Source organism: Chaetodon auriga, chromosome 10 (genome assembly GCF_051107435.1).
Source record: "Chaetodon auriga isolate fChaAug3 chromosome 10, fChaAug3.hap1, whole genome shotgun sequence".
Classification (NCBI taxonomy): domain Eukaryota; kingdom Metazoa; phylum Chordata; class Actinopteri; order Chaetodontiformes; family Chaetodontidae; genus Chaetodon; species Chaetodon auriga.
In genome coordinates, this window is record NC_135083.1 from 14,035,574 (window position 1) to 14,158,092 (window position 122,519).

At 42.8% G+C, this 122,519-nt stretch overlaps 5 protein-coding genes across 24 annotated transcripts; 1 reads left to right on the forward strand and 4 right to left on the reverse strand.

Annotated features, from left to right (window-relative positions):
* Positions 1-13,984: 13,984 nt before the first annotated feature.
* On the reverse strand, positions 13,985-54,577 carry huwe1 (HECT, UBA and WWE domain containing E3 ubiquitin protein ligase 1). 10 transcript variants are annotated; one of them, XM_076742129.1, is made up of 82 exons: positions 54,531-54,577; positions 52,547-52,616; positions 48,874-48,923; positions 48,607-48,676; positions 47,766-47,864; positions 46,645-46,851; positions 46,362-46,514; positions 46,205-46,267; positions 45,943-46,020; positions 45,764-45,811; positions 45,511-45,679; positions 45,325-45,425; positions 44,981-45,131; positions 44,765-44,892; positions 44,476-44,616; positions 44,244-44,349; positions 43,986-44,093; positions 43,806-43,907; positions 43,535-43,615; positions 43,201-43,307; positions 42,097-42,274; positions 41,918-42,009; positions 41,633-41,835; positions 41,413-41,470; positions 41,156-41,332; positions 40,695-40,940; positions 40,129-40,262; positions 39,932-40,044; positions 39,668-39,850; positions 39,338-39,554; positions 39,103-39,225; positions 38,736-38,973; positions 37,871-38,218; positions 36,192-36,314; positions 36,003-36,098; positions 35,605-35,874; positions 35,048-35,200; positions 34,797-34,924; positions 34,587-34,668; positions 33,158-33,334; positions 32,489-33,040; positions 32,112-32,307; positions 31,816-31,983; positions 31,556-31,704; positions 31,401-31,467; positions 30,838-31,061; positions 30,523-30,734; positions 30,222-30,404; positions 29,766-29,938; positions 29,537-29,676; positions 29,255-29,330; positions 28,915-29,013; positions 28,672-28,799; positions 28,428-28,587; positions 27,801-28,029; positions 27,490-27,668; positions 27,309-27,398; positions 26,710-26,870; positions 26,548-26,590; positions 25,292-25,663; positions 24,934-25,144; positions 24,564-24,688; positions 24,251-24,471; positions 23,703-24,094; positions 22,854-23,517; positions 21,983-22,703; positions 21,796-21,887; positions 20,359-20,515; positions 20,126-20,258; positions 19,721-19,923; positions 19,546-19,628; positions 18,492-18,594; positions 17,853-18,002; positions 17,487-17,732; positions 17,277-17,394; positions 17,036-17,176; positions 16,657-16,944; positions 16,377-16,482; positions 16,028-16,145; positions 15,385-15,566; positions 14,956-15,146; positions 13,985-14,864 (listed from the first exon to the last, which is right to left on the reverse strand). In XM_076742129.1, the coding sequence occupies exons 4-82, from the start codon at positions 48,649-48,651 to the stop codon at positions 14,762-14,764; spliced, it is 13,575 nt and encodes a 4,524-aa protein (XP_076598244.1). In that variant the 5' UTR covers positions 48,652-48,676; positions 48,874-48,923; positions 52,547-52,616; positions 54,531-54,577; the 3' UTR covers positions 13,985-14,761. The 10 variants fall into 10 exon arrangements, with proteins under 10 accessions (XP_076598244.1, XP_076598240.1, XP_076598238.1 ...); XM_076742125.1 differs by having other exon boundaries at positions 19,393-19,628; XM_076742123.1 differs by having other exon boundaries at positions 19,393-19,628; positions 29,754-29,938.
* A 199-nt stretch (positions 54,578-54,776) lies between these two features.
* phf8 (PHD finger protein 8) lies at positions 54,777-65,048 on the reverse strand. The gene is made up of 22 exons (XM_076741105.1): positions 64,739-65,048; positions 63,828-64,124; positions 63,533-63,618; positions 63,300-63,426; positions 62,792-62,952; positions 62,492-62,633; positions 62,091-62,277; positions 61,816-61,978; positions 61,612-61,699; positions 61,390-61,496; positions 61,177-61,268; positions 60,305-60,394; positions 59,908-60,189; positions 59,739-59,821; positions 59,476-59,645; positions 59,203-59,288; positions 58,472-58,593; positions 57,784-58,115; positions 57,577-57,672; positions 57,381-57,490; positions 56,900-57,260; positions 54,777-56,808 (listed from the first exon to the last, which is right to left on the reverse strand). Exons 2-22 carry the CDS (start codon positions 63,923-63,925, stop codon positions 56,720-56,722), a joined length of 3,072 nt encoding a protein of 1,023 aa, XP_076597220.1. The 5' UTR covers positions 63,926-64,124; positions 64,739-65,048; the 3' UTR covers positions 54,777-56,719.
* An 894-nt stretch (positions 65,049-65,942) lies between these two features.
* On the reverse strand, positions 65,943-104,285 carry wnk3 (WNK lysine deficient protein kinase 3). 10 transcript variants are annotated; one of them, XM_076742193.1, is made up of 25 exons: positions 103,692-104,285; positions 93,420-94,609; positions 85,085-85,257; positions 84,229-84,449; positions 83,602-83,759; positions 83,361-83,449; positions 83,021-83,240; positions 82,474-82,804; positions 81,735-81,850; positions 81,423-81,623; positions 77,454-80,876; positions 77,092-77,135; positions 76,073-76,208; positions 75,846-75,962; positions 75,653-75,754; positions 75,513-75,561; positions 75,246-75,398; positions 73,018-75,146; positions 72,536-72,782; positions 70,760-70,842; positions 70,335-70,660; positions 69,938-70,173; positions 69,755-69,850; positions 69,507-69,670; positions 65,943-69,246 (listed from the first exon to the last, which is right to left on the reverse strand). In XM_076742193.1, the coding sequence occupies exons 2-25, from the start codon at positions 94,143-94,145 to the stop codon at positions 68,689-68,691; spliced, it is 10,098 nt and encodes a 3,365-aa protein (XP_076598308.1). In that variant the 5' UTR covers positions 94,146-94,609; positions 103,692-104,285; the 3' UTR covers positions 65,943-68,688. The 10 variants fall into 10 exon arrangements, 8 of the variants coding, with proteins under 8 accessions (XP_076598308.1, XP_076598309.1, XP_076598310.1 ...); XM_076742194.1 differs by having other exon boundaries at positions 81,456-81,623; positions 81,735-81,853; XM_076742195.1 differs by having other exon boundaries at positions 72,677-72,782; positions 81,735-81,853.
* Positions 104,286-105,994: 1,709 nt separating this feature from the next.
* fam3a (FAM3 metabolism regulating signaling molecule A) lies at positions 105,995-111,654 on the reverse strand. Its single transcript, XM_076740751.1, has 10 exons — positions 111,346-111,654; positions 110,796-110,827; positions 110,571-110,678; positions 110,371-110,394; positions 110,122-110,248; positions 109,679-109,737; positions 109,522-109,572; positions 109,327-109,411; positions 108,494-108,620; positions 105,995-107,222 (listed from the first exon to the last, which is right to left on the reverse strand). The coding sequence occupies exons 2-10, from the start codon at positions 110,806-110,808 to the stop codon at positions 107,124-107,126; spliced, it is 693 nt and encodes a 230-aa protein (XP_076596866.1). The 5' UTR covers positions 110,809-110,827; positions 111,346-111,654; the 3' UTR covers positions 105,995-107,123.
* Positions 111,655-111,883: 229 nt separating this feature from the next.
* Positions 111,884-117,645, forward strand: idh3g (isocitrate dehydrogenase (NAD(+)) 3 non-catalytic subunit gamma). Of its 2 annotated transcripts, XM_076740749.1 has the most exons (13): positions 111,884-112,001; positions 112,218-112,265; positions 112,627-112,638; positions 113,529-113,626; positions 113,717-113,832; positions 113,962-114,022; positions 114,191-114,323; positions 114,865-114,998; positions 115,110-115,212; positions 115,312-115,458; positions 116,082-116,176; positions 116,278-116,338; positions 116,751-117,645. In XM_076740749.1, exons 1-13 carry the CDS (start codon positions 111,921-111,923, stop codon positions 116,850-116,852), a joined length of 1,191 nt encoding a protein of 396 aa, XP_076596864.1. In that variant the 5' UTR covers positions 111,884-111,920; the 3' UTR covers positions 116,853-117,645. The 2 variants fall into 2 exon arrangements, with proteins under 2 accessions (XP_076596864.1, XP_076596865.1); XM_076740750.1 differs by lacking the exon at positions 112,627-112,638.
* Positions 117,646-122,519: the final 4,874 nt, after the last annotated feature.

Below are 122,519 nucleotides of genomic sequence, written 5' to 3' on the forward strand. Positions count from 1 at the left end.
GATCCATTGATCCAGTTAAAGTCATTAGGTGGCCAGAAGGTCAGCCAGCCGTCTCTGACCTGCCGTTAATCACTCGCTAATTGAAGGGGAATGACTCTGATTTAGTTTCCTGTCATGCTCAGAGTGGCCCGGCCGCCAGATATGACCGGCTATTCACTCGCCAGAACACATCTCATTAAGCATGTTAACTGCATGTAAATAGCTATGAGTCAGCCTCAGACAAATGTGCAGTGGTATGCCAAAGGTTAGAGCATCATCAAAGACAAGTTGTTGTTATTGTTTGCCGGAGGAACAAAATGAGAGCAATCAGCCAGAGGGGAAATGGCAATTTACATAATATATAATCAAATTTTCATCAGTGACATTCAAAAAGGGGTTTTGCATTGAATTTGTCACTGTCCAAGCAGTGTAGCATATTGTTAAAGCAAAGGAATGACATTTACAGCCTTTTGCTTCAAAAGCTTTACCCTCAAAAATAGAAATAACCCTTTACTGTCCTTTATCTTGTACTACAATGCACCATCTAAGAATTACATCCTCCCATGATTTGCATTTTTTAATGCAGTGTAATGAAGTAGCCATGAAAACGTCACCAAGAGGAGACTGAGATTTTTTTTTTTTTTTCTGGCACTGAGCATTTCCCTGCTATGTCCACAGATGATTAAGCTGTTTATATCAGACAGTGGCATCAAATCCAACTGCAGTTATTGCCTCCTGCTATATTAAATCTCCCTCAGTGGCTCAAAAATATAACTTCCCAGAATAATCCCCTTCTTCAGTAGTTGACCATATGACATGTAATATTATGACATGTAATATGACAGGGCTGAATTTCATGCAGTGGCTTGTCTCCTATAAAATGCCACAAGGTGCACACTGCTGTGCCTCTGAGGGGAGGTGAGGGAGAAGCTTGAAGCAAAGGGGAGTGTGGCTGCAATGTGGTAAATAGATAGCGACCACAGATAGTTGGAGGCTCAGAGGTAATAAAGACTATGACCTTTACAGTAGACGAACTGTCACTCCTGGTTTGGGTCTGGACTCCGCAGTCTCAGCGCATGTGTCTGTGACCAAAGGCCAGCCTACGTGCACCCACCTGAGCCCAACTTCAGCCACAGCTGACTCTCCACTTATCCCTAAAGCAGAAAATGCAAACAGACGTACAAATATATCAGTGCTTGGAAGACAACATGAAGATTTGTCACTGCGCAGGGATCAGCTCCTCCGTTGAGGATAAGCAGACAGACATTCCTGCTGCTCTCCTCCCCGGCCCTCGTCCTCACAAGCGAAGCAGAGATAGCAGCCTAATCAGGAGGTGATGACAAACCCGACAGATTCACAACAGCACATAACACCCTCCCCAACCCGTCACGCTGCTGTCAAAACGGAGGGCTGTGCCTGTCCACCTTGATATATCAAGTTTCTCCTTTATCTATACATTTGGAGCACAGGATTCACAACATTTGCTGCAAGAAATTCTGAGAAAAGAGAGAAAAAGCACGAAATCGTGGCAACAGTATGAGTCTGATTAGCAAGTTTCCACTGGGATACTTCAAATTTGGGACATCTATCATGAATAAACCACACTGAATTAATGGGGAGAAACAACAACAAGCTGTCAGCATGGTGTTGACACCCTGTAAATAGCAACACTCCTAACTGGTTCCTGCTGCAAATGAAGCCAGCGCCAACTGATTATGAACACTCACCAAGCAAAACCTTTATCCTTCAAGTGCTCTGGATGATCAAGAAACTGGGAGGATGCTGGAGTGGATGGTGAATTCTAAAAGAAATGGTTAAGCACCATCATCAATTTTGTGCAGTATAAACATCTCTCTAGCTAATTAGAAACATTAAACCAATTACTCTCATGAACTGATTTTGTCCCCTTGCCCGTTTGGGCTCTGTGCAAAAGAAGCCTTTTTTTCACTTTGCTCTGTGAGTGCAGTAATATTGTGATTTATTCCAGAGACACAGAGGACAGCAGCAGTAAAATGTATTAGGCTGAGAGCTTTCTGGCTCGTACACAAAGTAGTCATTATTAATGAACTCCATCAACCTTCATTTCCTCCTCAGCTCCACCGGCTGATGAGGAGGGATCACTATTATTGGTGCGCTTTGTTTACTGTCAACAAGTCTCTGTTTTCATTGCAGTTGCCACACGCTCTGGTTGATCTCTGCTGCCTTTTAAACAATTCTCTGGTCATTTATTTTTCACATTGTAGTATGAAAAAAAAAAAAGCTGAAGCACCACAGTCTGACAAATTCTGAATTTGTCACACTGTTACTCACATGCAGAGTAAAGGCATCAGTGGCTCCAGACATAAAAATAATTTCAATTCTTGCAACAGTCACCCCAAAATTGCTCCCGGAGCATGAAATGGAAAACATCACAGAGTGACTTTGCTGCAAGCCAAAATGCACTGACATGGAGCACGCGTGACAGAGAACATCCTGTTCACTCAGAGCAGTCTAATGATCCCCACCCAGTGGAGGGGCCAGCACAGTGCATTGCAACATCTCACTTTGGCAGCACCACTGATATCTCCATCTCTTACTGACAGTCACAGGAAAGATATTCAGCCAAAAGCTGCTCCATAATTTCCTCAACAGGAAATCTAAAATCCCCTGAGCAGCTGAAAAGTCAAGCCATTTATGAGGAAATGCTTTGTGAAATCTTTTGCTGGGCAAATTCCCTGCATAAATTATTTGTCTTCTTTAATTGCAAAGCCCCCACAGAGCAACAGATGCTTGCAGAATATGTAAATCAAGTGTGGCAAACAGAATTTACATCTGTGCTTTATACATGAAGGGGGTTTGGGGGGCAAAAACCTAGCTGGCCAATGCACTGTTAAACCAGGGCTCACTGGTGGGTCTAAAATCCCTGCATGACAGCGCTGTAATTTCATTTATCATGCCTCAGCACACACCAAATCAGACATGGACGCTCCCCATTCTGTGTGAGACCAGCAAGCAGGTTTTCAGTGGGGGTGGGGGAAGGTCAAAGAAGAAGCAACAGTGGCGGGGATTCGATTTCCACTGTTGTGGTGGGTCCTCAAGTGGAACAAATTCTACACGCAAGAGCAGGGAAAAGAAGAAGGATACACAGGGGCAAGAGGAAAAAGAGGGACTGACGGGTGCAAACTGCAGGCATGCATGGGCCCTATTGGAGGAGCAGAGTCAAACCAGGAAGGAAACCCAGAGAGGCAGAAAACAACACGAGTATTCTTTCAGTGGTACATAAAGGAATTAGCTTTAAATCCTTGGTGACATAAAAGATTTTCTTCATGGAAACAAGGAGTGTTACAGTGTGTGGGCAGTCTTTCTCTACTGCTTGCATGGAGGGATTCCCAGTCAACTTTATACTTAAGTCTATTTCCAAGAAGCACATGAACACTTTAAATCTTTGCAGGTGGTGGGTTGGAAATAACTATCTCCACTTCACAAGTCTACTTGTAGTACTACAGTATGTGGACGTAATTAACCCATCAACCACAGATGCTCTTCAGGCAGAAGACTATCTAGAATCCAACTTTGTCAGAACGGGAGTATGTTGCGGCGTTTGTTTATAAAAAGATTATTGCTATCCTGGTCTACTTTGAGGACTAAATTGATACCTACCACCAGTTGCATCAGTGCATCCAAATGTCAGATTTAGCATTGCTATAATGTGTTTAAATTAAAATGGCTTGCAACACACAAACCATCAAGCTCTTATGTAGAGATTAGTTGTTACTACCTAAATACTCACACTGCCAGCTGTAACATTAACGTTAGCCAACTGTTGCGTAGCTAACAAACCAACTGTGAAAGTTAATAGGAGTTTGCCATTAGGATGCCCTGAGGGAAGAGGTAAAATGAAATATGGTCAATATATGCGACCTGACACTTCACCGAAATTCCGTTTAATGAGGTAAACTTTGAAGATTTTAAAATTATAGTTTACAAAAATAACATAATATACCTCAAACTACATAATCTCAGACTAGTTAGCTAAGCTAGCTAACTAGCTCAGCTACAAATTCAAACATATTTATCCATGTAAAGTCTGACCTACGGTGACAAAGCTTTGGCTTTCGGCTCTGTCAATCAGCTCCCTAAAAGTTATTTTTTGGCCGTAACACTTCCTTAGTCTGTTCTATTGAATCCTTTTGATTGGACAGGACTTCACATTAATGATGTGTCTGTCGCAAACGGAGCCGGAGCGGGAATGATGTGTGGTGGCTTGATGTGTGTACGCAGAAGGGGAAGGGCAGGGGTTACAGACACAGAGCACGCACGCACGCACACACACACACACAAACACACACACACACACACACACACAGAGCCGCGACAGAGACAAAACGCTGGAAAGGTGAGAAAATGAGTGACCGCAGGAAATGCAGTAAAATTTGATATAAAGTGTGTTTTGTACATTAGTAATTCATTTTACACATAATTTTACATTATTTTGGTAATAAATTTATTTAAGCAACAAAAATCTGAGGAGCCACTTGGGAGTCGAAACAGCCGGCTCTTTTAAGAGAGCCGAGCCGTAAGAGCTGCCTCTTTTAAAAGAACCGGAAGTCCCATCGCTAATGGCCAGTCCCAACGCACTGGGTTCTGTGGGAGGCCCAGTTCGGAGACTTTCATAACACAGCTCAGTGTATCATCGATCAGTTCATCAGCTCGGGTCAGGACAAGTGGGTCCAACAGAACGGATCGTGCTGCTGCTTCCGCACTGCATGGAGGGAATGGTATGAACTCGGAAACCTGATCCTCCACATTCTGCATTTGTCTGAGTCTCATCATGCTGTAGCGCCACCAAGTAACCAGACTTGTGGTAATGATCTTTAACTTCATTGTCCCTCCGTCTCTCAGGGTCCAGGGCACTCGTCTGCCCGTCCTGAAAGGTTTCTGCAGATGTGCAATGATGACCCTGGTGTTTTCCCTGTTGTAATGTTTATGTAGCACTTTTATCACTGATACAACCCTTTAAACTACTAGACCAGTTCTAGGTTGTGAAGGAGTCGGGAAACAACACAAAAATTAGACCAGAGACCATGTAATGTAAAAGCGGGCACTTTACTGAATTAGACACAGATTTAAGACAAAAATAATAATCAACTGTAACAGCTGTTCAAAACTCTGCAGATAAAATGAAAATGGAAAAACAAAAGTACTTCACTCTTTTCCCTTTTTTAGGCTCTTTCTTTTAGTATTAGAAAGTAGTTAAAGAGTAGTTATCTTGTTTTAGGTTACAGGTTTGTACCTACTTTGAGTTCAGTTATATTCTTGAGTTCACTCTTTTCCCCCTTCAGGGTTAAGAAAATAAATTCACAATTCCCAGATGAAAATGAATTGCAAAACAATCATATCTTATCCATAACAGTGATGATTATGAACAAACTTAGTATGAACATGTAACGCTTCAATTTCAGTTCAAGTTCAGTTCCAATTATGTTGTCAGTTCCAGTTCAGTTTAGAGCTGCTTACCCTGATTCAGTTCAGTTTGAATAAAGGGAGGAAAAAAAAAACCCCGACACTTCTACTGCTCAGGCAGCGAGCTTACCAACAGCTCGAATGCGTCAGCGGATGTCCTCAGTGGCACAATGAAGTTGAGTTCCTGCCACTGGAATCGCAGTCCACGGGTCTGGCTCGCCATCTTGTGTCCCACATCGTGTGTGCGTCGTCTCCTCACACAGGATAGACGAGACAGTTGGAGACAAACCTCGGCATGTTGAGTTACCTCTCCAGGTTCACTCCCAATCTTGCCAAGGTGAGTATCACCACTCAGGCACCTACTACGACGTGACACAGAATTCAAATGCGACACAACACATGACAAGGCACTTCAGCAGATGAAAGAGATTATCACAGCTGAACCGGGGCCAGTGTTGGCCTATTTTGATCCCGAAAAGGAAACGACACTCCCAAGTGGATGCGTCGAAAAATGGCTTGGGTGCAGCTATCATACAGGAAGGCAGACCAGTCACATACACATCAAAGCTACTTAACAACACAGAGAGAAACTATGCCCAAATCAAATGGGAGCTTTATGTGGTCCTATACGGGTGCAAGAGATTGCTGCTGTTACCCACAAAATGAACGCAATGTTTGCTAGACATGGTATATCACTAAAAGTTGTTAGTGACAACAGTCATCCAACCTGCGGAAACTCCACAAAGCTACCATATCGAAACCAGCGATGGACAGACCTTCAGGTGCAACCGATGGCACCTTCTCGACATCCAAGATGACAAGCATGCACCTGACATACAGCAGCCCAAGACCAGCGAGGATAATCTGATCACTGGACTAAGGGAGCAGCAACTACAGCAGCCTCACCATGGTTCAGTGTATGAACCAGCTCACTCCGATCCCTGCTCGTGCCATTAAGCCAAGGCAAGTCCTTGACTTACAACTGATTGTAAATGGTGTACGAAGAACGCTGCCCTATATATATATGAAAAAAAAACTTGTGTGATTTATTACACTTACCTGCTCTGTGATTTGTTATGTCATATGCGATGTGATGTTCATTCTGTGTAATATGGTTAAGAAAAAAAAAAAAGTTCATTTTGCACTAGCAGAAGGACATTGGGTTCATACAGTGTCATCTATGTACTATTACTACTTATTATTACTACTTATTACTACTGTAATAAGATGGTTCAGTTATGTGTTTTTGCATAATTGTTCATTGCCTTGGAGAATTTTTTATTTTTTGTTGAAGGGACATGTAATGTCCCTTTTAGTATTACACTACAGACGGGACCTTTATTTTGAAATACTATGGAACCGGAACTAGATGGAGCAGGGGTAAAGAAAGTTAGGGTTAGAGTAAGTTTGACCTCGCCAAGGAACAGGATTGCAACGTGTATTAGGATACAGCAATAAAAAGGCAATTCAGATGAAGCTCCCGAACAACTGCGTGTGCCTGCTGTTCTTTATAGACCAGGGGTCTCAAACTCAAATACACAGTGGGCCAAAATTAAAAAAAAAAAAAATGCTCCAAGTTGAGGGCCAGACTGGTTCAGTGTTTATTGAAAACTGATTGAAATGACCATATTGCACATTGAACCTGGAACAAAGACAGCCTGTAAGTTACTGCCTATGAAACAACATTAATCATTAAATAAATTAAAAATCAGTTGCATTCATTTCTTATGGCTTTATCTGCAGCTTTCCATAGTAATTTGAAATGAAAACATTTTCCCACAGGCCAACAACAGCCAAAAAACAAGTTCCTTCAAACAAAAACCAAAAATGCCCAAAGAGTGCAAAAAAGTCAACACACATTAAACCTGAGTGTGCGCACTAGTCTAAGCCAGGTACTTGAACCTGAAACTAACACACCTTATAAGACAGTTTTTAACTATAAACAACAACATTAATCATTAAATACAAGAAAAATCAGTTGCATTCATTTCTTCTGGCTCTTCATGCTGCTTTTCCAGAGTCATTTACCTGTCACGGTGTTTCATTTCATAGTGTCTTCTTACGTTATATTCTTACGTGACAACCACACTGTCTCCGCACAGAAGACAAACAGCTTTGTCCTTCATATCCGCGAACACATACTCTGCCTCCCACCTGCCTTGAAAACCCCTGTTTTCAAAGTCCACCTTCCGTTTAGCCATTTTTCGGGGAGAGGGTAGCGGAAAGTTGACCAGAGGAAACGAGCTCCATCAGGCTGCTGATGAACGAGTAGGGCAAGGACACGCGCTCGCGGGCCTTTGATTGACGTGCACACGCACTGGCAGTGAATTGTGGGACTTGTAGTACTAGTGGTGCGTGCAACATACCGGCCAGTCAGCTCTACTAATAATTAGAGGTCTTGAGTTTGACATATGTGAGTTATTGTAATAAAATCAGTTACAATCGGTAACAGTTGGACAGGTGAAGTGAGCCTATATGATAATAGTTAATGAACTCAAGCAGTGAAGAGTCATAAAGACAGTGAACATGTCTGCCTAAAGGTTGTTCATTCACGGCAGCAGCCAAGATTTTAGAAATACTGAAGTCACTTTGTTACTGGACTGAAATCACTTTTACTGTTTAACAAATTGAGCAGAGGAGCACAACTGCAGAAGATTTCAGGTGTGGCACTCATTGGTCAAGTTCATCCAAACAAGCCACAATCGAGAAGTACATGATAGAAAGACAGTGAAAAATCCCCCAAAAGCCAACATGTTCCACAAATTCAACAAAATTTAATTGTTGAAAAGATATCTCCTTAAATTAAATACCAATACACAATATGCCCTTTAAAATCAATAAAACTGCAAATTTAATCCGATAAAAAAAAGAAAAGACACCTGTTAGGCAGGTTGCTACGCTGAAGTGGCTGTTGGGATTGCTTTAATTTGTGACATCGGACTATGGATTGCTCTGATCTGTGACTTTGATTTATAGATTGCTTTGATCTGTGACTTCACGTTATGGATTGCTTTGATCTGTGACTTCAGGTTATGGATTGCTTTGATCTGTGACGTCGGGCTATGGATTGCTTTGATCTGTGACTTCAGGTTATGATTGCTTTGATCTGTGACGGCTTTGATGTCTTGATGACGAAAGGCTACTTAAGCGACTAAACTGATCGTGATCACATTTACTATACTACTCTACTGATAAAGCGAAGCAAATTAAAAATATTGAGAAAGGTGACACAGTTGACAGTTGCAATGGATAACACTAAAGAGAATCGTGAAAGTTTAAGTCCGGAACCTGAGTTTCCGGTGATACAGACCAAATCTGTTTGCCGTCTGGTTGAATCCTTTTTTAAAGGGATATCAGCGAGACAATGGCAACAGCTGAAAGATGGCTCCCCGGATGTTGCCACTAAAATATTGATGGCCGAATTCATCACGGAAATCATTGTTTTAATGTGCAGCATCTTCCAGGAGACTATGAAAACCGTCATGTCGTTCATGTCAGAGGAGCGTGTTCAGTCCAGTCTGAAGAACACGCTCAACTCTAGCTTTAAGGAGACTCTGGGCGATTTGGATGAAGACGGGAGCAAGAGCTCAAACCGCTTATCATCCATGATAAGCAAAGAGGTGATAGAAAGCATCAGCTCTTCCCTCAGCAGCACCACCAGCACCTCGAGCACTGAATCATTTCCATATCAGCGCCTCACCCCTCCCAGCAAGCTGAGCACGATGATTGATCATGCCTGCAAGATGTTCAGGAGATGCTCATGTGCGTCAAATACAGACACAAGCCTAGAAGATGAGATGGATGGAGACAATGCCACTCAGTCAAACAAATCCACCAAATCTGTCCAAGAAATCATTTCGGAAGAAATGAGAGATTTGGTAGATCCTCTGTTGGACAGTGTGTCAGAAACCAGCAGCAGTTGGATGCAGTCTGAGTCCTCTCGGGAGATTGAAGCTGTTGTAGATGACATCTCTCAAATAATTACTGAGGAGAAAAGTTCGCAAGCGCCGGAAGCTGCTGAGCAAGTGCCAAAGAAAAGAAAGAAGCTGAACAAAAAGATCAAGGCTTTCTTCACAAAGACCATGGCGTCAGCGCTGATGCATCGCATGGGGGCTAAGCTATATTCCTCATGTTGCTGGGGCCGCAAAGCAAAGCGCAATAAGGCAATGCTGGCACTCACCAGGGGTGTTGACTCTCTGACTAAGCCTGAGTGGTTGTCAGCTCTGACAGTCAAAGAGGATAACAACCCTCAAGTCCTGGAAATGACAGATGCTTTGACTGATCTTCTGAAGCTTTACATGAACGATGGGATGCGGATGCCAAAACCCTTCAGTGAAGAGACAATGAAGGGAGTCGTTGTTTCTCCTCAGTCCCATTTGGACATAAATAAGCAAATACTGGGCAAAGTGTGGATTTTCCTGGTCCTGATGAGATGGTGGATGAAGACTCAATCTGAACAATACACCGAAAGGGTGACACTCGCTCTGCTGGGCTCTGAGGAAGGCCAAGCAATTGAGTATAAAGGACTTGTGGAGACAGCTGCAGAGGTACCTAACAAAGAGGAGGCAGGAGCAAGCGCAGAATGGAGAAAAATGTGCTTGCAGGTACTCATGGAGAAGCTGTTCACACAGGTGTGCAGAGAGGTAAACGTGGACTGGAACTCTGAAGACCCAGGGGACATCATCGGGCATCTGACTGAATGCATGTGGGCGGAAGTTGAAGATGCAGGTCTGAAACTTGAAACGTTTAAAAAACTTGACAAGGCCATTTTCAAGGGCTTGCATCAGACCTGGGGCAGTATGGATATGTTGCTGGTTTCTATAAAGATTAAGGACCCAGCAATTGAAGAATGTATTGCCTCCATTCTCAAACATCACATGGGACCACCCAAAAAACAGAATGCCATCAGCAGGTTCTTCTCCTCTGTGGGCAATATCATCTCCAAGCCCTTCACTGCACGCTTCATGAACAATACAGTCGGCACGATGAGTGATAAGTGAGTGAGTGGTGAATGAATGCATCCAGGTAATCTTACCTGGTGATCAGGTTTTCTCCGGGTGCTCCGGTTCACCAACTTTCTTTAAACCATCTAGTTGGGCACTCTCATTTGTGCTCAAAAGCTAAATGGCGGTTTGGAAAAAGAAAAAAAACAAAAAACACTGGCCTCTGTCAGCAGACAAGGACAGGTCAGCAGACAGAGGCCAGTCGAGCAGGAGGCTCGATCGATCTCAGGCAGGACCTGAGGCTGTAAAAATAATTGAACACTATTAATTATGTGTGTATATAATTATATGTTAATTATGTCAATCAATCAATTCAAATATTATGGCTTCATTGTCAGAAGGTTGCTCTAACAATAACTAGAAATAAAAAAAATGTTTTAGAAATTAAGATTTCAGTTTCAAACAAGTTTCACTGTCTCATAATCTACACTCACAGATTTCTGTGTCAGTGTGCATCAGGTGTCAGAAACAGCAAAAGAAACAGAAAATTTTAGCTCTTTACAACAAAGACAAATGTCTCAACAGAACAAATTTAGGGATGGTGGAAATGCTCTTGCACTTTATTTGTTACAGGACAATACCAGATTATTGAAATTCAGTTCACCTTTATTTAAGACTCATGCATCCATATCAATACAAAAATAATACAAAACAACAAAACAAGGTATACTTTTGCTTTAAGAGAGCGCAATTGTGAATATACAAAGAGAAATAAGACAGGTCTCTAAAAATAAACAACTGGTTCCTTTTTAGAAAAATATGCATTTTCATTGCTTAAATTTGCACATTTGTCTGTCAAAACTGAACCCATTTATTGGGCCACAGGGCCATAGACCACTCAATTTTAAAGAAACCACTTTCTGAAATGCAAAAACAAATAAATAAGAAATAAGAAAATGACTTCAAAAGGTGTACGTACAAACTAAAACCGAGGTATAATAGTACATGCAATAACACATAAACATGGCCTTTAATTTGAGCAAGATTAATTTTCAGAACTGCAAGTTTCACTCTTTACTGAACGCTTTGTGGCATTTCGAGGAGGCAAAAACAAGTTAACAGGAATACTTGAACAACATTCCACAAAGTGCTTTTTACAGAGTCAATATACAATGGAAATAAAGGTAAATGAGGAGAAACCTCCTTAAATGCAGCTTGCTCGGTTGAACAGGAAGAGGTGAAATAACAGTTGTTTATCTACTATGTTGAAAGGCTGTAACCTTTTTTTAACTCTCTATTTTGCCTTTTATTGATTTCACTGTTAGTTTTGTTCATATTACAGACTAAACTGAATATTCTTGCTATATTGAATCAGTTAAGGCTCAAATTTGCTTTGTGTATTTTAGGGGAGCAGGTGTGTGTGAGAGACTATCAGAGTAACGATTGAAGCGTTTTACTTTCTAGTGATTTTCTTGGGCTAAACTTAGCTAAATTGTGGACATAACTAGCAGCCATCACGTTGATTAACGTTGCAAACTAGCCATTACATGCAGCCACAACTAACGTACATTCTTGACTAGCCTTCGTGTTAAGTAGCGATCATATTGTAACCTTAACCACACCTTGTGTCTGGTGGTGCTGAAGCATTGACGTTGTGCTATTACTAAACTAAGCTAAGCTAGCTCAGTTTTGCAATGGACGCACTCTACAGAGTTTTCATTTTTCTTCAATTTGACGTGAACATTTTCTGTCGTTTTCTCTGCCGTATCTCCTCTCTTGGCTCACGGTCTATTTGCTCGCTCTCTGTCCGTTTTGTAATCAGCGCCACTTACTTCACTTCCTGGCGTGTGTCCCCCGCGTAAGCACGTTGTGCCACAGCGATAGTCATCCGTGTGAGACGCGATGAGCTGTGTGTGTTCCTGGCAGAAAAGCCCGAGCAGAAGGAAAAGTTCCTCACAAGAAGTGTACGGATTAAACGAATAGACAACTTTGTAATCGAGTTATTCAAGGAATCGTTTCAGGCCTACTTTCAAATAAAACAACATTTTCACATTGCACCTTTAAAATGATCCTGAGTAGTAGTATTGCATCCTCATTCAGACATTGAACTGAGATAGTGTTTCGAGTTGACAGATATTTCTGTCCTCAGCGCATTAAGTGTACATCGGCACCACGATCGTCACGACCACAACGTTGATGGAGGATTGCAGGATTGGTGGATTTGCATCCCGATGAACCACATCTCCCCCGACGAAGCTCCTTACACACACACACACACACACACACACAAAGATTTGATCTGCTGATGAGGTTTTACTGTCAAGGAAGCGCGATCAACATGTCCAGCAAGTCTCTTCCCAAATGACATGATGGTTCTGAATGTGTGGCAGCCTCAAGTTTCAAAAGACGACTGAACAAAGAAATTCCTCCAGAAATGTGCTCTGCAGTCATTTTGCGTCCCTGAAGCTGCTCTGTCTCCTCCTGTGTGTGCAGGGTTTGAATTAGGCTTTGCCATGACCAGTGGTGATGTGTCGGTCGCGAACGAAACGGCTCTTAGAGCAAAATTAGAGTAAAATTTGATATAAAGTGTGTTTTGTACATTGGTAATTAATTTTACATTATTTTGGAAAAAAAAAAAAAAAAAATCTGAGGAGCCATTTTACGTTTAAGTTTTAATGGTTCTACCTGATTGAGAAGGCTAATTTGAAACTATCTGGTAATTAGCAAGAAATCAGGAAGGATTCAAGCATTACATGCCAACTTGGTTATGGATTTACAAGCCGCTGATGCCACCCAATCCAGGAGCTCCTGGTCACTTGACTCCAGATATGGACACAGTCAAATCACAGCTTCATTTTTAGGCTTCATCTGGTCTAACCCAAAGGTATTAGTGGGTCTTTTTCACAGCTGACATCTTGACTTGTCATAGCAGGAAAAGTCCAGGTGAAGCAAATTTTAAGCTGTGGCTCAGTTCAGTGCCAAAAAGTCAGCTGTGAATAAGGCGTATTTCCATCCATGTGTTGCATGAACATGAGCTGGTGAAATCTCTGACAACACCATCAGGTGAAACACTCTCTGTGGCCCGTACCATAAGAAATTCAAGTCAGTGCTCTCTGTCATCTTCAGTTAGTCAGTGATGAAAAGGCAGAAGAGGGGACACTGTGGACTGTGTGACATAATCAAGGGTACAGACAGTTGTTGGAGGGCACAGGAGGCCAGTTTCAACATAGGATATGACAGCACTGCTGCAACGAAGCCGTGATGCTCCCAGCAGTGTTTTAAACTAAAGGCTTTGGGCAGTGCATGAGTAATGTGCTCCAGGATGGCATCAGTCGTTACACATCATGCCGCTGTGCTTAAATGATTTTGTCATGAGGGACAGTTTGTCTGATTCATTGCTGCGATCAGTGAGAGTAAACTGTGGGATTGATTTCACTTGTCACAATCATTTGGGGCTCAACTGATGAAGTGACAATTAGAACAGCCAATGGAAAACATTTTCCGTTGAGAATTGTCCAATAATTGACTAATATTTTGTTGTGATTACATAGAGAATTGACACATTCGATTTTGATTAGATCAAGTAATGGTTAAAACACTGTTAAAAGAGACAATGGACGCAATTTTATGCATTTATTCATGTAGTTATTCCACTCTGATTCAAAGGCTCAAGGCTGGGTCAGCGATTTAATAGCCAAAAATACTCTAGAATTTATGGTTAATGTTTTTTTTTTTTTTTTTTTTTAAATCTCCTTCAGGTTTTCTCTTCATTTTTTGTACCATCCTTCCTTAAAAATGCCACAAAACTTTGAAAAGTGCATTTTTGTGAATATCTCCAAAACTTCTCAAGTTGTTCATATACCCCCGATAAAAATGTTCCCCATCGTCAAGGCTTGTGAGGTCACAAATTTGCAACAAGAAACAACCAACATTTTTTTCCCCAAAGGTTTTATAACCATCCTGTTCAAACAACATTCTCTTTTTCTTTTTACACAACCAGAGAACAAAAAAGATTAAACATAATAAACTCCCAAACCTTTTGTACAGAGAAATCAAACTAAATGAAGAAAACGTCTCTTATATTAGTCCATGTTTTATCCTCTGAATCCACTCTTGCATTTGCCATTAAATTGGGAAGGGAGACACAATTGTGTCTACATGAGGCTCTCTGTGTTGTACGCAATGTCAATCAGTCCATTTCCCTTGCTGGTTTTATCTGTTTTACATGGAATAGAAACCAGTAAGTCTAGGCCATTCAACAAGTAATCCAGTAATGTCTATGATAGTGTGTGTGCGTGTGTGCGTGCATTCAAAGGTTATCAGTGTGACTGTGTCAGGAGTAGGCAAATCTAAATCAAGTGTTTGTATGCATGTCTGTGTGTTAAGAGTCATGAAGTTTAAGCTAGTCCGAATCCCTCTGAGCATTCCTGAATGGCCAGCAGCAGCATATGTCTCAGCTTCTCATAGCTCTCATAAGCTGGGAGGTCCAGCTGGTTAAAGCTGAGGGTTGGAAAAGAGAAAGAAAATCAGTCAGGTGTTCATCATTTTGTTATATTATTATTTATGCCTTATAAACTTGCTATGGCTTTACCAGGTATGAGCAGATGGCAGGCGGTCAGTGGAGCGATCGTCACGGTGGATCTGGAACTTCTGGATGCCATTCATGCCTTCCAGAGCAGCAAAACCCTGGAGGGGAACCTTGGATGTGCCAGTGACAAACTGCAGGAACTTGGCCCGGTCTGCCTGGTCAAAGGACCGCAAGGCCCTCCAGAACCACTGGATCTAAAGTTGAAAAACAAGTAATTGAGTTATAAATGTGTTATAACTTCAACTATTTCTTTCCTGCCCGAGGGAAATATCCTTAAGGCTAGAAACTGAAGATACAGGCATTTCACTGAGGTGAAGAAACCTGGAAAACCCCTGAGCTGTCTTTCAACATACACATCAGTCCTCTCACACCTACACAGAAGATCATAGACATTTACATCATAATGTTGTAAAAATGTTTACTTATCCACACCTGGATGGAGCTGGACTGGTATTTGTGATATTCAGTGTTGGCCTTTAGGTCATCGATGTCAATCGTGGGCAGGCCAGAGATGAGCAGCTCCAGCTCCTGCTCTGTGAAGATGGAGATCAGCCTCTTGGGGATGATCTCATAGAATCCCTCAAGGAAGGCTGCCAGCTGCTTGCGGATTGCACCTAGAAGACAAGTCCAAGTATTCATGCTCGGATTCTTTCTGTAGCAGTGAGAATATTCTTTATTTGGCATACAACCAACGTTATTCTATCAGTTAAGTTGGTGGCCTTTTTTTTTTTTTAATTAAGCAGCTCAAAATTCAAGGCTTTAATGAATAATTTATTTGAGCAGCAGCTGGACGTGCTCCTTATGATAATTTAACCATCTATCAGAGAGAAACGCCTTTAGTTCTCTGCTGCATATTGATCAGTTCAAAATTTAGTGTGTAGTGCTTCCACCTAGTGTGTTCTTTGTGCTGAGAATAACATTTCTCACATTGCATTCAACAACCTGAACATTTGACATCTGTTGATTAAAAAATACAGATGAACTCATTTGCATTGACTGTCAGTATTACAAAATATTATTACAGCCCTACTGCTAATGAAAAATTCAGTATCTGGTGAAATATCCAGACTCTCACCTGTCATCTTCATCTGACAGACCAGGTGCACATACTCTTTTTTGTTTTCCTCTGTTACCAGGATATTGGCTCCGTTTGGCTTGAGGTCTCTCACTTCACACACCCCAAACTCCTGGACCTGCACAGACAAGAACACAGTGTGTGAACAGATTGAGCGTCACTCATCTTGAAGAGGTTCGGCTTCATATTTTACTCAATGTCACAGATGGTATCCATGAACAGCATTTTCAGGCCATCAGATTCCAAATTACACTTCAAATCCTCAAGGCCAAATCCCAATTTCAACAGAGTGAGGATAAAGCATGAGAATCAATTTTCCTCTTGAAACATTTAGACAACAGTCACAAACCTCTGTGCTGAATGTCAGCTCATAACCCAGTGTGGACACATCATTCTCCAACAAGTACACCAAGCCCTGGAAGAATGGGTAGTCCTCGCTCTCCATGTCTGTATACCTGGTAATACCACAGAAATACATACGAATTATTCACACATTCAAGACTGCAAAATATAGCTACCCAGCACTGTGGTTGCTGCAATGTTGAGTGGTTTGTTGACATAATTAGTGTCGTTGGAACACCTCTTGAATAATTAGGGTACTTAGCTGTACCTGCCAGTAGCTCAAATACCTGACACTCTTGCCCAAGATGTGCTTGTAGAAGCTGCGGGTGAAGTAGCACTCCAGTAACCGGTTATCGTAGACCGCCTTGGCCACCACGCGACCCACAAACTTGAAGTAACTGAGGTGGTTGGGGTTGCAGTGGGATGAGGGGTTGATGGTATAGGTGACACGGTCACCTGGCGAAGTGCGAAACAGGGCATACATGGGGTTGAACATCTCCCGAGAGATGATCATGTACCATTCCCTCAGGAGGCCACCGGCATCCTGGCCCTCCTCCCCTTCAAACACAATGTACCTGTAATGGAAAGGGAGCAGAGTATGACTCAGGTTGAGTGGTTCTAAATTGAGAGCATAAGCAGCTGAATGGAGGGGCAATAGAGCCTTACAGCCGATTCTTCATGTCCTCTGGGCTCTTGCGATGCAGCTCCCTGTAGGAGTCCTCAAACACGTGGTCCCTCCTCACATGCACAGCCATGTCCTCCTTCCTTAGGCCCTCGTCCAGTCGCTCTAACTCCTGGCGGAAGTACCTGCACAGATGGCCAGAATGATCAGCATGTCAGTGATTTAAAAAGGCAAAAACTGCACATTAAGCAGTTTAAAATAGAAGTGTTAGATAATCCTCCTTACTTCCTCTTAACATCAAAGTCCAGGATGCGTATGTAATCAACCAGTACTGCAAAAGGCCCATCAGCCAAGTGAGTGGTGGACTGCCGCAGGATCTGGTTAAGCACTGTGCGGTGAGTTTCTAAAAGGAGGAACAATGAGTCCTGTTAGATGTGACACTACACATGAGGACAAAGCCTGATCCTAGTCCCTACATAAAACTTTCAGGCTCACCGGCAAAGCGGAGGAACTTCTGGGTGTCCGGTGGCAGGTTTGAAGAAATGTGCATGGAGGATGGCTCCCTGGAAAAGAACGGGTCGAGGGATGAGGGTGTGGCAGGTGTAAGGGGCGCTGGCGACAGTGGTGGAGGCTCATCTTTGATGTGAGAAAGCTGGCTCTCCCGGGTGTCCCTCACAGGTGGTTTGCTCTCTCGCTCTGTGGCATGGACTAGAAAGAAGGCCTCCACAGCAGGCTGGAGAACTAGGGTAGCAAATAAAACATCATTAGGGGAACAAGTCTCTCCTTCAACATACATACATGCAAATAAAAAAATCACAGCATACAGCACAAAGAAACACATTTCTTAAGGATTCAACTCACCCAGTACGGCATGCTGGTCATGGGACTCCTCCAGCTCTTTCAGGCACTCCCCGAGCATATCCCATAGTTCATCCAACAACAGCTGCTCGCTGAGCAGTGGGAGGTCTGGAAGTCTCTCCTCACTCTCTGACTGGCCGTTTCCTTCTTCATCTAACAAAGACAATTCCAATATACAATTGAACCATTATATCAGTTATGTTATTATAAACTATGCTTGCTCGTAGACTCAAACTATTTTTTGGCTGTCAAAAGAACTGCTCCAGCAGTGGTGAACAAACCCATATTTGTTTATCTATATTAAAACTGCTTGGGGTATTACGACAGTTCCTTCTCTTTCAGATGCACCTAATTCCAGTCATGAAAAACATACACCTCTTGTTCAAACATACACAAAGCAAACATGTGGAAACCTATCAATCTGCACCTCTAAACAGAACAGAACCCACAAAAAAAATGCAATATTAAAGTCAATATCAAATCAGCACTTGCATTCTATTGTGATTTATTTATTACAAAAGAATGGTCGACACACTGTGCTCACTAGATGTATGGGTCATTTACTACACAAACAAACAAACACAGCAAAAAAAACCCCAGATGTTTTAAATTGTCTTTCAGCAGTTTGCAAGTGAATCATACCCAGAGTTGCAAGATCCTGCTCTAGAGGAGATGGCTGGTCCACATCCATTGGAGAGTCATCTCTCTGGGCCCCCTGGGCTTCTGACATTGACTGCACTTCAGACTACAGAAAACCAGACAGGACCAGAGAGGCAGAGAAAGAGGATGAACGACACAGAAAAAAACATGGCAGAATTAATGATTTTTTCTTTTTCATAGCAAACATCTTGACTGATAATGCCATGCATAATGACATTCCCATGATTCACTGTGAGAGGTGAGGAGCTGGAACTGAGTAGGGAGGGAGGGAGGGAGGGAGGGCCAAAAGCATGAAGCCATGTCAGCCAGCAAACAGACGTCAGTGGAACGGGTCCAACAGTTTGGAGCAGGCAGCACACTCATATTTAGACCATTTTAACAGTAGAACATGTCAATGCAAAGACACTGATAGAAAATGCAGTGGATCACTGGCATATCTGTCTTTCTGTTGGGGCTGTTGATGTTCATCACGGCAGCAGTTGTCACTATGCATAAACCACTTGATGTTGCAGGCTGTATAATCACAGCAATCTGTGTGGTGTTGTTTTACAGATACAATGCAATACCATAAAAAAATGGTTGACTATAGTTAACTATTTCCAAACAAGACAGATATGTATTACAAGTAATGGGTTAGCTAGTGATTTTCCAAAATGCACAAAGCCAAAACAGGCAAAGCCAAATTAGACATGAAGCATGTTGGTAATGGCCATTTCATAGCATTTATCTTGCTGACCACCACAGTAATTTTGAAATAATATCACTGTGATGGTCATACTATGCAGCCAATGTGTCTTTTTTCAGCTTTCAAATGGTTTCCTACTGTAAGTGCCTGCAGTGTTTGAGTAGAAGTATGCCTGCTGTCAGTGCAGCCCATGCTAACCGTGGCAGCAGCAGCCGTGCCAGCAGGGGGAGCAGCACCAGTGGGGACATGGGGGGCAGTCACTGAGGATCCGGCAGCGGCGGCGACGGCGGCAGAAGAAGCGGTGGGTGGGGGGGCCTGTTGGAGGCGGCGTGCCCGCTGACCCTCTCTCACCATCTGGATGATGGCGTCAGCCTCAGCCTCTAGCTGACGCACTGCAGCCTGGATGCTGCTGGCTGAGCCCAAACTGGTGGAGCCTTGGCAATGAAAGAGGGGGGAGAGGGGTTTCATCACATCATGATATTGTATGCATCAAGAATATCTATGTGTATATGCAACATCTTCTTACCTAATCGCCCTGTCTGTTTGGCTTTCTTGTTGGCACGACGTGTGTCCTCACGGAGCTGGATAATGACTTGCAGCACGCGCAAGAAAAATTTCTGCGTTGACGTCTTGGAGGTTAGTGAACTCATACAGGGAAGCTGCAATTCACGTCCGCCGAGCGTGCGCTTCTGTGCAGCCACAATCACGACACTCTCCGACCCGTCAAACCTGTGCCCCAACCAACAAATGCAAACAAGGTAAAGGAAATTGTAGTTGTGGGACACTAACCTTCATGCAAAAACAGTTACCATCGCCACATGCTGCAATGCTACTTAGGCTAATTTAACTAGAGTTTATATTTAACAGAACCACGGTCTCTCCTGCATGTGTACTGACAACCTAATGCTGCCCAGAGTCATCACTAGCTAACCTGCTAGTCATCTTGCCCTTGAGCCTGGCTGAGATGGAGGAATCCTCAGGAGGGGCATCTGGGGAGTGCGAATCAGCTTGTGCCCGCCTCTGCTGCTCCAAGTTGTATTCTCTAAGTTCGGCCAGTAACGTGCCTGAGAGAAAGAAAATGTTCAAAAATGTGTGTAAAGAGATAACGTATTTGCTTAAATAGGAGAATAATAACAGGCATTTGTGTAGATGCCCAGCACTGACCGATCTGTTTGCAAAGAGTGTATCCGAGGTGTCTAGCTCCACTGAGCAGCAGTCTGAGCACAGTGTCTCGGGTGACACCATCTCCTCTAGATAACTGCAGCAGAATGTTAGCTGCATCCTCTAGACCCTCCTCTGAACATGAGTGAGATGTCAACACCTTGTAAAGAAGAACAAGAGTTGTTAGAAAACAACTAAGGGATTATTAATCAAATTGCACAAAGGTGTAAGAAAAAACAGATAAACTACCAGGTGTTCAAAACAATAAATACATGATTTTGTCCAGATTTCTCTGTGAAGGCTCCTACGGCCAAGTGCCTGTTTGTGTCACAATCCAGCTGTGTCCAAGACAGTCCTCTGCAGACAGTATACTGTACTGTATGTTGCATCACAAACTGTTAGACTAACTGCTTAGTCTGATTGCAAGAATTTCAGCAGTTCCAAGGCTGAAAAGGCTGCTCCTCAAAGTCTCAGAGAGGGTACATCAGTGCAGAACTTTCAAAGGCATCTTTGGACCACTTTGTTTACTTTGGCATTTCTTATCCTTTATTTGTAGGATATACACTTATTTCTCCTTGTTTTAAGAAGTGTTATGTATATAAGGTTTGCTTGCTTACTCATACTGATAGGACTTCAGATAGCTAGGATAATGGATGTCACAATCCAGGTTCCCTTAAATACTTAATCCATCCATCAAACTTCCAACAGTGACATAAACTTTGATGTGACAAATGACACAGCTAGAGGTAAAGAAGAGTAGAAGTAAATCAGGGTAAAGTTATACGGCAATTTGGCACGTATTTCAAAGTGTGTGAGACAGACACACCACACGTTTGTTACTACTGTTTACCATTCATTTACTAAAATGTAGAGGATCACTGAAAAATTCAGAAATTACAAATGTAGTGGAGCAGAATTTGGTCTGGATTATACTGCATGTTCCCACACAGACTAATTTTTTAGTTTTTCTCCAGCTACAAATAAACACTGTGGTCCTCTCCTGGTACGGACAGCTCACACAATTCTTCCAGTAACAGAAAGTGCAGAGAAATTTTGTGTTTTATGCTTTGGCAGTTTTGCTGCTGACCAACGAATTAATTCATAGAACATTTAACTACTGTTTAGTACTTGGGCTGCATATGGCATTTTTAGTAGAGCATTTTCACTCAGTTTTGGGACTTCTATTTTAGACCACTCAAAGTTCTTAAATATTGAAAAAATGTTGAAATATTCAGCTGAGTTGAATTCATTCAATTATAGGGTCACAAACCAAATTATGCCAAACCACATCAATTTGGCTCTGCTTTTTATGACCACTTTAACTTGACCCCAAACTGGCTTGCCTCAGCTGATCCACAGTACATTCCATTAATAGGAATAGAAATTCACAGATGAAAGCATCAATGATACTGTATGAATCTATAAACTTTTTTCCCATACCTCCACAGACAATTGAAGCTGTTTCTCTGTGAGTCCAGTGGAGGCCATCTTGTTGTCACTCTCTGTACTGCTCGGAGTGCCCCTCTGTTTTCCTATTTTGCCAAAATATGCATTATTAATTTAATACTGAAATTGCTGTTTCATTGTAAAGTCTAAATTATCATCTTTTGGAATCAATTAACACTACCTGTAGAGGTTGTTCCAGTGGACGTGGGTATAGAGATTGTTGTAGAAGATGCCTGGGAGGCTGCTAGACTTGTCCCTGAGGATGTACCCTGGGTTGCAGCTCCTACAGAGGCCCCTGGGATTGCCACAGTAGGCTGGGTAGAGCCTGCAGACACCGTGCCCTGTGTTGTGATTGGGACTGTGGCTCCTGAGCTGGTTGCCACATTAGCGTTGGCAGCCTGTGGGGTGGGGTGTCCAGCAGGCACCTCAGTGGCCTTGTTGTCAGGAAGGGCAATGGATATGAGGGAGAGCAAACGCAGCAGCTTTTCGGTGAGCAAGGAGCTCCGTCTGATGACCGGGTGGGACAGCATGTTCATCAGCTGGCCCAGAGGGGAGGTCTCTAGACTGAACTGAGCCCCCTCAGCCTCTGCACTGCCCCCCAGAGGCACTGTCTTCATAGAGGCTTTGCCCTTGCGGCTGACATTCATGTTGTCCAGCTTGACGAGCAGGTCCCAAAAATCAGTAGAAATTCCCAGAGACTGGAGAGTAGCGGCAGCAGAGCCCAAAGAGTTCTGGGTGTTGGAGGCATTGGAGCTGGGATTGCTCTGAGACTGTGACCCTGACCTGGAGCCAACACCTCCACCCCCTCCGCCAGAGGCGACTGAACAAAGACGAGAGTCCAGGTCAGAGGCAGATGCTGACAGATCCTTACAGCGCTGCTGGGTGAAGTGGCTGGGGAACACCTGTAGGAACAGACAACATTTAAAAAGGACTTCAATTATTCTAGCTCTGGTAAAGAAAGTCTAAAACAAAATTTAAAAATTTAAATGTTACAGTATAGCATATGCAACAGACGATGCAGCAGATGTAGATAAACATAGGTAGACTCTCACCTTAGCTAGCTGGATGAGTGTGTCCAACACGTGTCGACAGACCACCGGAGCAGCTTGCGGGTGGATGTGGACGGTGGAACCTCCACCTCCAGCACATGTGACACCTGCAGCAGTGCCTGACACTCCTCCCAGTGTTCCAGATCCTGTAGATCCCCCAGCCGAGTGCCGGTCAGCGTGCTTCCTGCCTGACACTCGCTGAATCTGGAAAATGTTTGTCCGGCAGCCCAAGGCTGCATCCATAGAAACGGAGAGCCAGGAAAGCTGGCTAGAGCTGCGAGACTCTACCCTGTTCAGTAGCTCTAAGGAGGAAGATGAGGAGGATGAAGAAGAAGAGGAGGATGAAGAGGAGAGGGAGGAGGTAGCTGAGCCTTTTCCTCCACAGCCTCCCTGGATGCTCCTCTTGCCACGAGAGTCTTCTAGACGTGTGGTCTCCACACACACTTCACTCTCGCTGCTGCGTTGGAGGATGGACAACAGGCTGCGAATGACCCACCCACGTGTCTGAGAGTGGTAGCAGAGGTTCCTGAGCACACGGTGCAAACGGCTGGTGTTAAGCTTCGGCTCATCCACAAACAACAAAACCAGCAGGCAGGACAAGGCCTCGTGGTCCAACAGCAATCGACCACGAAGACGTAACAAGGAGTCAACGCTGGAACTGGATGGTCTGAGGAAGCAAACATATATACAGTTTTCCACCTGTCAAGTACAGTATGATTTGATCAAGACCACCTAGGACATTTTCAGTAACAAGTCCCTCATAACTATCACAATCACTTTATATTGTCACTTAACAAAAACACAAAAAAATGGATTCTGAAAACTGGCAATCACATCACTGTCTTCCCTCACCTGTGGTTTGTTCCTCCCCCCATCTGAAACGTGCCTCCTCTCTGCACAGCCAGTCTTGTGTATTGGACGCCACGATTACTCCCTAAACGACTGGTGAAGGCTGGAGAGCGCAAGATGGCTGACAGGGCTGAAGACGAGCTATGACCGAACAACCTCTCATGCATCAGTTGCCTCTGGCGTGCCTCTTGCTCTCTACGCAATGCAGCTGCTTCAGCAGCAATGTCTGGGGGCATGACAGCCAACACGCTGTCTTCCATGTCCTCCAGGACACTACGTCGGAGCTCTGAGGGCAGCGTCTGGATGAAGGTGACTGGATCCAGAGGGGTATCTCCCTGTGGGGGCTGTTGGGCTAGCTCCCTGCGTTGCTGCTCCGCCCGTTGCTGGGCAAGAACCTAAGACAACCAATGGCATGCTTAGTTAAAAGATTAACTTATGACTCCTTTATTAATTTGCTTAGAAATCATATTTTATCTTATTTATTCCAGTTGGCAGGTCTCTAAAAGCGAACATTTTGTAATCTTCTATAATTTCAGTCAAGAGTCTCTCACCTCCTCCTGAATAGCAGGTGGCAATGCTGCCAGGAACTCAGGGCTGACCTCTGTAACCCCTGGCCCTCCCAGTACCGTTGCAGTAGCAGAAGGCAGGCTGGTGGCAACAGGAGGACGGGAGGGTGGTCTGATGCCAAGCTGATTTTGCAGCACCTCTCGGCGGATGTCCTCAGGAAGAGCTGCCAGGAAAGAGGGATCCACACCCTCTGGCAGACTAATACCTGCCAAGACAAAAACATCACAAATATTATGAGATAACATAACAAAAAAATTAAAAATGGCAAAAACAGTAGGGCAGCAATTTTTTTTTTACCTGCAAGTGGGTCCTCCTCCTCATTGCTGGTTGATGGGAGGGGCTCTTCCTGGATGGCCTGAGACTGGCTGTCAGCGCTATCACTCCTGGGCATCGTTTCCCCAGGTGATGAGACAGAAGTAGAGCTGCAAACAAAAAAACAGAGTTGTGCACAAACTGAATCTTAACTGAAATGCTGCTAAAGAAGCTGGCAGAAATGTTGACTTTTAACTTTTAACATTTTTTAATCTGTTTTGTATTGGACTGAAGAAGGGATTTTACACAAGCTGTAACTTTTCACATTTGTGGCTATCTGACGAGAGAGATACGGGATACATGACACTTCTTTTGAATGTTCGTCTGGTCAGGGTTGAGACTTCAAGCTACTCACCCAGTCTCTGCATCTGTTTGCCTGTCCGTCAGCCCACTCTCCCCACTGCCAGACAGCTCCTGAGACAGCTGGGCATTCTGGGCAGTGTTGGGGGCAGCTTCTTCCTGAGTGGCAGAAGCAGGGCTACTGGTATCCATGGGTGACCCTTCCAGTTGTGACACACCCACTACTGTTGGCTCCGAGGTCTCCACAATGTCTGGACTTAGGGAGGCTGAGAGAGACAAAAAAACAAAAACAAAAACCCAGTGAGGGCAAGTGTTAGGAAATTAAGTCAATGATGAAAGCATTGTTGACATTACTGATTTGTGTCCTTACTGTTGGCCAGTCTGTATAAAAAGAGTTTTCAAAGTTAGTCTACCTTCCCTGCCTTCATCCAACGCTCCTCCTCCTCCACCACCTCCTCCGACTCTCTCACCGATTGTGGGTGCCGGGGACATTTCCATCTGAGATGCCTCCGCTTCACTGTTTGGCCTGTCAGCTGTCGATAAAGGTGGAAGGCCTGCCCCTGCCAGAGCAGCCAGAGAGCTGGCATGCGACTCAGCCAGTAGCAGGTCAGCAATTGGCTGGTGGACCTGCTGACTGATAGCGGTCTCCAGGGATACTAGGGCTTGTTCGTGAGGAGCAGGTGTGGTGGGAGTGACCTCTCCAGATGGGGGAGCAGTGAGGAAGCCCTCTGAGACCCTGGGTGGGTCCAAACAAGACACCGTGCCACCCTGAGACTGCTCACCCTCTGCAACATCCAGAGAGAAAAAAATTTATGTGAAGAGAGGATATAGTTTTTATAAATTCCTGATTAAAAAAAAAATACTGTTCTTAATTTTGTTTTACAATTCTGAAAATACTACTGGATAATTGGTGCTAGTGACTAGCTGTCTTGTCTATGCTTATCAACAGCTAAAGATGCTTACCTATTAAAAAGGCCCTTAAAACATTTTACAATCACAGCAAACATTTTCTCTAAACACAGCTGCAGCAGAATCTGTCAAATTGTTTCCAAGCCCTTTCAAAATGGTAATGACAAATGTACAAAAGAAGGGAGCTCAAATCAAGCACACAAACAGAAGTGAAACAGCAACATGCTAGTTATTGACAATTTTCCACAGAGATGACATGGGCCTCCGCTGAGGAAGGCAGTAAGTTGTATAGTTATCTCCTGAACGGGGTGAACAATCCTGATCCCCAACAACAACACAACTTACTACCTCACCACAGCAAAGCCAGCTGCAGACAAATGCAATGAATACAAGATGCATGTGAAGCAACATTGTACTCCACAGATCTTATGGAAATATGAGGAATCAGGTGCTTAAGACAGTAGAGCAGACAGTCTCAGTCTGATAATGATCTGAGCCATTGGCTAGTTAAGAGTGGATCTTCTTCGCAGCAGATGAAGACGTCGAGCTGTTATAGCATTGCCATAAGAAAGACAGTAGACTGTATAGTTATCTCCCAGATCTGGTGTGATCCTAAAACTATACAAACTACTACCTCATCTCACAGCACGCTCTGCTGACTGCTTGTCTCTGGGTGCCCATCACTGAGATTTGTCCATTCCTGACAAGAATTTTAGCATCAAAACAGGAACAAAAGCAAAGTCCATACAAATGTCAGTACCTGCAGTGTTCTCTGCACCATTAACTGTCCCCAATCCAGAACCCTAGGGGACAAAGAACAGTTGACATTAGCAAACTGAATAAAAAACGCAGATAGATGCATGTAACCCTGCATTACAAACTTTCTTCTCCTATACAGCCAACAAATGTCTTCTTTGCCCACCTGCAAGGTTTGTTCCCTGGCCTGTTCTGCCCCAGAGGCCCTCCTCTCGTTCTGCTTCGACTCTTCCTCCTCAGCCAGCTGCCTCCTTCTCTTCTCCCGACGCTCTTCTAGTTCCTCATCTCGCAAACTCTCCAGATGCTGCAGGATAGGCACCTTCACCACTGAAAGCAGACACATATCAGAATTAGCCCTTTAATATGCCAAGTCCAATTAATGCCACTTCGGCTTTAGACGTGAATAGATATATAGAAATATATTTCTGCATGCTAAAGTCAGATGTCTCCCACTGTATTACATAGCTATGCTTTTGGCCACACAACCTTCATCAGTGCATTACAGGATTTCATTATCAACAAATGAGACTACAAACAAGATGTAGTCATGGTTGATCAAAATGTGTTTAACTACTGGAGTATTGTAGTGTCTTCAACTGGGTTAAATGAACAGTGAATACTTCTAGCTAGTTGACCATCATATCCAAGCTATTAGAATCTAAAACCTCAAAAATAAACGAGATACTCAGTTCTAAAAAAAAATGTTCTTCATAATAAAATAAAATTTAACTCCATCCATCCATCTCCAGTCTAAGATCAACCTACCTGCTACACAGTCATGCATACTCTCAGCATCCAGCACTTTACACTCATCTGTCCATCTAGTTAAGGCAGTGGGAATACTTGAGAGGGTGCCTAATGAGACAGAAAGAGCAAACATATTAGGAATTCAGGCCAATACGAAACCAAAAGACTGTTACATCAACAACAACTCCTTAATGCTAACCTGCTTGTCCTCCAGTACTGCTCTGCTCGTGGAAAAAGTCATCCAACAACTCATCATCAGAACGAGCGATGATGTGCACATCTTCATTTCCGACCAAAAGGCGGGCACGACCACGAGATTGCAAAGGCAGAGAGCTTGACAGCTGTAAAATGTCTGCTGCAGCGCTGGGGCCCAACAATCTAAAACAAGGGATTACAAGTGGAGCAGACATTGTAATTAGCATCATCAATCAAACAATAGCGGTGTAACAGGTGCTGCCAAACAGATGTGTTGTTTAACATGTTAAAGAAAAAGAAAAGAAAAAAATTCACCTTTGCAAGATGAGTGGAGGGTTGGGCTGGCGGTTGCCAGGGTAGTGGACATGGATGGTGTGTCCACTGTTGGCAGTGAGCTGGCGCAGTGTTCGCTGGCTGCGACCCATGCCCTGTGCCAGGCGGCTACTAGTGCCGGCCACACCTAGGGTGAGGGAACCGTGGTCAGCATGGCGTACCATCAGAGGGTGGGAGCTGGGGATGTTGCCTGGGGAGGGAGGGATGTCAGCTGATGGAAAAACAACAGAAAACAGTAGGCAGACATTAGGGGAACAGCTCTGGCACAACCCCAAGTAATGTTTAAAAAAAAAAAATAAAGCTCAAGAAAATTCATTTTCTGCATGATCTGCTTTTTTGTGTTAGTTCATTGTATGGACCTGGAATCAGTCTTTGGAAAATTGGCTGATCATGTGTTTTTGCAAGGATTATGGATTCTGTTTTTTTTCCTCTAATTTCTTACAGTGGGCTCAAAAGCAACCAAGAAGTTGAATTATATATAAAACTGAGATGGACTTCATTCCAAACAAATTCTTTAAAATTGACTCAAATGGAGATTGTGGTGGGAAAACAATCATACAAACAATATTTCTGACTTTAGTAAATGCAGTAATAAATGATTGTGCTTACCATTGTTGGAGAACATGTTGTCAAACTCTATGATGAGGTCATCATCCCTGTCAAACCTCTCGAAGCGGATGTGTGGAGCTGCATTGATGTCTGGGAAATCTTCATCCAACTCCATCTCTGATCCTTCATCATCATCATCCTCATCTCCTTCTTCATCATCCTTGAGGAAAAGTAACAGCCATGAGTCTTAAAGATAAGTAATAATCAAGACTTCTCTACTGAGGCTCTTTGAATTAATCCATACCTGATCCTCCTCCTCCTCTTCCTCCTCCTCCTCCTCTTCATCCTGGCTGTCTTCATCATCATTGCTGCCACTAGAATCTTCCTCCTGTGTGTGCTCCTCATCCTCTGGTTCCAGGATGTTCATGGAGTCTGAGAGGAAACATACAGTCCCTTACAAGACGATCTTAAAAACTGAGAAGCCATCAGTGAACCAGTCCAGTTGAGGTTAATAAACACACTAAGTGCTGATGTGCCAATGTCTTACCTTCCCGGTTGGCCTGAAGTGTGGATGCCTGGCTAATATTAGAGGGTGCCTCATCCATCAACACATCCTCTTGGGATTCATCTTCACCGCTGCGTCCCACTGATTGACAGAACAGACAAAGAGTGATATACCCCTTCTTTGGGTTTGCCTGTTCGTAATACAAATACCCACACTCCAGTATCAAGCATCATAAAAATCTGAAAATGAAAGGAATTGTGAATCCAGCTTGTGGTTACCTCAATGTATTAAAGTTTTATTAATTGCTTTTCCCACTGAGGTTTAGTTTTCCTTGTCTGTTTACCATCTACCCCCCCCCCCCCCAATGAATCCAGTGGCTTACCGATAATTGTGCTGTTGACAGTGCCAGCATCTCTCTCCAGGAGCTCATCAATCAGATCTACCAACTCATTCTCAACCTAACAAACACAGGACAAATTAAACACAAATGTAACGTCAGCCATGAAGCAGAGTAGAAGCATAGACATAACACCTGAGTTCATCTGAGCTCAAATATATACCTTTGGCAATACTCACTTTTACGTTATGGCCATCAATTATACATGTTACATATGGGTAATGTGGTGAAATATTGTTTGAGAATTGTGTTTAATATGCCAGTCACCTGCATAGCCTGTGTGCTGAGAACCTCTGGCTGACCAGCAATGACCACTGTGTCTCCTTCTGTCTCTCCGTCCATTAGATCGCTGTCTGTTCCCTGCACCCTGTGATTGCCTTCCACTGGTTCTGCCTCACCAGACTCTCCTGGAATAGATGCCACACATCAGCAACAGACCTATTTGGAATTACTGGATCTACAGTGTTGAAGTGTCTCATCTTACTCAGGTGGATACCTTGGTCCTGAGTGTTGCTGTTGCTGTCCCTGGCAGAGCCCACAGTGTCATGTTCAGCCTTGTTCTTGCTGGAGCCTCCTTTGCCCCCAAACAGACTGCTGGGCTGGTTAACAATGCGGGACAGAGTCTCCAGAGGTTTCAGGGCAGCATTCACTGTGTTGGCCATGTTGGGACTAGAGCAAATGATGTCAGGGAAAAATATGGAATAAGAACATAAAGTTAGTGTACACTGATTTTCAACAGCAAAAAAATACTTGAAAAAAATGGGGGGAAAAAAAGAAGTAATAATTATAGTAATCAACACACAGTACACAGTGCATTTTGATGAGCAACAACAAATGTAAACATAAGTAAATCTATGCAGAGCCCCTTTAACTGACTACTCTACAGATCACACTTTGTGATGTAGGCCCCTTGTCTAAATTGCAAAATTAAATTCATATGGTGTAATTATACCTGGACAAATCCAAGCTGTGAGGCACACGGGCCAAGTCATTGACCAGTCCTTTCTTAAGAAAGAGCCTTATTATATTGTTCATGCCATTGTGTTGGGTCTTGGCTGCTGCTGTGCTATAGAAACTGGACGTGGAGGGACACGATTCCATGATGGTGCTGATGATGCACATCACTGCCTGAAGCCTGAGAATCAGATGTGTAAGAACAAAGAGTGAGAATGGGAGTATGGTTTTGTACAGATCCATATAAATCATTAATCAAGGCTTATATTATCAAGTCAGTCAATTGTTATGCTGCTTACCTGGCATGTTTTTCAGCACCTTCTGCCATTGCTAGTGCTCGACTAAGGGCAGCCTTCACCTCATTGACCAGGGCCACCTGGGCATCAGTGCCTGTGCCGGCAGCTGCCAGGCTGGCTAGGAACAGACGTGCCAAGGCTGGGGTGTCCTTGTCCTCTGAATTTTGGGTGTGAGGCAGCAAGTGGTCAAGCACAAAGGCTAGAACACTACAATCCTGTTAGGATAAAAAGGTCAAAGCAGGTTACGAGAAAAAAAACTATAGTAAAGGCATCACAATATAGAGGCGTGACAGGCCGACAAGATTTGTAACTACCAACCTCCTTAATAAGCTCGGACTGTCCAGCAGTGTAGCAGTAGGAGGCGATCAGTGTGGCAATGCCCACATAGGAGCGCACCAGTTCAGCCAGCAGTCTCAGGATGGTGGAGGTAGGCATTAGAGGCTTGCTTGCCTTTACCTTTGCTGCTTTACCCTCCTCTGAGCTGGTACTCTTCTCTCCCTCCTGTTCCTTCTTTTCCTCTCGCATCTCTTCAGGCGTTGAAGCTGAGGAAGATGGATAGGATACACACATCATGTACAGTGCACACACGAATATGGTGAACTACCATACATATAAAAAATTATAACTCAGATCAAACCAAAGTAAAAGGAATTTTACACCAGATCTGAAGTACACTTATAGCCTTTGTGTGCTTTATTTTGGTGGAACTATTGGTGGATCTTAAACAGTTAAACTGAGATTAAGACTATGGACTGACTGACTTTGTCTGCAACACTATGGTCATACAGATGCTTACCAAACAACAATGTGATGAGAGCTGAGAGTTGCAGTTACATTGCAGATATTTTTGCATGGTTTTAAAAAAAACCTTTTGGTCTCACCTTCTCCTTGTGGTGTGCCAGACTGGGAAGACTCAGCAACACCTCCATCAGCAGCAAACACTTGAGTCTGAGAGGAAGAGACACCACTCTATTACTGACTGAGGAGATGACACATTTCCTGTTTCAATACAGGACAACTTGTCATTGAGACTCACGTTGATATGGAATGCAGACTGGGAGTCAAAGTCGCTGCCCTGCCGGGTGAGTCTGTACTGCTGGTAAACGTCATCACCAACATCCTGCAATATCTGGCACAGGTCTTGACCGCCAGGCACTGCTGCTGCACGTTCTTCTGGACGCTCCGCTGTGCCACACATAGAAACATGCATTTCACTAAAATGCTCAAATGGCTATTTCAATTAAAATTATATAAACACCCTTCAAATAGGTAGTTGTCAGAGCTAACATGTCTTACGTTCTTCAGGAGCATGGTAGGCAGCCAAAGCATTGAGCATGTCATAGATGACCTCCTTGATAGTGTCAGGGATAGGGGGTAAGGGGGACAGTTTCAGAGGGGTGGTCTTCACCAGCTGCACAGCATTGGGTCCTTTAATCCGAAGGTTCTCAAACTCGTCATCAGATGCTGTAGATAAAAGACGATGAGTATGAGGGGTTAAAAAATGTAGAAGACTAGATAGCTTAAAAAATGCGTTGAACCAATTTACAGTACTTGTAACTTCAACACCTACTCAGAAAAGCTTGCACACTCACCTGTACCAGCTCCACGGGGTGCAGGTAGAGCAATGCGGACACAGCTGCTGGCGGTTTCAGCAAAGCATTCAGGGTTACGGCAGGCGGCAGGGCCCAGGACACGAAGGATATAATTGATTTCTCTGGAACCAAGGCTGCCTGACACCACTCCTGAGGTGGTGCTGCCTGCTCCACTAGTTACCGCTGACCTCACCACCTATGGCAACAGATTGTTGAGGAATTTTGTTTAAGTATCTACACAACTTAGATGTATTGTTCAGATATTGGCAAATGTAGCAAAAACAAATTGGTGGGGCAGCACATTTATCTGTCAGCATATGTCAGCACCTGTGGCCAAAATTGTGAGCTTCAATTAAACAGCATGAAAATAGACTCACCTTCTCCATGGTGTGCCGCAGCGTGGCTGGATCTTCTATGATGTGTCTGAACAGCAAAGTAACAAGTGGGGTGAAGCCATTGAAGCCGGAGCTCTGCGTTAGCCCAAGGATCATCCGTGTGCTCTTGAGCTCAGCAAACATCATAGCATAGTGGTGATTGCGTGTAAGGCGCAAACAGAGACGCAATGTGGCGTGGAGGGTGTCTGGGTCCACAGGAACACTAATCATACTGACACAGGCACGGATTAGAATAGTGGTCATGTCTTCAGTCAGGCCTTGCACAACAATATCGGCACCCTGGGAGTAGTCAGACTCCAGGGAAGATGAGGGGCCAGGTGTGGTTTCCTTCAGCTGGCTGGAATCATCCTTCGGAGCACTCATCTCCACTGCTGCCCCTGAGTCCAGATCAGTATGACTTTCCTCTGCTTTGCTCCTGTCTCCCTCTTCTCTCTCTGAGTCAGTAATGCTACCAGCCTTTGCAGGCTTGGACAGGCGAGGCACTCTCTGGACAGTCAACATCACTGGCCTCCTGTTACCAGTCTCTTCGTTTACCTGGTGTTAAATCAGACAAAGGAACCCATCAAACTCTAGTAGCATAAACAACCCTAAAATTCAAGAGTCCATGGAGTGTAGTTTTTAAGTATTGTAGAAAGATGTGTGTGTCTATACCTGCACCATGGTGTTAAACTGCACGGTGTATCTCCGGCGTCCAGCTGTGAAGCGGACACTGCTCTCCCCAGCCCTCCACGCAGAGTCAATGGTACTGTTGTTTGATGCACTGTAACTGCACCAACGGCCTGAGCGGTCATCAAACCAGCGCCAGTTATTCCCATTGGGCTGCAGATACTGAAGGCAGACAGAGACAGAATTCATAAATACATTTTAAAAAAGCACCTGACAATGTAATGCACACAGTTTATTCACAACCTCAGACACAACAAAAATTATAAACTTGACAAGGTGGTATTTATGGATGCAAAGTTATGTGGGAATACATGTTTTTCCAACCCAAAATGTGTATCTTCCTCTCTAGATACAGCTCTCTCTAAACAAGTTTTGAATAACTGAGCCCTGCACTTATACCTTGGAGTACCTTTTCAAATATATAACTTTTCTGGTAATAACCTTTATTTCTTCTCTTAAAACAAGGAAAATCAGTCCAACATATTTAAGTCTCTCTGGTCATTTTGCCCAGTGAAAATAATCCCCAAGTGAGATGTGAAAATATTCTGCCCCGACATGCTGTTTTCCCCCATGCTTCTCTGATATCCACCCTCTCTCTCTCATTCCTCTCCCCATTTGGTTAGCTTTATTTTTGTTTCTGTTGAGTTTGAATGAAGTATGTTTTGATGATGCAAAAATGTTTCTCTAAACGAAGTCTTGGGCAAAAACAATATAGCAGCAGTTTCTGGTTGAACAAATAGGATCTTACTCTACTCAGACACTTGCCTGTGGCAAACACAAGCACTTTCAGTGAACATACTTTGATGGTGCGCACATGCCCAGAGGGGTTACATTGCAGCCTGTTTCACTGCCAGCTTCATTGCTCTCACTCGATACTGGACCATTTTTAAAAATTGCTGACACCATTAGTAACTTGGAAACAAAAACATGGGAAAATAGGGTCCTTACATGCAGATAATGTTTGACCCGAATTTCTACCGTTTGTGTGGGACACTGAAATTGTCCAAGGCAAGTGGATCAGCACCACTTTTTTCTAACAAATTCTAATGGACTTCAGTGTGCTCCTCAGATCAAAATCTACCGGCTAGTTACCAGTTACTGGGTGTCAGGCTATCAAAAGCTAAATTAAGTGAAACTGTCATCTCTAGTTTGGGAGTGAGATAAAATTGAGAAATTTTGGGGAAGGTGATCAAAAAAAATCATCATTTTGTCCATAGATACTCCACTACACTCCAAGATGATACTGCTACACCTTAATGTATCAATTTTGCTATACTGCAGGCAGATGCAGAATAATATACTGCATAATAACAAGGACACTTGTACAATGAAAAACCAAAAATCAATAGACACTGATATATATGTGTATGTGTATGTCTCTATCTGTGGCTGTGTTTATAAGGTGGGCTTTAACCTTGTTCATTTGTTCCCTGCGTTTTGAAGAGACTGCCATCTTCTCATAGAAGTCAATGATCAGCAGTACTGGTGTGATCCATCTGCAGACAAAAGTCATTATATACAATAAATATAAATTCATAGGGTAAACATATTAGGGCATTCATAATGAAAACCTGGTGTAATAATAGCAATAGAAGACCAGTTTGTAGGGCTGTGCAAAACTCACTTTGGTGTCTGGATGTCCTTCTGTTCTTTAGCAGCCTGTAGACAGGGCTGCACAACCTCAAGCAGCTTAATCAGCAAATCAAGAATCCCACTGTTTTCTACCACTCTGGCACCCAACAGCTTCAGTTCCTTCCCAAACAGAAAGCAACAAATAATTGGAATGTGTAGATGAACAATGAGAAAAAAATGATTTTATCTTCTACAAGTCATGCATTTAATGGCTTGAATTTTCAGTCTGTGTTTTTCTGTTACCTCAAAGAGCAACGTGAGCAGCAGAATTCGTGTTGCCAGTTTGGAGGCCTGGGGCAGTGTGGCCATCTGTCTGGTCCACTCAGACACCGTCTTTGTGTCACTGGTAGTCAGAGGCTCAGCTGCCTTGATCAGCACGTCTGCTGCCTCCCACACCTACACACATGAACACAATCAGGCTGGTGCAGCAATGTTGTGCTTCTATTGTCAAGACTTCTTAAAAGCGTGCAGTTTTTTCACTGACTTACAGAGCTGCATTTGCACTGAAGATATGTTAGGTACTTGCTAAAAGCATTTACTCTGAAATGCATAACAATCAACTACAAAGACAAACTGTATCTAACTGAATGCAAATCTAACTTTCAGTTTGATATTTAAGATAAAAAATAAATAAAACATGACACTACCAAAGCTGTAAGGTTCACATCTGCAATACAACAGGAAAAAAACTCCAACATCTTTCACAACATCCAAAAATCACTGGATCTTAATTCTACACATTAATATATAATGGGCTCTACAGAGCAGACGGCAATGTAAACATGCATTTATCCACTGACCTGGTGGACAACCTGTCCGAGGATGAGATCTCTGTACTCTGGGCCACTCCTCTTAATGGCAGTCATCAGCAGGTCACAGAGTCGGTAGACTGTGTCAGGAAGCTCATCTAGAAGATGGAAGCATCCAGGCAGCATGGAATCAGTGAAAGCATGAAGTTCCTTAGGGTCCAACGGCTCAGCCTCCATAAAGCGCTCCAAGCAGCGGGCCTCCTCCTCCTCTGCCCGCTCCCTGGCTCTCCTGTCCTCCTCTTCACGCCGACGTGCTGCCTCCTGAAGCAGACACCGAAGTTATCTCAACAGCTGCTCAGCTTAACAGTAAGATATTTATTCATGGGGCTTCATTTAGCTATGGACAGTGAAGCTTTTTCCATGTTATTTGAACAGTGAGGATGACACACCTCAGGAGAGTCAGAGCGCTGCTCCATGCTGACCTCTTGCCCGAGTGACATGGCAATGGCCCTCATCATCTGGTCCTCTTCAGACATAGTTAGGTCCTAGATGGAAAAAGGACAACAATGTCAACTGCCTGAATTTGACTTGTCAAGGCTACAAAGAATGAAAGTATGCTTCTGTCTATGAAGCCTTACTCTTACTGCTCCACCAAGAAGTGGTGGAGGATGTGTAAGTAGGTATTCCGTGGCCTGCTCCATGGTGCTGGTATTCAGTAGGGCCTCCATGGCATGTTCTCTTGAGAAACCCATATCCATCAGCTAAAAGACCACACAGAAAGAGAGTATTTTTCCAAGAGTGAAAAAGGGATTGTCATGAACAAAGGAGAGGGGAACAAAGGCTCAAATGATAATGACTGAAATAGGTTAGAAATGGTGAGGTCAAGTCAAAGACTTGCTATCATTACGAAGGACATGTAGATACTTTTCCACATCCCTTTTTATTTTTTTAACGAGTGCACACCACCTCTCTAAAATCAGAATCAGAAAGAATGTGTGCACATAAAACAAATTTCCGGTTTGAACGCTGCACTCATTGAAACTGCATCAGAAAAAAGGACATCAATCTCAATGAGGACAAAAGACCAAAAAATAAAAGTAAAAAAAAAAAAAAAAGACTGAACAATAAGTTTATCAGTGCAAAAATATAAAACAATTATGGATATATATATATCTCGATAGAACGATGGATCGATCAATAGACCCAATCAAACCTTTTACCTTAACAACCCCATCCTGCCGTCTGCCTCGGAGGGGATGATTCTCAACAATCCGACCAAAATTCTTCTCTCCCTTTTCTTAATAAAACTCGTCCTTTTTCTCCAACCATTCTCTGTCTCTTATGTGGGGAACACACAGGAGGCAGAATTGCTGCCTGTTTCCTTTAGCTGCCCATGTTCACCAACTGGGCTGTTAAGAGCACACCATGGCGGGCTAGCAATCTGAAGCAATAGTTTTGGCGTCTGTTCTATAGTGTCCATGAGCGAATCCTTAAAATCTATTATACACATGATATAAATGATTTGATTCTACTACATGATGAAATATGCATCCCATACATGCCAGCCCTTCTACTTTCCTGCCCCTCTCCACAGCCAAGCTACTGCTCACACAAGAATTGCCATGTCTCAGCCTTTCTGTCTCCTGTGTATGCCATCGTTCCTCTCTCCATCTCTCCTCTCAATTTCTTCCCCTCTCCCTGATGTCGCTTATACCTGCTGGTGCTGCTGCCGGTGGACCTGTACACGTCTCTCTCTCCCTCTGCATCTTGCCTGTTATAAAACAAACGTTGGCCCAGGATTCAGTCCATGCAGAATATGGGGAAGGAAGATTGGTAAACACGCCACCTGTGTTCTATTTTCTTGCTGTGATGGTCACCTAGATGCACAATTATGCAGTCAACCTGTGCTGTCAACACTGCCTGCAGTAGTGGCAAGGAAAGCTGAAAATATTGACAAGGATATAGGAACACACCACAGCTGCTGAGCAGAAAAAGCTGTCACACTACAAACATAACACAATTTAAAAGGTCCAGTGAGCAGGATTTAGTAGCATCTAGCAGTGAGGCTGTAGATTGCAACTAACTGAATACCCCCATCTCACCCTCCTCTACGGTGGCTACGAAAAACCTGCGAAAGTCCCTGTGTAAAGCCAGTGTTTGGTTTGTCCATTCTGGGCTACTATGTCCACTGTTGTTTGTGGACTTCTTTCCCAAAAGATGAAAGTCCAGTATCATGAGTGTTAGTGTTAGCAAACAGTACAATACCCTACACCAAAAATCAACTGAGAAATGTGTACCAGACAGCATTCCCATATACCTGTGTAAGCTGAGCCTGGTTAACCTGGGGCTCACGGCGGGGGGTAGAATTGGTTGAATCATCAGCTGACCCTCCTGCTGGCACTCCAGGTGTTGTTCCAGTCGGTGCTGGTGCCTCTCCACTTGTTGTAGATGCTCCAGGAGCAACACTGGACCCTAAAGTACCAGTGGAGGCTGCCTCGTCATCTGGGCGCACCGTGCCCTCTCTCTCCTTGGCCAGGCGTTCCTGGATAACGGGCTCCCCTCTCAGGATGTGGCAGAGGATGGCCAGCATGGATTCAGCCATCCTGCCTCCATACACCTTCAGTGGCTTCCTGTTCCACAGACTACGGATGCAGCTGAATGCAGCCTGAATGAAGGAGAGACTGTGTTACAGCAGTAAAACACCAACATACATACATGGAAAATCATCTACCTATCACACCTATGTTGGAAAATGCTCAATAAACATAAGGCTTATAGAAGAGTATGTATGAGAAATAATGTAAAATGCATTTCAACAGGGTCATGTTTACAATGTTCACAAGGAGTCAACTAGTGCTGTGCTATTTATATTCATGACTTGTGGCATTTTAAAAGTTGCAGTGATAATGGAAGTTTGCTGCCTACTCTTTTCTCGCTCCTTGACGTGGTTTCATTAAAATTCACCAATACAACAAGAGAACCATTTTAGAAAAGACAGCAGGAAGGAATGTTACAGTTTCCATCTTTTCTCACTTCCCTGGCAACTGTGCTCTCATGACTTAAACCATTTGAATGCCACATACAATGTATAGTTGATTTCCCACGTTGAAAACACAAACTCAAAAGCGTTATCTGATGGCAGCAACAGACACGTTGGAATTCTACAGTGAGTGGACGCTGACCTTCTGCGTGACTATGAGGAACCGAAGGGCACTGAACTGGGGCATGGTGGGGGTGACCCCAGGCATTTTAGCTGGCAGGGAGTGGGGGGAGTCCAGCACAGTGCTTGGGTTGACCATCTTCTCCACCAGCATTAACCAGGCATCCAGGAACTCCCCTGTCCCATCTGGTAGATCAGTATGCTCCAGACCCTCAGACACAGGCACCTTCCCACCCATTGACAGGGCCCAGTTGAATGTCCTGCAGAAAAGCAACACAACCAATGAAACTCCAGCTTAACATAGAGATTTGAATATTCTGAATATTGTCAAGCAAATTTTGAAGACTGAATACCGTTCTTCATATGCCACTACGTTGAGTGGGACTTACTCAAATAAGGCATCATGCCCCCCAGAGCAGAAGAACTTTTGCAGCATGAGGTGGTAGGGATACTTCCTCTCATCAAACAGCATGGGAGATGTGAAGCCCACTGAGCAGATGAAGAAAGTCAGCCTGCCAGACAAAAAGGAAAAAAAAAAAATTCCATAATTACCTGTGTGTGCAATGCATATATTAACAACAGCAAATGCCGGTAAGGTTGGTGGTAAGGAAAGTCTGCACTTACCTAAACCGAGGGGTTGGTGTGTAAGGTGGGGGCTGCCAACTCAGACCCTTGGTGAGGAGCTTGGTGAGGGCAGATGCAGTGGCCCGGGCAGCAGGCGTGGGAGTAGTGCCGGTGCTTGTGGCATGGTGGGAGCGGCGTTGGCGCACAGGTGAGCCCACACACAGCTTCACCAGCAGGCCAAAGAGCTCAGCCAGAGCCCTACCTAGTCGAGATGAAGCTGGGGAGACATAATTAGTTTAGTCAGAGACAATAAAGTAATGGGAATAAAAAGCATTTACTTAAAATATTAACAGACATAAAAACTTAATTGTGTGTCTCAAATTATCTCACCAGAGAGTAGAGGTTTAATCTGCTTTATGCGTGTTGCCATAGCTGGGGTAAGTTTGGACTTGGCCTTAGGGTCAGTTGCAGTGGGTTCATCCGTCTCCATGGGAGCCAAGGTATCCCCATCCAGACCCATGCCTTCCAACAGTCCACCAGCAGATGAATCGACAGACACTGCCTCAGAGTCTGCTAGACAAAGACAGAAATGATTGAAACCATGTTCCAAGGACATGCAGGTTTTCAATGAACAAAGCTCAATGGTTATATTACCAGTTCTCCTGGAGCCAGATGCTGCAGTTGCTGCAGTGCTGCCAGATGGTTTCTCCTCTTTGGGCACCAGTTTCTGCATGTCAGCTTGTCCAAACTCACATCCTGGAGGCAGACTGTTGGGCACATCCAAGGGGTGTTAAGAGGGTTACAGCTGATCAAACAGTTAAAATAATGGTGGTAAAGGAAAAGAAATTCACCTATTAGGCGTGCAAAGGGACAGCAGCACGGTGCTCTCCCATACCAGAGAGCAGTAGAGCTGACTGAGCTTGTTGAGAACACTCAAGCCCAGCTGGGAACCCCACTGGTTGACGGAGATAGCTCTGATCTCGCTCTGTTTAGAAATAGAACAAAAATCATTCAGAGCTGCTGAAACATTCTAAAATGAACACAAATTATAAGAACAGCTTGAAAAACAAATATAATTCTTTTAAACACAGATCATCAAAAAGATGGCAACTTTCTATAAACTGACGTAAATTTAAAAAAAAAAAGTGCCCTGTGGAGTTTTCTTGTAAACAAACAAAAGCTCTGCTTCAAAAAGGTCTAAAACTCCACAGTGATCCTTTAAGTACAAATACATATAGTAATATAAATAAATAATACAATAAGGTATTCATTCCCTTAACAACAATACTGACACCATCACTGATGTAGCCAATTGTTTCTAGGAATCACATAATAAGATGAACAGACCAACTTTTTGTAATCAAATGATTTTAGATGTTGAATTATATATTTTTTAAGAAAATACAGCCATATTTACCTGTCCTACTCTGCAAGTATGGACGAACATGAGGATGTAGGCATGCGCTGCGGTAAGAGCATGTAGCAGTGGTGTGGCACGGGCTGACAACGTGGCATCAGTGACATGGCCCGCGTTAGCCAGTTCTCTGAGAAGAACAGACCCACCAGGCACCTCAATTGGTCGATGAAGTGGCTCCAGAGATGTAAGGATACTGTCCAGTTGGCACAGGCCTTCCTGGAGTACCTTGGGCTCATGAGAGAGAGTCTAAGGGAGAGGATTTAGGGGGGAAACACTTCAGTCTAAATACACAACAATGATGCTTCTTTTATCTCTTATCAGGTCAGACAGGAAATGCAGATTAAAATGAGTTTTTGGCTAAATCTGGCACTTTCAACATCACGTTCATTTTCATGTGCACAGCTCATAAGTGAATATGAAAAAGAAAAAAATCTCAACAGTGATCCCTCGCTTGTGCTCACCAGTATGGACTTGCAGACACCAGCCACAGCTTGGCAGGCAGCAGATGTGGGGAAGTCTATGGGCAAGTTGGGGAGGCCCAGAATAGAAACCAGAGGTAGCAGCCCCTTCTGGTTCACAAACTCCTGACAGTGGTCATCTGTTGTGTTATTGCTGAGAATGGATTCCACAAACTTCATCTGGAAAACATACAGAACATAAATGAGCTGAGCACTGCTTTATAGGCTGGATATTTCATCTGTCAAATCATAACACTTACTACGTTCAGAATATAATCCATGAGAGGAATTGGTATCCGCTCCTCAGTGCCCACAACCCTACAAGAAGCAAAACATCATCAAAAAGACAATCACCAAATAAAATATATGGAATTTAGCTAATTGACTTCGCAAGTAAATAAACATCTAAGTCTGTAAAAAGTTGTTGTTCTATTCTATTGTGTTGTGAACTCAGCGTCATACAGTTCAAGTGGCACTGACTGTCTGTTGCTCTCTGGTTCCCCCTGCTGCTGGCTGAACGTATGGAGGGCCTCCTCTTCCTCTTCATCCTCACTTGAAGCTTCTTCTGCAGCGTGGCTGGAGCGTGCTGGCGGCACTGCCACAGTACCATCTGCTTTCTGGATGGATGGTTTCTGGCAAATGTACTCAGGGGCTCGACCGAGGTTGCAGATTTCCTCCAGTAACTGCAACACCAATACAGCTTCAGTTTTCCTGACAAATGATTTAGCAACACTTGAAAGAGCACTTATAAACCAACGTCACTACCTTAATAATGGCAGTAGTAGCATCAGTCTTCAAAGTGGGTTGATGCCTCATGAGCTCATCCACAGCACTGCCCAAGTTGGATGCAGTGTCACCTGAACACAAACACAAAATATGTCATCCACTCATCCAGGTTCCACCAGAGAAGATCTGAATAACATAGCACATACAGTCCAACTCACCCAATGGGTCTGAGCTGCGTCGCCGTCGCATGGCTGGCAGGTAGTCGGGGGACAAAAGCACTTTGAAGAGGCGCTCAAAAGGCTGGCACTGAACGAATGAGTGCAGGCCTCTTGCATTCAGGCACAGGGCACTGAACACATTAGGGAGAGAACCTAACACCTCTCGAGTAGCAGGAACCTTTAAAGAGAAACAATGCAAAACATGAAATGAAAGTTTCAAAAAATTGAAGAGGGTGAAAGTTACAAAGATGAGCTAACTATTAGTCTTTCCCCTTCAAAGACCCATTATTAAGTTGTGCTCTTTCACTGCTGGCTTACATTGTAGCCCTTTTACATTAGACTCAGTGACCTGCATTATTGTTGTCTATTTGTTTATGCAACATGCCAGAAATTGACCTGGGTCAGCCAGTGGACCACGCAAGTCTGAGATATTTTACATTAAAGGAGAAACTGAAACTGAAATGCAACTGAATAGCCTACAACATTAAACCAAACGCATCCAGAATCAGTATAACAAGTCAACAGAGCTTCCGTACATAACTGGATACTACAATTCAATGGGCAGCATGAAGGCACTCACAAATGAATTGAGATAAAAGTATTCACACAAGTCTGCTATATTATAGCATACATCTCGTGTGACAATCACAGTAGCACAATGCAAATTGAAATCCATTAAATCAACCAGCTTTACAAACGCATCTACTTCCATGGGGTCCAGGTACGTTTTGTTCTTTCTGCAGGTGACTGAATGCTACTGCTAGGTGATAATGCTTTCAGATTAAAGCTTATAGTGATGCTAATTTAATGGGTATATGCACAGGTCTGAACCCTGACCTTTGGATGGAGGGCACCCTTCTTCCACTGACAGTCAACAAATGTCCAATATAAACAAATGGAGAGCTCAGCACAAGGGTATTGTATTGAGTGTACTGTGCACAGTTAAAAGACGGAACAATTTCAGATATTAAATTCAACGCGTGCTGAGACAACAAGAGAAAATGAAATTGAATTATTGAATATTGAATGGTCACGAACAGAAACAAGAAAGAGCGAGGAGACAGAAAAGAGAAGCTGCATGCAAAGGCAGTGCTGGAAACTCACATCTTTGATGAGAAGGGCATGCAGCATGACATCAGTGAGACCATTATCCTGCAGGGAGGAGAGAAGGGATGGCTCCTGGAACACAAACACCGTCACAACCTCTGTCGCTACAAACCCGCAAGATGGGGACAGAGAGAAAAAAGGGAAATCACAATCAAAAACAATGATGACAAATAAATACCATTATCAAAGCAAACATTAAAATATCATCACAGTTGCCTTTTCCAGTTGATGCAGTTTAATATGACATAAAAGCTGCATCTCTGAAATTAAGTAAGAATACTTGGCTCTGTCAGAAGAGCACTTGAAGGGCTTTTCTAAAGTGTGAACTCACCTAAGAGGAACAGTGAAGGGCCATAATATTCTGCATTACTGATGATGTGCTTGAGTGAGGTAGGCAAGGACCCATCCATTACTTGAGAAAACATTTTAAATGAGAAAAAGAGGTTGCACATACACACATTAACATCCAACATTTGCATAATGAGATGTAACAACTGAGGTAACAATTTATGAGTCTGTTCAACATATATACACAAGATTAGTATAAAAACCTTGATCTCAAATTTATCTATAGGACAAATAAGAGGATGCCAATCACTCACCGTGGCGTATACCATCAGAGAAGGCAGGGTCTTGGATGGCTTTCTTCAAGAAATTTAGCATTGACTTTAACAGAGCTGCCCTCTGGGGGATGCACTGCATACCTAAAGAGATAGAGTGTCACAGTCATGACAGAGTTTAATAGTGACATGTGTTTCTTTTTGTGTGTTTCCTGTGAGTACCTGCACGAGGCGTGCTAGCAGCGCTGCTCTGTGCTCGGGGGTCCGCTTCTGGTCTGGAACCGGAAGATGTGGATGGTCCAGGGCTGCTTTCCATGGCAACTTCTGACACTGTGAGAATACACAATGTTGGCAAATCAAGTCTTCTTAATAACTTGCCAATTCTGAGAACTACCCCAAAACTTGAATTATAGCCCTGACTTTGAGATTTTAGTTTTTGATGGTGAAAATATTCCATAGGTTTTGGGAGTAGTGTCTTACTATCCATGTCTGTGTCCATGTCCTCAGACTCCACAGCTGCACTAGGCCTCTGGATCTTTGGCTTGATGACAAAAGGGCACTCTTTCCTCGACAGGTCCACCTCATGCTATATGTACAAAGTAATTGAGAAAATGACAAGACTGGGTGAGTTCTGCTGCTGACAGAAGTTTCAGTGACTCTGTAGTTGAAAGTTGCTGTGTCAGGAATAGACAATGCAAAATGCATCACCAACCTCTAGCCTGCAGATGAAAATGGAAAGGCCGCTGTGGGACTGAAAGGCAGCCATGTCAAGGTTGGTGATGAGGTCCACGACTCGAACTGCTCGTGTCACAAAGGTGATCTGGTCCTGCTCATCACCCAGGAACTTTATCACCTAAAAAGTAAAAGACAAACTTAAAACTGGAGTCACATTCCTTGTATCTATAGACATACTTGGCCAATAAAGCTCATTCTTATAACAAATTGACTTTTTTTAAGTAAAACATGATTAGTAATGATGTATTGGTAGGATCAGGAGATACCTTCAGGAGGGCTTCCATCATGCCACAGGAGACAAGGGCTTCCCCTCCAGCATCATAGCTAGCCAAGTGGTAGAGGAATGAGAAGAGTGCAGTGGCAAACTGGTGCGGGTAGGGCTCCATCAGAGGATCTAAGAAATTTAAATCAAAAGTTAACAAGCTTTGATTTTAAATGTCCCATTTTAACTGTTACACAAAATGCTTTGGACTACCTCTTACCAATCATTGCTTGTATACAGTTGCGCACCAATACAGGCAAGAAGCCGTGGTAGGAGGCAGTGCCAGTGCAGTCGATGATGTTGGAAAGCTTGGGCGTCCTCTCCAGATGGACAATCGAAGTTAAAGTGCGCAAAGATGCTGCCTTGATATCCTGAAAGCCAAAATCAAGTACAGCATTCAAGAAAACAGAAGAAGAGATGGGACTTGATACTTCTGCACTAGTATACAAACATTGATGTAATGCAGCAAATGATATTTAATGTCATATTACAAATGCTACTGCAGCATAGGCATTAAGCGTAATGACATATTGATCTGGCAGAAAAAGGAAACTTCTTTCTCACCACAAGCTGTTTGTCTGTAATCTGTAATACATCCACCAGCTCCTCTATCAAGCCATTATACAGAATACTGTTGGCTGACTCTTGGAGTGCATTTGAATAGACTGCAAAGAAACAGAAAAAGTCAGCAGTTAAAACCTGCAGCAAAAGCCTTTGTCACTTTGTCTTTGGAAGAGGGCTTCCACTCACCCAAAATCGAGATAGCATGCAGTCGGGCCTGCACAGCCTGCAACCTCTTCTTGTGATTTGAGAAACCATGGGCCAATCTAATATGTGTGAACAGCAGGGTCTGCTTGTCTTTAGGGATGTTGTACATCACTGTCAGCGACTCCATGATTTCAGATGGGCTCTCTGAAATCTGAGACAAAGACCACCATGTGTAAGATGAAGAACCTGAGGTGTTATTACTCCATTGTAAATGACACAATTCTTTTCACTGTACCTTGTCAAGCTGCTCGATGTGAATATAGTGTAGTGTGTTACTACTTGTCTGGTGGGGTGGGGTGGGGTGGGGGGGGCAGAAAGAAAGGTTTAAGAAGTTGAACCATCAACGCAATATTTCAAAAACGTATTTAGTTTTTATTGTATAATGAATGCATAAACAAATATCTGGGTCTTTACCTTCCTCTCTACTTTGACCTCAGGGCCTGGTTCAGCGTAAAACTCAAAGTGCAGTGTGGTGGCACTGGGAGGGTACTTCTGCTCATGTACCAAAGGGGGGCAGCATAGAAGAATGAGAAATAATAAGAAAAGATAGTAGTGGTTAGTAGAGGTTAATTGGTGTAATTTGACAACATTTATGCATAACCATAAAACTAACAGTCCCATAGCTGTAAATAGTTGACAAAGGCAGTTATTGAACATAATTCTGCAAATTCCTTACCGTCATAGGCAGATCCCTGCAGCACTCAGCCAGTCCAAAGCCATTCTCTTTCCCTCCCCAGCTCTACAAACAGAACAAAGAGACTAAACAATACAGCTCTTTCTCTTGAGAGATAGCTAGAATCACAGCAATACGAAAACAATGGTGTTCACTAGACCTCAGCCAGGTGTTGCAGACGGGCCAGTAGAGGCGTCCTTTTGTCAGATCCCAGTCTTGTGATGTAGTTGGAGCGCTTACTGAACACATAGAGCAGGTTCAGCACAGACAGGACCACCTGCATGTCACATGACGCTAACAAGGTGGTTAAGTGCTGTGAAGGGGGGTGGGAGTGGTAGACAAAATAGGGTTAAAGTTAGTGAGCTGCTTTACTTTTTCCTCTGACATATGAACAGTCCAGAAAGGCAGAGAAGTGGTCAAGAGTATACAAGGTTCAAGCCTACCTCTATGGAGCTGTAGAGGTGCCTAGAGAAGCTATACTCGATGAGCAGGGCGGTAAAGTTGAGCACCGCCAAAAGCAGGGCTTTGAGCTGGCCATTGTCGGGACGGTCACAGACCAGCAGCCATGACATATTCTCCACTGTCTGGCCTGCATCACAAAGAATGCCATCAAAGCGGTCCAGTAGATCCACCCAGTGATACAGCTCACACTGTTAAAGACACACAAAAACAATTTTCAGTGATCAATCAAGTAAAGCTTAAGTATCCGAGACCTTTTTATTTTCCTCAAAGACATTGGCAACTCTTTCTTTTTGAGTGTGAGAAGGATTTGGAATGGGTGATAGCAAGTTTGAGCCAAGTCTATGACAGATTTCCTACAGTAAACCTGATGTGAAATGCCATGACTTTCACAACATGGATTATCTGATTCTGATAATCTTAATTCTTTGTTGTCTTATTTATTGCTGAAATAGAATGAAGTGGTTACAGTTGATGTTTATTTTTCATCTGGGACACATGTGGCAACTGTGCATAAACAAAACTGCTGAAAATCACCATCCAGGAGATGTTTAAATACTTTCATTTGTTTCAATCCTGTGAGCAATCATTTGCTTTCCTACCTGTTCATGTCAGCTGTCCATTTTATTCTTAATTTGTTAAGCATTTTGAAGGACCACAGGTATTATATGAAACTTCAACAAAAACAAGGAAATAGTAATTACTTCTTGAACAATAAAGGCATCTGGTTGGCCAAGCATTCCAAGAGTACATCCATACACCCACAAACAGGGGACTTAACAGGGGACTTGACTGCATGCAATGCATTACTGTTTGTCACTTGAGAAGAGGATGAAGGAGTGATTTTGCCATTTTTTTTTTTTTATTGTTTAGGTGTTTCACTGTGGACAGAAGTCCCCACACAAATGACCTAGTAGTGCGAGTGTGAACACATTGTTTTCATGAAAGCAGAATTTTACAAATTTGACTGTTCAGTGTAGGACATCCCAATTCATGTCCAATTCCTGGAAAATGCCTCGTGTCCAGAATATTCCACACAATCCTTGACCAGTGGGAATCCTGTGACAACAGATATATTGTTATCAGTCTTTTCTTTGGGACTTACCTTGCCGATATTCCAGGTCTTAATGTGCTGCAGTTCAACTAGCAGCTGCTCATCACTGCATGCCTTGAGCTTCTCTATAAGTATCCTGCAGTCGGCAGGCTGTTGGTTCAGAAGGAGCACAAAATAGTTAGTCAAGAAAGCGCACGGACCACCTGTGCCTCTTCTCAACTACTGCCATATAGCACAGTATAAACTGCTTTAGCTATGCTGTGACATTCTGAGATCTTAAAATGTAAATTTCCTTTGTGAACCCACAGTGGGGGGCAACCACACTGACCCACAATATTTTTGTTTCCCGCTTAGGAACAGGGCAAAACTATGACCATCTCCACCTTAAACTGAGCAGTACCACTGCAGTAAAAGGATTGGCTAATCTTAGTCATCCATCCAACAAACAGCTCTGGTGAGGAATTCTGGCAGGTTAAAGATAGAGGCCTTACAAGATTTTGTGATCTGCTCTCCTTTAACTTAACCTCAGAGGTGTAATTGCTGAGTTATTGCTAAGCCAACTGAAAATGTCCAGCTGCTGCTTAAATGCTTACCACTGCCATGACTAATATTGCAATGCACCTTCAGGAAGTACAGCCATATTGTCACCATGGTTAGCAACTGACTATTCCTTTTTCCAGTGCTCTTTTGGATGGTTGGTTAGACAAAAAGGTGCTATTGCTGTTAACGCAAATCTAAACACCTGAAAAGTAAAACACTTGTGTTGCGACCCCCTTTATGGGCTCCTCTCATATTTTGTAAATGTAAAGCTCAGCCCTGATATCTTTACTGTTTGAAAATTAGACACCTGTGAAATCAGAAATGTTCACACCAAATTATTATGCATACTCACAGCTTCCGTAGGAGTTTTCTTTAACTTGCTTCTGTCGACCTTCATTGTCGATAATCTCTATTTGTTGCTCCTGTTGAGAAATGTCCATATCCATCAGAAAGCAAGTCATGATGCTGGATTTCAATGTTATGATAAAGAACTACTTAAGACTTATAATTTATAAAAAGCCAAAAGTTGCACGTTAAACATCTAAACATTTTAAGACCAATGAGACATTCAGATACAGAATTACCAACTGGAATTGTCTACTGCTTGTAATGTACTTACAAAAAATAATTTGGCAATTCCCACTTAACAGCATGTTCGAGTCACGTCACCTGCAAAAAGACAGTAATAATTAAAAAATAATCAGTGTCCCCCAAGCCACAGTACAAAAATTAATTTTAAAAAGTGTACACATAAGATGCATCACTAGCAAGAAAGGGTGGTTTGCAAACCGGCAGTAGGCAAAGCTGTAAATGAATTTAGATACCATCCAAACCACAACAGTATGCCCCATGGTGCATCTTGAAGACATACTTTATATGGATATACATAAATGATATACTGTGGGTGAAATAACAAAACACAATCAGCTATCAAGCTTGAATTTTGACATAGCAACTAGTAAGCAAAGGCGGTGGATATGGGTATTTCTCTTAAAAATCTGCAGTATCTTACAATTAACTTAACACAATCGTCATCCAAAAGGTGACATCGACACTAAATTTGTTTATGTTACAGGCGAAGTCTCCTCATCACAAAGCAGCTCGAGGCAGAGCATTAGCTGGTCGCTAGCTAGCAACATACGACACAAAGTTAATTCAATCAGGCTGGGCCTCGTTTAATGGCCTAAAACATTTGTCTGTCGTTTAACGTACTTGGGACTCAAGTGACATCTCCATAAAACAGACCGCAGCCTCACTGTAAGCTTGCCCATCGTCAACTCCAGTGACTTGACAGGTTAAAGTTGTAGCTGCCTCGCTAACAAGCTAACGGCACCCTTGCTAATAGCATAACGTTATTTACCTAACATTAACAAGTCACTATACACGCGCTGAACTACATTTACTACCTACAAACGTGATTGTTTTGTTTGGTGACTAACAAACAACTCGTCTGACAAAACAAGACACGTTGGGAAACTCAACATACCAAAGAAATCGATCGGTAGCGTTTGCTACGGAGTTGATGTTAGCCACTGACCAGCTAACAAGGAGCTACCGGCAGCGATGGCAAACGATCTTCTCCTGAATTACTTCAAAACATTTGAATACCACCAGACTTTAAAAAAGTCAGCCAAGTCGCGAAAGGCATGTGTGTAATCAACGGCAAACATCTAGAATGCAGCTAAGCAAAAAGCAACAGTTTTAGCCATTTGTGCCACAGCTGTCAATCCAGATCTCAAAAATTCACCATGCTGCCCTGACCTAACTCCCCACTAATTTAGGTCGGGGCTGCGCAGGCCGCAGAAGAATTCCGCACTCCCCGTTCCAGCACCATCTCCGCTTTAAGTAAAAACGAAACTAAAAACACCACTTGGTCGTCAGCAGCAGTATGATGGGTGTGTGGCAAATACCTGGAACCAGGTAACCAAGTTAGTTTGCTAAGGTTCTTACCCTGGTTCCTCAGTCGTAGCACGCGCTAGCTAGCACGCTAGCTACCGTTAGTTGAGTAGCAGGCACAAACGCATAATAACTCGCTGAATCATTGTCGGACGGGTCTAACGTGACACTGCGAGTTTTGTTTTGAGGTTTCGTTCGGGCAAATTGACTGCAGGCTACCCGCTCGGTGAAGAACTCTGTTCATGCGTTCGTTGTATTATTTTTCAGAGTATCCGCGCTTGTTTCCATAGCACACAAGCACTAGCTGTTGGCACAGTCATCATGACTCTGGGTAGTGTGCAAAAAGTGAATAACGTTACGGCAGGAATGAGTAGCCACTGTTTATCGATGCAGTGCATGTTAATATAGGGCACTTGGCTCTCTGTGGAACGTATCAATTCAACATTTTATGCGGTCCTTAACATTTAAGATCAAAACAGATCTACAACTGACAACATACGCCGCAAACGACTAAAAACACTAAAATAATAATGAATATGACGACACAATCCTGAAAATTATTTGCATCAAAATGTGCGTAACTGTCAACCACACCACAGGGGAATGCATTATATGTGCACCACAAGTACAACCCAGATTCCAAAAAAAGTTGGGACACTGTGTAAAACAAAACACAAGGTGAGTATTTGCTAATCCTTCTTGACATATACAGTACAAGGGCAATATATTTAATGTTTGACCTATTAACTTCATTGATTATTCTAAATATCTGCTTATTCTGGATTTGATGCCTGCAACACATTTCAAACAAGGTGGGACAGGAGCGACAGAAGACTGGCAAAGTTGTGGAATGCTCCAAAAACACCTGTTTGGAACATTCCACAGGTAAACAGGTTCATTGGTAACAGGTGATAGCATCATGATTGGGTATGAAACGTGCATCCTCCAAAGGCTCAGTCATTCAGAGGCAAGGATGGAGTAAGGTTCACCACATTGTTAAACATGAAACACGCGATTGTGTAAAGAATGTTACTACATGGGCTCAGGAAGACTTCATAAAACCGTTGTTGTTAAACACTATTTGTTTGCAAATGACTGCATTCTGTTTTCTTTATGTTTTACACAGCACGCTGACTGTTTTGGAATCGTGGTTGTAATAAACATGCAACTGATTATGAACTGTAAACCAAAAAAGATTAAGTATTGAAACACAATGAATCAACAGAGCTGCAGTACTTCATACATGTGTAAAAAAGTAAAGGCAACATTTTAAAAGCATATTTGGTTTTGACCAATCCAGCTGATAATGAAGCAAAGAGGCACTCAGCTTCCCTGTTTTTATGCCAGCTGATTGAAGCTCACTGGTAATGGCACTGATCAACATTTAATGTTGTTAATTCTTCAGTTAGTTCAGTAGACACATTTCGAGAAACAATTTACAGAATTACACATTATGTCTAGAGTTTCATCTGTTCTGTAACAACAATCTTTTTATGTAGCGACAAATGCTTCTTTTGGCAATATTCGATTTTATTCCAATTATTTCCATAAATTTCATTCACACGTTCACTTGTATACAGTAAAATGACCCATCTCTGGATTATCATGAGAAATGATTGCCATGTTGTGAACAGATGAGAATTTCTAAAATTTATAATGACTTCACTTCCACTCAGGTTTATTTCAAAACCTGATTTCTCATTAAAAAAGTATTTGGTTCCATCTCCTTAATATCATAAACATATTTCAGGGATATTTGTGAATCTATCAAAAAGGGGCATCACTGTCAAACCCCCCCCCCCTCTTTTTTTGGGTTACACTAAGATATCAAATGTAACATTCAGAATTCTCATACTGCTCAGCATCTAGGAGTTGGTGACTATTTCTAAAGCAAAGATTTCTGGTGCTATGAGCAGCACAATTTCTTGTGCCACTGAGCTCCATTGTACTCAGGTGGACTACAGCTGATCAATGCAAATTACAGTAAATCACCCCAGCACCATCTGGGTGGATAGATAAGACCACAGAGGAAGACAAAAATAACTTCACATTCTTTTGGCTGAAAGGTTCACGTAAGAAGCTATACAGTCTTCCATTTGGGTTTAGTTTGTTACCAACAAAATAATTCAGATATACCTAACTGCATTGCCAGAAATATCTGACTATTCATGTGTGGAAAAGGGTAGAAAATGACTTCTTCTTGCTATTTTCTATTACGTGTGGTTGATGATATCATCTCTAAGTAGTCGTTAACTTATTTTGGAAAATGGTATAGGCTGGGAAGCAAATATTATTCATAGTTCATAATTCATAGTTAATCACTGTATCCCGTCTGTGTTCATGTGTTTCAACAAAACAGTTTGAGTCAATGTACTAAATACATTAACAGTACATACCAGAAACTGCTTTGGTTCAATAGTTCCACCATCCTCGTCCTTTGTTTGTTTTGCAGTTTCTGTAAACTATCTGAAAACACATAACAAACAATCAAATCAGATATGACAGAATAAGATCAGATTGATATCAGCAAAACACTTAAACTGACAGATTTATACACTAAACAAAGCTGGTGAAATGGATATGTATTTATGGCAAGCTCAAAGCCCAACTATATTAAGAAATAATGTTATAATGCTGCTCGATGTGTTGGGCTTTCTCTGCCATTGACATTCTCAAAACCCATCTCGATCTTTCTACCTTTGGGGTCTGCATGGCTTCCTTTTATATGCAAGTGTGAGTGTATATACATAGTCTCTCTGTTAGACCTTTGCTGTTATACCCTTAATATTACAAGTCTCAAAAAATCCTAGAAAAAATGTCCAGTCCTTTGGACAGCATGTTTTCAACATTATTCAAGAACAAGAACAAATTGACTTCTTTAATATCTTATATGTGGGTTATTAATAATTATCAGGCGCATGAACTAGAAACTCATCAGTCCTCACTGTAATTCTAATATTGTCTGCCACACAACTAGACTGCTCAACTCAAGACTTGCTTTTGCTCAACCTGTGCATGTCTTAGTCAGGTCAATCAATCTGAATGTAAATGTCTTCAAGTCTCATAACGAATAACCCAGTTACAAAATGTGTTCTGAGTTTTAAATCATTACCATCACTAAAATCATCTGGTACATAAATGGTTGTAATTAAAATCACAACATGTGTATGATGAGACAAAATTTTATGAATTTAATGAGATGTCCCACATTTGGATTAAAGGCTCATATACTTTGGCATATACTTTGGGACGAAACATTTATACATCCACTATTCAGCTGGCTGTGTTTGGATCAAATCCACTACCCCTGCTGTCATACCACCACTGTGGTCACTGACTGAGAGGATGACAAGGACCAAAGGTGAAGCTGACAGCCGCCACAGATTAGCTTTACTACGTTCACATTAAAAAAAAAAAGTTTAGGCTCACTGAGAGGCATCACTACTTGCTTTCAAAGACTTGTAAATGTGATGCACTTTGGTGGTTGTAAGTTCAGCCAATTTGACGGTGTGATGCTAATCAACGAATGTAATTTACCACACCTCCCTAGATAATTACATCCACAATCAACAAAGCAGCGTTTACGTTAATACTAACGTAGCTACTGACGTTGGGAACTGGTCAAATCATCTGCATCACAAAATACAGTAATGGCTGTGGATGGTACCCAAGTTTGAGTAACATTATTACACGCCCTAACTCTTTTAACGTTCCCAAGTTATCTTGGTTAGTTGTAACCCGGTTACTGTAAGTTGCTAATATTGTTTGCTAATATAAAGTAGCTACTTAACGTTACACATTTAAAGTTAAGATTATGGTGGAGCCAGCGTTAGCAAACTTGAAAGCTCGTTAGGCTACCTAGCTAGGTTCACTAACGTTAGCAGTTTAAGCTAACGTTAATTACTTCGGTTACAATTCAGCTTTGACGGCTAACGTTAGCAGATTACCGAAAAGTCAAATCTGCAACCTGACACACATTTTAATTCTCGCCGGTTATTTGTATTACCATTCCCGAAAGTGAATATCCATTGAACGAGGATACTGATTTGTCTTGTAGTTGTATAAAGGCGCACATACCCACACAGTGGACATAAGTGTGCGTATATGTGTGTGGCGTGTATGTTTGGGGGTTTCGCGCGAGCTAACTTGCTAGCGGTTAGAGCTCCGCACAATGCTCTATCAGTAGAATCATGGCTAAATTAAAAATGGCGGTTTCCACAGCATATGATCCGTACTTTACCCTTAAAAAGACACTAGTTTCGTGGTCTCGGATCCAAGACATGGGTGCGAATCATCGACGGGGGTTGTTAAGGAAGGAAAATGTATGCCACCGGTTAGCTAAAACCATGTAAATACAATGCAATAAGTCTTTTTGCTTACCTCGAATGCGTGTTACATTTGCTTCTCCATCTTGCACTAGCGAGTGGTAGGGCAGTTTTGGATCTCGCGAGAATACCTGCTGCTGCGTTTAACCAGGCACTCCCTTGTAATTGTTGAAGAAAAACGACGCTAATGCGTTTCAGTCTGGAAAAGGTGTAGATATATTTTAAGAGGACACACCGCCTATTAACTGGTATTTCCAGCCTCCACCTTGTGATAAGATGTGCACACGAAAGCACACAGCAGAATTCTCCAGGGTTTATTAAAAATATATTTTAATTCAGTTTATTAGGAAAATGTATTCAAATTCACTGACAATTAGGAAATAAAGACTGGACATTTTTAATAACAAATGCATTTAACCCCTTTTTGGATGGGGAAAGTTGTATTAAAATTGAGCATTGCAAATAATGTTTGAATATGAAAATAAAAGTACAATAATTCATACAAAAAAAAAAACCCTGAGAAAATCTGGAGTCACCACAAATCATTCAAAAGTCGTATCTTAAGTGTATTATTAACATGAAATTGTACTTTCATTGTAGAAACTCAATGAGTGTACATGTATTTAATACAACACAATATTACTTGTTGTATCTTAATGATGACTTTCCAATACAGAAAATTCCCTAAATCCCACCTTAGTGTCAATGCAATGAAAACTGAGCCTTCCGGTAGAACAAAACATAGTAAAGAGAAAACCAATTAATTTGGCCGACAAATCTCAATCTTGATGATCCTAAAATAAATTCAATGGAAAAAGAAATTTTGCCCAAGGTATATTTTATCGGTTCCATGTCGTATTTAAACACATTATGTTTAAAACACACAGTACACACCAACACAAGAGGGAATATCAACAATAATTAATATAAAACTAAATGGATGAAATAAGACAAGGGCATTTTTTTCCAGAACACTTCCACTATTACACTGCCAAGACAACATGACAAACTAAGCATGACAACTACTGCGTACAAATATAAAAAAATGAGCCATTTCAGATATTTTCCAAATACAGCAATGTATCATGTACAAGTTATGTTAAGAAAGATTTCAAAGTTTTTGAACTATAAAAGAACTTAAATTACAACATATATTTACATCATCACTTGATATCCTGCACAATGTTTTCACACAAATCTAAATTTTCTGCCACTTTATCACTACTAGAGTCTGTGGAGAGAAAGCAAATCTCGAGATGTGGCCCAAGAATGTTGCCAACACTTGGGGAACAAAGTATGGCAACCTGCAGGAAACTAGTCTCTTAGAACCTTTTCATAATATTTTTCTGCTCTTCCAATGTATCTATATTAATTACAAATATTACAAATATTTACAATGTCAACTTAACTGTAAAAAAAAAATCAGATGAAACAATGGATACATTTTTTGTACAGGTATTAAGTGGCTGGCAATAATTACAGTAGGGCCCGAGACGATGAAGTGGTAAAAACATTCTGTTAAAACAGGCTAAGAGATGGCAAAATGCTGTTAAATAAATAGAATCAAAATAAATAGAAATGTATGTTACTCTTGGCATCAGTTAATTGCTTACTATTTCTTGTGTAAAGCTACAATATTTGAGGGAAAATTAGTTACACAAACATCAGTGACAAATTCTTCAACAAGAATTAATACGTGGCAGACCATGTGCACATCTTAGATTTGTGCAAAATAGTTTTTTCTTTCATCTGAAAAAAACATGACAGACTGTAAAACATCTTTGCATAAATAGAACCACTAGAAATAGCCTAAACAACTATTAGGTTGAGTCAATTTATTATGCTAGTTAGTTTAGCTGGTTAAAACAATGACGGCTGTCATTTTGAAATTTGTGTCACAATTTTCAATTTCTATTGCCAAATGTTATGTGATCATTATGAGTGATTTACCAAATTAAATGTGCACTTTGCACAGTACAGTGATTTGTTTAAAGTCACAGATGCAGGAAATACCTTGATGCAGATATGGATAAGTGGAGTGCCAAAACAGGCCGCTAATTAGCTGGGCAGAGTAAACAGGATAGGACAAGTTATAGTGAGGTTTAACAACAGGTGAAAACAGTAAACAAATGTATCTAGAGTACAAAATATAGATCACCATCTCTATGTCCTTCAGATCTACACTGACAAAAGCCATTTTCTTCATTCGCACTTAAAAGTCTTCAGCCACATTTCCAACATCTCTCACAAGAGAAGTTTGCCGTTGCGGTGAATTTTCAGAATTTTCCCAAGTCTCTGCTTTGCAGTTGCAAGTCCTTTCTTTGGACGTTTCCCTGAATCAACATGAAAGGGGAAAACACATGAGAAAATATGCCGTCACAGAGATGTGAAATTATGCTGTCAGTGCTTCAGGTTTATGCCTACCTTGACCACCTCCTGTTGCACCTTGGCTGGCTAAGCCTGCAGGGGATGTACCAGAGTGAGAGCTGCTGTTCTGCGGAGACAGTGAAGGCCGGCGTGAAGTGAGGAATACACCAGGGGCCATGGCTCCGCTGCCTCGTGGGCCTCCAGGGCCAAAAGGTCCTGGTCCTGCTGTGTACTCATGGTCCAACAGACTAGCAGAGTAGTAATCCATCCTTCTGTCTGGGCTGAAGTCTGCTGCAGACTCTGGAGCAGGTGTTGGTGAGGGTGGGGCCGGCTCAGTCTGAACAGGCGGAGGAGTGACGACAGGAGCTGGAGGACGCTGCTTTTTGGTGTACTTCCTTTTAGCAGGCTTTTGCTGTTCCTGAATCATAACAAAAGGAAAAAAAGGAAGAATGATTATCTTTTATTAATGATGCTTCTACTTCATGTTATTCACTGGGCACATATTTCAAAGACCAACAGCCTTTGTCTCCCAACTCACTTGTTGTGCCAGCTTGGCAGCAGCTGCTGCAAGACCAGTTTCTACAGATGCAACTCTAGCACCTTCCCTGGCTGGCCGATCCTGTTTGGGAAGGGTGGGCATCACCCTGGCTATAAGTGAAATTATCAAGAGATCAACCATCAGAAAGCTTACAAGCACACGTTATCAATCTTGCAGCAATGTTTAAGACAGGTACCTTTTGGGCTCCAAGGTGTGTCATCCCAGTTTTTCTTTCGCTTCATCTTAGCTTTGTTAGCATGATCCTCCTCATCAGACTCCAAGGATGGGTAAACTTCAAAATGTGATTGTCATAATTAAACATTGATTTGATCAATAAAAGTTATGAACTTTAATGCTTTGACTTGTACAGCAGCAGGTGTAAGACATTGAGTGTATTGCTCACCATAGTCTGAATCTTTAAAACAGGTTCCCAGAGTCTCTTGCTCATCTGGGCTCTCCTCATCACTGAGGTGACGCGCTGGCCGTTTAATTGGCCGTTTTCCAGGCCGCTGGATGACAGGTTTCTTCTCAGGACTACCTGTCTTTTTGACCCCACCAGTCACCCATACAGCCTTGCCACCCTTTTCCTTGACTGTCCCTAATCCCTCTGTCAGGCCTCCAGAAATAGATAATGGAGATGAAGATGAGGAAGACGAGGATGAGGAAGGGGGATTGGCCATGGACAGCATACCCTGGATGGCATCACGGGTACTGGGAGAGGCTGGAGCTTCCTCACTGAGGGAAGGACAGAGTTGAGCAATCACTCATCATCTCAAAAATAACCTCCTAAACATAGCATAGTGTCAGAGCCACTGCAAATATGTGAGCTATGCAAGTTTTAAAGGTTAATGGATTCTTGCAACAACACAGTCAGACATTCATTCCCACTTGTGTTCTGACCGATTGCGATTCTACTCGCTGGCTCCCAAAGATCAGGAGGTGTGTTTCAAATACATTGCTTCAAACATCGTGAAACTCAAAGCAAATGTAGCATCTAAACACATATGTTCTATCATACCATCACAGACATCCTGGATTTGAGTGTTAAATGAATAAAATAATAAATGAGTGACTGGTGACCAAGGACTAACCTGAGTGTTGCAGAGTCCAAGCCTGCTACTTGTTTGCTGGCCTTCAATAAGTCCAGAATGCCCCCCGCGCCACCCTTCACTCCGTGGGCGGCTAGCGCCTCTTCATCTGTGGTGTAATCTTCCTGAAGCCACACAGACAAACATGCTATTGTTACTATGGAGTCAGTGCTGTGCTAATAAATGTTTTCTCATCTTGTGGATAATACATGACACATATCACAGTAAACAAACTGATGGGGGAAAGTGTTGTGTATATACCCAATGATTCCTGTGACACTCTACTCAACTTAAACACTAATAGTTACACAAGCCATTTATTCCATTGGACAGAGTGTATGATGCTGTGTCTGTTTCAACAGGTACGCAGTTATCAAAACATAACATGAATTACTGTTAGACGGGTTAATATACATAACTTAAACTGGCCATCTCAGGAGTGAGCAATTGTTCATATTGTGCAATGAGCGTGTAGATTCTGAAATGCTGTGAACCAGTTTGATTGTACTAAAAAGAGTATTTATCACTGTGGGACAATTAGCTTGATCAAGCAACCAGTGGAATGTGATTCAGCTGGGGGAAGGAGAAAGAGAATTTAGAGAGCAACTACCGTGTAGCAAACATAATCTGTGACCAGCTCGATGATAAACTTGGAAGTAGAACCTGGTATGTTTAGTTTGAAAAGCATAACAAAGCTAAACTCAAGACCATAGTGTAGTCTTTTATAATCTCACCTCAATGTCGAAGTCTACCTCTCCTGGCTCCCTGACACGATTGGGGTCAGAGCAGGGTTTGGCTCTGGGCAGCTTCCTGGGAAGACCTGATGGCACATTTTAACACAGTTCGGTTACACCAACAAAGTGGATTTGAAACTATACTACCAAACTAAATCATAGCTATGCTGATATCTCACAGACTTTGCTGGAAGGGGAAAGGAATTGAAGAATGTGCGTCCATACAAGAGCTACAACATTCAGAATATTCTTGTTTAAAGTTAAAATTCTCACCACTCAGTTTCTTTTTCTTGCTCGGTCCTGCAGGCTTGCGTCTTGGAGGAGGGGTCTCATCAATCTGCAGCTCATCCTCAGACTCCAAATCAGACAGACTGGATCCCTCCATAGCAAGGTGTTTGTACTTTCCAGTACTTCCTGCACCATTACTGCTGCCGTCCTTCTTACTAAAGTCAGAGGATTGGCAGGTAAGAACTCAAACTATAAGACCATACAATCACAAAAGTAATAGGAACACACCAAACAGCTGCAAAACTTACCCTTGGATTTTTCCATTGGTCAGCACAAGTTTCAGTTTGCTTTTATTTAACTTCCCCTCAAGCTCCTCTAAAGGCAACTCCAACTGGAAAGACAGATAAGAATTGAAAGCAAACACGAGGATGAAGAAACATTTCCACTGTCATCACAAACCGGCTGCAAACATCATACCTTGTTCTTGTTTTTGGATTTGCCAGGTTGAAATTTTTTGAGTGTATGTTTGGTGTGAATCTCAATCAGGTCAAGTTCTCCTGCTTCTGCCTTTCGTAGCCCCTTCTGACTCTTCTTCTTGGTTCCTGGGGGCCCAAGACCCCCCATCACATCCTTGGGCTTGGGTCCTTTCTTTTTTCCAGGGGGACGTCCTGAATTCTGAGAGGTGGTAAGGGGAGCCTTAGAGAGTGGCGAACCAGGAAACTGAGGTCCAGTCCGGCCAATGTTTTGTTGGAAGATGTCCTATTAAAGGAGAAGAGAACTGTTCAGTCAGTAAAACAGTCACTGTAATATTTGTTTTCACACATATTATAGATATCAAAAACATGCACAATCTTTCAGTGATTCCACTACTTACCTCAACCAGACGAATCTCCTTGGCCAGGTCCTTCACTAGCGTCTGAGTATTGATGGTTTCCGGAATTTCAACTTCATGCTCTGCTAAAGCCTGAATACAAGGACACATGAGTCATCTCACACAATGCTTTTAAGTTAAAGTGACATCTAAAATAAGGCATATCTAATCCAGAAATTTCTTATTTATATTCAAAAATTCAAGGAATAGTTTGACATTTTAGGAAATACACTCTCTGGCAGAGAGTTACATGAGGAGATCAATACCACTCTCATACCCGACCACTGAAGCTACAGCCAGCTAGCTTAGCACAAAGACTGGAAACTGGGAAACAGCTAGCACGGCTCTGTGAAATCCACCTTTCAGCACCTCTAAGGCTCCCCACTCAACAAGTTATATCTTCAATTGTTTAATCAGTACAAAACCGAAGCACAAATTGACCATTCACCATTTTACCAGGTGTTAAATGCCAGACTATTCCTTGGCTGTGATCGGTAACTTCCTGGAGTCTCCGCTGGTTGCCTCGCAAATGCTCAAGGAAGCCAAGAAATAGTCCGACACACAAACCCCCCATAAGACCATAATGTGTTGTTTTGATACTGATTAAACAAACAGCTTGGAGGGCTTTAGAGGTGCTGGTAGGCAGTTAGCTAACCTAACTGGCTGCTGGTTGTAGCTTCATGTTTTACACATATGACGGTGGTAATGATGTTCTTATGTAACTCTAAGCTTACTTTCCAAAATAGCAAATCATCTTTTAACATTTCAATGTTGCCTTTTGAGATGAAAAAGTATGGACGGAAATAAACCAAGTGATGAAACAAGAATTATATACATTAAGGAAAAGACTAAATAACTGAATAGATTTTAGCTACCTCTTTACGGGTCCAGCTGCGGAAAGCATTGTTCAGGGCCTTAGCTCCGTGAACCAGGTAAGTGGCAGGGTGTCTGCGGTTTTCCCTCAAACCTGTGAGACAGAATAGCACAAGGTTAATAATATCACAAGGACAGGCGGCAAACACAGGCCGCTCAAGTAGTTCACAAATAGACATAACATGAATACTGTGAAAACCGGTGAACTCCCTCACCTCTGAAGGTATCAAGAAGGTGCTTTCCAACGTACCAGCACACAGTCTCAAAGTTGGGAAATCTGAACAAGTCGGCTGTACTTAATCTCTTCTCTATTTCATATGCCCTAAAAGTGATAACAGTACAGGAAAAGTCAAACATCAGTGGTTATTTGTGGTTGATTTTCTGCTTTTAGCATGTAACAGGGAAACCATTAGCAAGTAAAGTCAAGTTTTTCTAACCGCAGCTGCATGTCAATGTTGAGACTATGCAAGAAGTTTCCTCCAAAGGCAAGGCAGTCCACTGGAGTCAGCACAGCATGAATCCACCCTGGAGGACAAGCAAATGACAAAAGTGTAAATATTATTTGATTCAGACTTTTTGACCATCACATCTTTGCTGAAAACACTTTACATGTAACTAACAAAACAAATACTACAGCTCACCTGTTGGTATGAACAAGGTGTTTCCTTGTTTGACGGAGCACTTGTAGCACATATCAACCTGGTCTCCAAAGAACATCTCATTCTGGTTGGATGAGGAACTCCACCGCTCGAAAAGTGCCAAGTTGGCTGGGGTGGGAGAAATTAGGTAGAAGATTTTCTCGCCCTGAATAGAGACAGAGAGAGACAAACTCTTAAATAATACAGATTCATTTTTGAAAAGGAAAACATGTTGTGCAATCAGCATAACTGAAAGCGACGAAATGACTTTTCCTCACCCTGAGGACATGGTACCAAACTGAGGTGCCTCCAAAGTCAATGTGGAAGTCTGTGTAGCTATCCTTCACTCCCATTAGGCAGTACTTCTGTACATTGGGGCGTTCAAAGACAGACTCTTCAGGCCAGAGGTTTTCCACCCATGACAGTTTCCTCACAATCTTTGGAGTTTCCACCAAGTTTGACAGCCTGAAGCAAGTCCAACACTTGTGTTTAGCCTTCAAAACATCACTTCCACAATAACACAACTTCACTTAAGCAACACAGTTCTCACTTATTTCTTTTTCTTTTTTTTTAAATCAACTGAATTTGATATGGAGGTAAGATTAGGTAATAACAAGTAACACGATACTGCATTATCATGCAGAACTGAGCAGTGAGAAAAGTGAATCTGTTTGTGTACCTGGTCTCAGAGAACTCCAGGCTGATGACATTGAGCACTCTGTCTCTGTTGGGGCTGTTGTAGTATTCAGCAAAGTCTCCCAATCGCATCTTCAGGTCACACTGGCGAGACACATCGATTACATCAATCTCTTTGTCTGCACCTGCAATGAAAACAAAATGACTAAGTTTGAGTGAAGTGTAGGTGACTTAGTTACCATGACCAACACAACAGAGAAAATATACCCATTAGCTTAAAATTTTCAAAGAACACTAAAGATCCATGTAATTAAATTTAGTACCAAATGTGTCGAAACTTTACCTATATAGTGCTCCACATCGCTGACACCAAACGATGATGGAGGAAGGGTCATGCCAAGGCCGTCCCGCCTCAGCACCATGACAGGAACACTGAATGAATGCTCTTCCAGAAACTCGACTGTGAGCTGGGCCCCAGACGGCTTTAGCAAGACTTCATCCGCACTGTCATAGAAATGCAAATACACAGATACACAAGTTTTGATTACAATCACAGCCTGCTTTACAATTATGTTAGAGTGACACAAAGGATCTCCAACTAACCTAAGATCAGAAACCGTTGGAGGATGGGAAGTTAAAAAAAAAAAAAAAAGGGTTAAGCACAGTAATCGCTATACTAGATGAACACTTGTACAACATAATGCAAACAATTGCAATAACAATGCAATAAAAGGTACCTTATGTTTATACCTCATCTTTAATTTTGAAAGAATATTTGATAAGCACTAAAACCGGTGCATCGCTTAAAGCAAATCATGGTTTATCATTAAACTTTTGAATGACAAACTTACTTTGGGAAAGTGCGGCTACGTAGCTCCCTGACAAACTGTGGGCTCCCTGTCTTCACAGGCCGACTTGGATCTCTTGCTCCAGCAGCACCACCATCTGTCTGTTTGTTGCCTCCACGTCGTTTGCGCACTGAGACAAAGGTGAGACAAAGATCGATAAGTGCATTATTAGGAAAAATTAAGCAATAGGGCCATTAACAGTTTAAGAAAGGTACACTGACGGACTGCTAACTTACTGACAGATGGCCCATGGGTGACCTGACAGTTGGGGCAGTGATACAAGTCAATCTCAGCGGCTTTGTCCTCCTCTACTCCAACACAGCTACACAGAAAAACATTCTTGTATCAGACAAAGAATGCGCAGATCGGATAGATGAACAGCGATGGGTCAAATACACAATATGTCCAGAAGAGTCATACAACCGAGACAACAAATATAACCACATCATAAATCACACAACATATTATTTGCATTTAATGGCATACAGACAACAATATATTCAACATATTGTTAGCTCTGAAATGACCTACCTTCCATGGAACCAGTCTTGACAAATGTCACACTCGATCATGAAACGCGTCACATCATATGGCAGGCGACACAAGCAGTACACTGGCACCGATGCCATATTGTGTGTGTGGGGGAAATAGCTTTCAACTGTTATTGATGTTAAAATGCCAAAATGTAATTAATATGGGAAGGACTATTTAACAAACTGCTTTATTAATTATGTAGTACGGGTAAAAATTATGTTGAACTGCACTGCAAGTCTTCACGTCCAGACTTTTGTTACAGATACACATGTCCACCGAGATTCACTTGGAAGCCTGTTGAAATATAGGAGAAAGAAGAAAATGTCAATAGCTTGTCCTGAGACATATTAATAACACATTTGGATTGCATTCATTAGTACGTGAGTAATAAGAGACACTTCACACAGTTAGAACTGCCAGAACGTACAATAGCTTTTGCTGCATCCTGAGACGCAAGTTCAGTCAACTAGCTGGGTAACTAGTCGTTTCGGTAGCATTAACCGTACGAAGATCAAACTATTTCGTTTTCTTAACATAATTGAAGATTTAACAGTTATCTTACATCCGTCCAAGATTTTAAATGATAAATATTTGGCTTCTGTTAACGAAGCTAGTTGGTAACAGTGCATAACTGGCAAGTCGTTACGTTAGCTCGCTGTTTGTAAACACGCTGTGCGCCGTAAATGTTGTATTGCTATCGCGTTTAGCAAGAAAGCTAACGTTAGCCGTGTTAGCCACCGATGTAGCTACACTAAGCATTTCAGAAGATGATAACTTACAAAAGCAAGCAGTTAGTGCAATACATTTAGCATTCAAACTTGAATGAAACGCTACGTGCACCCGATACAGCTGAATAATTTCAGTCACACAAAGAAGAGTGAAATCGATATTTATCGCTAGCAACTTACCAACATCTAGCTGCGGCAGGCCACGCATTCAAAAGCCGTTGTAATCCCTACGCAAGATCGGTGGTAGCTGCGGCCTAATTATGCAACGTAAATTATTAGCAGTTTGTTTTACCACATTTTTGTTTATCAACTCCAAAATGCACAAAATAAATATAAATACACGGGTCCAGAAATTCACCGGACCAGAAAGCTAAAACCTGACCGACCTAGGCGAGCATAATAACTACAAATAACGGCGTATTGAACTACATCAACGCCATTTCAAAGGCTGTAGCGTCAGACCGTCGTCGCTTTATGCTGTTGAAAGAACAATAAAGTTGCCGACAGTCAAATCTTGAGGTGCATTCAGGAAACAACGTTGCGAAATGTTTTTGCCAACAAAGTTGCAGACACCAAACCCACAGTTAAAAATATATAGTTAAATTGACAAATAACAGTAAAACATGTAAAATCTAATGAAAAAAATCTAGACATGTGTAAATTAATGAACATTATCTTAACTTTTATTTTCATCCAAGGAATTATTTCCTCCAGCAGGATTTATTACTACTTTTCAGAAAAAAACTGAAACAAATTCTCCACTACAATACTTTTATGCAATGTACTCAAATTATGTAAACACCCAACAAACCCGCATCTTTTCTTATGTCAAGATAGTAATTCACTACATGATTGGAAAAAGCATTTTGAGTTGGAGCGATTCAGTGACACCTTTTCATTGATCATCTTAAAGAAAGAAACTACACTTCAAAATCTATTTTAGGAAAATAAATCAGAGGAAAACAAGCATAAGGAGCAATTCAATGTAATCATCTCAGATTGCACACCTTTTTTTTAAATTAACGAATGCATTATTTAATAGTATAATATTTCATTTTTTAATTAATTATTTCCAAATTAGTCTGGCTTGCTTGTGTCTTTGCTTATATACTTTGCTAGAAATCACATCTGCCTTAAATACACACCCCACCATAGTTTTCAGAGTTCGAAATTCATGTTTACATTTATTTTTCTTCCAACCTGATAATCAGCTTGCTTCTAATAGTTCAAATTGAAAATGTCATCAGCTTATTTGAATAATCATATTATAATTTCATGCCATTATGTGCTAATGCAGTTCAGACTGCAAATCCCACCTGGTTTCTACTGTTTGTTAGAGCCATTTTGTGTTAGTTTGATTGTGCAAAAAAATCCACACAATGTCATAATTTGATGTTTAACATCATTTATTTTGATTAGTTACAAAACATAAATAAAATCAACAGTTGAATTAGTTACAATTTACAGAGGCTAAATCATCAGCAACATACTTTTTCTTTTGAGGTTTCTCTGCCAAAGTGTCCTTTCATCGTTGGTTCTCATTAATGCCATTTTGGGACTCCCCAAATTTTTGTTGCATTAATTTTAAAGTTTATTAAATCTGAAATGCAGCTCAGCAAGAAGGCTGACGCCCTTATTTTATGTATCTTCCAGGCTGCCATGATTTGAAACTGATCTAAGATGTCAAAAATGACCAAAAAATTCTCTGAATATAATCTTAAATGACGCTGCCCAGTCAGGACTCAGAGAGGTATATCAAGGCAGGGGAGTCCCATGTAAACAGGGATGAAAACCAGTGTTTTCTAGTTTCAAATAACCTCAGATTTATAATGATGAGAACACAATTTTACAATTTGTACAACCCCATTTCAAAATACAAAAATAATCTTTATCTTTTAGATAACATTTTGGTAACACTTCAAGGACAAAGCCAGCTCCACATCATGAATAATGATCATTAAGCTGTAGCTTGCAGTCAACATGTTAGTATCAGACATGACAGCACAGTATCTCACCTTCACTAATAATGAACTACATCTCAGTGACAATGTGGGTTGTCTTGGAAAGCAACAAATACAGAAAATCATTGTTATATTCTAGATTATGCAATTGTGGTTTCTGAACAACCATACCCTTTAGCACAAACTATTTCTCTTTCACAATTCATGTTTTAGATGTCTTTGACTCACATTTAGCAGTCTTTAACAACTGGTACAATCTCCTGTTTTCAGTGGCACACAATTTCTCTATAATTAATAAAACAGAAATGCTGCTTTGTCTACAGGCTACTTATTATCCCAAAAAGTGTATAACGCCTGACCTTCAATGGTCAAATGTGTGTATGGCTAAGTGCACTGATAACCCAATAAAATGTACAGTAATATATCTGCTGCTGATATATTCCTCTGTGTATCTCTGCATCTACAAATGAAGTCAGTTTAGAAGTAGAGGAACTGAACATTTTTGACTAGAGTAAACCTTTTGCAGTGTGCATAAAGCACAGTTATGGCCCACAATTCAGCTTCTGACAGATGCATTCACACTGACAGCCTATGGTCAAAGAATGAGTAGCTCACAATTGAAATAAGTCTGTTTATCGAAAGCCGAACAAAGTTGACAAATAGGCAAGTGAGGAACGGTGTTAAACATCAAACTTATAACTAGTTTATGGTCTAACTTCTCACTTGTTCTGTTTCTTGGGGAAACAAGCCCAAACAAATCCAAACATATGCAGAGTAAACATTTTCAGTTGGGTACAGTGACATTTGAGAGGCCGCTTTGAATGAAAGAAACAGGGATGCAATTTATAACGCAATATACCATGCGACTATCACAAAGCTTTGTCACACAGAAAAACACTCACACACCCACAAAAATGCAGTAATTTTAAAAGGCAATATGGGAATATCCCATATGGTCTCCCCAGTCTATAATAACTTGGCAGTTTTTTTCTTTTTCAGAGTCCTACTCAGCATGACACCGTGATATACTTTGATATGCAGAGCTCAAACTGAAAGCAAAAATGTCAAATGTGAAAGCATATCATACTGAAAACAAATTTACCCATGACTCATGAATCATCTCCGTAGGCTGCAAATAGTAAATGTGAGATTCATGAACATACAGCAAGTGCAAGCAGTTTGCACCCAGGCAAGTCAAGTTAGTCATAAGGTCATGCAGTCTTGGGCGAGTGTACCCAGATATCCACTGAACGTAGATGACATATTTCAATTTGCCATCATATTATGAATTCATCTCAATTTATATCACATCACTCATGGTAATTCAGACTGTTCAGACTATGTTACAACTGCTAAACATGAAATAATACAAATGAAACACATGCTGTACCGGTGTGTCTGATCGCGTTGTGGTAATGATGGCAGCCTGATAACTTTGCCGTGCTCTACTGTGTAACATGCTGCTGTTAAATATTTTTCATAGCCCATTGAAACGCCTTGTGCCGTAGGCCTAGTTTTAAAAGATCATGTAACGATCATGACGAGATTCTCTATGTGTCTGGTTTTTATCAATGTGCTTCTACAAAAATATTTTATGCCTTACAGACAAATCCATACAATACATGCTGATCAATTCCAATGACCATTACTAATTGCACTTTTAAAATTGATAGTCCTTTCACTGTAAGCATTGACAAATTAAACAAAAAATGTCAACACACTGTCAAATATTTTGTTCTTGTCTCTGCTTGGGGAGAGTTCAGGTCCAACTGAGTTGGTTTCAAAACAAAAACACAAATGTTAATTTGTGTAAAAGGACATAAGGGATATGTACTCGGAGAATCCATAAACATTCACCCACACTCATAAACACACACACTCATACATTTAAGAATTTATACATCTCAACAGCCAAACATACCAGAATTCATAAGCCCCAGCCGCTGTGCTCCATGTTACCCTCTGTCTGTACATGCTAGAATCTATCATCTCTCACATTCACTCCCCATCTCACCCACAAGTACACTGGAATCCATATATTCATTGCAGTCACAACTCTCTCATGCATACACAAAACTAACACTCCAAATGGATCTGCTTTTACGTCCTGATCCACTTAGCATTGCCATCTCTTGCACCTTCATATTGACCTCACACTTCGCCTTGGTTTCATTTCTGTCCCAGAGGAAGAGTAGAGGTGGGGGTTGTTGGGTGAATTTTGGCACTGGAAGGTAGAGCAGCAGTAGAGCAAGAAGAGGAAGAGGTGGAAGAGGATGAGGAACAGGAGCAAAATGTCCCCCCAGTAGCAGAGGTGCTATCTGTGGGTGCAGCGGCGCCACTGGCATGCAGCAGAGGCGCGGCCGTGGACACCGGAGATGTGGGCATTTGGGAAGGCAGCAGCGGTTGGCTTTGAGGTGGTGAGTGGGGCAGCTGGGTGATGGGCTGTGTCTGTTGTACTGACTGAGACTGTATGGGAGTTTGCATCCGGGGCTGTGGCATCTGCTGTCGGAGTGGGGACTGCTGATAGGCCATCTGCTGGAGGGGGAGAGACTGATGGATGTGTAAACTTTGCTGCATCTGTGGCCCTTGAGCCATGTGCGTTTGTGTTGGTGGTCCTGGAGAGTGCAGGGCGGACAGGCTCCCTCCACCTGTGTAATGGGAAGGGGCTGCCACAGGCAAGCTGGCAGGGGTCGGGGGGGCCACTGGAAACCACCCCGGTGGAGCCATCTGTATGGAAACATTATCACACAAAAGTAAGACTTCGGTACTGTTGACTCTTGAAACAAATGAAGTCATCCGAAATGTCTCTGCCTTTTCTGCTCTAAACTCTTTTGCTACTCTTCATTAAAATCAACTGAATGCTGTCTTTGTTCTTTTAATCATCTTTCAGTCCACAGCATTCATGATATAACATCGACAATCCGTCTGACCGTATATTTAAGGTTATTTTATTCAAAATGGATGCATGTGTATTATAGTAGTGCTACCTCAGTCTGCTGGCTCCAGCCCCCCAACTCCTGCACCTGCTGAATCTGTTTGATCTGATTCAGTGAAGGCTTGGGCAGGGAGGGGCCCACCGGCTCCTTTGTCCAATTATCAACAAGTTTGTGTAGCTCATCTGTGAATGTGCTTTTTCTTAGTGGACTGTGATCTGTGGAAAAGAAAGGGGACGCATCATACCACATACCACTCACTCAGTTATGTGTTGTCTTGATATATCCAGGTGAAGTCGTACCTCTTTTAGCAGGTAGTGAAGTGTGGTGCTCTGGGTTGCAGTAAAGAGGCAGTCTACTCTGTTCACCACCTGAGAAACTACTCGACTGCTGAATTCCTAGACGAAAGAGACAGACAAGAAATGGTTACGCAGATAGCAAGAAACAGAAAACAAGAGAAAGGACTGATTTAAAAAAAGACTTACCAGAGTGCGTAACTCCGTTGTTATCCATGTGAGAGTGAGGCCGGGGCCGGAGCTTGATTTTGGCTGGCCTGGGCCTACGAGGAGAGAGGACAGGAGGTGCCGTGGGAAGAGGAGGGGTTCGGGACAGGGAGGCAGGCAGGCTCTGCCTTTGGTCTTTGAGGGAACGTAGTTGTCTGTACAGTTCCTGCAGCTCTCTGTTCTGCTGGGCCTGAAGGGATACCACCTCTTTGATGTGTCTACAGAGCAAGAGAGAGAAAACGGATAGAAGGTGCTGAGAATTTTGAGGCTTAGTAGAATCATGAGCTGAAAATGCACATGGAAAAAAATGAACAACAACAATTAATGAGACTCTAAACTCTACAATGATGGAATTTAATCCTCCTCCTTACTGACTTACTTCTCTCTGAGCTTGTGTAGCTCTTTTCTCAGGTCTTCATCCTCCAGCTCACTCTCATCATCGTCATCGCTGCTGCCCAGGGGGGAGTGGCTGTGCCCATGACCTCGAGGCAGGTGAGCCATTGCCGGGGTCCTTTTACTTTCTTCTTTCTCTCCCTCCTTTGCCCGAGATCTCCTCCTCTCCCTCTCCAAATCAGGAGACACCGGGGAGCTGTCAGTCTGCCTGTCCTCTTTCTTAGTCTCAGCCTGTGTTACAGAGAAGCGTCCCACTTTCCTGTGAGTGCTACCATGGCCTGACGGCACTGAGGATTGGGGCACTGGAGTCACCTGATGGAAGAGGACGTGGTGGGCATTAAATGCATGTCCATACTGAAATGAAAGTTCAGACGAATGAGTGACAAAGAAAAAACCAGTAGCTGCTCCGACCTGAAATCGTCCTTTGCGTGACTGAGGTGGATTTAGTGGTGGCGCCTCCTTCTCTTCAAGTGCCTGACTGCTGCACCGTCCATCTGATAAAGAGATGGGGATGAAAAACAAAAAGGGCAGACAAGGACCAGAGACAGGAACACAGAGAGATGGGTAGAAAGAGCACATAAATGACAAGGTAGACACACACAAACGCAACAAACACAGAAAAATGTACAAGACAGAGAGACATGTAGATGCACACACATAGACATGGGGCACGACACAAAGGCACAGTGTTAGAAATCACCCACCAATGTCACACATCATCAGCTTCTGACTGACATGGCTTGCATGCAAGTCTATGAAATGTGTCAACATATGTTGAGTTCTGTCAATTTTCTAAATTACAAACAAAAAATAAAGAATAAGTGTAAGTTGTTGTGGATGTATAAATACATGCTTAAGAGAAATATGCAATGGGCGTGTGGGAAGGGGTGGTAAATGATTGTTTCATTAAAAACACAGATAGTAAGTCATTCAATAAAAATAAAAACATATTGTGAAATGACAGTTGAATGTTAACAACAGTGTACCCCCACCCACCCACACATCCACTCTCTCATTCTCACAACAAAGCCCAATATCACATCTGAGATCTGGGTTCAGATCCGAGTGATATTGTTCAGTGTGTTTGATATTTGGGATTACTACATTAGCAAAGTCTGTACATAATTTCTGACCAACATATACATAAAGTATGCAGCCTTAATATAGGTGTTACTTACAGATAACGATCCATTATTAGTCACTTGTGTAGAACATAACATACGTGCTCATGCATGCACACTTGTAGCAAAAAAAAAGCTCTGAGCTAATGTTACACATAGTACACAAATAAACACAAACACATGCAAGATGGCTGGAATACTATAACATATGAAAAGCCTACCCATGTACAACAGAACCTGACAGTAGCTTGTAAGCCCTCGGTAATGTGCACAATATATGATAGAAATTATGCAAATAAAAGGAAAAAATAATATTCATAAACGCATCTATTATAACTTCAGCATATATTAGAGTCTAACGTAGCAATGCTATACTGTATGAGCTGACAAAGAAAGTGCACACATACTCTGAATGACAACTGATTACATATTATCAGCTTAGCAACTTAGCGTCTATCTTATCTGCGTTATGACGTGAGTTGCACGGTGCTGTCTACACTGAGCCGGCAGGTGGGGTGAGGAGGTGAGATGGTTGCTGCTGGCAGTGCTTGCGGACTTGGGGCAAAAAAGGGGGGTGTCATATGAAGGGTTATGTCCTGGGCACAGGCACAGCTGGGCTTTACTCCAGAGCTCATCAGCACTGGGATGGGCATCAGATTTCTGATGCCAACCTCTTCCTACACTGTGCCAATCTTCCACCCTCCTCTACTTTCCACTGTTCTCGCCCCTGAGTGAGCAACCCATGCAAAAAGAAAGATTGCCAAGAAAATTAAATTAAGCAAAACGAAATTCAGGGAAAAAAAACAAAACAAAAAAAACAATAATGTATGTAGTGATGTCAACACTAACATTACATGGAGACTACTGTCACAATATACAAAAACAGGATTTATTAGCCGTAACATCTTTTAACATTAACAGTTATTAATGCCTGATGGTTAAGAAAGTTATGTTACTATGTTAAAACTAGTACTAGATATTAGATTTAGGTCCATGCCCCAACATCCCATTCTCTCTCTCTCTCGCTCTCTCTCTCGCGCTTGTTCGTTCCCTAAGAGGACGCTACCTTGCTGGACTCTGGGCTTCTTGAACAAGCTGGCGGAGTGGCGCAGTTTGCATGCCCAGTTTTTGAATTTGCGAGTCCAGGATTTCTTGCTAACAGGATTTCTGATACTAGGACATGTCAGGTTTAGGCCAAAATATCCACCTCCTGCATTGTGCTTCTGCTGTCCATGCCGGAGGGGGATCGGGTGCTGATTGGGGGGCCACGATGCGTCTCCAGTGGTACTGGTGTCAGAATGTGGGGGTACAGCCTAGAACAGTTAAGACAATTAAGAGTGGCTGCATGGAGTTGAGACATTCAAAACGGACACACTCAAACATTTAAACATAACAAATATCACAGACAGCTGAAAAAGAACCAAGTGGAGTCACATTTACACAGCTATACACTAAAATATAAAGAATCAAATAATCTAAATTCAGTCCAGTCAAAGACAAAATTGATAAGAGAATTTACTCAAAATCTACTCTGTGGTATTCACTCACAAGAATGGTTGGTTCTCCTGGTACAGGTGGGCGCTGGGGCCCAGCAGAGTCGTCCTGATTGGGAGGCAGGAAAGAGGTAGGCGGGGTGGACGAGGCTGAGGTGGAGGGGAGAGATGGGCCAGGTTGTTGCTCCACCGGACCCAGCTCTGCAAAGTTGGGCACTTCTGAAGATGTTTCCTCTCCCATCCCATACCTCTCTGGGTCAGGGGAGGTGGAGGAGGAACGGGAGGTGGTGGAGGAGGTAGTGGAGGATGAGGAGTGAGGGGATGTATCTGAGGAGGAGGCAGGTGGGGGGAAAGACAAGTGATGGGTTGACTGTGGCTCAGATGACTCGTCTCCTCCTGCTGATGTGGAAGCAGCTGATGTAGGGGCAGAGGCAGTTCCGCCAGCTGGCGCTGTCCCACTGCTGTACTCCTGATACAACAAGTTCCTCAGCTTTTCATCCAGAGTCTTTATGCGGTTGTCTACAAATTCAATTTTAGGGGGGCCTTCACTGTCTGACTCGGCCACAGAGGAGGGCTGAGCAGGTGATGGCGTCATTGTGAGGGAGAGGGCGGGTACAGGGGCATCAGCGGTGGCCAGATGGAGAGGCGGGAGAGAGGAGTCCGAGGTAGGGTGGAAAGGGGTGGAGTAGCTGCAAGTGTCCTCTGTGACACTTGTCTCTCCTGTGGACACCTCTGACTCTGACATCTGTAAAGAGGACTGCTTCTGCAGCGGAAAATGCTGCTGTTTCTGGGGTGTCTCCATGGCTTTAACCACCTCTTGTTGCTGCTCCATGTGTTGCAGCGGTATCTGTGACTGTATATGTTGTTGCACCAGCTCAGCAGGGACTTGGGCTTGTTGTACAACCTGCTGTGGCGGAACAGAGCTAACATTTAGCTGTGGCTGTTGTTGAAGGAACTGTTGACTAATTGACAGGGGCAGCATTTGGCTTTGATCCGACTTTAAAGCCACAGCGCCCATAAACAGCTGATGCTGCTGCTGCTGTAGCTGCTGCTGCACCATTTGCTGTTGCTGTAAGTGTATTGTCTGTTGTAGGTTTAACTGTTGCTGCTGCTGGTGATCAATGTGGGCCTGCTGTTGGGGCACTACAGCAGCTTGAGGTGGCATAACCTGCTGTGGTAACTGCTGCAACTGAGGCTGTTGCAGCAACTGAGGGGCATACTGTTGTGTTTGCTGCTGAGGAAGGGGTTGTTGGGTCTGCTGTAGGGACATTGGGGGCAGAAACTGCTGCAGAGGCACAGACTGCTGTAACAACTCTGTATGACCTGGCCGAGGCAGCACCTGCACATCAGTCAGTTGTTGTTGAAGTGGTATTTGTTTCTGCATTAGCTGCTGATGTTGTAACTGCTGGAGAGACTGTTGCAGTGCTCGTTCCTGCTGCAGCTGAATTTGTTCTTGGTAGGCTTGATGTTGTGATTGCAGTTGCTGCTGTGGTGTTGCCTGCTGTATCTGTTGTGCCTGTTGTTCCAACTGCATTGCCTGCAATTGCTGTTGAACAGCCGGTACCTGCTGCTGTAATGCAGGCTGTGACTGTGGTTGTTGTGGTTGTTGTGGGACTGGTTTGGCCACCTGAGTGAGTGTCTGCTGCTGCTCCATGCCATGTTGGCTTACCGCAGAAGAGATCACTGCAGCAGTAGCAGGAGGAGGGGAATGAAAAGAGGTTGAAGACTGGTCCACTGCACATGACCTTGGAGCAGTAATCACTGTGTCTCCTATACTTTGACCTACAATAGAGCAACCACTGGTTCCAGGAGAAGAGAGTACATCTGGCAGAATGGTGGTGGGTGTGGGAGACACAACAGAAGGAGCAGTGGACAGGGTGGGGAGGTTAGCAGCAGCAGGTATTGCTATGGATGAGGGAGCACTGGGAATTTGGTCAACAGAGGCTGAGGTGAGGTGCTCAAGACCACCTGAAGCAGTGACAGGGACAGAGGCTTCAAGAGTGGAGGCTGGTGCAGAGATGCTTTCAGAAGCAGTGGTGTTAGGAGCTGGGGCAACAGTAGCTGGGGGGGCCATGGAGACAGGTGCTGAGGCAGTGGAGACTGGAGGGGAGGTGGCAGAAAGGGTGGGGCAGGGAGGAGAGGCCAATCCAGTCAAGGACTCCATACTCTGGGATCCTTCACTTTCTAAGCCGCAGAGAGGAACACACGGTTAGTTTCTGTTATGCTGCCAAGTCAGTCATGCTAATAAGCCACAGCGTTAAACCTGACCAGGGTAGAGCTTACCTTTCTCTGTTTTAGGAGACTGAGGTATCCTCATCTCTGAGGTGGTTGGTGGTGTGGCCGCTCCCTGGCTGGATAGAGAGTCTCTATGTCGGATGGTCTGGTTGATAAAGAAGCGCCAGCGTCCCACTGGCGAGGAATGGGGCACTGAGTCCACTGAAAATCATAAGGATATTTTACTAGTTATGACAAGTTATACAACATACAGCATTTTTTCATGTTATATTGCCACTATTTTTGTGAATAAGAAACAGTATATTCAGATCTCACTTGAAGAGCTTGTGGGAGTGCTCACATGCAGCTGGTCAGTTGATCCAGTCTAATAAAGACATAAAGATTTAAATTCATCAGCATTCAATCAAAGACAGAAAACTAAGAGAGGATAAATGGGAATATGAAAATGAACATACCAGCGAATGTGTTTGAAGAATTTCATGAGCTTTCTTAACTATGGCTCTGAGCTCCTCCACAAATTTCTCTTTCTCTACGTCAAGGACAAAGTCCTCCTCCACCTGCAAACAAAATGCAACCAAACAGCAATTAGTAAGACATAGAATGATTACTGAAAGCAACGCATACTGAAGTAATAGATGAGCGGTCTACCATATAATCTGCTATGTCCTCAGGTGCGTCCCCTTCAATGTCAAATTTAAATGTCACCATCTTGTTGCTATGGGTCTCCAACTGGCATTCCACCATATTGTCCCCACTGCCAGACACCTAGAGAGGACAAGACAAATGAATATTATATACTGGACCTTTTCAAGATCTGTTGGTATGCACAAATTGAGCAGTGTAGGTGGTTGTATAGATGGCTGTCATTTCTTCACCTGGAGCATACTCAGTTGAAACTGATGTGAAACTTTCTCAGGCCTCTGACAGGAAGCTCTTCTCTGAGTCTTTAATTTCTCTAACTTCCCATTGGCCAAGAGCTGAAGAGTCTCTTCTCCATTAGCTGGGACTGACCTGTGGGTGGTAAGGTAATAATTGTCCTGTAAATGACTCCACTGCATGTGAGTACTGAAAATAAGAACATTATCTAAAAGCTGAACATGCACATGTGATACATAGTTTATTAACAACATGCTGTATATTTGAATATTTTATAACACAACATAGATCTGAACTCAATATACAGGTATACTGGAGGAGACTGTTAACCACTCTGTAGGTATGAGGATACAGACAAACAGTAGGCCTCATGCAAGAACTACTGGTAAGAACAGATTTGTTCTGACATGCACAAGTGATTGAAGAGAATTTGTGGCATTTACTTGGAATTCTCTCTTAGGTACCAATGAAATTTATGAGTGGTCCAGACCTGTCCTACGAGTCACATACAGATCACTACAGATCACAACGTGAAATCATAATGCTTTTCTCTGAATGAGTTTAAATATGATGCCCAAATGAACTTAAAAAATGCACAAATGTAATGGAAAATAAATGTTTTCTTCATCAAATCATCACCATAGCTTGCTAATTTAATGTTGTTGTTTTTTTTTTTAAAGATAGCTGCACTATCAATGATTAATATGTTCTAATTGTTTCGAGTGACTTAAGACAAGTTTCTTTCAGTTAAGAGAATTTGGTAAATCCGACATGCAACACTTGTATGAATAAGTCTAACAGGAAAAAATAAGAGATGATTAGAATATGAATACACAGCCCAATAAGCTTAGACTTGTAAAAGTGTAATTACACTTAACATCTACTTCTTTTGCCATGTTAAGCTGTTTCCAATTAAGGCTTTGAGAATCTTCCAGTAGTCATATAGCTTTTGTCTGGACGAGCAGACATATTACCGGTAAACAGAGTTAACATCAGACAGTAAGGATACTGGACATACCCTGATGAAGAATGACGTTCTGTACTTGACAGGTACGGACCATCCTGTAGAGTAACATGAACACAGACGCAAAGGAGTACGCAGGTACACAGTAAAAAAAAAAACAACAAAAAAAATCATTAGCAACACGCAATGCATGCAAAGCTGGAATGTAATATAGGATAATATTACATTTAATAACACTTATACTGTTCTATAAATGGACTCATATTTCAAGAATTAAAATTTGTTAGTCTGAATCAAAAATGCAGTCACAGCTTTTTCAAATAATTAGATAGCAGTCTCCTCAATCATTCTGCCAGTATGTCAGCAAATTAAAAGTATTTCTCAATTAAAACAGCAAACTCTCATTCTTCCTGTACCTGAGCAATGCCCAGCAGGGAAAGGTCACAGTCTTGCAGCGAGGCTTGGGGCAGTTTGGGGGCATTAGAATCAAGCAATTGTAGAGTAGTGACAGGCGGAGGAGAGGTGGGTATAGGGTCGGCCTGCCCTGGTAAGGTTACCTGGGCCGCTGGTGGAGATGTAGGCAGCTCTGGCACAGGGGCAGCAGCAGGATGGTAGGATGGTAGGGAGGGAAGAGATGGTAGTGATGTTGGGGGACATGAAGTATGTGAGGGGCTGAGGGGCATTTGTTGTGCAGGAAAGACAGCATGGGGCAGGGCAGGCTGTTCAGCAATAGGCATCTCAGAGTGTGTCTGAGTGTGAGAATGAGCCTGTGTCTGAACATGAGTCTGTGTCTGGGAGTGTGTTTGGGCCTGAATGCTGGTTTGTGTGTGTGTGTGAGCTGGCAGCATCTGCTTGGCTTGGTGCTGTGGAGATGGAGGGGGGCCTGCCACTAGATGACTATAGAGGGGTAGGGTCCTGTTCTGGGAGTGAGGCCCAGCTACATTACTGGAGGAAATCTGTGCAGCAGCATGTGTCACCAGATGTGAAGCAGGTGTGGGCAGCTGACTCTCATCAAGGGGTATCAAAGCCTGCTTTGGAGGAAGTGGTTGCTGGATAGGGGTTGGGATGGGCTGTGACAGTATCTGTGCCTGTGGAGGAGGTGGAGCAAGAGGTTGCTGCACTTGAGAGAGCTTCTGTAGCTGTTGCTGATACTGCCCAGTCGACTGGGGTATAGTAGGCTGGGACATGGGCTGGATGACTGAGGGGTCAGCAGTGCTTCCTAGGGGCTGCTGCTGGGCCTGAACAACTGGATGTAGCGTCGTTTGGCTTGGAACATAGGCTTGCCCAGCCTGCTGCACAGGATGAGGAGTGGCAACAAAGTTAGCAGGTTCAACTGCAGAACTCAGGCTATCTGTTATAGTTCCAACACTTCCAGCTGAGCCAGGAGACAGAATTATCTGCTGATAATGCAGTAATGGCTCTTGTTGCTGCTGCTGTTGTTGTTGTGTAATATGAGATACATCCTGTTGTACAGATGGCATGGCTTGGTGGGTTGGCTGAGGGACATATTGAGGGGTCAAAAGGCCAGCAGCAGCCTGAGCATGCACCTGGATAGGTGGCTGGACTTGAGTTTGTTGCTGGAGCTGCGGCTGCATGAGTCCTGTCTCGTGTTGGATCTGATTGGGAATCGAAGTAACTGCAGCTGGAGGCTGGACAGTAGCTTGGCTTGGTTGGCCCATCATCTGAATATCCAGAGTTTGGCCCTGGCCATGTGGTGGCTGTGACTGACTAATTGTCAGGTGCAGAGGCTGAGTCTGGATTAATGGCTGGGAGGTTACTTGGCTCTGTGTTTGAGTGGCAGGTCCTGGATAACTAGTCTGTAAAGGAATTTGCTGGGTTTGGATGATGTGTGTCTGTCCCTGGATCACAGCCACTGGAGGAGTAACTTGGGCATCAGTCATAGCCTGAGCTGCTTGGACTGTGGACTGGGCTATAAATTGGACAGGGACCTGAGCCTGGTTCTGGGGATGAGCCTCACTTTGTTCCTGTTGGGCCAGGACTTGAGCTGGGACTACAGCAGATGTCGGGACAGGGATCTGCGTATTCTGAATGGTCATGGGGACCTGGGCCTGTGAGACAATTTGAGTTGGGTGCTGAATCATCTCAGTGCTGACTGGAGCCCCAACTGGGATATGAGGTTCCATTACAGAGGTGTGATGCTGAGTCTGGGCAACAAATGCTTGCTGCTGCTGGATCAATGCTGCGTGCTGCTGTTGCTCCATCACTTGCTGTTGTTGCTCCATCACTTGCTGCTGTGTCAGAGTGGCATGAGGTGGAAACTGAGAGGGGTTTAGTTGTGGGACACACGCGTGCTGTACATCAGTTGGCTGCTGCTGAATCTGCTGCTCACTGTTACTTTGTGGAATAGGGACAGCCTCTTGTTTCTCTGTTTGCTGAAGCTGAATGATGGCTGCTTGTTGCTGCTCTTGAATCCGTTGCTGTATCAGAGCCTGTTGCTGTAACCTCTCTGCTTGTTGTTGTTGTAACAGGACTTGTTGCTGATGCTGTTGTTCTAACTGTTGCTGCAGCAGAGCTTGCTGCTGCTGCTCCATCTGCTGCTTGAGTTGCACTTGTTGCTGCTCCTGCTGCTGTTGCTGTAGCTGAACTTTCTGTTGCAGCTGTTGCTGCTGTAAAATTGCCTGCTGTTGCAAATGCTGTTGTATCAGTGCTTGTTGCTGTTGTTGTTCTATTTGTCGGAGTAAGGCTTGCTGCTGCAACTGTTGTTCCTGTTGCTGTTGTGTCTGCTGAGGTGGCTGCTGCAATACAATTTGTTGCTGCTGTTGCTTCTCTGGTTCTTTTTGCATTCCACCTTGGTGTTGTCCAATTTGTTGATATAACTGGGCCTGCTGCTGCTGCTGCTGCTGCTGCTGCTGCTGCTGCTGTAAAGGAGGCTGTTGTTGTTGCTGCTGCTCTAACTTATGTTGTAAAAGTGGTTGTTGTGGGTGCTGCTCTTGCTGTTGAATAAGAGTTTGCTGCTGCTGATCCAACAACTGCATATGTCTAAGTGCTTGCTGCTGTTCCAGTTGATGCTGCTGTAGTTGGGCCTGTTGTTGCTGCTGTTGGAGCAATGCTTTTTGTTGCTGCTGATCAAGCTGTTGCTGGACATATGTCTGATGTTGCTCAAGCAGTAAAGCTTGTTGCTGTTGTTGTTGTTGTAGTAACATAGTTTTCTGTTGCTGAAGCTGTTGCTGCAGTTGTTGTGGTTGTATCATGGTCTGCTCACGAGGATCCCCTGTTGGTTGAGGTTTGTAAGTCTGAGTTTGCTCCCCTTGATGAGGTAAAGACATAGCTCGCTGCTCCATACCTGTTTGTGTAGGTAATACTTGCTGCTGAGGAGTTGTATGGACAGGTGGAACAGGCTGCTGTACATAGATCTGCTGCTGAGGTTCATGTTGATGTGTCTGGACAGCTGGAGCTGAAAGGCTCAGTGGATGCTGCTCCGTCGGCGGATGAGTGGTACTAACTTGTTGTTGTTCGAGCAGAGTGGCCTGGGCCTCCATTTGCTGTTGCGGCTGCTGCTGAAGGGTGGAGGTCTGGGGATCCATCCCTAGCTGTTGTTGTTGGACAATAGTCTGCTGAGGGATCACGACAGGCTGTGTTTGCTGGGGTGCTGCCTGGGGAATGATGTCAGTGAGCTGCATGGGAGTGGCAGGGGGTTGGGTCTGCTGAGCGAGAGGCACAATGGTCCCCGCTAGTCCAGCAGGATCACTGACTGACATGGATGTAGTGAGAACATTAATGGGTGCTTGTGGGGAAACAGGGGGTATGTATGACTGTGAGGGGACCATTGATCCATGGGGAGTGGCAGTCTGAAATGCATCTGATGGGAATGTTTGTGACTGCTCAGTGATAGTGACAGAATGATGATTGTTGAAAGAAGAAGGAAAAGAAAGTAGTAGAAAAATTAGGTAAGAATAAGCTTTGGCAAGGGGCATCAATTATCAACAAATGTAATTATATACAACAAGGTTTCCCCCAGTGTTTTATAGCGGAGGTGGGCTTTCTCACCTGAAATACACACTGCACAATTGAAATTAAAAAAGCAAATACACTTTAATGAAGTGAAAATTAACGCTCAGGTAAAAAGAGAAGAGCAAGGCTATACAGTATATTTGATGACAGAGGCTACTAGACCATTACATCTTACCACCCCCGCTAACTAATTTCCCGGGGGAAACCCGGTACAGCATACAGTCAGATGATCTCAGAGGATTATGAGGATGATTTGTAGTTGGGTAAATAGTTATGTGAGAGAAAAGAACCCAAAATATGACAGTGTAGTAAGACCATAGCTTTATTTCCATTAATAGTAATGTTAAATGTTGTAGCCCCTGTGTAAATATAGCTTTCACTTTAAAACAAATAAGCATGATCACCCGTTTCACCTGAAAATATTGTTGAGGGACACTTGCTGATACCTGTTGAACCATGGTACTGGGCTGAAGAAACGTCTGGCCAACAGGTGCCCCTCCACTTTGGCCTATGGACATGCTGGACATGCTAATACTCTGGCCAATAGGTACATTTGGAACACTTCCACTCTCACCAATGGGAACCATTTGAGGATGGGTTAAAGCGCCAGTGCTCTGTAGTGCAAGAAAACAGTCCATATTTATCAATACAAGGATTTAAAACAAGGGTTAATTAATCAGTCTGGTGTGTTTTGTAGTCGAAATGAAAACAATGCAAAGACGTACAGATGCTGTAGGAGGGAGGGTAGTCTGGGAATGGGTGTATGATTCCCCTTGCTGAGAGTATGCCTGGCTCTGTCCACTTGCATAAGATTCACAGCTGGCAGACCCAATGCTCTCGCCTTCTGACAGAAAGACAATAAAAAAATAAGAAGGAATATAAAAAACATGAACTACACATACTTGACCAAGTCGCCATTAGACTGGGCTGCATCAACACAGAGACATTTTAAAACCTGATTAAATCATGGTTTAACTTTAGATTATGTTGCTTCAAACTTTAAAACTATGACTACCCAAATGGGCTTTGTGATGCTGCTGAATTCCTCAAAGATGAAGTTCCAGCAAAGAAACTGTTGCTGGAGCTGAACCGGCAGACTGGAACAATCGTCAAAAGAAATGCAGCTGTACCACCGGTGCTCCAACGTGCATATTTTCCATTTGGCCAAATGTTTGATCAAACTTCACCAAAGTATTTGACTATGCGCCCAAAACCAGCAAAATGATCTGTGATTTTTTTTCAGATCTTTATCAATATTTTGACTGTTGACAGTAAGTCACTGTCTCATGGGATACAAAGATCCAGGATTAGAGCTTCTCTGCTGAGCGATCATGAGTAGGCTAACCAATTTCTTAGATTGCTGGCAAACAATGTATGGTGTTATTGAGGAATACAGAGAAGCTAAAGGTTAACATGATACATAAACAACATAACATATATATTACATGAAGGTGTGTACTCTACCTGGCAGACTAAGGGTTGTCCCACTGAAAATATGTTGATGCCTGACATGCTGGTCCACTTCAGGCAGCTCCTCAGACTCCTGCCCTCCACCTCCTCCTCCGCCTCCTGCTCCCGTCTGTCCAGCTGCCCCTGGCCCCAGTGAGGACGGGCAGGATGGATGAGAAAAGGTGTAGGAGGTGAGAGTGGAGTCTCGTCTTTCTTCCAAGCCCTGTTGCTGCTGGAGGAGCTGCTGCTGCCGACGCTCCCGTGACTTTTTGATCAAATTTACTCGGTCCCGGATAGATTTCCCCACCACTTTGGCATCACTCTCATGGAAAAATCCTGACTTCACCTAAGAGAGGGAGAGAGAGAGAGAGAGAGAGAGAGAGAGAGAGAGAGTTATTAATAACCAGAGACCAGCTGAGGGAATCCAGGTCAGAAGGAGGTACCTTGAAATGACTGATAAATGAGCTGAAGGATTTCCCTCACCAGACCTTCATTCAAGCTTTTAAGCATCAAAGCCTTTTCCCAATCTACCCACACTGGACACTCTTGGACCCTGTCTCACCATCTCTAAAGCCACTTCTTCAGCGCTATCATTCTCCAGGTCATAGCTGAACTCGATGGCCTCATTGTCTTTGTGCTTCCCTTTTAGCTTCTTAGGCTCTTCAACCCAAATCCGAAGAGCCAGGCAGTCTTGGGTGCCTGTGTCCTCCTCTGCCAGCTCCACCCGGACGCCTGTGTCCTCCCCGAAGAATGCGTGGTTCAGGAGGTCTCGGATGGAGAGTCTGTAATGGAACGACAATAAGAGAGCAGGGTTGGTGAAACAGGCATCAGTATCTTTTACGATAGCCTGATCAGAAATTGACAGTGCAATACGTCATGCTATGAGAGGAAAACCTGCTTACCTCTGGCTCTTATTCTGACGAATGCAGCCTTCAATGATCTCTTTGATCTCTGGGTCATTGACTTTATCAAAGCTGGCTGGCTTTATACCCTGTAGAAAAAGGAATGGGAAATTAACATAAAGATTCTCGTTCAGGGTTATTGTATATTACCATTGTAGATATTTTCACCATGGAGCCAGATAGTTGGAATCACATTTAACACATGTCAACACTGCTGAGTAATATAGTCAGGGAGACTCACGCTTGTGACTTTGCGATAGATCTGAGCAGCATTTTGGCACTCAGAGTAAGGGTATTCTGAAGTGGCCATCTCCAGCATGCACATCCCAAAGGCGTAGACGTCCACAGACTCATCATAGTGCTCCTCATACATCTCTGGAGCCATGAACTCCGGAGTTCCTGTTAAGACCAGATTGCGGCTCAATAACAAGCAGAACAAGCTAAAATACTATTTCACCACAACCAATGTTTACGATCTGTATTTACTGTCACATAACACTGTCCACAGAACACTAATGCCCCAAAGTCAATGGAAGAATGGAAATTCAATTGAAACTCTGATAACAAGCTTCCTGGCAAGTGCTCTTGCTTCCTGAGTTAAACTTTACTGAGCTAAATGGTACTCACAGTGCACTGATTAAGCTAGCTCACAGTGCCAACATCTCATCAGTGGTCTCTGTTTACATTAAGTGCATGCATATGGATTTTAGAATGACGCTGTAAATAATAATCTATAACCCTGAGCAGCTGATGCCCTGTGTGAAAAATATGAACAGTGCTGAGCAGTATATCTAGGCTCTGACTCAGTTTGCTGATGTGGCTATATTACCTGCCTGCCGTTGTTCTCGAAAGCATTTGGTCTGCTTACCTATAACACTCTTGGCAAAGGAGGTCCGCATTAGAGTGGCCAATCCCAGGTCACCTATCTTGACTGAGCCTGTTGGGCCTGTTATAAAGATGTTGTCACATTTGAGGTCCCGGTGGACTATTGGAGGGGTCCTGGTGTGAAGGAAGTGAAGTCCCTTCAGGATTTGCCGACACCAGCTCCTCAGGACCTTGGGTTTCATGACCTTAAAGCGCTTCAAGTAACTGTGCAGAGAGAGCAAAAGCAGGATTTTGTAGATAAACTTGGAAAAATGGTGTAATCAGCCACTGATAGACAGCTAGATGATCTCCATGAGAGACAAAACAAGAGCATAAATCCCTCTGAATTCCAATGCATCATGATTATCTGACATGCAACTTCACTTGAATCACTAAAGTGAAGTTATATTATATATTATATTGTCCGTAATGAATTTAGATTAATTTGAATGGATAAGTAGAAACATTAATCAAAGTATGTTCAACATAACTTAATTAATATGAAAAGAAAGTCTCCCACCAATGCTCCTTGCTGAAGCTTTGAGCCATGTTATTTTTCTGGGAGAAGATTAAGCTTCACTGCCAAATATTTACTGAACAATGGAGCCATGTGATGATATCTGCAAACTATGAAGACAGGAGTACTGGAGTTCGGTTTGCACTGTCGACAAAACGAACACTGCTGCAGATGACATCAGTCTGAGAAACTTCAATACATTTTCTAGACCTTTCTTGACATGTACATGATGATGTATACTGTATATCAGCTTTGTTATTTTTAGTTCAAACAACCAAACTAAATGACACAATAATAGTGAGCTGTCGCTGAAGGAGAATAGATATGAGGAGGTCATGCTAACGTTTTAAGCGTTCCCGAAGTCATGAGTTCAGTGACCAGTACGATGCACTTCTTGCCACGGAGCACAGACTCCCAGGAATCATAGAAGCGGACGATGTTAGGGTGCTGGAGTCCCTTCAGCATCTCAGCCTCCTCCTTGAAACGTTGCTGCTCCGCCTTGGTCAGCTTGCGGTCCTGAGGTGAGAGATAAAAAACAATTTATATGGCATAAATGAGAACATTTGCTTCCCTAGAGCTTTAGAGAGCTCTTCCTATATACAGACTGGCAATTCCAAAACTGCAAACACTGATTCATTTTATTTCCATAAGCCCTACAAACACCCTGAGGCTACCTGAAAACACATCCATGACTGTGCACTAACACTGACTGCCACTAGATGGTACTAGTAATATATAGTTGCAGCAGTGCTGAGACAACACCCAAGCAGAAGCTTTATAAAACACATTTGTACTGCATCTGCCACACATCCCCAGTATGGCGGCCAGAATGGACGCAGCAGAAATCTAAATCACTGGCACAGGCAGCATCCCACAGGAACTGAGACAGCCACTGACTAATCCCTCTGTTACACTGGTGCGTAGCTTATTTATAAAACCTAGGACTCACACACGTTATGCAGTGAAGGTTTTCTGTTCTGCAGTTCAAAAATAAAATTTAAAAAATCCATTATGTCTTGAATTACTTGTGTATTCATATGTACTCTTCTGTTTCTTCTATTCTCTTGAATCCTTGGTGCTGTCACCAATGATATCTACTGTATTCAGACAAAAATCCATAAATTACCTGAATATCAAGTCAATAGGACAGCGCTTATGAATATGCAAGTGTTGTGATGGTCATACAATACTGAAGAAGCAAACACGATGCTCACAATCAAAGCTTTTTACAATAGTGGAAATCCTCACTGGCCCTATTATGACAGTGTGACTTGTTGCGAGCAACTGTTGTTATCTGCTATTTCCATGTGTACAAATAACAAAGCATTTCAGGTCTGTGGTCTTTTGACCTTTGTTGACCGTGTGACCTGCAGTTTGTGGGCATTATTTGATGGTACTGAAAAGTTCGAATGGAAAGCACATTTTAAGAGTTAATTTCCTTGTTTTTGTATTTAACAACAAACAACCTTTAACTATTTATGCAAGAGCAAAAGAAAAAACAAAACAGTGTGTTGGACTTAATATCTGTGGGGGAGTCGGATGGCAGCCATTGTCACAAGCAGACCTCACTATAGATAGAAGTCATCATAACACTGGCTTTCCACTGATCGATTCCATTGATGTTCAGCTTTTTCTTTTACACAAAGCTACCCAAATGGAGGCGGTGTGCTGTAGACGTTTGGATGCAAATAAACAGATTTTCACATAATGCAGTTTCCCCGTCCCTACATCTATATTTATATCATTGTGTGCCTCTGCTTCTCTTCCCCCTGTGTCTGCGCTTCATCTTTTCATACGTTGTTTGCTCTCTGTGTCTTACTGGTTCAGTGTCCTTTTCTGGAAGTACTGGTGGGGACAATTCCTCCACCCATCTTCTCTCAACAGGGAAGTAGCATCAACAAAAGGACAGCTCCTCCTTGCACTATTATGGCAAAGAATGAGTTGCCCAGCCTAAGGCTACACATGTGCTGTCATTCCTTTGACACCAACCACATCATGTTATTTGCATGCATGGTTATGCAACTGTGTGTACCTGACTGCGAGCAGGTGTGTCTAACCATGCTTAGGTCCCGATGCTGCCTGTCTCTATAATATCTCTACCCTTCTCTACATGTGTTTTCTTTCTGATGTGCTTTATTTTGTCAGGGAGCACTGCCTCTGTCTCACTCCTCAGTCAGAGCATCACTCTGCCTCACTGTCTGGCACAGTGTGAGACAGAGTGCTTGCCTGTGTCCCTGTCTGCTGCCTCCTCAGCATTTATTGTGTCTCCCTCTGAGTGTAGCACTAGACAGCCTTAGGGTCAGCAAAGGTTGCAAAGAGTTCAGTTAGAGAGCTTGTGTCTAGACGGGCTCACACAAACCTAATCTCTGTCCACATAGCCACTCACACACACACACACCCATACACACCCACATTCACACAAACAGAAACACAACAACAACACAACAAAAACATCTGTATGAAAAAGGCAATACCTGCTTTTCAGGTGTGTCGCACTCTTCTTTCCACTGCCAAGACTACTTAACACACCCAAATACACTTACTGCTGTTAGGAGGCCTCACTCACAGTGACTTATGTGACAGCTTTAAGTGAATACTACTCAATGAACGATGATAATATTCTAGAATTGTATGCTACAGTATATCCGTCCATCTTTGTCATAACGGCAAGTCATAAAACAGATCTGACAAACAAAATGGCACACCAGAGGAGAAAAGGGGACAGAACAGTGTCTCTACCATCAGATAAAAGGAAATGGGGAAGCAAGGGAGAAACAAACAGACAGAAAGTCTGGTAGAGAAAGGGCAGCCCAGGAGGCCATAATACAGCCCTGTGGTGCCTGGCCAAGTCTTTCTTCCTCTAAATCAGCCTGATTGTTCTCCATTTCTCTAACCTTATGGAGGAAATACTTTAGCTTATAAACACATTGTAATATAGACAGAATAATCATAACAATTTGCAAAAATTATAGATACATTTATATGCATATGTAAGAGGCAGTTATCCTAATGAATACCTTGGCTTTGAAACAAGGCAGCTACAAGCTGCTGTTTGTCAGTCTGTGTGTACTGTGTCACCTCGTCACAGACACATTTACATTGCCTGGTGATGTGACGCTTTCTGAGTCTGAAATGAACAAGAACACCAGAAAAATAAATGTGATTCAAGAAGATTGTGATGTTTTTGCTGAGATTGTGTCAGAGATACAGTATGTTGACTTAGGCCTGTGGCAGTGATTGATCTTAGTCTTATTTTGGCCACAGATGGTGGACCTGGATCACCTTACAAAATCAGGAAACACAGGAACACCCCTTTGATGCAGCCTCAACAAATACTGAACATTTCACAAATGGGTATCCGGAAATAATTCCTTAATACTTTGAGTGTTCCTGTTATTTCATTCACACCTACATACTCAGTTTGGTCATGTAACGCTGTTGTGCCACGTAATGTAATGTTGCTGTCACGTGGTGCCTTAGTGGCAGGGGCCTAGGTATTATAACTTGGTAAACAGAGTAAGACCTAAGACCTGGTTGTACACCGTGAGATTTTTTTGGATCAGACATGTGGTAGAGCAGAAGGTCAAGCTGCAGGTTAAGTAGTCTCATAAAACAGGAAATGGAGAGGACATGGCTTACTAGGCACATTTGGTAGTGGCTGGGGTCATGGGGCATGAATGCCAAAGCACTTGAGCCATAAAACATCTATTCTGGCAAACACTGTACGAGAGTCAGATATCATACAGACTACAGAAGATTAACTGGCGTCCGTCATTACACTCAGATGGAGGAGTGTTCCTCAGCTACAGTGGGAGAAACAGGGCTGTTTTCGGGCTCCAATCAACAAATAGGGGGGCATTCTTCCTACTGTAGGTTGACATTTGTACATTTATGAGGCGTATGTAGTGTGTATGGCCCTGCAGCGTGGGAGTAAGCATGTCAGTGTTTGAAAATCCAAGGTGGCGGGTGGCTAGGATTAGATTACTGTAAGCTACAACAGCTCAGACTAACAAGATAGATTGCTGGAAAAGGGCTGGCCCTCACGCTGGATTAGAACCTCTGGCCAGGAGGCCAAGTTCACTAACCTCATACGTGCCTTTAGCCAGTGCACTAGCCACTTCCTCTTAGGTGACGTATTATTAGTAGGAGTGAACACATTTCCACCATTACAGGGTATAGACCGTCATATCGCCCAACCCTCATCACGTCATAATTATTTGATCATAAGTGTTTCAGATTTATTCAATCTTGATTAGGCTGTGCAGCTAATGCCAGCGTTTTGTGGTAATGTCTCAAACATTCGATAGAAATTGAATCTCAGTGGCCGGTTAGGTAATGTGGCCTCAGCCTCAGGGACACTTGCCAACTGTCGGTGCCCTAGTTGAGCATCCATCGGGTCAGTTTGGTTGGATCGATTCCATCCCAGTCTAGTCAGTTCAGCTGTAGCCCATTTGATTCAGCCTATTCTAATTTTAGTCACGCATCAATAGCCTGTCATTATTTGACCTGAGTTAGTGAAACTGGTTTTTCATAATCAGAAACAAGATCACCTCCAACTCCTCCCACTGGTTGTTGCTATTTGTTACACTGAGCCAAATAACTATGACCAGAAAGAAACACCTTGTAAAGTCTTTTTTGCACATAATATTGTTATGTAGAATACTTCCATCAGAGGCAGTGAGCTGGCAGCAACCGGAGGTGACCTGTCAGCCTTGTGAATGGCTCAATTATCATGTAATTTGCCGAACTGAGGGTCTCAACTGTATACAAGGGGTCTCGACTGTTTCACAGGGGCTATACACTGAACAATAATGTTAATGTTAACCATGTCAAAGTTCTCTAATGGTCTTAATAAGGATGAGCCGTTTTACTAAGAATCACGGCACAGTGTTTGCAGCAGGAAACCCTCAAAGCTGACATTTATCTGCAGGCATAAATCCAAAAGGCTCGATAACAACACACGTTAACTCAAGTACATCAAATATTTAAGGTGGTAATCATCATCGTGGCAACCTTCAGTACTGCAAACCTAAATGCTGCTCTAGTGTTTGTACTCCTGTGAGTATGGCTTGGCTGAGCTGAGCTGATTTGAGCTGGACCAGTCTGGGATGGCTGGGTTGAACCAGTCTGGTTTCTGCTGCCCGAGTTATGCTGTCTGTGCAGGGTTTTTGTTCCAGCCTTACAGGCACCCACTGTAATTAACTCCCCTGGATCACTCTGCATGCTCACTCACTCAGACAAAAAGTGATGGAGGGAGAGATGGAGGGAGGGAGGGTGAGAGAGGAAGAGAGAGGGAGGGTGACAGGCAGACACATACAGTGGCATATGTTGACACAGACGGACAGAGAGCAACAGATTGAACAAAAATGTAATACATGTACAAGTCATATACATAGATCCACTTTGGGGGATGGATGGCAAATTTTGGACTGAAGGTGTAGTAAAGGAGACATATAGCTCTGCCCTTTCAGGCATGGAATTCCCACGGAAAGGCAGAGGAAAGAAGAGAGATGGTGTCCGCACTGTGAACTTTAATTACACAGTCTTTCAAGCTGCATTTGGACAGCTAATCCCCTGGCTTCCCTCTCTTTGTGGACATAGGAGGAGAGGAGCTAGGTGCTCCCAGGCTGCGGTCTCACAGGACAGTGGCAATGGCATCAAATGGTGTTCTAGCAAATCACGTACAGGCTGTTTATCCCATCCCATTCAGTGCCTTCAAATTGGGAGCGTTGCACAGACTGTCCATAGTCTGACAGCGTTATGATACATTAACAGAATGTCCTCTGTGCCTGTTGTTTGATTACTGGGGCCTGCATTTATAATTGGAAATGACTATTGTTTAAATTGTAAAATCACAAGAGCATGAAGAATTTAGTCATCTTATTAAACCAAAGCTGTCTGTCTTGTGCCATCTTTGCATCCAATACCAGCAGGACACATTAACGCTTGCATCAAGCCCATCATTATCACAGAAAGCCGTTATTTAATCATTATTATTCTCATTACTATCATCCATACTAATGCCACCATAGTCAGCATGAAAAATGGATGTAGCCACCTTGACAAGTTTGCTCAAGTTAAGCATTATAGCTGTCATCATCTTTTTGAGGTTTTTTTTTTTTTTTTGGAACCAGAGTGATCATATTCGGACAAGAGGGTGGGCCTGGGCAGGATAATACATTCTTTCCCGATTGGATCTGACTGAAAACCCAATGACACGCCGTGGTAGCGACTTGTGGTACCCTGCTTTATAACCTATTATTCTCTAAATAGAAACATAACTTACAAAATGAACATCATGCTGTATTGACGAAGACTTGAAACTAGCGATAGGGGCCGTAAACACGTAATAAAAATGTTTACTCGGGTAATAAATAAAGTGATTAGCATAAGCTTACACACAATTGTACTCCTTTTTGCAACCACTAGAGTTGCCCCTACTGGCCATTACAAAGAATGCAGGTGTAAGGCACTTGAACACTGCTTTGCATTGAAACTGTGTATACGCTTTGCTCAGGTGGAGTAAATAGGAGAGATCATGTGACCTGGGTGACTAGAATGTTGCACTGAATGTAGAACTGGATCCATCTATAGGCGTGTGACCACGCCACTGTGTACTGTCTGTGTGTATGTGCGTCTCCCTGCATGCGGTAAGTTAGCTACATGACTGCTCTCTGGGAGGGATGCCATGGTAATCCTCTGACGGCTCGCCGTCCCCCCCATCTCTCTCTCTCTCTCTCTCTCCAACTCACCATCACCTCCTGCGTGTCCCTCTCTCACACTCAGCCATTACCCCTTCTCCTTGCTGTTGCTCTGTGTGTCAGAATCTCAGTTTGTTTTTCTCGAAAAGGCTGTCTGCCTATCTGTTTCAAATCTTGTTAGACTGTAAAATATGCATAGTGTTTCTAATTGTCTATCATTTCTGATCAGTCATGTCCTCATGCTTATAGACAAATAAACAGCAAAAACAGTTTTTGTCCACGAGATTTACTTTGACTCAATGTATTTGTGGACAACTTATATATCACAGATCCAATATGGGTGTGCAAATCAGCATAAGCCTAATGTCTTTTCATTTTCGAAAATGCTTTACCAGTTTGGATTTGTTCACAACCCTGAGCCAAGGCAAAATACAGGGTGGTGCCATGAAAGAATGCTGTCTGCTGGCAAGATATATTATAACATTATTATTCAAGGTGAAACGGGTTACCCTTGTAAGCTTAGCAGGTTTCTTGAAAAAAGACTACATCAAGTATTTAAGAAGGACTGAACAGGAGCTGTGGCGGTATGATACACCAAGCAGCACAGCCCACCTGCTGGTGTGAAGCTGATTCACTAGGTGTTAGAATAAAACCAGAAAAGGTGATGGGGCATGCCTGCTGCTTGTTAGTCCAACAGACAGAGCCTGATCTCAAGGATTAGTCAAGGCTCTTGTTTTGGAATTAGCTCCAAACCAAACACATGACTGACTTTTCTCACACAAAGCCAGCAGTCAAATCAGATGGCTTACCATAACACTGCTCTCTATTGTGGGTCCAAGAGTCAGAGGGATGCATTTCTTCTCTCCTCCACAAGTCTGTCTCCCACCACATGTTCACACCATCTAACAATGTTTCCCATTACTTCTCAGCATGTCGACAATATGTGAAGCCTTTGACAATACTCTGGTGTTAGACATTTATCAAATTTCATTATTTTCCTCCCACTGCAATGTCATTGCACGACAAAGAGTTTCTTACAGTGGAGTTACACTTCATATTTGCTCTGTGCTCAGAAAATGCATCCCATACTGAGCTTCTCTTTAACTTGACTATTTCCATTTCATACCTCATTACGTTACACAATAGACAAGAGTAGGCTGTGACATGCTGCGCCCTGGGGCATGTTAAACTAGCCTAATTAGCAAAAAAATGTTGACTATATACTTTATAATAAGAACACAAACTTCTCATATTTGAACCCGCTGACTGCTTGATTAGTGAAATAAACAGCAATATAAAGTAACAAGGCAGAGTGAACACACACCTTCTAGACCTTTCAAGACATTTCTTCTCAAGAGCTGTGAGGAGTCCCTTGCCTGATTTAAATCACTACACCTAAAACACACAGTGTTAATAATGCGATCCATTTCCCTTAAGCGTCATGAATGAATGAGTCTCATTCAGGCTAATGCAGAAAATGCTGTTTCTGATAGGATACCCTATTACGACAGTAAGAGGCACTGACAGCCCATGATTGTATTATTTATAACAGTCCTAGAAAAGGCAAAGCCTCCGCTTTCACTTTGTGCTGTCACTCAACTACAAGCGATGCTCCTCCTTTTCACCCCCCGTCTCCACTGAACTGCAGTCTCGCAGTATGAATAGCAAGCAGACAACGTGCCAAGATTTCCAGATTTCAGGAGAAAGAGCTCCTGGGACAAGTCTAATATGATTCACTTCAAAAGAACAGCACTGGGCTCCAGAGCACACCAACACTTCTATTATTTGTTGATATAAAGTATTTCCTTTTACCTCTCTGGGTTTACTCTCTCTTGGGCATTCTGGAATTTTCAAGTGCATTGTTTATTTTGGTTTATTTTATCTTGCAGCAAATTGTGCCAGCTAATGCAGAAATCATGATTATGGTTGAATATTTGGCATCATAGTGTGAAAAGAAAGGAGAGCAGTTCATCTTACCTGAAGTTCACACCAGGCCACCTCCACCCATGTCTCTGTGTCCAGGCCTTTATACACAGTCTTGAAGGCTCCTCTGCCCAGTTCAATGTCAAACTTGAGGAACCTGCCTCCAGGAGAGGTGGCCACAGCCTTCATCTCTGCCTCCTCCTCTTGCTCACGGTCCCTCTCCTTCCCCCTCTGGGTGGGAGTGGAGGAAGGAGCATCCTTGCCAGCCTCCTGGCTGGAGCTGGGACAGGATGGGTCATGGCCCAGGGCAGCACAGGATGAAGCAACCCCTTGCTGCTGGACACTGCTGGTAAAGACTGACTCTGAAGAGCGCAGCTCCAGGTGGGGGGCACTGTGGGGCGCCTCTGGGGGCACCACCACCTCATCGTCCTCCTCGCAAATCTCCACACTCTTCCTGAAGAAGCGCTTCTCCCTCCTCAGTCGTTTCTGGCCTGTGTCGACTGGTAAGGAAGGTGTGGAGAGTGAAATGGGCCTGACCGGGTTCTCCTCAGACGCTTGGCTGGCTTCCCCTCCTCCTCCTCCTCCTCGGATTCCCCCATCCTCTCCTCCTGTTGCTTTCCTCTCCTGAGTCTGGGAGGAGGGGAAGTCCGAGGGGGTGCTGTGTGTCCTCTCCCTCTGTGGGTCAGCTCTGCCCTCCCGCTCCGTGTCCTCCTCCCTCTGTCCATCAGGTTTCTCCGAGGAGTCCTCGGTGCCTGTGGGCTCTCCTGGGTCAGTAGCCATGGGAAATGGCCTTTCCCACTCCTCCTAGACCTCCTCCTCCTCCTCCTCCAAACCTTTGCTCCTCCGTCAGTCCCCGTCTCTCTCTCTTTCTGTGGTCACCCACTCACCCCTTCTAATCCGTCAGGCTGTTGTTCCAGTGCGGCAGGTGACTGAAGGCCGCCTTTGGTCAAACCTTCTCCCACTTTTCTTCCGCTCTCTGTCTCCCTGTCTCCTTTTATTAGATGCTTCACAGTAACACAAATGGGTGAGACCACAGCTGTTAGAGAACAGTTTCTGTCCTCACTTTCCTCCTCACCATTTCCTACATTTTCTTTAGAGCCCACTGAGGTGCAGTACTAATCAAAGAAAGCCACACGTCTCCCAGCTTTTACAAACACACACTAAACCAGGAGATTTTTCAAGCCTGCTGGGAAAGCTGCAGTGTTTTTCTTTCAAACTCTTGTGTGAATATCTTCAAGTAAACCCTGCAAGACAAAAACAAAACAATGCATTAATATTCAGACAGTTAGGGGGAAGAATTATAGTCATGTTGTTACCATTTTTAACTATCTTAAGAAGAACACAAGTGGCATGCTGTTTGTATCTAATGAGGTACAATTGGAATGTCCGAGGGTCCCCAACAATTTACAGCACCGATGCCAAAATATCTTCCTTTGGAGGGCCAAAATTGAAACTTTATGGTGGGCCATGGGCCAAAAGCAAACATCTATTGCATTGTATTGTTAAGATGCGAAATGGTCCTGCGCAAAGTGTCACTGCCTGCTGTGCTCAGATTATGAAAAATAATGATTAATTAGGAATCCTATGCATTTTGAAATATCATTTTCTATCTCATAAAAATAAATAAATAAAATAATCAAAAACAATATAAACAACGATTCATATCACTTTTTTAATTAATTTTTAACTGATCAGCTGATTTAGAGGAACAAAATGGGCCAATATCAAATATCTTATCTGGTAATAAAATGGGACCTGTATCTAGTCCGGATACAGATCTCATTTTGTTACATCTGGTATTAAAATTGGATCTGTATCCAGATACGTTATCCAGATAATAAAGAATCCACTCTTGCCTTTGCGCTTACACCAGGTATGTTTATGCATTCGTATTGTCCTCATTGAGATCAGATCTGTGTCCTCCAGAGCAAAACCTGCATGTGAGTAACTTCAGGTGACAGCAAATCAGCATAAAACTCACAAATCACAGTTTTTTGAGTTGTCAGTTAGGGTATAGAACAAACTGTGCCAGTTTGCTGTCCTGTGTGTTGCAGTACTGATGTGTAGGCTACTCTGTGACTAGATAAATTATACGCCTTCTTAACAGCAGATCAGCTGAACAGATGCAACATGTCACACAAGCAGTTATTTCTTACTGGATATTCAATTCCCCGCTCTAATGCTTTAATTGTTCATACAATTTGGTGATTTCATGGCAGAGAACAGATGTATACTCAGTAAGCAGAGGTTTAGAGGTAGATTTCTCTTTCAGCCTTCTCACTTGCTCGATCTCCAAATTTGAACAACAACCTATAAAACAAATCAATGTTCTGTTGTGCGCGGATGCCACCACATTGTACAGACTGTGCTCACGCCTACCTGAACACAAGATCTGAACACAGCACGAATCAGACTACTTCCTGATGTGGTCAGGCGGATTTGATCACATTCCGATCAAGACACATTTATACCTGCACTGGCTGCATTTTTCCTTATAATGTGTCTGGATCAAGTAAATGGGTGAAGGAAACACTGTCACAGAAAATCCTTAGAGTGCCTTTGTGAGGAACTGGACTCCATTGTGTCTGTGTAAACATACGTGTAAATTGGACAGAACTGGATATGAAACGCTGAAACATTCCTCTGAGAAGAGGAGTTGTTACTGATTCAACAGCTCTTTATGATAAGGTCCATCACTGCTAATTCATGCAAAGAGACACCATATTTCCCTTGAGAATGTAAAGTGCTGATTGCTTGCAAAACTTCATCAAACATTAAAGAGAATCTAATGTGAGGAGATTTTGAAGATCTCCATAATTGGTACAATGTTTCCAGTGATGAAATACAGGGTGAAACTTCAGAAAGCAGAAATGTCCCTAAATGGTCTTTTTCCACAGCTACTTGTCAAAGTGACCTGAGGTAATTAATTGGGCAATGTTAATTCAAACTCAGTAGTGAACTCTGGCAGCACAGCCCGTATATGGTAAAAACATCCCAAAACCTGTATAGGAGAAAAACCATTTAATCTGCTTAATCTGCCAAACAAAAGCTTCATCTTTGTTATGGGCTAAACTTTGACATTTAACCCACAGAGTCCTCACAGAATATCCATCTAGCCTGATTGAGAATTACACAAGGTTTCATCAATCATGAAGTGCACGTTGATCAGCATCTTGTGACTTTAGTTGTGTTCAACGGTTCCATTAGTCAACAGAAAGCTGCAGTTAGGAGTATGCGATCCTAACCATTAAATATGGATGATGAACTATGGGCCGGGTGAATGTGAATAATTCATACACAGAGGCACTGTTGAACTATGCTGGAGTGACTACTACATATCTGCAACAAAGGGCTCATAAATACACACAACTATGATTATGATTATCATCAGCACAGGCATCAGCTGACAGTATTACTCAGTGCACAGCCAGTCAAGTGTTCAGGCAGGGTGATAGTACAGAGTTATAAAGTAGCCCTCAGCGTTATCCTCTGCCAGCAGAAGGTGAAACAGAACACAGCAGGTTTCCTCTGACATGGCAGTATTCCTGCATTGCTGTTTGGGTTCATTCACTGTTTGGGTTCATGTGCATGTGTGTGTGTGCACTGGAGGGCATCTTTCTCAAGACATCTCTATCTCCACTTCTCTATCACACTCCATCTGACCCTGGGTATTATATCTCTTCTTGCACTTGACAGCCAATGAAGAGCTGTTTCATCAAGACATCAGCCAGCCTGAAGCTACTCTGGAGCCAGTATCTAAGAGTCAGCGTTGGGCAGACAATTACGGATGTAATAAAGCCCAAAGTCACCATTTGTGATCAAGCACCTGAAGTTACAGGAAGAGAACGTGCTAATGCATATCAATAACTAAAGCTGCACTGAAGGAACTTGGCTCTTCTGGGAGTGTAACAGTGCGGTAAATGAAAGTAAGAAGTGCAGTCCAGGTCAGGGTATTAACACTCTTTGCATATTAGTTTACAACGCAACACATATTACTTTACAACTGAACATGTGGGACTTTCAAGAGCCCCTGTACGCATCTAGGGTTACAGCACTCTTAGGTATCCACAAGGACCACACATGCACAGTCTGTCTTGGGCCCTGAAATGTGTTCCGCACCGACAGATGGACTCAGTCAAAGTCACAGCAGCTAGTCTAGACTTTTTCTTCAATTTTAATGAGCAATTTTAAAGCCCACCGTGAGCACTGGGGGGCTCGCCTAGTGGCTCCCAGCAGCTATTATCTCTTTTATAACGCGGTCATTAACACTCACATCAAGCCTGTTGTCTCTCTAGGCTCAAAGCAGAGGAGCCTGACAGGCAATGCTAGTAGCTGTCAGTCAAATTAAGGACACAATTGGCTGATAATAGACCAACTGCTAAGATGCTGCGGAAGAACAAGAAAGAATTCCAGTTCAGCGACATTCCCCAGGCACAGACACAATGCTCCATGACACAAACCACATTTAGCATTAAGCTAGTAGCCTCTTCAAACACACTCCACTCCTTATACCATAATACAGCTTAAAGAATGATGATATTACTGACACAGTTTTATATTGTATGTGATTTAATATTGTGAAAGTGATATAACTTTTCTGGAAATCTGAACAGGAAGCCATTTATATAGAAAATAACCAAATGGGGATGTCTGTTTTTGGCTAATCAAAGTACTTCACTGTTTGTATGTAAGACCCTATAAATCCAATACTGCCACGAAGAAGTCCTGCCATTAGGCCTGATCACGGTGCCATCTTGTGCTGGTGATGTCATTTGTAGGCGGAGTCTGTGCAGTAGTGATCGGGGTGTGGAGCCTCGGTATGGAGGTCCCACCCATACACCCACCCAACTCCATCGCCAGCAGCACCCAACCATGATGTCACACCCCTTTTTTATAGCATCAAATAACCAATTAAAATCAAACTTTCCAGAAAAATTAACACATGGAAATGCATCAGTGATGACAGAAACCATCTTTGGGAATAATTCTTGTGATGTGAACTTTGATTTTTGTTTGTTAGTTGGGCCAATCTGCTAACCTGGAAAGGGTGGGGTTTAGGACCTAGCCTGCAGCCAGCACGCAAGGGGGCGATCGGGATGTTTTGGCTTTGCTTTTGGGGAGCTGTCATGTCATCAATCTTTACATACAGTCAGTGTACCTGATACTGTATAAGCTCAGGAATTAAAGTGATAGTTTGTGGCTAACGATTTTTTTTAATTTTTTTTAATGAACAATTACTCAGGGATTATAACCATCTTCATTTTAATCAAACAGCACTGCAATATGTCCTGAGTTTGGGCATACTGTACAACATACTGTAGTGTATAGAAAGACTAAAAAGGTAAAGGCTAACAGGATGTGGGGAGCATAAAGGGGGGGAAAAACAACAGGCGATAAAGAGAGGGAAGTTGCCCTTTAAAGAGGAGCTTATTCGCCCATGTCCCCAGGGCAAGGAGTTCCCATGAAAGCCACATACCGGACAGAGTTATCACAGTACATCAAACACGTTCAGCCCCATCACTGTCTCTCACACCCACCCAGTCTCCCCTTCCAAACACACACACAGACAGATACAAATATAAGACACACACCAGCGGGCTAGAACAAACTTTGTGTTTCACTCTTTCTTTCTCTCTCAGTCCCTCTCAGACTCGTTCTATCCTTTACACATGGACAACAACAAGCACATCAAAAGCAAACCCTCAGTCGCACCCAATCCGCACGTCCCCTTTCAATGAAAGAATGCCGAAAGGAATTTCCTGACACCAGCCGAATGACCAAGCAACTGCCCATGTGGGCAAAAGTGGCAGACCAAAGCTGAAGACAACAAAATGAAGGTTGCAGCCGAAGCGGCGACATCTCTCGACAGCAGCAAAACGGCTCCAGCATGCAGCGTACATCAAGTTCCCACGTCAGAATCATTGTTCATGTTTCTATCAGAGTACATGAGAACCAAACATCTGACGCGCTGCACCCTGCCTGCCCTCCAGGCTTCTGTGAGGCTCTTGCACGGAGAGAACACCTGCAGCTGCCGAATCATTTCTGAAATGTGCAATGAAAATCATTGTGACACCTTTGCTTCACGACTGCCAAAGATGTGATTTCTGCTCCATTCTCAAAACCCGCTGAAGGCCATGTTTGTTTTTTCACTGGAACTTTTTGTTATATTTGCTCAAAGTTTTGAGACAAGGAGAAAAAAAACCCTACATTACTGTGCAGACACAGAAGTCTCACCTCTCCTATACAATCTATGACTTAAAACACAACAAATAATAATGCAAACCTATCTGCCCACTGTGCTTTTTCATCCCTTACTTCATGGGGATACACACATTAATCCCCTGGAACCAAACTGCCGCTGGAAAATTAGGCTGGCAGACAAAGGAGGAGCCAGGGGGGACTCTGTGTGTGTGTGTGTGTGTGTGTGTGTGTGTGCGTACAGACAGCACCGTTTTTGCAATTGAGGGGGACGTGTAGATGAAAAGAGTGAATAAAAAGTGGCGAGGGGGACAGGAAGGGATTGTCGTTGGTGGGAGCAGGCGGACAGCAGAGTTTCAAAAAGAGAGAGAGAGAGAGAGAGAGAGAGAGAGAGAGAGAGAGAGAGAGAGAGAGAGAGAGAGAGAGGGAAGGAGAGATGGAGCGAGGGGGGTCGGCTAGTAGAAGGGGTGGGAAAAATGTGTGTGTGAAAGAGAACAAGAGAGAGATAAAGAGAGGGGGGTGGCACAGACAAAAAAGGGGCTGGGGGGGGGATTTTGCCTGATAAAATATGTGCCAATGTTTGTGTGAATGAAAGCAGTGACTATAGCTAAATTTTTGCCTGAACAAAAGCAGCTACAGTTGTGCGTGGAGAGGAGAGGGAGAGGAAGAGGAGAGGAAGAGGAGAGGAAGAGGAGGAATGCTTTTAGTGGTGGGAAAAGGCTGAAAACACGAGGTGATTACATTAGCATTGGAATAGTTTCCGTTGGTATGTCCAGCGTCACAGCGAGATTGGGTGCAGAGGGCCGAGGGACAAGGACTGCGTTCTGTGAACCTGTTCATCTGCTCTCTGCCAGCATCTCCCCAGAGAAACAAAAAATAAAACTGTTTTAAAAACTGTTTTTAGGAGAGAAACCCGGATGATGAATCAATCAAATCATCAACTATTTTGTCAATCAATAAACGGCTTTATTCCCGATATTCCACAATCACAGCTTCTCAGTTGCAATGCTACTTTTTTGTCTTATGTGACAGTTAACTGCATATGTTTTGGTTGTGGACCACTGGTTGGAAAAGCAATATGAAGGTGTCACCTTGGGCTTCAGGAAACAGTGAAGGACATTTTCCACTATTTACTGCTAATTTTATGCTTCTGAGCAAATTTTTCTTGAGCTTCACGCAGTCCAAAGTCGACATTTTTGTTTATTTTACAGGATTGTTTTTTTTTTCTTGCTCATCTAATGAGCTACTTCTGTAATTTCTTTATCCACTTTCTTCTATACCTTTAAAATGTACATTGGATATGAATTATTAAGTCCATTCATAGCCCATCCCATGTGACAATCAATCTACTCTTACATCAATATTGATAATTCATTAATTTAAATGTGCGTGGCGACACATGGGGAAAAAAAAGGGTTAAACTGTTTAGGACAGGTGCAGCACTGCTTCATGTTTGGTAGGTGTACTGCAACATTTTTTAAATTCAAGTTCCTGGGAAAGAACAGAAGAGTTCGCTCTGTTGGTAAGTTTTGACCTTCAGTTCTACAACACAAACTAAGGCTCACCCCCTGATTTATTAAGGCCTGATTTATTAAGGCAAACCAGGTAAATTTAACAATATTTTTTAGGTTTGCATCTATAATGAAACATGCTTTCACTGTGTAAAATGTGATTAAATAAATTGCTTTTCCTTTCGGAAATCAGGTGCAAGGAGCAATTATTCTAATCATTTCATCCTTCATTATTGCACACTCTGGCTGACACTCCTCAAGATACATATTCATGCTAATCGTGCTAAATGTTTTGATAAATAACTCTTATTTTGTTTTACTCATGATTTTACTAGAGCGCAACTGTATTATCAGCAAGTATGCATGTGTTGAAATCGTTTAACAGTGTTCCTTCATCAGGTGTCAGTTGCAATAGTTGCATATTATCCCTTTGTTGATTACTATACTGAGTGAGCTTTGTTATACCGGGCAGGGATGAAAGGTTCAGCAGATACACTTGGCTGGAGATTGGGAATTGAAAGAAATATATACATATTTAAAAAATGGTGTTGAATTTAGTTGATTGAGTAATGGAATAGTCCTGTAGATCAAAATTAAATTCAAACCAATACCCGCCTGTAGTGTTTCACCACATGATTAATGCAGCACTTGAATCGAACCAGTCTTTTTCCAAATCCAGCATTAGTCCCACAGAGATTTAAAGGGGAGATGGAGGCTGAGTGATGTGGGGAGACGGGGCAGAGGTAGCACAAGGTCTGAGAGCTACTGGCCAGCATTCAAATGGGCTCCATGTCAAGCAGCAACTGTTCTGAAGATCACAGGTCTACATCTGAACTCTGCAGCTCAGCTGTTGACCCCGACGGCAGGTAAAAACAAAGGCCGTGTTTGTTCAGTAAGGCCGTGTCGAACAGACTGCTGTCATAAAGCCACACCAGGACACATCACTATAAGTGGCAGGTGTTAACTTTCAAAGAGCTGACTTTGCTGCTGTTCAAATGCATTGACAAACAGGAGGCGGTCCGGCTCAGACTGTGATTGTGTGGAATAATTAAAGTTAATTACAGAGTTCAACACAGGCACTGTGCCATACAGGCAAGTGAGAACACTATAAATTCAACTCGCAAGGGAATGTATTAATGAGCAGATCTTAAAACTCACCCTGGAAAAAAAGCATCATTCATCCAAATCTAGCAGAGTAATTTAAGAGCAGTGTATGTGCAATAGAGCAAGAAATGATAATGTTAATTAAAACTGCTCCGGCTACTCCTCCTACTCAATTATGGCACGAGTCGGTTCAGCACATGTTGCTTCCCTGTGCTTCTTCAGACTAGGGGGCGTTCAGAAATCTGATGGAAAATATCAAATGCTGGCCACTAGAGTCAAACACACAACGATTGTTCTCTTCCCATTAGGGAAACTCAAGGCTGAAAACACAACAAGGACTTTTGTCCAATCCAGGTCAAGCATGGGAGAGTGGAGTGTAGGTAGCACACACACAGTACTGTTCACTCGGACAGAGCGACAGACACAGAGAATATGTGTTATCTAACCCCCCTTTTTGTTCCCTCTCTTTCATTCCCCTCAGCGAGCAAAACCAAAGGATTCCTCTAATCCAGGTGAGAGAAAGGCTCCTTAATCAGCCAATGATCAGGATTACATGTTACTAAAGTAGCTTACTACTCCTGGAGCTCATATCAACGACTGAGCCCTTTTCACCCCTGTAAATGCACTCTGAACGTTTATGGATGATGGAGCGCTCAGAGATCAGCAATGTGTTGATTTGAGTAGTTCAGCGGCTCTAAGCCTTGTTGTGGAGAAAAGCATCCTGCCTTATGTTTTGAGTACACCACTAACACCCCCAGGGGGCTATCAGATGCAATGTTTTGATATGTATCTATAAAATAACCATACAGCAGTGGAGAAGGGGATGCTCTGGTGCACGTTTATGGATAAGATGCTCATGGATATAGCTGACATAGTGATTCATTTTAAGGATGATTTTAGTTTTCCAACATGCCTGTTGTGAAACTTGCTCAGGGCAAAGACCCCATGATGTGCAGCAGTCACTGCCTCTGAAGCAGAATGCAACTAATGTATGTTATTTATAGGCCACAGCATACATGACACAGTGATGCCTGGATGTGCAGGCAGCATGAAGTGCAGCCATTGGCTAGCTGGTAGCTCAGCTGACTTCAGAAACGCCATGCAAACGGTGAAAGACACCAAGTACAATCAGCACACAGGGCGAGTGCACGGAGACTGGGGCGACTGACAGCAAATCATAAGCCCCAAACCTCCTGGCCTTTCGTGGCCTGAGCGCAGACAAATCATTCAAATGATGGGCGAAACAGTTGGTGTCCGAGGGCCTGTCAGCCAGGCTCCCCCGCAGGGCTGCACTTGACTTCAGTGTTTTTCTGTTTTTTTGGTTTTGTTTATTCTTCCCCACAGCATCCTTTATGTTATAAAAATAAGCAGCCACACGAGAGGACAAACACCCACTAAGCCATCTAGTAATGCTTAAACAGACTGAAAAATAATAATGTCTCACTGAGGAGAAGTGGAATCACGTATATGACCATTTGCTTTGTGACTGAAAATAACAACAAACATCACTCACCTAAATGCAGCATCGTAGCTCGTCGGTCCAGCGATACATTTAATAAAAAACGAGCTGTTAGCTAGCTAACTCACGGATAACTGGATTTTAATTATTCCTTTAAGCTTTTTACAAACGTAATTACACGAGATTTACACCGGGCTTTCCGCCTACAAAATTATTTTACACCCACTGAAAAAATACATTTACGAAAAACAAAAGAAACTTTAGAAAAAGATTCGCGGTTCCGCTGGGTTTTTTTTCCCCTCTATATATCCTACACGCTTGCCGCGGCGTTGAAAATCCCCACCGGAGCCGTCGAGCCTCGGTCTGTGTGAGAGACGGGCACAGAGCACTTGGTGTACGTGTTCCACTTCAGACGATGGTTTACAGATTTCCCCACTCGCTGCGCGGTTTGACGGCCCCAAGTTGTGCGACCGGCCATTCATGTGTACCCGAATAATGTCAGGAACTTATGTACATAATTTACAACGCACGACTCCAGCGGCCTTCAGCAGGTTCTCGTGAGTACTGCGCGCGCTCTGCCTGCCCGTTCTCACTTGCCACGGGGCTCACCATCATCCTCAGGACGAAGAAGACCGACCGTGAGCTCAGTCCACCAGCAGAGGGCGCTGCTGATACGTGTTTATATCCACGGCTTGTTACGTGACTCTGATGCTGCATTCAAGCGCTTCTCGTAAACTTCAATGGCCGTTAAGCGCAAACGGGCGTTCAGCCGTTTTCCTATCATTGACGTTAACGAGAATGTAAGGACATTTTAACACTTTTTATGGTTACTGCGTTTTTTGTTTTTTGTTTTTTTAGATAAGGCAGATGAATGACTAGATTAATCAAATCAAAAGTAACTAATATCACAGTATGATAAAATACTAGATTGCAAGTGAAAGTTCTGCGTTCAACTCCTTACTAGACTTACAAATACACAAGTGTTAGTATTAGAGTATACTTGAAGTGTCAAAAGTAAAAGTACTCCTTATGCAAAATGTTCCCACTGTGATATATTTTTTAAATATACTAACAATTTCAAATACTGTCAAGCAGATTAATTCACAAGAATGCAACATATTGTTTAAACTAATTATGTGTTTTACATGTAAAATCTTGACATGAGGAGTAATTACAGCTGTCAGATAAATGTAGGCAGAGTATTTCCTGTTTGAAATGTAGAAAATGGAAATGCTTAGTTAAAGCACAAATACCTCAGTGTAGTGTAGTTCTGGAGTAAAAGTACTGTTCTGTAGTTGTTCTGTAGTTTTTTCTGTAGCATTGCGTAATATTGTCTAAGATAATCCCACTTTTGTATGTATATCTGTATTCATGTAAATGGTGTAAAAAGCACAGTATTTACATGTGATATGTAGGGAAGTATACGTGTAAATTAGCATAAAATGAAAATAGTGCAGGTACCTCAAACTTTTACTTCAGTCTTTGATGTAGTTGGCTAAAGTCCACGACCGGTGAGCATGTATAAGTATATGTGTGGACATGTGTAAGCATATGTTTTCATTTCTTTATATTTCTTTTATGCTTCTCTTGTGGCATGTGCAAGCTGTGAACGATTTCCCTCCTCGGACACAAAGACTCTCTGTCTGTTCAGAACCTCTGTTTTTGTTCACTGCTCATATTCATGATGCATATAGGTGTCAAGTCTTGCTGCTATGACATTTCATCCCTATAAGCGAAATAAATATGCTGATATGCATCTCATATCAAACATTAATTGTGACATGACTACTGCTTAAAAAAAAAAAAAAAAGAGTAAATTTGAAAGTAGGCTCACAGAATAGCAATAATTATGATGAAGTCCAGGTGATAATATGAACAATTATATCATTATTCTTCCTCCACTGTTAACTCGTGGTCTCTGTCTCTCCCTTTGTACAACCCACAGTCCTGCACACAACACTGAACACACTCTTAAATCTACTGCTGGAAATCACGATTATTTCCAATAGCACTTTAAGGCGCCATAGCACATTTCAACGGGACAATGAAATTGATCGTGTTTGTCATAATAACGTTACAGCCTACCGATTGAGCGAGCAGCACGATTCTGTGCTGTCCCTGAATTCAAAGTCAGACCCTCGGTCAGACCTGAAATCCTCTACGTTCAGTGTGCAGTGTTTATCCCCACCATCACATATGCTCAGTGAAGCAAAAGCCTTGAGCAGAATGAACCGAGTAACCCCTGTAAGACCTTGACTTTTGTCGCCCTCTGGTGAATTTCTTCAAGTACGCCAGCCGACTCCTCTGAAGACCCATGACAATTTAAAAAAAAAAAAAAAAAAAAAAAAAAGACAAGAAATATTTGAACATTTTTATTCATGAGCATAGTTGTCACAATATAAAGAGACTGTAATGCTTTGTAGAAAAATCTTTACACGTAACAGAATTCGGACAGAGCAGCTAAAATGGACTTCAAACCAAACATATGAAATAAGACTTTTACTTCTATGCTTTTCCTACATGCCCGGTGGACACACTCAACATTTTTTTTTAAAAAAACACAACCACACATTTAGGTTGAAACCTTATACAAAGCACTCAGTGGAAAGATGCTTGCAGGCCTGAGAGATCATTAAAACCATGGGTGGTATTATGATGAACCCACACTGTGTACGTTTCTAATAAAGTATTAAAATAAATAGTTTTATCAAAGTAAAGTGATGAGCAAGGCCAAATTTGTCATAAGAAATGTAAACATGTGGCAAGAAATATCTGCAATGCATCAAGTTCTAAATAAACAATGCCAACTAACACAAGGCATAACAATATCACTGAAATATATGTCACAGGATGAAAATATATTAATGTATTTAAATATAAAATCTGCCAACAGGCCCCGGTGCTTCGGACATTTTAACTACTAGTGTACCTCAAATGTTTTTTCCTATGCTGACATGATTAGGTTTCCCAAAGCCTTAGTGTGAGACCAGTTAGGTGGTGTGGCTTTTACCTGCTGAACATTAAGTGTCATGCAAATGTCACAGTCCTGTTGCTCAATGATACTGACACCCTACAAGCGGGCTTGCAGAGAGGAAATACATCCATTTCCTACAACGGCTTTGGAAGACCTAAACCTAATCGTTCACTAGTCGCTGTTACACTTTGGTCATCAAGCATTTGTCCTCTCAAGATTCCCTTAACCATCGCAAACATTTTCATTGCTTCTACAACATGACTTCAGCTCAAAACCGGCTCACAAAGCTTAATTCACAAGTCCTCCACAAGTTCCAGCAGTTTTAAAAAAATATCAAGTCCCAAGACAATCTTTGCAGTCAGCTCGAGCCTCAGCCAAGAGAGGGAAAATTAAAATGTGGCCCGGATCTTGTATGGTTTCAGTCACTCGGCAGTTCCCTGGCTTTCTATCAGTCATCTGGATCCACTGCTGCCGCACCAGGTGTCACTGCGCTGTTTGTATGCGTCAGGCAATTATCCTTCCAGGGGTGCCCGCAGTGGAATGCAGCCATCCATCTCTAGAGACTCGGGCCAGCCTTCATACTTGTTGCTGCTCTTACTGTTCTTCATACGCTAATGGAAACAACCACAGGCAAACAGAGCGTATGTCAACAACAGACTGTGATCAGCTTCTCACTGCTGGACGACCAACATGGAGCGCTGAACAAGAACTGGACACGCTTTAGAAATTTAATACCACAATTTGGCTTTACAAAGTCGTTGGTGATGTGTGTGGGGCCATGAAAGGTTTCCAAAGCATACTGGAAGTAATGAGAGAGTCATAATTTCTGACTTTCTCATAAGCACATAAATGTGTCAGCGACAGAGGATTTGAAAACAGGACTTTTTTAAGTGCTTTACCATGAATCATACTGCACAACTTCATTTCAAGCTGGGACGCTTTCTAAATAACAGAATGCATTCATTTGCAAATGAACTGTGTTTACTGACAACAGCTTTATGAAGCGCTACAAAGGTCAAGTATTAATATCCTTTATACAGTCATGTGTTCACAAAGTGGTGAACCTCGCTCCATCCTCGCTTGTGAACGACTGAGCCTTTCCAGGATGTCCCTTTCATACCCAATCATGATACTATTACCTGTTACCAATGAACCTGTTTACCTGTGGAAGGTTCCAAACATTCCACAACTTTGCCAGTTTTAGTCGCTCCTGTCCCAACTTGCTTAAAACATGTTGCTGCATCAAATCCAGAATAAGCAGATATTTACAAACATCAATGAAGCTGATGAGGTCAAACATGAAATATACTGTCTTTGTGGTGTTCTCGTTGTGGTATCTGTCAAGAAGGATTACCTTATCATCACATTCTGTTTCACTTATATTTGACGTCCCAACTTTAAGGAATTACAGTCGTAACACTGATTAAAATAATAAAAAGATGAACAAGCTTGGAAGGTGGAAAAGTCATCAATCTCAGTGGTCAGAACAAGTCTTCAATACGCTTAAAGAAAATCAGCTGGCAAATACAAGTCTTATCATTCCTCATGTGTTGTCAAAATAACAGGATTGAATGTGAATATTCAATACGGTTATATGTTGCAGTTTAGTCTGTTGTGATTAATTATCTACAGAATACACTGCCACCAATACTACAAGCCTTACCCTTTTAATAATGCTCCATACGTGTGTCCTGCATATCTGTGAATGGCCTGTATCATGATACCATTGGAACTGTAAACAACAAGTCTTTGCACTTTATATGAGGACAGAGGGAGGATATATTTTTCACTGCATCATTAAGCAGTGAACTGTAGGCAAATCAGCAGCACCTCAAAGGGGCTGATGAATCTCTGTTCAGCAATAAGAGTAACAGTAACATACCTGCTCAAAGGGACTCTTGTTCTCAATACCCTTGGCCCCAACAAACACCCAGCTGTCTCTGAAGGCCAGGTCTTTCACCACTGTGCTCCCGAGCTCCTCAAACAGTCGCCGAGACTCGTCGTTCAACCTGTCACCAGAGAGGAGGATAAGGCAGCAGGTTAATGTTTATCAGGTGGGTTGGCTGCTCTTCTAAGCAGGAGGGATACAGGTTAATGCATGTGCTTAACCACTGTTAACTGTTACAGAAATTAAATGGGGCTTTTAGAATTCTCAGTCGGCTCCTCCTGGACTTTAACGGCATCTCCGCAGCACTTTCTGGCTCAACTCTGAGGTGTAATCACTGCACAGCCGTGACATGTTTTTCAGACGGAAGGCCTTTAAGGGTAACAAGGAGGGATTTATGGTCGTGCTCCTTCTGTTACTCCAAAAAGCATCAAATGTTTAATAACAAATTAACCAGCCATCAGATGTCATTTTAATGTAATACTGAAAATAAACAACTTGATGTTTGACACCATAAGGGCGCGTTCTTGACTCCTCACCTCCTTTTCCTCTTTCACAGAGTTTAACTTTGATCACAGGTGAACTGTCAGCTGATTAAATGTTAAAACTGACAATGGCCCTCCTGTTGTTGAGCTATTTAAAAGGGGTTTCTCTGTAGCAGTGCCACTTCAACATTTCATTCTACAATACATTTATTGAGTTATAACATGCAATATCCTTCAGCTTTATCTGACAACTTATCTCTGACAGTTGCTTTGAAATTTGTCTAAGGGGAGAAAATCAAGAGGGGGCTGCTGGACCTGAACGGATAGCACATCATGGATTCTTACTTTGTAGCTGGATCATCAAAGGAAGCCACGAACACGAGTGTTCCTTCATGAAGCGGCCGAAGAAACTTCAACAGGTCAGAAACATCTGAGGGCGAATATCAGATGTGTTATGAACTGTGGTTTATAGCTCGTTATTGCCAAGCCACATGTACCAGATGTGAAATCTATACTATATTAGTGTCTGGCTTTTATTACCTCCTGCCCACATATCAAATGTCTTTGTGGCCAAGAGCTCTCCCGTCACTCCTGGAGCAGAGAAACATGAGTCAGATGTTAAAATAACATAATTAATGGGAGCTTCAAATGTTAATGCAACACAGTTTGGTTAAAGGATGGAAGATGACACTGTTACCATTGACCAAAGCTATGTTGAGTCCTCGGCCAACATTGTTCTTCACACTGCTCACGAGCCTGCAAGACACGAACACGAGAGGCTGAAGCACCAACCGGGGCACTTCAGGAGAACATTTCGTTGCCTTCCACTTACACAGTAATCTACACACTTCAACACGCTGCGTGGCACTCCAGAAACAACAACAAATATATGTATAAAAGACCAAGACTACAGACAGAAATGGGGGGCAGACAGACTGAAAGAGTACTTGCATTCAGCTCCCCAGACAGACTTGGAGGCCTGGTTATGACAGCAAAGAGGGGAAAAAAGAACAGAGTGTGAAACAAAAAAAAGAAAGAAAGAAAGAAAGAAAGAAAGAAAGAAAAAAGAAAGAAAGAAAGGAAAAGAGACAGCAGAGACGTGGACATGGATAAAATAAACTGGTAAACACTGAATCTCACATCTTGTCCTCCAGGCAGATTTTGGGCCCGATGACGTTGGCAGCACCAGACACCAGACGGAAAGCCAAATGTTTTGGAGGACAGGGAGCTGAAAGTCCGCATTTATACCTCCGAGGGCGGAGTTCAGCTAAAACCAGCAGAACACAAGAGTCAGAGAAGGACGATAATAAGGATGCAACCTTACCATGCTGATACTTGGCAGGAGGGGTAGTCTTGAAATGGACATATCATAGAGTTTTGTCTACTTACCAGGTGTTGGTTCCTCACTTGCACCTGAAAAATACATAATTTTCAATCAAATGAACCACAAAAACACATAAACACGCATCAAGATTAAACCAACGCTTAAACCCTGCTGCTATCAATCAAGCTGAGAAAACCAGCGAATGTTGGCCATTTTTGTTTGCTATATTTTCTGTCAATCATGGCTTCAGAATGACTTCTCTTACCGCTGAAGAAATGGCGCACAGATGAACCGCTCTCCTTTCCAAATAAAGTGTTTGCCAGCAGCCAGGTGAGCCCCACCAACAGCAGCACGGCGACGGCTCTCAGGGGGCCTGTCAGGAGAAACAGGAAATGCCAGTTCAGGCGAAAGACACATGGGACTAGCACTGGATCAACAAGTTCCCACTGAGATGTAAAAAAAAAAAAAAAAACGAATGAAAATAACCAACCTGTTAATCTCATGATTCACAGTTTCATAGACCTGGACAGAAATCAAGAAACAAGGCACAACAGCAGCATTAAGGTTTGAATTTCAGCCAAGTTTGCAAAGTGAGTGTTCTTACATTTTCACAGAAAGTTTATTAAACAAGATGTGTTTTCATTTTCCATTCATGGTGGCAGAAGGTCTAAACAGAGTAAATAAAAGCTGCAGCTTAAAAAAGGAAATATGGAAAGAAAAGGTGGTCATGGAGAAAAACAAACAAATGCCAAAAAATTAAAGGCAGAATAAATTCTAAACGTTTTCCAAAACAAGCTATCTCTGTGTATATTTTTGGTTTTTATGTACTTTTCAAGAGCTTATCAAATAAATCAAATCTTGAAGCCACATCTTGAACAGAAAGATCTCAATCTGGAACAGTGGACATGTAAGATGGCTCTGCAGAGATGGCGCTGGAAGCAATGACAGGAACCCAAAACATGGCAAAGACGAGGAAGCCGAGGACAAGTCCTCTGACACCAAAACACATGCTCTCAGAAACGAGAGAGGACACGTCTTACCCTCTGTGTCCACGCTTCGGGTGAGAATTATCCCTTCTTGTCACCTCCGCTGGGATGTAATGAACGGTAAAGAAGAGCTGTTGCTCTTGCCACCCGGAACTTTCGACTATTTCTTGCGCTGTTTCCTCATGGAGGCTCTCCTGGTATCAAGCAGCTTTCATTGAGAAGATAGTCTGAAGCAAATATGCTCAGTCGACCATTGACACGAGGACTAATAGCCCGCTTTGAACAAGCATTGCAGAAATCCGGCTTGGCTTGTGTCTTCCGGATGTAACGCCAATCTCCACTGAACCCCAGTCCGTGACCACTGAGTCTGCGCGCGGAGGTGCATGTGATCAAAGAGTGTTTTAGGATTCAAACATTAGCTACGTTTCTTTTATTGTTTAACGAATGTGTAAATGACGAGCTTCCTTCCTAAAATCACCACGAAAGCTAACACGCCATAAATGACTAATTACATATTTGCACTGACGGAAACAAAACAAAATACATATGTATCATACATATATATGTTTATATATATGTCGCGCGAGACACCTCCTCCTTGTGTACGTAATCAGGTCTTCAAAATCAAGATGGCTGCCCCCAGTGCCGTGCTTTCGATGTCCAAAATCATTAAACCTTTTTGGGGTGGACGCCTTGGAAGTACGGTGAAAGTAAGACAAGACACGCTTTTTTTTGTCGCGGTCGTTGTCCCTGTTGTGTGGGTCCAAAATTAATCGACTGTTTCACCTGAACACAAGGTCATATGGTCGATATCGTGCAGTTGAACAAGCTAGCAGGCTTCTTCACTCCTTTTCACCATTGCCGTGCTTTTCTAGACAAACGTGAAATCCACGCTGGTGACCGTTGGTCTGTATTTTGTGTTTCAGGTATTTGGAACAACTCTGACAAGCCACAGGAATAAGACCTTGCTCACTGTGAGTAAATCACTGTATCTGAGTTTCAGTCGTGAAAATGACCGGATGTGATTTTGTCAATCTGCCACTGAAACACTGAATGACTTTATCGCGGTTCTTGCAATGCCTCAAAAAATCACTGCTACTCATTAAATGACCTGTTTCTAAGATGTATGGCCTTGGGTTAATCTCTGGAAGTGGCTCGGGACTTTTTAAAACCTGTTTTAATGTAATCTGGGAGTGCTAAACATCTGTTTCTCCACCCGTTTGGAGGAGGGGGGGGGGTTGATTTTCCTCTGTACTTGCTACTATCTGGATTCTCTCATGTAGCTGTCAAACTGACTCTTGTCCTGCTTTCCTTGCTGTCCATCTTCAACTACAGGGAGAAAACATTGTAAGTAGCTCACTCACTCTGACGTGGTTCACCGTACCGCAATGCATCACTTCACATACGAGAAAGAACATTACCTCTTCTATACTGGGGCTGTGTGATATAGAAAACATACCTATTAACAAAAACCAGAGGACCTACTGTCAACATTAATACGTGTACATCAAAATATCAGTAAGGTCATGGAATATCAAAATAATGGATGTGTCTGCATCAGTAATTCCAGTGTAATTCAAGTACATATATGATGACAGCTATAGGTGATTAACAGTGGTGATATGTTGCCTGGCCCTAAATAGCTCTATCAACTTTTTACTGCTCAACATAACCCTCCCACACTGACTTCCTTGTTGTCTTGGCCTTGTAGAACTGTACCAGTGATTTTGCATGGTGTAAATTGTGCATATTGTCATCATTTACCAAAGCATTTCAGATGTTTTTTCCTGATGATTTCCTACCTTCCATGCTGCCAGTACTTTTTCAACTTGGTGTGAAAATCCAGTTTTCACATATTTGAAAATTGCTTAAAATTGCAAATTTAGTAACTCAGCATAACTCAAATTCAGAATATCCTTTTCATCACTTCCACTTAGGTTCATCTTCCAATCTTCTTTAAATTGTGAATGAAATTCTTTCATTATCCTGGCTGTAACATAAATGTAACTAACAGTACTACACTTTTATTGTTGATCTGTCTTAAGAAGGCCTCTACAAGGTGATTTTCATATTGTATGTTCATTGATTTAATGGTGGTATGTTGGAAATCAATCTGAAAACAAATGGTAACATGTCAGCAACAGTGTATTTGTATGTAGGTCATTTATGCAAATAAAGCTATAAACTGCAGTTTATCTTCAGTGCTGTTAATAATGTCTAAAATGCCAATGTTACAGCCTCCTCCTGCAAAGTATGGAGGCAGGCACACTGTGACCCTCATACCTGGGGATGGAATCGGTCCAGAGCTGCTCAATCATGTCAGGGAGGTTTTCAGGTTGGTTAGACTTAAATTAAACCCTGTTCTAAGTGTTGAATGCAGACTGGTGGAGATTGCCTCACCATGTGGTTTGTATTCGTGCTTAAGGTTCAGCTGTGTTCCAGTGGACTTTGAAGTGGTGCATGTCAACTCTGCTTTGGAAACGGAGGATGATATCAATAATGCCATCACAGCCATCCGCCGTAATGGAGTTGCCCTCAAAGGTAAGCAAGCCTCTTTTTTTCTGTGTTAAAAACAGAATATGGAAAATATGAGAAGCACAGCCATGAGAAGCGTGCAGTTTAAGACCATGACGCTGAAGCTGAACTAACATTACTTAACTCTCCCGATAGGCAACATAGAAACCAAACATACCATGGCGCCATCTGTTAAATCCAGAAATAATCTCCTTCGGTAAGAGTTTTAATGAACTATTCAGTTGCCCTGATGAAGCCTCTCTTTTGTCACATGGCTTACATGGTTTCATAATTTGGCCCTTTTGCTCCTGGCAATGTCAGTTGACCCATGGTTTTTTCCTGACACCCCCACCACCCCTCTCTTGTTCCATGTGTGTATCAAAAGCACAAGTTTAGACCTGTATGCCAATGTGATGCACTGCCAGTCCCTCCCTGGAGTCCAGACTCGCCACAAGAACATTGACATCATGATCATCAGGGAGAACACAGAGGGAGAGTACAGCAGTCTGGAGCACGAGGTCAGGCAGAACAAAAACACAATCAAGTCTATTGTCTGCTGCAACACCAGCGTACACCCCGTCCTTTAAAGACCTCTTCTCTTTCTGTGTCTTTCTTCCTTCCCAACTATTTAAAGTACAGCATTTATTTGCCAAGGGAAAAACATCAGTCTGATACGCTTGATTTGTATTGGTGCAGATGATGACATTATTAAAAAGACCGATATTATCCAGACAGGACGGATCCACATTGAATAGTGTTTCTTTGTTGCCAACTGTATGAAATAACTACCTTTTTTTGAGACTTTTAGAACAGGATACAATTTGCACAAACCTAAAATGAATGTTGGTGTGTGGACATGTCTACTTAATTAAGACATGATGTGCAGTTACAGCCTGAAGTTGAGCTTTCATACAGAAGAAGGATCCAAGTTGGTTCTACACAGTTACACATGCAGCTTCACAAATAACTCAGAAAAATGTTATTGTTAATGTTATTAACAGCAACTACTTGAACTTAAATTTTCATTTATTGGTCATTCTCCTCGCTGTCATCTTTTAGAGTGTAGCAGGAGTAGTGGAGAGTCTCAAGATCATCACCAGGAACAATTCCCTCAGGATCGCGGAGTACGCCTTCCAACTGGCCAGGGAGAAAGGTCGTCGTAGGGTCACTGCCGTACACAAGGCCAACATCATGTGAGTTACTCTGACGCAAACGTATCATGCAAGTCTGCCTCCTGAGTCTTATATAATATTGTGAGTTTCTTTGTGCTGGAAATGATGAGTGTGGTCTTTCTGCTCCAACAGGAAGCTCGGCGATGGCTTGTTCCTGCAGTGTTGCAGAGAAGTGGCCTCTGGTTACCCAGACATCACATTTGACAGCATGATTGTGGACAACACCACCATGCAGGTGACAGGAGATTAAATGACACACGCCTGGAGGCTGGAAAAGTTTTTACATGTTGCAATATCTAAATGATTCACCTGCCACACATTGTTTGTTTTTTAGCTGGTGTCCAAGCCCCAGCAGTTTGATGTGATGGTGATGCCCAATCTGTACGGGAACGTGGTGAGCAACGTGTGTGCAGGCCTGGTGGGAGGGCCTGGCCTTGTGCCCGGGGCTAACTATGGCCGTGATTATGCTGTCTTTGAAACGGTGAGTGTTTGGCAGTTCATGCTTAGCAGGGCACTGTCCCCTCTGTTTTTTGATAGAATGAAAAATACATGAATCCTGTCTGTTTCATAGACCGCATATAAAGATGGATGATGCATCCCCACTTTGTGCCCTTGTACAAAAATGAAGCAAAAATATCCTGCGCACAGGTGAAGCTATCTTCATTTGGAGGCACAATCTGCGCAGTGGGTGGAGTGTGAAGCCGCCGTATCGAGGTCCCACCCATACAACCGCCCGACTCAATCACGAGCATACATGATCTGTCAGTCATGATGTCACATCCCCTTTTTATAGCATTAAATAACGAATTAAAACTAAATGTATTAGTCCAATTAAAACCAAACATCAGAAGATGACAGAAACCAACTTTGGGAAATATTAACTTAACTTAAATTTTTTTTTAGTTTGGCTCATGTCCCATTCATTAACATGGAGGGGGTGGGGTTTATGAGCTATACTGCAGCCAGCCACCAGGAGGCGATTGAGATGTTTTGGCTTCGCTTACTATGAGCTGTCATGTCATGTATCTGTATACAGTCAATGGTCTGTCTGACATTTTCTAAGATGTTTGTGTCTTTCTTGCCCTTTTTTTCTGTGTCTCTCAGGCCACAAGGAACACAGGGAAGAGTATTGCGGACAGGAATATTGCTAACCCCACCGCCATGCTGCTAGCCAGTTGCATGATGCTGGACCACCTCAAGTAAGCTTTGTCACATAAAATATTTTCAGTGGTTCCATCTGAGATGTAAAGTTGTGACTGTGCTATGGCAATAATGTAAATAATTCAATTAATGTCTTCAGGCTTTATGACCACGCAAGTTCGATCCGAAACGCTGTCCTCACCACCATGAATGAAACCAGGGTATGTCCTCCTTCACTGACAGGCCTCTCTCCTCACCTGTCCCGCTGCCGTAAAGCTAACAGGCCTTTGTTGTGAGACAGAGGCTTAGAGGCCCTGGGTTCAGGTTTAGTATGCATCACAGTACATTCACACAAAGCAGCATTGTGTCCTTTCAATGCCACAAAGCTGTTATGAAGTGCTACACTGTATGGTATCTGATTTTACTTTGTGTGGCATTGGCATTAATTACGGTCCTTGAGCGCATTTAAAACCCTGATCTGCTAATCATCCAGGGCACCAGACTGGCTGCCGCATCTGCTGAAATGTTACATTTTTTCCAGAGCGGGCAAAAAAAATGTGAACCACCCTGACAAGTACAACAAGACTCATTCCACAGTTTAAAGTTTTCTTTCCTCTGCTTTTTTTCTTGCAGTTGCACACAGCTGATATCGGGGGTCAGGGCACCACGTCAGAGGTGGTCCAGTCCATCATGAGGATCATCCAGAGTAAAGGGCAGCTCACAGCGGAGCTCTAAACCTGCTGGGTTTACAGTATTTTGTCTCGTTCACACGGCTTACTGACTGTACAAACGGCCTTTTATCCACACCTGGGCGTTTCACATGTAATAATGACCTTTCCCAGACTGGTTTTGACAGCATTTGCTTTTAATAAAATTCCAATCTCGTACCTCTTAAGTGATAAATCCCGCTGTAAGGACAGACTGGACATCTTTTCAGAGTCCATAGGGTTCATGCAGTTGAAAATTTGTTCTTTCAAAGGTCTCTTTTGCAGTATCACCAAACACGTGTTATGGTCAGAAATATCCAAATATCCTGGTACATACATGCATTGTCCACTCTGCAGTCCTCAGTGTGGATCCTTACTTATTTTCTAAATGATGACTATGTTACAGCCTTTTCAATCAACCAAAATGTGCAATGTTCACTTCACGCCTTCACTTTTATTTGTCGTACTGTAACTTAAATATCAAGCTCCCTGTTATTTACTGTCCTGTCCTGTGTGTTCACATCAGATCAACTGTACTATAACAAATCGTGTGATGTAGCCATGTCATATATACTGTATCATCAGAGGACATCAAGTAACTGCTATTAAAGCTGAACTGTTAATGTTTGTGCCATAACATGACTTTCGCCGAAGTTTGGATCAAATCATTAAAATATACCGTTGTCTTAAAGTCTCACTAGGCAAAAGCCAAAGGTTTAAAGCCTGATATGAAGATACAGTTTTTTTTTTATTATAGCTGTGGATGGGTATGTATATTGTATAACACAAATATTATCAATAAAGAACTTATCTACCTTAAAGTGATCTTTTTGCTCTCTCAAGTTTTAAAGCTAAGCTAAAATTGTGTGTGTGTGTTCTACATCTAATTCTTATTCTTGTTATTACTGTTTGTAACAACATAATTTCACTCTCAATAAAGTTATATCTTATATATGTAGACACACACACACACATATATATATATATATTCAAAGAAAGAAGCTGAGTTCCAGCTTCTTGCTTTGGATAAAGATCATTTAGCTTCAATAAGATAAAGCTCACTGATCCTTCTTCTGTTTGTTTTACAATTTCACGCCCCATCAGAATCTTACTTACAACACTGGATGACAAGTTGCCATTTTACATTGCATCACTAGGTGGCGTCAGCACATTCTAGAGTTGCCACTCAACTGTAACTTGGAGCAGGTTGTGCAGAACTATATGCATGCGTGTCCTGTTACACCTTCTGACAAGGACAAAATGTAGAATATATGCAATCAGTGGATCATGTGAATGCGCATGTTGTGATTGCACTGACTGCAGTGTGAAAAAGCTGCAGGGAAAATGGGATGCAAGGCTCTCTGGCAGGCAGATTGTCTCAGACAACTGGGATATTTCTTGTAATTTTCATATGATTTCTAGGAATCTGGCTTCAGACTGCGTGTTTCCAAGACTGAAGTGAGGGATTTTGGCTTTCCTCTGTTGAAATTATCCTCTGCATAAAACCAGACCATTTATTATATTTTCAACCTGGTAAAACCAAACCATCCATTTCGGTTTCATCTAGTTTTTCAAATACTCTCACCACACAGTCATATGAAGAACGAGTGCTCAGGTTCTGTGAGCCAGAGGATGCAGAAGGAGGAGGAGGAGATAGATTTAGTGGTACATCATTCAGCAGTGACCCCCTGTGCACATATATTGTACAAATAATCCCAGTCCGCCTCTCTATCTCTGATAAGGCCTGCAGTCTCAGGGGTACATCCCATTGTAATGGCACAGGCCAATTTCTCATGTGTCCAATTCTGTGGGAAAGTTACAAGCTGTTCCCTCTGTTAGGACATTTGCATATTGAGCAAAGAAATCCTTTATGATTAGACTCCTTCTTTTTTTAGATGTAGCTGTCTTCTGGAATCAACAACCATCCGGTGTACAATGTCCGAAATGTGCAAGGAATTACTATGTACGCTGGCCTCAGCCAATTGGCTGTCTTTTAGCTGTTTTTCTTCATCTCAATCCATGTCAGTAACTCACTTTAGAGACAGCGAGTTGGCTCTTAAATGTCGTCACTCTTTTTCGTTTAGAATCAGTCTTTTTTGTTGTGCTTTCTGTAAGAGGTTCTCCCACTCTGGGCCAGCTTTTCCTCATTATCATATTCCACTCGGGCTATTTACCTCGCTGTACCTCACATTACTCCTCATCACTGTACACGGAGCTACTCACTCTCTCCCTTGTCGCCCCTCACTTCTTGGTCCCCCCCGCCTCGGGCCTCAGCTGGAGCCGGGCCATGAAGCAGATGGTCGGAGAGGAAGATCCAAACCACCTACCACTTGACCTTTATGGGTCACCGTTCAGTCCTCGTAAAAACCTGCGAAGGGGCCCAACCTGCTGTGCAGTTTTTAAAGCCTTTAAAGGGTTGATTCACCCAAATTACAAATACAAATCTCACAAATCCCAAAGTTGTCAAGCTGTCAGATAGCTTTGGTTTTACAGTGTGAAGAGCTGCCATACCGATACAAATGAGGCATATGGAATTTCATCTGTAGTGCTCACGGCTTTGACAAATCACCCTGATACTCTGGATAATCCACAGAGCTCATAATAGTCTTCACAGCATGTTGTGATTATCCAGAGTAACAGGGACACTGTCTCTGAAAAGTTGTTGCTATTAAAGCGAAAAATTTTATCCATCTTCACTGCATCAGGCTGGAGGCTAACAGAAATATACCTGTCATACAAACAGCAGATATTTCTTTTGTCATCTACACTCGTACAGGTGTGTTTTAGCTTTCTAGCACTCACTAAACTTGCAGCTGCTGGCTGGTTTTACTGGTGTAGAAGTCTTTTTGGCAGCTCCACTCCTTCAGCAGCTCTTCTCGTTCATTCCTCTCCTTCTCACGTGTCTTTGAAACACCATGTTTAGTATTTTCACCCGCCTCTCTAAGATAAATGCTAATCCGAAAGGTTGAGTCAAACCACGAGATATTACAACATGAGGTTTTATTATTGCCCATTATTCTTTCTTGGCTTGCTCCTGATCATATCCAGAGTCCTTCCTCGCTCGTTTTTTTGGTCTCTGACACTCTTTCACAAACACACAGGCACACACAGTCATGATTAACTCAGAGTAATTTAAGATCCAGTGGATAATTTCCACTTGAAATGAACATGCCTCCTCTTCTCGTTGATCAACTCTGCTACGCTATGCAGTGCATTGCAGGTGATTGCAATCAATCAACTTGCCTCTGATCAGGCTCTGCCGAGCACAGCTGCATCCAGTCAGCAGGCTCTGCACTGTTCATGCCCCCCCCCCCCCCAAAAAAAACAGCTATGGCTTAGCTACGTCAGCAGTCAGCTATTCTCCACTACTTGGGCCTGGCTGTGTGTGTTTTGGGCTCCCACTGTGTCCTCCTCAGCAGGGACAGCCCTAATCAGAGAAGATTTCTGAATGAGTAGTTGGGATACAATAGTGGTGATGTTTGCTTGGCAGAATTGGACGCAGAAAGGAGGGAGGTCAAAGATGATGGCATGCAGGGGAATGAAGGGGAGAGAGTGTGGATGTGGCTAGAGGATAAGAGGGAGAGCCTGGCAGGCTAATTGAGGGTGGGGAGGTGGGGATGGCGAGGCTTTGGTTAGGAGTGGGAGGAGAACAGTGTGATATGTAGCTGTTAAAGTGTGATAACCAGGGAGACACTGAGCAGTTAGCTGTTCGAACACTTCATCATCACCTTATCTTTCAAAATGAAAGGGGCCAATAAACCATCTGACTCCTGCATGGCTCTTAATCTGCGCAGCTTTTTTTTTTACACAGCTGCTCTTAACACAATAAGGATTCCATCTGGTGAGATCATAAGACGCCTATCATCACAGCTCTGTTCAGTGAAAGAGTTCCCATCAGAATCAGATTTATTTCTGCATTTTCTGTTTTGGTGGCTGAGCTCCTATTTGAGGACTGATTGTCAGTCTATCTGCAGAGCATGCATCCCCTCAGCTGCTGGGGTTATACGACCTTGCATGAGGTCACTGCCAAGAGCATGTGCAGGCCAGCACAGTGCTACAACCTGGACCATGCAGTTATGACAGCCTCACTAAGGCTACGTTTACACGTAGCAGGGTATTTTGGAAAACGGATATTTTAGCCCCTCCGTTTTCAAAAATAACATCGTGCACACAACATCGTTTTCAATTATGTTGTCATCTACATGAACCTGGATAAATACGCCGTCGAGCGCCATCATAACTATGCCAAACCTATGGGCGAGAGTGTAAACATAGGTCGCTCACATGACGTTAAGTATTTTCAGTTGCATGTTGTGACATTTCGGAAGCTAAAACGCTGTTTAACCCTGTTTACACGCCAACACATAACCACTGTTTTCAGAAATCTCCACGTTGGCCGGAGTTTTTAAAAATGATCGTTTTCCGTGAAAAAAAATCAAAACGAGAGGCCAAACCGCATGAAAACATATGCGTTTTCCCTAAGTGTAAACGGGGTCTAACTTGGCCACCCTGCCCTACATAGTTGCAAGGGGCTCCCCACTCTGAGCTCATAGTCAAAACATAGTTACTGATTTGAAAAGGAACACACATGCTTGTTTTATGTGACTCCACTTATCCTATGCCTTGTAAAAGAAATTTGCGAGTCCATGGTACTTTCTATTTTATCCCTGGGGAGGAAATCCGAGGCTCCGGCCACAGCTGCATGTTTGTGTCTGTGCATACTTGTAGTTTACTTACAGCCCTGCACACGTCTTATAAACTGCATGTTTGCACATCTGCATATGCCTTTACTGGAGCCATGTTCTTAGCTCCAGGCAGAGAAACTGATCCCACCTGTGCTACACAGGCAAGACCTTTACACAGCCCTGCCCTGGTATTCTGCGCTGTCAGAGGTCCAGTGTGGTTAAATGTTGCATAGGGAGGGGGAGGCAGGTCGGTCAGCATGCGTGTGGGGTGCCTTATTGCATTGTGTCTAAATAGGAACCTGTCTGTCTTGCTCACTTTTCCTTAACCACTTCACACAATATTCTTTCGCCTCTCCCAGGCACTGAGAGCCTCTTGGCAGAGCGAGAGCGAGGGGAGCCTATGAGCTATTTCTGTTTGGGTTTATATTTATGATGAATTAGTGCTTGTGTTTCTGGTTGGGTCTTCTGGGAATGCTGATATGTTGTGTTTCATCAGTTGGAAGCAGTGGGGATTGCAGCACTTTGGCCAGATGTACACTGGAAAAGAATGGAGGGAGGACAGGTAAAAGCAGTGATCGATTGGTTATTGATGGGCTATTTGTTCCATCTGAAACCATTCCTCCAGCCTTGCCAATATTTCCCATGTTCTCTCATTCAACCTGTTTATCTCTGTTGCAATTAAATGTTTTACTGTCTGCTCCCTTGCTTGGGTTCAGGTGGCACTGCCAGAGTTACATTACATCAAGGCAAGCATGCTGCGCTCAGGACAACCTGCATTACACCGCCCTTATGTCATTACAACTTGCTCCCCTGAAATTGGAGCTGCTTGGCCCTTTGACAACTCTGCAACCCCCAACTTTCCAGCTCTGTGTTCACCAGTTCAAAACAGCGTGTTGCCAAAACAAAGCATATTTCCCAGCGACACTCAGTTAATCTAATAAATCTCTTGAGTCCCTTCCACCAGTGACTCAGCTCTGTGTGCACTGTGAGCCATCTCCCACCTGTTGCCA

What these genes read in the sequence shown, in the direction of transcription:
- idh3g (XM_076740749.1), top strand. Translation starts at nt 111,921, where the DNA reads ATGGCTGCCCCCAGTGCCGTGCTTTCGATGTCCAAAATCATTAAACCT. An exon ending in TAATGGAGTTGCCCTCAAAG is followed by an intron (nt 113,833 to 113,961) that starts GTAAGCAAGCCT and finishes CTCTCCCGATAG; the next exon opens with GCAACATAGAAACCAAACAT. An exon ending in GTACACAAGGCCAACATCAT is followed by an intron (nt 114,999 to 115,109) that starts GTGAGTTACTCT and finishes CTGCTCCAACAG; the next exon opens with GAAGCTCGGCGATGGCTTGT.
- huwe1 (XM_076742119.1), bottom strand. Translation starts at nt 48,651, where the DNA reads ATGAAGGTCGACAGAAGCAAGTTAAAGAAAACTCCTACGGAAGCT. An exon ending in TGCGGCACACCATGGAGAAG is followed by an intron (nt 32,308 to 32,488) that starts GTGAGTCTATTT and finishes CTGTTGCCATAG; the next exon opens with GTGGTGAGGTCAGCGGTAAC. An exon ending in CACTCATCCAGCTAGCTAAG is followed by an intron (nt 22,704 to 22,853) that starts GTGAGAGTCTAC and finishes CTGTTCCTACAG; the next exon opens with GTGTTCCCCAGCCACTTCAC.
- phf8 (XM_076741105.1), bottom strand. Translation starts at nt 63,925, where the DNA reads ATGGCATCGGTGCCAGTGTACTGCTTGTGTCGCCTGCCATATGATGTG. An exon ending in GCAGCTGGACCCGTAAAGAG is followed by an intron (nt 60,395 to 61,176) that starts GTAGCTAAAATC and finishes CCTTGTATTCAG; the next exon opens with GCTTTAGCAGAGCATGAAGT. An exon ending in TGCAACAGGAGGTGGTCAAG is followed by an intron (nt 56,809 to 56,899) that starts GTAGGCATAAAC and finishes ATGTTGATTCAG; the next exon opens with GGAAACGTCCAAAGAAAGGA.
- fam3a (XM_076740751.1), bottom strand. An exon ending in TTTGATGATCCAGCTACAAA is followed by an intron (nt 108,621 to 109,326) that starts GTAAGAATCCAT and finishes CTCTGGTGACAG; the next exon opens with GTTGAACGACGAGTCTCGGC. An exon ending in ACAAGAGTCCCTTTGAGCAG is followed by an intron (nt 107,223 to 108,493) that starts GTATGTTACTGT and finishes TGTTTCCATTAG; the next exon opens with CGTATGAAGAACAGTAAGAG.
- wnk3 (XM_076742192.1), bottom strand. Translation starts at nt 94,145, where the DNA reads ATGGCTACTGACCCAGGAGAGCCCACAGGCACCGAGGACTCCTCGGAG. An exon ending in CACGCAAAGGACGATTTCAG is followed by an intron (nt 70,661 to 70,759) that starts GTCGGAGCAGCT and finishes CTCTTCCATCAG; the next exon opens with GTGACTCCAGTGCCCCAATC. An exon ending in TTCACTACCTGCTAAAAGAG is followed by an intron (nt 69,671 to 69,754) that starts GTACGACTTCAC and finishes TCTTTTCCACAG; the next exon opens with ATCACAGTCCACTAAGAAAA.